Source organism: Leptosomus discolor, chromosome 17 (genome assembly GCF_034619465.1).
Source record: "Leptosomus discolor isolate bLepDis1 chromosome 17, bLepDis1.hap2, whole genome shotgun sequence".
Classification (NCBI taxonomy): Eukaryota; Metazoa; Chordata; class Aves; order Leptosomiformes; family Leptosomidae; genus Leptosomus; species Leptosomus discolor.
In genome coordinates, this window is record NC_141407.1 from 1,288,168 (window position 1) to 1,406,554 (window position 118,387).

At 45.0% G+C, this 118,387-nt stretch overlaps 5 protein-coding genes and 1 non-coding gene across 10 annotated transcripts; 1 reads left to right on the forward strand and 5 right to left on the reverse strand.

The window, feature by feature from the left end:
- Window positions 1-967: 967 nt before the first annotated feature.
- On the reverse strand, window positions 968-43,676 carry CPNE1 (copine 1). The gene is made up of 16 exons (XM_086474986.1): window positions 43,649-43,676; window positions 22,961-23,089; window positions 22,271-22,450; window positions 21,467-21,541; window positions 21,179-21,250; window positions 20,422-20,505; window positions 19,874-19,963; window positions 9,208-9,306; window positions 7,949-8,035; window positions 7,782-7,841; window positions 7,204-7,337; window positions 6,528-6,582; window positions 6,402-6,453; window positions 4,894-5,027; window positions 2,930-3,166; window positions 968-2,134 (listed from the first exon to the last, which is right to left on the reverse strand). The coding sequence occupies exons 2-16, from the start codon at window positions 23,087-23,089 to the stop codon at window positions 2,018-2,020; spliced, it is 1,605 nt and encodes a 534-aa protein (XP_086331112.1). The 5' UTR covers window positions 43,649-43,676; the 3' UTR covers window positions 968-2,017.
- RBM12 (RNA binding motif protein 12) lies at window positions 39,204-48,428 on the reverse strand. Its single transcript, XM_009960075.2, has 2 exons — window positions 48,338-48,428; window positions 39,204-43,791 (listed from the first exon to the last, which is right to left on the reverse strand). Exon 2 carries the CDS (start codon window positions 43,767-43,769, stop codon window positions 41,127-41,129), a length of 2,643 nt encoding a protein of 880 aa, XP_009958377.2. The 5' UTR covers window positions 43,770-43,791; window positions 48,338-48,428; the 3' UTR covers window positions 39,204-41,126.
- A 7,331-nt stretch (window positions 48,429-55,759) lies between these two features.
- On the reverse strand, window positions 55,760-70,024 carry NFS1 (NFS1 cysteine desulfurase). Its single transcript, XM_086474770.1, has 13 exons — window positions 69,931-70,024; window positions 69,717-69,784; window positions 68,852-68,968; window positions 68,155-68,238; window positions 67,329-67,481; window positions 66,172-66,265; window positions 63,226-63,360; window positions 61,638-61,795; window positions 60,102-60,207; window positions 59,857-59,938; window positions 58,395-58,478; window positions 58,180-58,269; window positions 55,760-57,551 (listed from the first exon to the last, which is right to left on the reverse strand). The coding sequence occupies exons 1-13, from the start codon at window positions 70,022-70,024 to the stop codon at window positions 57,488-57,490; spliced, it is 1,329 nt and encodes a 442-aa protein (XP_086330896.1). The 3' UTR covers window positions 55,760-57,487.
- Window positions 70,025-70,099: 75 nt separating this feature from the next.
- Window positions 70,100-72,895, forward strand: ROMO1 (reactive oxygen species modulator 1). The gene is made up of 3 exons (XM_086474829.1): window positions 70,100-70,141; window positions 70,749-70,879; window positions 72,541-72,895. The coding sequence occupies exons 2-3, from the start codon at window positions 70,749-70,751 to the stop codon at window positions 72,647-72,649; spliced, it is 240 nt and encodes a 79-aa protein (XP_086330955.1). The 5' UTR covers window positions 70,100-70,141; the 3' UTR covers window positions 72,650-72,895.
- Window positions 72,896-74,751: 1,856 nt separating this feature from the next.
- RBM39 (RNA binding motif protein 39) lies at window positions 74,752-107,033 on the reverse strand. Of its 5 annotated transcripts, none has more exons than XM_086474811.1 (17): window positions 106,981-107,033; window positions 103,587-103,649; window positions 101,715-101,764; window positions 97,867-98,061; window positions 92,259-92,324; window positions 92,098-92,148; window positions 90,585-90,702; window positions 89,805-89,957; window positions 89,118-89,255; window positions 87,535-87,600; window positions 86,446-86,650; window positions 86,166-86,243; window positions 80,449-80,481; window positions 79,224-79,299; window positions 78,954-79,059; window positions 75,840-75,918; window positions 74,752-75,749 (listed from the first exon to the last, which is right to left on the reverse strand). In XM_086474811.1, exons 2-17 carry the CDS (start codon window positions 103,635-103,637, stop codon window positions 75,649-75,651), a joined length of 1,566 nt encoding a protein of 521 aa, XP_086330937.1. In that variant the 5' UTR covers window positions 103,638-103,649; window positions 106,981-107,033; the 3' UTR covers window positions 74,752-75,648. The 5 variants fall into 5 exon arrangements, with proteins under 5 accessions (XP_086330937.1, XP_086330936.1, XP_086330938.1 ...); XM_086474810.1 differs by having other exon boundaries at window positions 92,098-92,151; XM_086474812.1 differs by lacking the exon at window positions 92,259-92,324 and having other exon boundaries at window positions 92,098-92,151.
- A 5,588-nt stretch (window positions 107,034-112,621) lies between these two features.
- Window positions 112,622-112,693, reverse strand: TRNAE-UUC (transfer RNA glutamic acid (anticodon UUC)). The gene has a single exon. It is a non-coding gene; the product is annotated as a tRNA-Glu (tRNA).
- Between the last annotated feature and the right edge of the window lie 5,694 nt (window positions 112,694-118,387).

Sequence of the window (118,387 nt, forward strand, 5' to 3'; positions counted from 1 at the left end):
GCAAGAGCTGGACAGGCTGGAGAGCTGGGCAGAGAGGAACCAGCTGAGGTTTAACAGGGACAAGTGTAGGGTCCTGCACCTGGGGGGGAATAACCCCATACACACCAGTACAGGCTGGGGGGGGGCAACCTGCTGGAGAGCAGCTCTGCAGAGAGGGACCTGGGAGTTGTGGTGGATAACGGGATGACCCTGAGCCAGCAATGTGCCCTTGTGGCCAAGAAGGCCATTGGCATCCTGAGGTGCATGAAGAAGAGTGTGGCCAGCAGGTTGGGGGAGGTCATCCTCCCCCTCTGCTCTGCCCTGGTGAGGCCGCACCTGGAGTGCTGTGTCCAGTTCTGGGTCCCCCAGTTTGAGGGACAGGGAACTACTGGAGAGAGTCCATCAGAGGGTTATGAAGATGATGAGGGGACTGCAGCATCTCTCCTACGAGGAAAGGCTGAGAGACCTGGGGCTCTTTAGCCTGGAGAAGAGAAGGCTGAGAGGGGGCCTTATCAACACTTACAAATATCTAAAGGGCGGGTGTCAAGAGGCTGGGGCCAGGCTCTTCTCAGTGGTGCCCAGCGACAGGACAAGGGGCAATGGGCGCAAACTGGAGCACAGGAAGTTCCTCCTCAAGGTGAGGAAAAACTTCTTTACTCTGAGGGTGACAGAGCCCTGGAACAGGCTGCCCAGGGAGGCTGTGGGGTCTCCTTCTCTGGAGACACTCAAAACCTGCCTGGACGTGTTCCTGTGTGACCTGCTCTGGGTGAAACTGCTTTAGCAGAGGGGTTGGACCAAATGATCTCCAGAGGTCCCTTCCAACTCCTAAAGTTCTGTGATTCTGTGATTCTGCTTTTGCAGCTGATGACACTCAACCTAGGCTAACTCAAGATGCTGTACTATAGCAAAGACCCTCCATAACCCAAAATATCCACATTGCTGGAAAACAAAAGGAAAGGCCCAGAAAGGAAATAAGAGTCCACACATGTTATGTAAATCAAAGCAGATTATTTATTTATGAAAGTGATGACCACTTGTAATGCAGTGACAAGCCCATTTCTTTATCTCTATTGTGAAACCAACTATCAACTCCTGTCTCTCAAAACAACTGTGCTTTGCTGTCATCTGCCTGTTCTACAGTCCCCAGACCACATAATACACACTTCACACTTCTGAGGACAAGGAAGCACCTCTTTGGAGTTCCATAGATAGTTCTTAATTTCATAACTTTTGTGACACAATGAAATCACCCAAAACATCTTTATTTCAATGTTTCCAGTTGCTGGATTTTGAAAGTCACACTAATGTGACTCATTAATCCCATCCCACCCCTCATTAATTAATGATTAATCCTCATTAAGCCCCCCACAAATAAGCAAAGTGCAGTGTTCTTAAATTGCAACAATGGCTCCGAGCAAGAGGCCACCACAGAGGCAATTTTGGCTAAAAAAAAAAAGTGATTAAAAAGAAGATTGCAAAGTATGGTCATTGAAATTCAAAAATAAACCTCTACATATAAAAATACATTGTTACGAGGCACAACAGGAACTACCTCAAGCATCCAACCAACAGGTACCAACCAGGAGAGAAGGGTTCCCATTCCCAAGGCAGCTTGATAGAAGAAAGACCTATCGAGGAACACAAGGTAGGTATCATTACAGCAACCATGACTGCGATACTTCTCCAAAGCCAGCATTGAAGCAGTGCTGCGTGAGCAGCTCAGTGCACGTGCCCACTCTGACACCAAGCAGCAGATGGGCAGTGTCAAGCAATGACGTGTGGTGTGACGTGTCACTATTGCAAGGTGGAAAACCAACAAGGTAAATTTTTCTGTGACAAAAACTGCCAGCCATTGTGGGTTTTTTTTCTGTATTTAAATTTCTTCCAATTAGGAACAGGAAAGATCAAACGTACAAAGCACAAGCAGGTCAGAGAATTAGTGTGAATGGCACAACCTCGAGGCACCAAGCACCCGCAGTGTGCAAGGGCGAGCATGGGTGCAGAGAGCTCTCTTCACCCCAGCGATACAGGCTGCAATCTACATCTTCTGGATTTCGGGCGGTTTCACTGGTGGCCATCCCTGCCATTTATAGTACGACACCAGCTGCTTGGGCACTTCAGCCAGAACCACATGGGAAAGTGCTTCCCGGGGAGCCTGCAAGGACAGGGAGAATAAATCAGAAATACTGCAAAGAAAGGATTTATCAGCCCAGTGTCAAACCCTTACAGATTTCAGAGCGCAGTCCCCCACCTGCCACATCTCACTCCCTGTTTCAAGACCTCATTGCTGCAGGTTTAGAAGCAGTTCCAGTCAGCCTCAGCACGCATTGCTGATAGAAACCGCTTGTTCCCACCCCTGCACTACTCCCATCCTCAAGCCCAGGCACACGTAGCCTTTACATGGCCCTGATCTGGGTGGGAAACTGCCCCAGCCAGTAGGAATTCCTCTTATTTTGGGTTTTCATTCGACTCTACTCTTCAACTCAATTCACTGTGCAATGTGCATGAATGCTTGGGCCAACGGTGGAGGTAGGGAGGAGTGGGGGAAGGACAGGACTACTTTCAACAGCACGGAAGACTGATCGGCTTAAATCACTCATGGGACTCAACATCAGAGACTGACAACGTGCTCTCAGTTCCCTGCCTGAATGTTTGCATCCCAGGAGAGAAAACATCTCCTTTGCTCCTTTAACTCTGCAACAGCCAAGAGACAGTACACCGAATGAATGCTGCAACGAGAGCTCTTTAAGAAAAGCTGCGAGAGAGCTGCAACAGGGCACACTGTTTTGAACACAGAAGCAAACGTCTCAGCTCTCACTGGGAACAGGCAGCTTGGGCAGCACCTTGAGCATGCAGCTTGCTGCCTTGTCTAGCCCCAGGCTCATTTTTCAGACGTACAAACAGCATATCTACTGGCACCAGGACTCTTCTGAAGAGAAAGACAACTTACATTTTTGAACTGTCGGAAAGGCACAAACTGGACAATGTCTCGTGCAGCCGGCTCTCCTGTCAGGGACTTCAGGACACCGTTGTCTCCATCAAGGAACTCCATTGCTTTGAAATCAGCTTCACCAACTCCAACAATAATAATGGACATGGGCAGCTTAGAGGCATTAACAATCGCTTGCCTAGTTTGATCCAGATCAGTGATCTCTCCATCTGTGATGATCAGCAAGATAAAATATTGCTGAAAAACATTAGAAAGCACCCAGAGTTAGGGAGTTCAACACCAAAGCTCACATAACTGAAGGCAAATGGAGCAATTTCTTACTCTAAGAAAGAAATCAGATGGTGCTATGGATAACACCAAGCCAGAACATTAAAGAAGCTTGTAAGATTTCCTCTGTACTAGAAAAAAATGATAGAAGCTTAAATTCAATTTATAAAGAATAATTACATCAATTGGCAGAAAGTAATGGAGATGAGCAAAGTACTACTAAATCAACAAAGCTGCATATAAAATTCATTGATGGATGCTGCTTTGCTCACTGACATCTCAAAAAAGACTAAAGTTTAATATTCGATACCCCTGGAGTGTAACTCAAAAAGCCCTCTGTTTTAATTACCAATAATTTAAATTGTAAGTATGAGAAAACTCAAAACACAGCAGTGACAAATGTCACGACACAGAGACATTCTAGAGATAACAAGATGGGAAGAACACAGGAGCTTTTCTAGAAAGAAAAAAATATCTCAAACCAACACATTAGTGTGGTAAAGTGTTTAAAATGTCCTTCTTTTTCCAGAAGCTAAGGTTTAGTACCTGATTTTGAAATGAGCAACCGCTGTTTTATAGCGGCTATCTACAGACTTAAAATGAAAAAAAATGAGAGACACACAATGAAAATAAAAGAACCGAATTTCCAATTCCAAAACTCAGTTAACACAACTGTTACTATGGTTGTACCCCATTACTGACAGATTCTTTATTCAAATAGTTAGTTTTTCATCTGTAAGAAAAAGTAGAGAAGTTTAACATACAAAGAGAAATAAGAAAATTCCCTCGAGTGTTGAGAATGCTAAAAAATACCCTCAGAAACATAAGAAATGGATCTCCCTAGAGCAAGAACCTCACAGAGTGGGAAATGTACTTGACATACACATAAACATAAGTAGAACCAAAAATACAGCTGGACCACAAAGCAAGTGTGAGAGCGTCCACCAAAATTCCTTCTGATTGGTCTGTCAAAATGGAATCACTTAAATCCATCGGGAAACACAAGTCCTTCATCCTTAAGCAAAAGGAATGAAGTTTGAAGAAATGGAGTTGAATTTTAACAACAGCTATGGCCATGCAAGCACACAAATGAGACCTGCAACACAACTGCAGGGTAGTATGGATGCCCTGCAACCTAATTAGCATTCTGATTTAGCAGTTCTCAGACTCCTTTGTTAATCTGGCCCACTAGATATCCTGATTCTGCAAGCCATCATGGTGGGATGGATAGTTGAGCCCTCTGGTATTTGCCTTGGAGGCAGTCTTTGGGTACATTCTTGAGAACAAAATTGTTTGGAATAAAATATACAGGGCCCCACTATATTGTGCGCATTCCCTACAGGTGATGGAGCTTGGCAAGAGAGGTTGGAGTGAGGCAACTACTGACAGAGCCCAACTGGTCGAAAAGCCAACAGAGCACCCCTGTACATTTCAACAGGAAGTACAATGCTAGGAAACTGTGAAAAAGAGAAATAAATATCACTTGCACAATGGAAACTAGTGTCAATGTCTACCAAGCACAGGTTCACATCAATAAGTACCAAGAGCGTACCAACAGCCTCTCTGTCGGCTGGTCAGAAAGGACCAAACTTGGGATCCTAAGGAACGAAGACAACATCGCTTCACCATTCCATTCTATCCCACCATGAACATGGAAACCAGAAACATCAACCCAGCGCAGGAAAGGACATACTCACTGAAGCAGTTCCTTGTTGTGCTGAGTGCGCTGCAAACCTTGCCACGTGGTTTATAATAGGAGAGAAATTCGTTGGCCCATAGAGGCGGATCTGAGGCAGGATCTGGCGGTAGGCGTCCACTATTCCCTGGATCCCTGTAACACATGGAAGGCAAGCTGCCACAAGAGCCTCACATCTTCTCCAGTAATTATTCCATAAGCGTTACCAAAAGGGTAACAACTCTCACAGCTGGGAACTCCTAAAGGGCAAATAAGCAGCAGGGTAACAGCAAATACGCAAACACAAGGCTGAAAGCAGTGGACACCTGCAGAGATAGGATTTGCAGATTTCTCCTCCATTCTACATCCTTCACATCACTCTTTGTGCCTCTAATATCACAAAGCTCATGGTGGCTGCAGGAAAAATAGTCCAGTGAAGGCACGCCGATGACTATGTCTACCTTGTCATCCAATTTGTCTTGTTTAATTGCTTATAGTCTAATCAGACAACAACGTTAGAAGCTCTCTGGAACAGTAACTTTTCATTTTCTTTGTGTGAAAGTTAAGACAGTGATCCCTGATTCAGGGTTCAAATGTTTCTGTAAAAGAAATAGCAATCCCTAAAGTTTTTCCTATGCAAGAAGTTTTTCTCAGGTTAACTAAACAATTTTTTTAAAAGTCTGATTTTAAACGATGCATATTGTTCTGCGGATCCATCTAAATTGGCCTATTCGTTGCTTGTATGAATGTAGCTTCATTTGCCACTGCTGCTTGCATCGTCCACCAAGCATGCTTTAGTGTGGTACCTCTCAAAACTAACGTACAGGGACCTTTAAAGATCAAAGACACAGATCCCAATGAGGCAGACAATGCTGAACTGACTGAGGAAATGCTTAGATTTTAACACTGAATCTCAGATTCCATTTTTCATTGGCCTTAGACCAATGAAAGAGAGAAAAATTGAACCGAGTTAAAAATGCTTGTTCAAGAACAATTCTGTGTCACTGCATGCTGCGACAGTTCTTAGTCCTATCAGGTCACAATCCAGCTTAGAGAGCAGCCATTCAAAACAGCTGAAACAACCTCCACTAAATATGGCTATAAAGAAGACAAGCTTTTCAGACAACCCTTTAGAAGAGAACATTCAAACTTATACACGTTGCTGATGAAGTAACCATGGTCTCTAACAGCCTTAGCAGACGGTCGTGCTGGAAGCATGACTTGGCACAGGCACAGTGCTGCTCTCAATCCACTATACCTGTGACGTACCAGAAGTAACCAAGTTGCAGCAACAAAAATTTTTGCACAGACTAACAATCAAATTAAACCTAGACCCCTTCACTGGAGCTCATGCAGACTGCACAGAACTCTGCATCAACACATGTCCACTCTTGTAGCATCCAGATGAGAGTCAATCTAGTTTGCCACCATGTCTTGGTGCCGCATCTGTTTTTCACCAGTTATGAAAGAAATACAACACTTCACACATCTGTCCCTCCCAGTGAAATATTAATGAAGAGGTATCCTCACCTTGACAATAAGGATTGCTGGGGTTGAAGTTCAAAGCAAACTCATGAGATACCTAGGAAAGGGGACACTACAGTTAGGGAACGCAGACACGGACAGAGCAACTGCCCAGCGTTATGAAGCCCCTACCTGCCAGCTAGGAGGAACCTGAGCTCCAAACCCAAATGCAGGAAACAGCTTGTCCCTGGAGAGAAATGGCAACAACAAGAAAATAAAAAGAGCAATTCTTTAATAACTCTTCTGTTTTATTTCCAGAAAGTAGCTCAATTCCTGACATAAGGAATGGGTACACCACCTAGCTCCCCATGGCCAGTCTACCAGTTACCCAAGGGTTTCAGGCTTGGGCTTGACAGTTTCAGAATTTCTTGCAGTGCAGCATCCCACAGGACTCTCAGGCTTCAAAGCAGCAAGAGGAAAGCCAACCCAACCACAGCCTGGCTAAAGGACACACATGGTCCTATCAAATCAAACAGGGCATTCACATTTGAAATGCACCATCAGCAACAAGGGATTAACGACAAGCCAAAGCAGCATTTCAGAGTAACCCAGGGCCACACAAGGGCAGACCTCAAGGACCAAACCAAGCAAATATGCCCAATTACAAAGGGCTGCCGCTGCCCTCCCTGGCAGTGACAGAAGCAGGAGGAAGCAGCAGCAGCAGCTCCTGAAGGGATCTCCCAAGGAAAGGCAGCACCTCAGTCATTCAAATGCTGCAGCTCTGGAACAAGCCATCAGCCTTGATCACTGACACCCGCTGTGACACATCTTTGATGTGGTGGCTAGATCAGTTAAGACCATTACATACGTGTCATAGTCCTGGACTACACTTCCCACGCTCCAGATGGCAATCAGGTACTCATTTATCCCATCTGGGCTGATGTAGTGAAGAGAATCTGGTGACCTGGGATCTCCGTTGGAGCCAGTGAAGTCTACACCCACCTAACCAGCCAAGATGATGACAGCAAGTCACTAATGCATCACCATAAGCAAATGAGAGGAACTAACCATACCCAGAAACAGAGGGTTAGACCAGGCTCACATAGCTCCCCTCCTCCCAGGCACACAAGCAGCTCTACACAGGAAGAGGAAAACAAGCCTGCACACCTCTGCCCACTGGGATACACACGCGTTTCAGAAGCAGTAATCCTTTCCTCTGATAGACTGAACAGATTTCTCAAAAGAAGTTTAAGAAAACCTAGTTCCATTAAAGCTGCTACTTGATCACAAAAAGTAAAAATACACTATCGTTTCTTTTCACAGTCTCCATCGCTGCAAATTTACGCTGCACTTGCAGTCATTCACACTGGAAATAAAAGTACTAATTACAACCTCATTGCTCTTGTCCTGTCATCTACCAAGATGTGCGATGGGAAAACAACTCACTGTAAAGTTAATCTGGCAGCCTCCCATGATGTAGTCCAGGAACGAATATTCTGTCTCAATCTAGAGGAACAGACAGACCGTGTTACACTTTCTCCCCACAAGAACAGATTTCATCAGGATCAGAAAATCAAATGAAAATAAAAATAAAACAACAAAAATCTTCCAACCTTGCAGGATTTTATCCTAATAATGCCAGAGTTTTTGTAGCTCTTTTTCTTTTGTTTTTTCTCAGGATGAATACATTCAAATTCCACCTACAGAAAGCAAGCATGCAAGAAGCAAGTTCCAAAAAATCTGCATTTACAGAAGGGCAAATTATTGAAACAGATGAGTGTCAGACATCATGTAATTTCAGAGTTACCCAAATACCTGGCAGAATTCTGAAACTTAATTTTAAAAAGGTTTGCAGCCACTTTGTCCGTTATATGTTTTTGCTACCAGCACTGGGCAAAACATGAGGAAGGACCTCAGAAAAGTCTTTCTCCTCAACAACCTTCTACTCTGCCTGCAACCATGAAATGGTGTCTTTGTACCAGGGGAAAAACATGGATCACAAATACGAGCCTTTCTCTTAACATAATGAGGTTCTTTCTCTGTTAAGTGAAGGGAATGAACTCAAATAGAAGATGAGGAGGCAAAATCTCGGGGTGGGGGAGGCCAAAAAAGCCTAGGCTGCAGGTTCCCAACGGCCTTTTGTTTCACTCACATTAGTTCTGATTTCACATGAGCTAGGGGAAAAGGCAAGAATCTCCCACCAGCTTTAGGACTATGACTACAGAAATCAAGCCGGCTGGCATCTGGAAGCAGTCCTAGGCTATGTCCTGTGTGTGGATTCATCTGTCCAAGTTCAGATGAGACATCTCCAGGAGAATGAGAGTTCAGGTTTCCACTGCAGACAACAGCAAGAAACCAGCACCACCAGCAAATGATTTGACTTATTCTAAACTGGATGCCCAAGGCATGGTAAGAACTGTGCCCTTTGGAAGCACTGCTTCTCTCCGTTAGCTGGAAAGGCCACCAGAGCGCTCATCAGGGTGACCAGCTCGCGAATGTCACCCGAGACAAGTCCTGCCTCTGGACTGATCTGTTAAAGCACGAACAAGCCCTTTTACTTCCACTTGACTCAGCAGAGGCAAAAGCAAGCTGAACTGCTGGGAACAGTGGCTAGCGGCCAGCAGACAACAGGCTCAAGGAAGGATGTCTTTAGGAACAGGAACGGTCACAGTACCCAAGGAAAACAGAGCAATGCAATTCCCACACCAGGTTTTAATCTTCCCAGATGTTGGCTTAGTAGCACAAAGATACAAACAGAAAAAAATCACTTTTGGAGGCAACACCTAAATATGTATGTCTGAGGTTAACATTAAAAAGGGTTCACGAAAGACCAAGCTATGGACTAAGTCAGCAGGGGACTGAGAAAGCTCACCGGAGAGCCGTCACCCGCTTTCTGCAGCTGAGTCAGGTTAGTCTCAAAAGCGCCTATCAAGTCATGCGACCCGTCGCTGTCGTGATCCGCGCACTGCACCTGGAAGGGAAGAGAGAGTGAGCAATGGGCAGGCGTGCTGCTGCAGGGAGAGCGGCAGCTGCTCACCGTGCCACCTGCTCCCCACAGCTCTGCAGCCGCACCAGCAAACTGCCCTGTCACACCTGAACGGCTGGTGTCACCTGTACCACTGACTGAAACCTGACGGTGAGAGGGACACCCAGAGTCAGTCTCAGAAAATGGAGTTTTATCTTTTTTTTTTTTTTTTATTGCTTACCCATTTTAGCACGCACAGTGGAAGTTTTAATTAAAAGCTTTCCCCAACTGAAACACAAGACATTAAGAAAAAAAAAAAACACCACCACCCCACCCCCCCAACCCCAATACTTCACAGCCCAGATGTATAAACGTGAGATCATTCAGGACAAGATATGCTGCTGGGGTAATGGGAAGAAGCAATTAGAAATTCGTTATCTAAGCACTTTCTGAATATACGCTTTTCTTCTACCTAGCAATAGCATCAATTCACAAAGAAGCTGCCACTTCCACAGAGCACTGTCTTTTCCTGCATCTTATACCAATCACATTATAAATACTTAATAACCAGCCAAGTTTAAATCAGCATGAAAGCTTCAGAACTAGACAGTGCAAAAGAGCAATGCATTTAAAAATGAAAATACACTAATAACTATGGCTTAGCCAACACAGTAAGATGTCTATTGTCAATAGCTCCCCACAAAACCAACTATGAGAAGCATTTGTAACACGCACAAACACACGACTGCAGAAACAAGTAATTCCGGCAGCAGTCACTCAAGAAACAGTTTGTGAACAGCTGCTCCCCCCTCGCTGAAGTTCACATGCTACACACATTCAAAAGCTCTCTTTCCAAGATCTGCCTTTGGTAATCAAGAAACTGATGTCACTCCAGTATAAACCACAGTGAGAGCTTTCTCCTCAGGACCAAGAGACAAGATGAACCCATGGGTAACACCTCGATAACGATGACAAATTCAATGGCTAGGTATCTGAATTTGAGACAGGGTTCTTTTAGGACTACTTTGATCCATTAAGGATATTCCACTGGTATCGGTGGCAAACCTGTACAACAAACCGTGTGAATTATGGCCTAATCTAGCCACCTAAATGGGAAGCATCCTATCATTCTTCAGGCTCTTAACGGAAAAACAAGATCACCTTAGAGACTGTGCCCCCTTTTTCCCCCTTTATCCTTCCCAAACGACCACATTTGACTCATCTCTTCTGCATGCTCCACCATGAAGCAACTCTCACCCTCCTGTCTGAACTCCACTCCACCTCCCTCAAGAATTACGATGTTTAAGCATCACTCAAAAGCAACTGGATTATGCCAGGGAGGCCAATGAAGGAGGCTCTTGCACAGAAGCCAGGGAGCCGACCCCCAGTGCAGGGTCTCCTTTGCACCAACATGCCTGGAGAGCTGCAGAGAATTCAGCAGCTGCCGCCTCCACACACCTCCTCTCCCCTCTTGCTTGCTCCCGCTCCCTCCCAGCCACACAAACAAAATTGGTTTTAGGACCAGTTTCATTATTAGTTCACAGCACGATATGGGTTAAAACAAACCTCTTTTTGCAAGGGTTTTCTAAAACTGGCCAAGATTCACTACATGCAGTCCAAAGCATAGCGCTGCTGCAAACAAAACCCTGCAATACTGCAGGACACTGTACACAGTTATTTACTGATGAATTATTTCTTCAGAAATGAACTATCCAATATTCATTATGAGCCTCGGAATGCAGTCAGCAGGTAGAAGGCCCCTTTCATCTACAAGTGGAACTTTAAAAATTCATAGAAAACTGATTTGTCTTTATGTATATGCCGTCAAACACGTGGACTGGCAGCTTTAGTCCCAACACCAACACCCACAAATTTAACATTTGCTGTTTCCATTTAAATAACTACGGGGGAGAGACGCTACTTTCATTTGCCCCTATTTTTAACAAACCTATCAAGATGGTTAGGCTGTGTCACAAATCTGAACAAGAGCATTAGTCTGCCATCACAATGAAGAAAGAATTACCAAGCATCATTAATTTGATCAAAACATTTATGTTCACGCATATTCAGTACACAATCCTCATACATGGCCAAAGCTGATGTTTACAGGATGCATCAAAATGACTGACTACCGTTATTTCACATGTAATTGTTCCTATGTAAATTTTTGGAAGCCTCATACAAGAGGTTCAGAGCAGCAAACATCAGATGAAAAATGAAACACCAGTGCAGTATTACATTCTTCAGTGCCGCTAGTGAAACTCCAGCCTGTCAGCCTGGATTCTCCTCTCTGACTGACTTCCCTAACCCTAACCACAGCAGTCCCACGCTGAGGGATGGTGTGCTAGCGAGGTCCTTCGGTCTGCTGTCTCAGTGGAGATAAGGGATGGAAATCCACGTGGCAGCAAAGATGCATGGTTACAGATGTGTTAAAACCACATAAGCACCTTAGAATGGTCATGCAGGAATTAGGGCTCTTCCCTCTGTGGTTCAGGCCCAGCTGGGAGCAGGGCACCTTGCGGCCACTCACTCAGCCCAACCCCCACGGTGGGGTGGGGAGGAGAGTCAGGAGAAAAGGGCCAAACCCCACAGGTTGAGATAAGAACAGTTTAATGGAACAACACAGAGAAGAAACAAGGATAACAACAATACTAATGAAATAATATATATAGAGAGTGAGAGACGGAACACAACGGCCCACTCATGCCTTCTGCCGCTCCCATTTATATACTGAGCATGATGGCTGTCCTGGCTGTGCCCCATCCCAGCTTCTGGTGAAAATTAACCCTATCCTAGCCAAACCCAGGACATTATCCACCCTTTATTCTATACCATCTATGTCATGCCAGATTCTATACTTTGGGGTTCCATCTGTCGGAGGTGTTTCTGGACTGCTGCATGCTGCACCTGGAGCCCGCGGCTGGTGTGTTTCACATGGGCCATGCTCACAGTCTGAAGGCCGAAGATGTTGATCTTGAGGGAGTTGCTGGGCACCAGTTGCTGAAGCCAGTTCAAGCTCCATCACCGCTGATTCTCACTCTGTTTCATCGAAGTCCATCAAAGTCCCTCCCTCGTTGATTTGAATGACTCTCACTGTAACACCACTGATGTGACATACAGCAACTGCGGTAGTGGAGACATACCACTGTAGGGTTATTTAGCAATTAACATCATACAGTTTAATTCACTGGCTATTCTCACCCAACATTAAATCCCCTTGGGGTATGCATCGAACTTCCCCATCCTCCCGCATCACCCACCAAGTGCACCCAGGTCCTTGAGCAAAAGCAATTCCAAGGATGGGTTTGCCTTTGCCTGTGGCAGGACTGACCCAAACTGTCTTTCCTAACGTGTTCTTCCTGTGCAGTGCAGGGACTTTATCCCCCTCTACAGTAGGTAGGAGGTTTGATTGGGCACGGCCAGCTCAATTGGTAGATCCTTAGTGTTTACTAACCAGGTGGCTTCTGCTACATGTGTATCCCCACATCTGAAGGTCCCACACCCCCATTCCTCTCAGTGTGGTTTTTAGCAGACCATTGTACCATTCAATCTTCCTGAAGGCTGCTGCACGATAGGGAATGTGATATACCCACTCAACGCTATGCTCTTCAGCCCAGGTGTCTATGAGGTTGTTTCAGAAATGAGTCCTATTGTCTGACTCAATCCTTTCTGGGGTGCCGGGTCGCCATAAGACCTGCTTTTCAAGGCCCAGGAGAGTGTTCTGGGCAGTAGCATAGGGCTCAGCATATGTTTCCAGCCATCCAGTGGTTGCTTCCACCATTGTAAGCACATGGCACTTGCCTCGGCGAGTCTGTGGGAGTGTGACATAGTCAATCTGCCAAGTCTCCCCATATTTGTATTTCAGTCATCACCCTCCACACCACAGGGGCTTCAACCACTTGGCTTGCTTGATCGCAGCGCATGTTTCACACTCACGGATAACCTGTGCAATAGTGTCCATGGTCAAGTCCACCCCTCTGTCACGAGCCCATCTGTATGTTGCATCCCTTCCTTAATGGCCTGAGCTGTAATGGGCCCACTGAGCTATGAATAATTCACCCTTATGCACCAGTCCAAATCCACCCGAGACACTTTAATCTTAGCAGCCTGATCTACCTCCTGGTTGTTTAGAGGTTCTTCAGTGGCCTTACACTTGGGTACACAGGCATCCACGATGTACTTTCACAACCACATTCTCTACCCAAGCAGCAATATCTTGCCACAATTCAGCAGCCCAGATGGGTTTACCTCTGCGCTGCCAGTTGCTCTGCTTCCACTGCTGTAACCACCCCCATAGAGCATTTGCCACCATCCACAAGTGAGCACAGAGATAAAGTACTGGCCACCTTTCTCGCTCAGCAATATCTAAAGCCAGTTTGATGGCTTTCACCTCTGCAAACTGACTTGATTCACCTTTTCCTTCAGCAGCTTCAGCGACTCATCCTGTGGGACTCCACACAGCAGCCTTCCACCTCCAATGTTTTCCAAGAATGTGGCAGGACCCATCAGTAAACAGGGCATATCACTTCTCATTATCTGGTAGTTTATTATATGGTGGGGCCTCCTCAGCACGTGTCACTTCCTCCTCCTCCAACATTCAAAAAATCTTTGCCTTCTGGCCAATTTGTGATCACTTCCAAAATTCCCAGGCAGCTAGGGCTCCCTATTCGAGCCCGCTGTGTTATCAGTGCGACCCACTTACACCACGTGGCATCAGCTGCACGGTGTGTTGAGGAGACTCTCCCTTCGAACATCCATCCCAGCACTGGCAGTCGGGGTGCTAAGAGGAGTTGTGCTTCAGTTCCAACCATTTCTGAGCAGCTCAAACTCCTTCGTATGCTGCCAGTATCTCTTTTTCAGTTCGAGTATAGCAGGTCTCTGATCCTCTGTATTCCCAACTTCAAAACCCTGGGGGTCGGCCTTGGGTCTCCCCAGGTGCTTTCTGCCAGAGACTCCAGGCAGGGCCATTCTCCCTGGCTGCAGTGTAGAGCACATTTCTAACATCTTGTCCTGTCTGGACTGACCCAAGGGCTACTGCATGAACAATCTCCCGTTTAATTTCGTCAAAGGCTTGTTGTTGTTCAGGGCCCCATCTGAAATCATTCTTCTTCCGTGTCACTTGATAGAGAGGGCTTACAATCAGACTGTAGTCTGGGATATGCATCCTCCAAAAACCCACAACACCTAAGGAAGCTTGTGTTTCCTTTTTACTAGTTGGTGGAGACATGGCTGCTATCTTGTTGATCACATCCATTGGAATCTGGCGACACCCATCTTGCCATTTTAATCCTAAAAACTGGATCTCCTGTGCAGGTCCCTTAACCTTACTTTGCTTTATGGCAAAACCCGCCTTCAGAAGGATTTGAACTCCCAGCGAGAGATACAGAACTCAACGGCTCACCACCCAGATGGCCCGCTGCACAATAGTATCGAATACCCCTTAGCTACTTCGGTTTGGCTATCCCGCTGTACCCCTTCTCCGAGCTTCTGGTGAAAATTAACCCTATTCTAGTCAAACCCAGGACACCCTCCAAAAAGGTGGCGGGATCAATAGCCCAAGTGAAGTGCATCTACACCAATACACACAGCATGGGCAACAAACAAGAGGAGATGGAAGCCATTGTGCAGCAGGAAAACTATGACACAGCTGCCATCACAGAAACATGGTGGGATGACTTGCAGTACTGGAGCGCTGCAATGGATGGCTATAAACTCTGCAGAAAGGATAGGCAAAGAGAGGCAGTGGGGTAGCCCTGTATGTTACAGAGTGTTTTGATTGTCTAGAGTTTAATGAGTGTTTATGGGTAGCAATCAGGGGGAAGGCCAACGAAGACATCATAGTGGAAGCCTGTTAGAGACCACCCAAAAACGGCGATGAGGCAGATGAAATATTCTATAAGCAGGTGGGCCAAGTCTCACAATCACTAGCCCTTGTTCTCATGGGCTACTTCAACTTAACAGATGTCTGCTGGAAATACAATACAGCAGACAGAAAACAGTCCAGGAGGTTCCTGGAGCATGTGGAAGATAAATTCCTGACACAGCATGTGAGGGAGCCAGCTGGTGAAGGTGCCCCGCTGGACCTGTTGTTTGTGAACAGAGGACTCACGGGTGATGTGGTGGTTGGAGGCTGTCTTGGCCATAGCGATCACGAAACGGTAAGAGCTTTCCATTCTCAGAGAAGTAATGAGGGGGGCCAGCAGAACTGCTACCTTGGACTCCTGGAGGGCAGACTTTGGCCTGTTTAGGAGCCTGGGTGACAGAGTCCCTTGGGAAGCAGTCCTGAAGGGCAGAGGAGTCCAGGAAGGCTGGACATTCAAGAAGGAAATCTTAAAGGTGCAGGCGTAGGCCATCCCCATGTGCTGAAAGATGAGTTAGCAGAGAAGACAACCAACCTGGCTGAACAGAGAGCTTTGTCTGGAACTCAAGAAAAAAAGGAGAGTTTATGAGCTTTGGAAGAAGGGGCAGGCAACTTCAGGAAGACTACAAGGTGTCATGGTCCACTCAGTGGACTCATGACGGTTCGTTTGCTGTGATCTCGAAGTGCAAAATTAAGGCGACCAAGCCAAAGGGGTTTGCTACAATCAAACAGTGAAACTTTATTGTTTGCCCATAAAGCAGCGTGAGATAGGGAAAGAGGGTGAAAGGAAAGGAGAAAGTAAAGTGAAAAAAGGACAGAGATCGACAGCTCCACCACGGGTCCAAGGCGTCCCGATGGTCCCAGGTCAAGGCAGCGTCCCGCCGGTCCTAACGATTGTCATGATCCTTGGTGGGGAAAGCTTCCAAAGTTCGGGTGCTGAGGAGCCCTTTTTTATTTCTCCTCCTCTGTATCTCTGCCTCTTCTTGGCTCCATCGATGCCGATCGATCCTTCTTGATAACGGTTCTCAGGCTCGTCCCTGTCACCGGAGAACGGCACGGCACTCTCTAGCCAAAGCAGAGCCGTCTTGCCTCCGCAAGGCTCCCTCCTTCGGCTGTTATCTCCCCCACCAGGTTCCTAGAAGGGAGAAGCAGACAGCAGCATCTCCATCCTTCTGCTGTTTCCTGCCAGATGAACAAGTTGCTCAGCTCTCGTCCTTGCTCTGTCCAGGGCACAATGACCTCACCAGCCTGGCATTCCCTTCCCAGGATCAGCAGCTGCGTCTCAGGCAGGCCGCTGCAGACTCATGTCAAGGTGCCAGCCTGACTGTTGGGGTACTTTACTGTCCATATCCCTGATGACAAGGTGGAGACAAGGCTGTTCTTTGGACTGTCTCTTACACCAGGATGTCATAAGGTTATGCAGGGAGAAAATCAGACACATCAAAGCCCAACTAGAACTTAATCTAGCTACTGCCATAAAAGACAATACAAAAATGTTTCTATAAATACATTAGCAACAAAAGGTGGGCTATGGAGAATCTCCATCCTTTATTGGATGCAGGGGGAAACATGGCGACAAAGAGGCGGAAAAGGCTGAGGTACTTAATACCTCCTTTGACTCAGTCTTTAACAGTAAGACCAGTTGTTCTCCAGGTACCCAGCCCCCTGAGCTGGAAGACAGGGATGGGGAGCAGAATGAAGACCCCATAATCCAAGGGGAAACGGTTAGTGATCTGCTGCACCACTTAGACATGCACAAGTCTGTGGGCCAGATGGGATCCACCCAAAGGGAGTGAGGGAGCTGGTGGAAGTGCTCACCAAACCACTTTCCATCATTTACCATCAGTCCTGGCTAACCGGGGAGGTCCCAGCTGACTGGAAGTTACCCAATGTGACGGCCACTTACAAGAAGAGCCAGAAGGAGGATCCAGGGAACTACAGGCCTATCAGCCCAACCTCAGTGCCATGGAAGGTTCTGGAGCAGATCATCCTGAGTGCCATCAAACGGCACGTACAGGACAACCAGGTGATCAGGCCCAGTCAGCAGGGGTTTACTAAAGGCAGGTCCTGCTTAATGAACCTGATTTCCTTTTATGACAGGGTGATCTGCTTAGTAGATGGCTGTGGATGTTGTCTACCTGGACTTTAGTAAAGCCTTTGACACCGTTTCCCACAGCATTCTCCTGGAGAAACTGGCTGCTCATGGCTTGCACAAGCATACTCTTTTCTGGGTAAAAAAATGGCTGGGTGGCCGAGCCCAAAGAGTTGCAGTGAATGGAGATAAATCCAGTCAGTGGCTGGTCACAAGTGGTGTTCTCCTGGGGCCAGTTCTGTTTAATACCTTTATCACTGATCTGGATGAGGGGATCGAGTGCACCCTCAGTACGTTTGCAGATGACACAAAGTTGGATGGGAGTGTTGATCTGCTCAAGGGCAGGAAGGCTCTGCAGAAGGATCTGGACAGGCTAGATCGATAGGCCAAGGCCAATTGTATGAGGTTCAAAAAGGCCAAGTGCTGGGTGGGTCTTGCCCTTGGGTCACAACAGCCCCATGCAGTGCTACAGGCTTGGGGAAGAGCGGCTGGAGAGCTGCCCAGCAGAAAAGGACCTGGGTGTGCTGGTCAACAGCCAACTGAACATGAGCCAGCAGTGTGCCTAGGTGGGCAAGAAGGCCAACAGCATCCTGGCCTGTATCAGCAATAGTGTAGCCAGTGGGAGGAGCGGATTGAGCGTGCCCTTGTACTGGGAGCTGGTGAGGCCGCATCTCAAATACTGTGTGTGGTTTTGGGCCCCTCACTGCAAGACAGACACTGAGGTGCTGGAGCATGTCCAGAGAAGGGCAACGAAGCTGGTGAAGGGTCTGGAGCACAGGTCTGGGGAGGAGCAGCTGAAGGAGCTGGGATTGTTCAGCCTGGAGAAGGGGAGGCTGAGGGGAGACCTTATCGCTTTCTACAACTGCCTGAAAGGAGGCTGTAGCGAGGTGGGCATTGGTCTCTTCTCCCAAATAACAAGTGATAGAACAAGAGGGAAGGGCCTCAAGTTGCACCAGGGGAGGTTTAGATTGGACATTAGGAAAAATTTCTTTACCGAAAGAGTAGTCAAACTTTGGAACAGGCTGCCCAGGGAAGTGGTGGAGTCACCGTCCCTGGAGGTGTTCAAAAAAACGTGTAGATGTGGCGCTTCGGGACACGGTTCAGTGATGGACTTGGCAGTGTTAGGGTAACGGTCAGACTTGATGATCTTAAAAGGTCTTTTACAACCAAAACAACTCTACAACTCTATGATTCTGTTAAATACACAGCTGCGTTGCGGAACTTAATAGATTATTTGCTCATGCTGTGAGAACTTCGGCTGAAACAAACTAACAGCAAAAATCCATCCTTTTTAAGAAGCAGGTCATTCCAAAGCACAGAAAGCTTCTGGAAAACAAACAAACAAAAACCCCCAAAATGAAACACCCAAGCAAACCAACCAATTGAACAAACAAAACACAAAAAACCAAACAGAACAGCCCCAAGGCCAATACAACAACAACAACAACAAAACAATCACACAAATCTTCTTGGACTATAGCAAACACAGCCTCATGTAACAGAATGTGTAAACCATGCCATGTCACTTCAGTTTTGACAAATGATAATATGCATCATTGTGCCATCTCCTTTCCACATTTGCTGCTCACTTTTGGCCCAAGAGGACTTCAATCTGACCCAAGACTGTTGATTCCCCAACAATAAAAGCTCATGGACATCACTTTGAACATTGCCATGTATCAACAAGCATAGCACACCTGAACATCTGCCTCCAGATTAATAATCTCAGTAATTCTTTGAACTTGCCATAGTGCACAAATAAAAACATTAGCACGCATGCTTTTTACTAAACCTTTCAGACCAAACTTCCAGCATGAGATTTCTTCACAGAAAGGATGAGACAGGAAAATTCTGCAAATGGAAAGTGTTTAGGAGTTGGGTAAGCAGAGAGAGGCTATACTCACATAAAACTAACTACGGATTTAAATGCCTTTACATTATCAATGCATTGCTTAGAACAGGAATTAAGAAATTAATTTGCTCTCAGGTTCTCTTTTGTAGAAACTACTAAAAGCTGTAATTGTTCTGCTACCACCTCCATAAACCAGGACCAGAGACAATTAATCATCATATACAAGACCACAAGGAATTGCAGTTCTGACCCAAAACCAAATTTCTAGTTGAAACAGATTGAAAAAGAATTGGGACAAGCCTGCCAGTCTCATGAATAGATCAATCTGACAGATATGTTAAGGTCCTCTCTATGTCAGTATCCTAAGGCATTCAAGCTCATCCAACATCTATGAGCTTCTCTGCTAACTTAGAAACAGTGGTAGAAAGCCACAGTTTAAAAACAAACAAACAAAACCAAAAATCCCCCACCAAAACCCAACCTGAAACCCTGGCCAGAATAGTGAAAAAATCAGTTACAATTCTTCTCACAACTAACCATTAGGAAGTGCGTCACTTCTGATTTCCTGACTTCTCAATTTGATGACTCACAATGTTTTAATACAGACCTCATACTTAATAGACATATAATCACTTATATGCCATACTACCGTTCTAGAAAGACAATCTAAAAATTTAAATACGACTAGACAACCTGGTAACACATAGTTAACATCAACATCAGAGATTTAATTACTTATAACAACAAAGAGAATTTCTGAAGGCTGTACCTTGACAGGTTTGTTAAAGTCTCCACCACAGAACGTCTGCAAAGGAACACTGAACTTCCTCCAGCATGGATTTAATTTGTTCTTTATCACCTTAAAAAATTACAGCATAATGTCATGTAAGGGATGCAGCGTGCCAGAAACAGAACACGAGGGTTCTGCACCGCCATCTAAGAACAGCCTCAGTCACTTCAACCCTGACATGCATGAGTGGCCAAGCAAAAGCTATGAACGAAAGAAAAGCTTTAAGTTCAGGGTAAAGTTAAATTTTAGAGCCAAGCCAACCGAACAGCTCATCACCACTGAATGGAAGGAGAGTCCTGCCACCCTTCTCACTGGGTGCATGGCTGGACTCTTCACTGAGCCAGCTTAATCCAGTCACCAGGCAGCAAATAAACAATTTTCCGCCAGGTCAGCAAGAGGAATCCCTTTTTTAGGATACACTTTCATTGCAGAACTGGGGCAAAGCATGACCAGGAGTGGGACTTCCACTTTCAGTAGGAGTAAGCTGTCTGATCAACTCAAGAAAAACATCAGCATAGAAATACTACCTCCGATCTGTACACCAGCTGCCATGTTCCAGCATCACTCTGCTTGTAAAACTCCAAAAACGGATCCGATTTACCTAAGAAATCCTGCAAGCAAAAACCCAACAGAAGTAATCAGCCTCTATATTTTGCTCAGATGAGAGGAGCTGGCTAATCAGCACACAACTCTTCAAACAAAGCCTGAAGTCAAACAAACTATGCATTTGTCTTCCTCCCTTTTAATTTACTTTTGTCTTTTAAACTTCTGCATTTTCTAAGCCATCGGAATTTATCAGCTCCAATTCCAAGATCACCTCCTCAGACCATTTTTGTCACTATAAATCACGTCACTTTGCTGACTGAGCACGGAGGTCACTAAAACCCTAAACTGGTCTCTGGCTTAAAATAACATCAAGGCAGCATACCTAAATTTGCACCTTTTCTTCCTCAACAAGGTTACAGAAAGCTCAGTTCACAGCTACAATATTCATTGGAGACAATCATGCAATTCAACTGTATTAATCTATGGAATATTCCAAAACCAAAATAATCCCCCAAACCTAAACCTGGCAGTTGAGTTTCTGGTTTGATATTGTGTTTTTCAACACAAAATTATGTCTCCAGATTATCTCATTGTAAGTAACGAAACACAGAGAGCCTTCTTTCATACATGGATTACTTAGCTGAGTTGAACGTCTGTAAATGCAGAGAGATTCCTGGCCAAAAGGCACTAACTGTAAATATTGCAGAAGCATGCAATAGAATTTAAAAAAATCAATACCTTTTTGTCTAAGTTTTGGGCTTCCACATCCAAGTACACAACCCTAGTATCTTTAATCTCTTCTGCTGAAATCTGTGCCACAGGGAGAATAAAAATTAATGAAACAAGAAACCCCATAGAGTTTTGCTTGTACTTTGTCCATGAAAGAAACCACCGTTACAAATGTTTATCTCCCCTGTACACATGTAGCATTTGTCGATATACTGACAGAAAACCAGAAACGTTACCTTGTCCCAAACAACATGAAAGAACGAGAAACCATTTTTTCCACACAAAAGCCTTATTTACCGTAATTGTGCCCTTTCCTGCTGGCTTTCCCTCCTTCAATTCCAGCGGTCGGGTGAACACTGAGCTGGACACAATCTAAGGTTAAAAGACAGATAACAGCAGTATCAAGTTAGACCAAGAACTATGAATTACCCTTCAGGAGCAAAATTTTCAATTTCTCCTAAAAGATCTAGAAGGATTTAAATGCATTTCCAACAGCGACAGCCATCAGTTTGTGCTCCTGAACAGGTGAACAGCCTGAAAATTATCTTCTCTCACTATCCACTAACATGTCCCCACTAACATGTCTCAAAACTTAACTTTAGCCTCCTATTTTTGCTACCCCTGACACACAAGAGGCATTTCCATCACAGTAGCCAAAAAGCTATTAAAAAAGCAGAAAAGACTATTTAATTTAAGTCTTTCTGTAATAACGTGAACCCCAGCTATATAAAACCCTCCTCAGGAAATGAATACAGTCTCAAACAGCCTTATTTCCCCAAACTTACTGCCTGACGATCACTTTGGGCAAAGGAAATTCCACCAGAGCTCTCCAAGCACCACCTGCCTGCCAGACTGCCTTTAGTGACACAAGCACCTCTGAAGTTAAGCTGCTCATTGCAAACCACGTGCCATCACTTTGCAATTGACGCAATGATTTTTCTAACCACGTTCAACAGTAACACAAAATAACTTATTCAACAACATGTTTTCAAATTTGCATGTATCAAAGCCTTTAATAAAGCAGTCATTCACTCTGTTTTTCATAATAAACCCAAAGCTTGCTGCTACTTTGCAGACCGCTTAACATGCCTCTATGCTTACCTGTCCCAGCGTGCACTCGATCCCTCCGAGGTAGTCATCATCATTTAAATCAAAGGACTTGTTATCAATATCATACACGCCAAGCTTCAGCTTCTGCACTTTCTCAAAGTAGTAGTCCACGACCAGTTTCTTGCAGAATTCAGGGTTTTGGCAGTTCTTGATCCTCTCTGTGCGATCTAGCTGCACAAACACGGAAGCAAAGCCGCTGGTGACAGGCAAGAAGCACACTTTCTCCCGCACAGCTTTTCATCTGCGCCCTTGGGCCTCTGTGCAGGTCACGCACAGGCACCACCCGGGCAATGCACCCCAGACTGGGCTTGGCACTTGGTGACAGACCAGGCCCCTGCCGCCAGGCAGACCGAGGGCTCACCAAGAAAGGAAACTTCATCCGATAACAGACCTTACCACATGGGAAAATTCGGGGGAAAAAAGGCTGGTGAACCACTCATGCTGGACTGCATGCGCTGGAGTAAAGGGAAGAGGGCAGCGCCGCACCGTGACCGGCAAACAAACGTCCCGATGCAACTCCGGGCAGCTGATGAAACCAGCGAACATCAGCTCCAAACTGAGCCGGAGCTGGGCACGGGGGGCTATTCGTGCGACGCAAACCTGAATGAAACGCATCGTGCACCCGCGAGGAAAACCAAGGGACAGAAAGGGGGAAGACGCGGGCCCGACAGCCGCCCTTACCTCAGCCCACCGGCCGCCGCCCGCCTCCTGCAGCAGGACGCAGAGCGGATCCGACCTGGAGCCCAGGTCCCTGTCGAGCAGGCTCCGGCAGGACACCGACAGCTCCACCCTGGTCACGCACCCGGCCATCTGCGGGAGAGCGGAGGGTCAGCCCGCCCCGGCTGCTCGCGGCAGAGCGCGGCCGAGTCAGGTGCCGCGGCGGCAGGGCCGGGGCTCCACGGGACGCCCCGCAGCGCCGGCTCCCCCCTCCCCGCGGCCCGCTCGCCAACCCCGGCGGGAGGGAGGAGCGCGGCCTCCGCGCCGCCGGGCCCAGCCGCCTCGCCCGTTCGCGTCTTTCTCGGGCTCTGCCGGCTGCTCCGGCTCCCGACGGCCGGGCTGGAGGGAGGCGGGCGCCGGAGCCCCGGACCCTGCCCGCCGGCGGGGTGCGCGCTCCCCGCGCCCGGTCCCCTCCCGCCGCCGCCACTCGGCCGGGGCCGCTGCCGACCATACAGGTCCCGACGCTCAAGGGCGGCCGTGGCAGATGCTCCCCCGCCTCCCCCTTCGCGGGGAAAGAAGCCTCGGCGAGGAGCCGCCCTGCACCCAAGGGGCCGAGCCCTGCTCCAGAGGGTGGCACAGCCACAGCACCCCCTGCCCCTCACACAAGCTGGGCCGCGGGAGCCAGAGCGCCCCGCTTCTTCGCGGTGCTGCCTTCCAAAAGCCGCTCTGGACCAAGACAGTAGCTAAATTTTATTATGTATCAAACTGAAGACACTGCTGTCAAGGAACAGCTATAATTCTCAAAACTGAATTTAAAAGGTAAGCCTTCAAGCACCAAAACATCCAAGAGACTGGACCAGCTTGAGAGCTCTAACAAGTACTTTAAATGCGAACATTTCACAGAGAAGCTCCTTCAGAGTTCGGAAAATAAGGACATAATTGGTCTTCCTAGTATCAGTGTGCACATGGCTTTCTTATAGTTGCAGGGTGTAAATATTTATCTCAATGAAGAGATGAACTTTTATTAGGCAGCATTTAATCCCTTAGACCTCCCAGTCTGCAGTTTACCCTGGACAGTTGTTCATGATATCACTCAACATGCTACTGCACGGCTCCAGTGATGGTAGCTGGACAAAACCGGTGCTCAGGAAGAATTAGCGAAGCTCTGGGCAAAAAGGATCATAGTTCAGCTTTGTACCAAGGCCATCACCACCATCTGCTTTAATGCCAGCATTTTCAAAGAGGCTAGTCTGAAGTAGTCTGGTCAACTGTTCAAACCAGCAGTCAGAGCCATCCACCTTCCACTGCAGTTGTCTTCAGCCCCAAATAAGATTCACAAAGAAACCAGTGCCTTTAACAAATATGTTTATCCTAAATTACAAGTCACAGGTATCAGCTTTTTTCTTCACCTATACGTACCATTCCACCGGACCAGCTTACATCTCACAGTCTCACATCTGCACAGTCTGCAGTTCTGCAGAAAACCGTACGCATTTGTACGATACCAGCTGTTTGACCCCAAGGAAGATCAGGACAGCCAGCCTTGGCTCCCACGCCAACATTTCTGCTCTATTTTCCTCTACTGCAACAGAGATTTCTGTACCAACAGGAGACACAACCAGGAGCCACCTTTCCTCCCCACTACAGCACAAAGGATCAGGAGTAAAGTTAACCTCAAAGAAACAGCTCCCCATAAGCTTTAGCATCCCCAGACAGCAGCAGTCCCTTTCTCTGAGGAAACCATTACTACAGACCTCAAGCTGAACACAGAACAAGTCTGTGCACATTTATTCTATGTTACAAAGACACCAATAAGGAAAAGTGAAAAGTTTGAGACGGCAACTGTTAAACCACACAATGAAGCCAGGAGATGAAGTGAACACATATGCTCAAACCCGACCGCCTCCCATCTGCTGTTTGAATCTCTTCTCCAATCAGTAGCAATGACATTATGAAAATACTCCACTGTTTCAAGGATTTATTTTTCAATACACTTAATACCCAGAAGGCAGTCTCATCCTACTGTTTTGGACTTAGTAATGGCATAGGATTTCCCTTGAAACACAGCCCAGATGTTCTGCTGAACCCCTGGGAAGTCACAAACCACAAGGGATCCTTTCCCCCTACAGCCTCCTGCTCCATCCGGAGATCACAGGGCACCAGCCGACGCACGTGACAACCAGGACGCAGCAGGGCACAGACAGGCCGGTTGTTCGGAGCGGCTGAGCAGGAACTGTTCTTCTAACAGGCTGTACTCCCTCCTCGCCAACTCAGGGCATAACAAGAAAGTGGGTTTAACAATTACAGAAAGAACCCCTACGGGAAGAGGAAGGATAGCTCCTTAACAGATTCAGACCAAAAAAAAAAAAAAAAATCATGTTTAATCTGAAAACATCAGTTTGAACCTCAGCCAGCAATTGTTTATACATTACTGCCTACAGACATCCTTGAAGAGCCTACACAAAGTTTTTTTCACTTCACAGCTTTCAATACGCTGTATGGTGTTCACCAGTTTCAATCTATTGCTTGAATAACAGCAGAAGAAAATCCTGATCATAGACTAGTCTAGGTATCGCAGCAGCAAGAGCAAGGAATAGGTGGTCTGTTAAGACACAGCATCCATTTCAGTCAAGCTTGAAGATCTGCTTAGCCTCTAGGTAAGCACCTTCACCCAGTTACCTTGCTTGCACAGTTAGTGGGAGAAGTACAAGCCTCTTGAAACCTGCCTGCATCTGAAAAGCTTAAAAAAAAAATATCAAAAGCTTAATATATTTTCATTCCCAAACACACACAAAAATACTGAATGGGGAAAAACTAGTGGAGTTTCTCATCGATTAGGAAAACTAGCCCCAACTTCAGTTATTAGCTATTTGTAAACAGAACTTAATAATAATAAGCATTGGCTCAAATACTGTGTTTTCCTCCTTGAAGCAAGAACTCTGGAATTCAGTTTCATTCTTCATAGTAAACTGTACTTTGCTATAGTAATTGCATCTCTTTTCCTGTAAAAAACTTAACTGTTTATGTGAAATGTATCAGGTGACTTATCTCCACCTCTCTCCACAAAGGCTCTGTTCACTCTGAGTGGAGTGACCATCCCAAAAGCTTTGAAAATGCCAGCGACTGGCACTTGCACTTAGAACAACCCCATGCCCAATGCAGCCTCCCATCCCGTTTCTCTTTAAGCAGAAGCCTGTGATGCTTTCTCTTTCCTCTCAAGCTTCTGTGTTCCAAACTTCAATCAACCCTGCAACATCATCCTGCTATTTCATCACTGTGAAAGCTGCCCAGCTGGCACGTGCCAGCGGACTCCCAGGGAGCGAGCATGGCACCACCGGTTGGGTTTGACCCCCACTGCCCAAGTGGTAACGCTTCACCGCTCGCCAGTGCTGTATAACAGGTACCTGCTAAGAGGAAAAGGTTCTCGTGGTTACTGTGCTCCAACACAGCACGAGGGCTGTGATCCCAGGCCAAGTATACGGCTTGGTGTAATTAAACAGAAAGAACGTACGGGTTTACTATTTTTATTAATGACCTTCCTTTCTTCCTTGGCGTGCACTTAAAGAACACCGGTCTCATTCAGCTTTCAGATTCAAGTCAACATTTCAAAAAACAAATCTCATGTTGTTTCACTGAGGTTTCAGAGAGCATATTTATATCCATTCATACACACAAAATACATTTAGCTTCTAGACTTGCAACAATTCATCTCTATGACAGATTATTTACATTTCTTCTAACACTCAAATTTTCCTATTTTCCAACATTTCCAGAAATTCTAAAATTCATTGCTTTCTTATTCCCCCCCTCGTAAACACCTTTCATAACTAATATTGATGTCTATTATTTGAAGCTTCTGGTTTACTGAAGACAACGGGTATTTCCAAAGCAAAACCAGCAGCTCAAGCAAACTGCTTTCCATAAAGGTATTAAAATACATTCAATTCAGAAAGGATTTATTATAGACTGATGCTTAACCACTTGCAACGACAACAATTTAACAACCTCTCCAACTTACTGACCACTGGCACATGAAGGCACAGCATGGTCTGGAAGTCAGAAAACTATTCTACAGCAGCAGAAATTCAGTTTGCCAAGTTAAAATGAACTCCAAACGTGATAGTAAATTCAAACTCTGCAACAGAGCTACTGGGTGCATCCCAGCATAGCAGGTTCAGAAGAAAAGGCAGCGTAAGCAAGCCACTGGGTAAGTGCTCCTGTTAGAAACAGCCTGTAAAATCACGTTACATACCAACGATCAACAACTTATACTGGCAACAGCCACACACATCTGATCCAACGCTCTCAAGTCAGGGATCTCACTGCTGAGAGGCATCGCCTGTGAAGTTTCATCTTGAGCCAAGTTCTGCAAATTCCTTTCTCAAGGGAAGAGTCTCCAACACTCAGCTTCAGATCCATCAGGCACCTCTATTTTTTGCCTTTAGTTCGAATTGCGCATGAAGTAACACCACATAGAGGAAAAAATAATACATCACCCACGTTGCCCCTATAAACTCTAGAGCAAAGTACTATCCACAGAGGTCCGTAAGATCCTGAGCGCATACTCCAGGGAGTACGAATACTATCACTGCTCAACCAGATGTCATTCCCAGTTATTCAAGTAAAACACAAACCAGCTCCAGACTACGTACACTTTAAGAAATGCTTAGACAACTAAACTGAGGTCCAGTTTAAAAAGAGAATTATTTTTACTATGCATACCACCTCCTCCGTGTAAAGAAGATCCTAAACTCCAACAGTTGTGTAATACACAGGAAATACAAATACTGTATTTCCAACAAAGCTGTGCTACACAGAACTGAAGCCTACCAGTAAAGAAGTTGGTCCTAAATAATCAAACCAAGACAAAAAAAATGCTACATTCTAGGAGAATCACGTAGGAGATCCACGTTACACATTCAGAAGAATAAGGAATTACCCGCCACTTTTGGAAGTTTTATGTAAGCATTTCAGAACTAACTGTTTTCACATGTTTCTACAGAAAAACCAACTTCCTTTCATACATAAAAAACCACTCTCCAATGTAAACAAAACCAAGTCCATAGACGGGTCTAATATTAACTTATAATTATTCTTCTAGTGATTCTACCCAAAGCTTAAAAGCAAATCAAATGTAAGAGAAGAAAGCACTTGTTCACCTATGCTTGAAGCAAGCTCCAGAACAAGAGTGCTGAAAGATTGTAACTGCCCAATTCAGAGCTTTGGAGAGCCTCACATTTCCCCAAAATGCCACATATGGGTGTCTCGAGCATTACTAAACTCCTCTGTACTTATCCCTCTGCAGCAGGAGTGCCACCATTTAGTCAACTACAGATCAAGGGTTGGACCGCATAAAGCGAGTTAACGAACCACAACATTTGTTCCTGTACACTTCCATACTACATTAAGCCTGAAAGCCAGAGGCTCCCCTTTCCCTTTAGGCTGGGGAGAACAGGGTGAAGAAGGGGAGCACAGGGGTGGGGTGTAATTCAGATCACCCCAGTACGGCAGCTCACATGGAGTCACCTGGAGGACAAGAAAAATCTAGTAACTCCATGGCATCAAACACCACCAGCAGTATTTTCAGTAGTGCCAGTAGTGATGTCTTCTGGAGAGAAAATGTCAGCATTTGCACAGAACCCAGTCCTGTGGGCCGGCTTGGTTTCACTGCTCCATGTAAGATGGAGTATAAGCAAGGATTCAGCAGAAGAAAACCTGCAGTTTGTTCCTAGTTAATCATACTAATAAATTCTCATCAACCACGTCACTCTACAGGATACCAAACACACTCTATTTCAGCGTACCCCAAATATTACACGCTAATTTAAGAATTTGCTTAACTCAAGCTTGAGGCTGTAACACATGTGCTTAAGGACAGCTGATTTCCAATGAGTTTATTTTGCAGTGGACTGACTTGTAGCTTCTGCCTTACATTCTGCCTACAAACACAACAGAAATGCCAGCAATCCTGCCAGCAGTATGCACCAACTGCAATTTTTACCATCTTGGCCTTACACTACCCAACAACTCAAGAAATACACCCAACACACATAAAGAGACTACCCTAGTTTATAAATCTTGCCCTTCCCAACAACATGGTCCCCTCCTTGTCCATTGCTTTCATTTAATCCCACAGCTTGCAGTTATCAGGCTACTTCCTTCAAGACATCTTTCTTCTCTCTTCTCCTGCTGTGATCCCTGAATGTGCAGACCATCAGAAGCAATGCTTCCTCAGATTACTAGTTCAGTTGTCAGGGGGCAGCTTGTTACATCTCAGGTTTTGGTATTACCAAGCTGACCCTGGTGCAGAGGTAGTGTCAGCAACACCTTCTAAATGTATTATCAAAATAAAAATTCTAATGTGATCCTACTTTCCCGAATCCTGTAAGGCTCTTAAAGAAATCATAAAGCTAGGTTTGTATCACTAGTTGATGTACAGTTGATGCACTTAAAACCACCTTTATTTTAAGATGAGATTAAGAGAGTCTCATGAGAAAGATCACAGTCCACAAAATTGCTAATAAATACAGCCTCTTTCCAGCACACCAGCTCCTCCATGGGCCACAGAGCCTCAACCCACAGCCCAGAAGCTCTGCAGAAAACAAACTGCTACCATTTTTTCTACCATTTCATTATTCCCAGGGGTTTGGAGCAGGGATGGTTAAGACCAGCATTACTACAGGCAGATAATAAATCAGTATTCTCTATACTGTGTTCCAAGTCATCTGTCATCATACATTTTGACTGATCAATTAAAACTGCGTGGGAAGGGGGTTAATTAAGTGTTATTATCATTTGACATAAAACCTGAAACAAAAGGCATCTCCTAGTTGTTAAAAAAAGAAACAGAATATTGACTACTATTAAGAACACCTTTCTAACCAAACTGCTCTGGCAGCTTGATTCCTTCTTGGTAAGGAGTGTCCATGGTCCATCAGACAGCCTTAATTTTAAGGATGAGAGCTCCCAGCGAGGACAGACACACAGCAGAAAGCTGACACATGCTTCCTACAGGGTGCTGCGGTGAAATGCTGAGGCTGTGCTGACACTGAACCCCTCCAAGCCACAACCAGAGGTACGCAGCACGCAGCCGCCAGCCCAGACAAGCATTTGAGCTCTGAAGCTGACTACAAGCCTTATGCAAAGAGGCTGGTGGCTGTACGCATCGAAGACACTAGTGAATACGCACGAAGCTCCGACCGACTTGTACTTACTGAGTTGTCTCCATATGAACCCTGCAGCGCCTGTATCACAACGAGAATTTGGGGGGTTTGTATCTGAAGGCAGCTCGTGGGTATGAGTGCTGAGCTGGCGCTGTGGCAACCTGACCTCTGAGACATCCGTGGAAACTGAGAAGGCAAAGCTCCCATTTATAGAATCACAGAATCATTCAGGTTGGAAAGGGCCTTTAACGTCATCAAGTCCAACTGTTACCCTAACACTGCCAAGTCCACCACTAACCATGTCACTAAGCACCACACCTATCGGCTAATAAAATATCTATATGATAGTATCTGTATAATCTATATATCTAGATTATAATGAAAATAAGTTCACAATAGTTTAAGAAAAGCTGAAATAAAGCACAAAAATCACAAATGGGATTGTAACTTCCAGCAGAAAACGCGAACAAGAACTTCAGTAATTTCATCTTCTTTACTGCAGCCTCCCTCGCAACGAACAAGCCAAGTCCCAACTCTAGTGAAACACCACCTTCTTCTTCAAGTTCACCTTTACACAGTCCAGCGTTCACCTTTAACTTATGCACCACCAATATCCCCCTTCATCACAACCAACAAGCTCAAAGAAAGGCCTGTGCATGCCTATGCTATATATATATACACACACATACATCTTCCAATTTTCTGAGAAATAAGTAAATAAACTGCTAGGTCAACATTGATTCCATTTCAAATAGTCTGTAATGTATTAAATTACAATGGGGTTCAAATTAACCCCCAAACTTAAGCAAAAGCTAAGTTACTTTTCCAAGCTCTTCATGCAAAAGAAAACTCATTTCGAAGTTCTTCATAGCATTTAGTAGCAGAATATCAAAAACTGTTTCCTTGAAAAACTAACTTAAAGCAGGTTGGGGCTTCAGAGCCCATCATTCATTTGGCTTAAGTTGGAACACTAACTGCAATCCTGGAAGTGCTCACCGACTTCTCCCACCAAATCAGATTTTTTTCACTCCTTTCATATTCTTTTATTCAGCTTTTCTCCCCACCCCCTCGATTCTCAAATATTTATTACCACAATGTAAAGAACAACTTAAGTGAAAGACAGACTTGGAAGCTCAACCACACTGACCTTTGTAACACCCCAAACACAGCATCTTACATGGCAAATCTTTGCCTTGCTCAAGTAAGGCCTCATTCTTTCCCTTAAAACTCCAGCTATCCCCATCTCAGGCATAAGCAGCTAAACATTCTCTCCCATGCCCCAAACAACACAAGCCAGCTATGGCTCCTCCACTTTTCAGTCCAAACTCCTGAAGATGATATTGAAGACCAAGCTATATTCCTCCTCTTGCATCCTTCAACTACACTGCAGCTTCACCTGCAAGTACATCAACATACCACTTCTTACTTACATGCACCCACAATTTCTGAGGCAATGTCTTGGCATTTGTTCTGCCAATCCCTTTAGCAACATCTACTCTTTCCAAAGGCTGGAAACCTAAACCATCTTGTACTTACTCTAGAGCCTGCATAATTTTACCTATTCCCCCAAACGTAGCCATGATATTACGTGGCTGACTTCAAGGCAGAAATTCATTACAGTCCCTCTGTCTAGACTAGTACATAACGTATGAAAAGCATGAATTCAAAATAAGACTTTAAAAAGAAATATACCAGCAATACATTCTATCAATCCTTGATGTTTTACCAAATATTCACATTACTGAAGAATTTTGGTGAGCATAAAGTGCCAATAGCCACTAAGTTAATGAAAAGCTTGCCACATTTCTTGTTTGTATTGCACTGCTGAATGATTACTAAAAAAAAGCTGGGATACCGCACATTAATTCATTAGACTACTCTTGGTTGCCCTGGAGTTACTACTGCACAGTGACAACTTGCCTAAAAAAAAAAAAAAAAAAAAAAAATCAGTGAAGACATAAAGCAGAAGCGACCTTTCAAGTTCTCATGCATTACAGAATCACACTCTCTCTCACATTTATATATTCATGTTTTCTTCTTTATGGACTTTAATCTTGACTAACTCTTCAGGAAATAGGATCTGGAAAAAAAATATCCCATAATATTGCTTCTGCAGTGCTCATAAGGAATTGATTTCTTCAGTTTACTCGTTGCAAGTTCAGCCTTTCTTATGCCAACACCATCTTTCAGTTCTTCTTTCTCCTTTTGAGTATACAGGTCTTTTTAAGAAAGAGATTCATGCTCCCATAATACTTTTCTACCACTTAGTTACTACCATCTGTAGTATGAACATCTTCACTTCTCCATCCTAATCTGTTGCAGAATAATGATGCTTCAAAACAGAAAAACCTACAAAAAACCCACCACCACAGAAGCCTGACATCAAGGAAGTAGAACAAAGGAAAGCATTTGGTAAGGGATTTTTAAAGGTGGGGGTTTTTTCTCTCCCCCATCCAGATTAACAACAGAAATATTTAAAGGCCACAAAACACTACATCAACCTCGTGGCCCTTTTCTGTTCAACTCCAGGTCTACCTTCTCCTGCCACTGTACCTTCCCAAAAGCACAAACCCATTACAATGACAGATTCAAGCTATTCCGCTTGTCTTGGCGCCCACTGGGCCAAAATGACCACACAATCCCCCTGCATTAAGGAAGAAGCGATTCCAGAACCGCAAACAGGTATTTCCTCAAGTGCTTCTTCCACATCTGCTGTCCAGAGCATATGTACTATGTAACTTTTATTACTCTTGTAACTATTCAAGCTATACCCTAAAAAAAAAAGTCTGTTTCCATTAACTTTGAATGTGCTACAAAGGTATTCCACACCCATTGGAAAACAAGTCTCTGCAAGATAAGAGCCTAAAAACCCATATAACCAAATACTGGATGGTCCCACAGGTGGACATCTTTATTTTCCGAAAGTCAAATGACTAGTTCCAACAATTTTTTAATAAATATCACCAAACTAAGGCAGAGAACTTCCCTCTGAGCAAAAACTTCTCTGACTAAAACCCGAGAGTAAATTTAACAGCTGTAAAGGTATGAATTGAATTACATTTACTCTAAGTAGAGAGACTCAGAGTTATCACCATCAGGTGGAACCTGGAAATTCGGATTGCAGATTGCACATTCTCTGGGTAGCAGAGCACCATCTGCACAGTAAGAGCATGGCTGAGTAACATCAGGCAGGCTCAGCACATTAGCAGGTTGCTCGTTGCCGATTCTTCACCAGTAGGGCTTTTACGTGTACCTAACACAGCAGCAGGGGGACTTGAAGATCATGAAACGATTAACACAGTATCTGTTTTCATGTTATACACGCAAGCGACCTTGGGAGCGTGGGCTGCTCAAAACCATTCAAAACAGGCTCTTACTACCTCTTCCAGACTAAACAAGATGGAGAGGAAGGTTACATACATCACCACACCGTGGCTGGTGCAGATCTCGGTTACGGGGATTCCTCTCGCCTTTCGCAGTAACAGAATTAAATTACAATCCTACGGTTGTATTCAGTCATAACACTGCACCGGAAATAGGTTACGTTTCATATAGATATAACATTATCTGCAGGCTCTTACTAGGATTTATGTTACGTTGATTTATTATTGATTCTGTTTAAATCAAAGCATTCTGGGTTTCAGAAAACTTGCTCTTGTTTCTGCTTGAAGTTACTTTTACAGGCACAACTACATCTAAGATTTTAACATGAAAAGCAGCACAAGGAAACGCTGTCTGCACACTCTTCCTGCTCCTGGAGTAATCAGGGTAGCCGAACAGTCTCTTCCCATTCAAAGAAACAGCACGACATATTGCTTGCATTGCAAGGAAGAAGTGCCGCTTGGATTATCATCTTAAAAATGCAGTGCCAGTTACCCAAAGGGAGGGATGAGTGTCCAGGTGACAAAAAAAGGCCTCAAAAAAACCCCAGGCCACTTGTGCAGTATGCCACGGTGTTGTGTATGTAATTTTTTCAGATATACATGAAAGGCTTTTTTCTTTGAGTTGCACCCAGTTTACTCAAAATGCTTTTATATACACACAGGGGTTATCACTGACTGAAGTGACAACAAATAAAGATGTCTTTAAAAACCCTAACAGACTTGACCATCGAAACTAATTCTGATTTACAATCTAAGAATATGTAAGACTGTGCAGGGCTCAGGTTTAACTGTTTCACAGCAGATCACTTAGATCCATTATGTAAATCATACATTCTATCTTTTCAACAGTATTTACATTAGTTCAGATTAGTTCAAGAATTTAACTCCATACTCACAGAGCTATTCTGCTGTTTCACACAAGCTCAGTGCTGAAGTTTCTGAACCACACTCTTCATTAGATTAGGGCATCACTTGGTTGTTTTTACTAAAGCTAAAGAGTTGAGTTTTGCCTCAACCTTTCAACTTCAACCCTAATGCCACTTCACTGATGTTAACGCTGATGTGCCTTTAACGTGAGGATGAAAACATTCTGCCACTGGCTTACTGGTTACTGGGAGACAAATTAGCTACACACACTTACCTCACCTCCTAACAGCATTCAAGTCCATAGGTGAAAGAGTTCTAAGTGCTATAAAAACATTGCATTTGTCCATATGAGACTGGACAGATAGCGCAGAAGACTGGCTGTGCAGCAATGCTGGAAGTGGGAATCCCAGACAAGTGAATCAGTAACATTTAACAACTCCACCTTCCCTCCTCAAAAACCAGGGTTTCCCCTACTTTCAGTCAATGAACTGCCAGTGTCTAATTTTACCCTAATTAGCCTTTTTACATTTGTAGCTGGTGGCATTAGTGTTCCTGAAGAACATGGGATTTATGAATAACGACCTTTTATTAGAAACACTTGGCTAATAATGAAATGGTATCGGCAACCATCGCTTTCACTTTTGAGTTGAGCTTCCTGTTCAAACAAGCAAGGACTTTTCACATTCCATACCCATTCTCCCATGAAAACAAGCAGCAATGTTTTGGTTTAACTGCTGAAAACAAAAGTTTCCTAAAAAGCTCGTATTATGGAGCACATTCTGGCAAATGCCACCGCAGCAAGAAGGTCACTAAGCAAGTAAGTGCTACACAGACGCTTGAAATCTTAGTGACAGCAGCCCTATGAATTTTATCATAAAAGGCACACAACCAAAATTACCTAAAAGGAATTCTTGAAGTAGTTTAGGTTTTGACTATATTGCTATTTTCCTCCCAAAACCTGCCTTCATTTCTAAGTGACTAAAAAGCATTTCTAACCTTTCTACTGTCACACAGAGCAACACTACGTCCCCATAGTCACATTTAATGGGATAGGGTGGAAATTAAACTAATTGTTCGAAACTGAGAAATAGCTATCCCAAAGATATTCCAAAGTTCCACCTACCTTCAGATGGTCAGAAACCAGAGTAACACCATCCTACTGATTCTTGGGTTAACAATACTGTAACTACAACATGAAGATTTCAAAGTCACCAGCCTTGCGGAAGCAGTGACCAGTCCAAAAGGCCAGACTATGCCAACCAAGTTTCAGGCAGGATCAATTCCTGTTTTCCCTGTGCAAGCCTTCCAAGTCCCAAATTTTCAGTTTGACTTTACAGGAAAACTGTATTCCCTCCACTGTGTACCGGAAAGGCAATCCCCAATCTACCCCTTGAAGTTATCCTGGCTGTGACCTACCATCAATTGAATGAGGAACTATGGTTTAGTTCACTAGTAACTCCTAACAAAAGGCCTCCAAAAGCTGTGGAAAAACAGTGAACCAGGTGTGACAGTAGTAAATACAGAGTTACCAAATTGATTTTGTGGAAATCAGACTCATGTTACAAGGAAATATATTCACTGTTTCTGAAAGCTTACTTTAATATATTTGGGAAGCAACTGGTAAGACCCTTTGAACTTAAGAGTGTAGATATGAGAACGTACAAGAGAAAACAGCCACAGAGGAGTAAGCTTTGACTCTGCAGAAGCAGCAAAGGAACTCGGGTCAGAATTCATCTGGTCACTTCTCCCCTAAGCTGCCATGCTGTGAACACACATATAAAAATAGAATGATAACAAAGGAAGCCCCACAGAAGTGAGCACCAGTGAGAGAAGAGTCACAGCTAAACCACCTGACACCCGCATTCAGTCTGGAGCTATGGAAAAGGAACACTTTTAGGGCTTCTTTTCTGAAACATGGTATTTATACTCACAAGTAAAAAGCATCCAAGTCAGGAAGGTGGGATGCACTCCCCGAACAAACAATACCCAAACATTCCACGTAGTAACAAAGCTCCAAGAAAATTACTGACAAAACCAGCTGTATAGGAAATATGCTCCAGTACACCTACCTGATCGTAAGGCAGGGAAAGGGTAGTGGAGTTCAGTACACAGACACAAACCTGAAGTCGAATGCACGCTAGTGACCAACACCTTTTTCATTCCGTGGGAAAGTCAAATCTTTCAACTACAAACACGTTCTCTGCCAAAAACAGATAGGAAGAGAACTCTTTGAGGTTACTCTTCCTGCAGAAGCATTTAACAGACAGTTTCACTTCCTCTTCCACCGGGAGGAAGAGTCATTTGCTCTGTACACAAACTCTAGCTCAGTCTTCCAAAAACCATGAAAGAAACTACAGCCACAGCACAGAAGGGAGCATCAGCAAACCTGCAAGGGCAAAGACGAGCAAATGCATTCCGCAACACTGCTTCCAGGCCCAAGGCTGTTTCTGAAAAGCCTCCTACAGCAACAGCATCTCTTTGTATTTTTTTGAAAGACCTGCACAATACCTAAAAAAGAAAACTGACATAAAACTCGTTTGTTTATCTCTCTAGACTCAAACTAAATGTTTCCTAATGTATCGGTCCAGTTTCAAAACTGCTTCCTTCCAACCAATTACCTTGTCAAAAGCAGAAATTAGTCTTTTACTCGCACTAGAGTCCATATTAAACAGGAATTTCAATCCTTCGATTCAGAGTCTAATTCACCTATCTGGATGACCACCCTACAACTGCTCTCAAAGGGCGGGGTGGTGTCCAAGCAGAGGCTTTCAGTGCTCCACAGTACGCAGTGGTCTCACTTCTGCGGATCAGAAGGCCAACACGGTTCGCAGGTGCACACTGCTGGACAACAGCCTGAGGACTGACAGCCTTCGCTGCAGGAAGCAGCAGCTTTGGAACCACCACAGCAGAAGACTGAGAAGGAACAAAATATAGAAACTGAAATAGTTATTTACAGTTAATGCACCACTGGGGTGTGTAGGTACCTGGAAAAATACTTTTTTTTCCTAGAGGCTGCAGTCTTCAGTGCACCAAAACACTCTCAGCAAAACAAGCTGCTAATTTCACACAGCACAGGCAACAACATCTTTAAGGACAGCCTGAGCAACTTAGAACTGACCAGCACGTATTGTCTTTAGAAGGCAGACCTTCAACGTCAACTGGCACACGACTACAGTCTTCATTTTTCACATTTATCTTCCTCTCCACTTACAACAAATTCAAACCGTAGACATTCAAGGAAAACATTAAATACCATGAAAGGAACACCACTTAGAATAAAAAAGAAGTATCCTTTCTTATCACAGTTTTCTTTAAACCTACAAAGCCTCAAACCTCCCATAAATCTAGATTTAGAGCATGGCAACAATTCATCAATAACGAACTGGCTTTAAAGTTGTCCCTGATATTACAGAATTGACTTGTGTCAAAATCTGACTGCAGCATTTACGTGCAACTGCTTGAAACTTTCATCTAAACATGGCACTTCTTCCACGCAGGTCACAAGTTTACCGTTGAAGAATTTATTACATTCGTACTTTCTCTAGCAAATGGGATGACAAAACCATGTACGTTTAGCAGAAATCACATCATGAATATAACACTTTACCAGTTTGGGTTTTTTTTTTTTTCAGAAGTAGCACTTTGACACTAACACTGAAACTGCTAAAAACACCAAGGTAGCCAGTTATAAAAACGCAAGTACCTTCTTCCCATAACTTGAAGAAATTGGGACATCAGTGTCACCAACTGCATTGTTCCAACGAGGCTAAGCAGGATGTCAGCTCCTGACACTCAAAGCATCAAGGCCTAAACAACTGCAAATCTGAGCAGTGTCCATCAGCTGATTCTTTCTTTTGCAACCTCTTGTTAGCAGCCAGCCTTGAAGTGTCTACGCAAGGGCAGTTACATACCTTCTACATTGGAGATGGGACTCAGAGGTCCTACCCCTTATTTTTAAGGCTGTTCACAGATATAAACACGTGCAAAGTAAGCAACTGCATCAAATCTAGCCTGTTAATATAAGGGTACCCCTCAGAATTTAGCATGACATGCAGTTTAAGGCTGCTTCTAACATGAAAGCAAGTTGTTATAGAAAACTTCTTATACTTGCAAGTGACACTTGATAATGAATGTTTCTCTATACATGCTTTAAAGGACCAGCCATAACTATCTGGGACAGAAGCTGTATTGTTTACAGCACATACAGAAATTCTAAATATGCTACGACTTCCTATTTTTTCCCCCAAGAGCCTACCCTCTAGGAAGAAGGGATATTTACTACTAATTTATGCTGAAAGATATGGAGCAAAACTGCTTGCAAGATGGAAGAGCCCCTTCCCCACCCCAAATCCTCCACTTAAGCATTCCATCCATGTCCACGTTCCCAACACCACTGGCTTTTTGCCTATTCGTTTGTGCTTTTTTTAGGCAAGTATTTAAACATCTTTAGACCGTACAGAAAAATCAAGAATCAGAAAATGAAAGATTTCCAAAACAAACCTGCACTTTTAGAAAGTCCAATGGAACAGGCACACAAGCATGTTTCGCAGCATATGCTGTGTCTAACACAAACACTAATAACCCTGGATCCATCACCAGGAGGATTGAGACATGAAATTAAAAGACAGTAACACAGAACTGTTTATCTAATTCCAGACACCTGTAGTTTAATTACATTTCACAACAAGGCAAGCATTGTTGTGATTCATTTGAACTTGAAAAAAGTGATCACCAGTTTCTGCAAGTCAACACACACTAGTACCTTAAATCAATTCTGTGAACAATGAAGCCAAGTTTTCCTTTTCAGCAATTTTATTCTAATGTGAAACATGAAGAAACAAGCACCCATATAACTCCAATATAGTATGAAACTTTAATAAAAGTTGTTTAAAAAACAAAGAGCAAAATTTAAAAATAAACTGAAAGGCTTGACTCCTAATCACACATCTTTCTGACATCAGCAAGAGTACTTTCAGACTTTCAAAGGAAAAAAAAAAAAAGAAACAAAGATCTGCTGTTGAAACATTACTCCCAAAGACTGTTGAAACGCATAACATGAAGCTTCAGAGACAGACAGTTTTATTAACAGGAGGCTTAATTTTAAACAGTATATACAAATCACATCACTTTTCCAAAGTTGGGACCACCTAGTAATCTGTCAAAACAAAATTATGCTAACGAATTACAGAAGCATCCGTGTAATGCGACCGCCTCTTTATTGAAGTACACCTTTATACAATCCTTCCACATATTCCTGTACTGTGAAATCCTCTCAGGATGCAGCGCTGCGCAGGTTTTCAAATCTCTCCTACACACCACATGAATAAAACTGTTGCCACATGCACCTCTCAATTTTGCCTGACCATACACTTCAGTGTTCCATGATATGCAACACCAAAAGGCACTGGTTTTCTTTCTCCAAAAAACAAAACTGTTTGAAGTTTACTATGTTTAAGTACAATGATTTGCAGGGAATAGCAGGATTTTTCAGGCAATGCCCAAGTCTTAAAATTTATCATAAGCCAAGCAAGGATGAACCAAACCAAAAAAAAAAAAGTATCTACTTTTCACTTGTGTAATTACTTCCTTTGCAATTTTCTGTTTTTCCATGGAAGGTTTTACTGCACAGCAAAGAAAATGGCAACTCTTTACAGACTTGGAATACAACAGCACAACTTTATTGCAAAAATATATAGTAAACTCAGTATTTTCAAGTTTTGGAGAAAAATAAATTTTATCTCTGAATTCACCCATAGCAGTAATTCACGACAGAGTTGCTGAAGATAAAAGTTTCTTCCCTATATAAACTAATTTAAAACTTTCGCTGGACTCCAATCTTCTACTAATAATCACCACTTTGGTTCTCTTAGCAGAGACTCTATGTAAGGAGTTCAAGACACATGAGAAACACAACATCAATATCTGCCTAGTGTCAAAGATCCTATCCCAACTGATTCAGGTAATCCTAACAAATCAAGCTACTTAAACAATAATGAGTATTTTCAAGTTGTTACTTCTACTGCAAACGTTTTATAAGTGTACTATAAAACTCATATGACAATGTTTGAGGTTAGCTATACTTGTGGCAAAAGTCTTATTCTGCACAGTTATAATCGCAATATATAAATAACTAAAGGTTATTCCACAAAGAACAGCTTGAATTTTACAGAACGATTCTGCTCATACTTATAGGAATTAGTTTGGTAGACACATCAGCAATGGGCATAATTCAACTGTTCATACAGTGAGAATCTTGGGAAAAAATATACATACACAAAACAATTAATCTGTGTACACTGAGAATTCGTTCAGTTGCAGAGTAAAATCAGGACTTTAAACAAAGCTTTGACCTGTAAACAAAGCAAATTCAGCCAGCTTTTAACCAAATCTAGAAATCGCTATCTATTTTACAATGGCTTGCAAGAGCACCCACTGAAGAGCTTCACTGACTTCATCTATTTCCCTTATCCAAAACTACGTGAAAGCAATCTAGACTCCTTGATAAGCACCGTGCCCAGTAGAGTTTACCAAACTTCTCTGATGAGGAACAACCTGTCTAGCTTCTCCACATACTTGTACGGAAAATCCACTGCGCATCTATCCTCGCAGTGTTTCTTAATGTAACGGCTAACCCAGTGCCCTGCCTTAGCAAAACCAATCTGTTTTACAATTGAAACAATCCACAGGTTCTATCCTGGAAATAACTATAAAAACCAATTCAGATGCATTTATCACAGCACTATGAATATCTATTCTACAACTACCTCATATTAACAGCTACCCTAAAACAAGTTTTACTTTCCTGGAGCCTATAGGCCTGTCATTTAAATCAACAACAGCTGCCATTGCTTCATCACGAGACTCGAATGCAACCATTGCTTCTCCAGTGGGCATGCCTTTTTCATTGTATTTCAAGCACACCGAACCAGGGATCACTTGGTAACCATAAAAGAAATCCAAAATTTCATCCACTGAAACAGTAAAGGGCATATTTTGCACTTTAATGACAGTTGGTCCTGGCTTCCCAGACCCTGTTCCAAAACCTGGGGGTCCACTAATATGTATATTTCCTGGTCCAGGTCCAAACCCTGGAGGTCCACTTAAATGCCCAAGACCACTAGCAATTCCTGGAGGACCAGCACCAAAAGCAGGTGGTCCGCTTAAATTGCCAGGACCATTACCAAAAGTCTGAGGACCCCCTGCAAAACCTGCCGGTCCACTCAAATTACCAGGACCACCTGCAAAACCTGGAACCTCAATACCTGCACCAGGCAAACCGCTAGTTGCAACTGTAGGTATTCCTGGCCTAGAATCAGGAAAGCCACCTATGCCAGGTGGCGGCAGAGGGGGACCAAATGTGCCAGACCCGCTGAAGTTACCAGGGAAATTAAACGGAGGACCATTGTTTGCATCTTTCGAGTTTCCCCCCAAGAAGGCATGCTCATCCCCACCAGCGCCCTGTGCTCCAGGCACAGCAGCATTTCCTTGTATTGGTATTTTCAGTATCTTTTTCCCTTGAGATGGTGGGTTTCTCTCAATATCTCTCATTTCTTCTACAGTTATCAAACGCAAAACAACATCTCTTCCATTCAGTTTTTTACGGTGCAAACGCTCTGCCTTACGAGCATCATCTTCAGCTTTAAACTGAACCAGTGCTTGTCCTAAACCTTGCCCGTTATTATCAACAAGAATTTGTACAGAGTTTTCTTCTACTGCCAGTCCCTCTAGAAATTGAAGGATTTCCATTTTTGTTATATTGTATGGAATATTAGAAATATGTGCACACAACTTTGGGGAGCCTGGTTCTCCCTCAGCATTCATGAGGATTTCTCTCTGGTCATAGTTGAAGTTCTGTAATCTTTTACGAATCACATCTATCTTTTCTAACATTGCCTTTTTAGTAATTGGATGAACTTGAATGAAGCGATTCCCTATGTACTGCTTATGATGACACAAAGCGGCTTTATAATCAGCTTCATTCCTGAACTCGACAAAACCCTCTCCAATTGCCTTCCCATTAGGACCATAAGCTATATAAATACTGTCTTCAACTATATCCAGCTTTTTAAAAAAATCTATCACATGTTTGTTCTCTGATTCAAAGGGAAGACCTTTCAAATAAACACAGAAACCCTGCTCGTGGGGAGATCTCGACCGTGACCTTTTCTGTCCACTAGGAGATTTGGACCTAGCATGAGCCTGGGGAGGAGGAGGGTGCGGCTGCCCAGAGGGACCCATGGTTTGCTTGAAAGTTATGTGGCCTCCAGCAGCCACCCACTGTCTCTCTGTTGCAGGACTAACTTCAACATAGCGCTGAATCATCAGCATTCTGTTTCGCTTCAGTGCTTCAAATGTATCTTGAGGAGAAAAAAACTTAACTAGTCCATTTCCATTATTTCGACCTACATGATCCTTCAGCATATGGATTGCATCCACACGGAGCCCAAGGAAAAAGTCTTTCACATCAGATTCTGTTGCAGAAAAGGGCATTCCATGAACGCTGACATACAAATCATCTGGATTGATTGGAATGGGCTTGACACTACTTTGAGAATTCATCTGGATAGGATTTACAGGATTCATGGGACCAATAAACAATGGATTCAAGCCGCTGTTCATATTCACTGCTGCTCCAGACCCATTCATTCCAGTGGGTAAAGGTGCTACGGGTGGAGGATTCATAGGAGGCATTCCTGATATGGGAGGCATAGGCGTCATTGGAGGTACGGGGGGCACAGGGGGTATCGGAGGAACTGGAGGAACAGGAGGCAATGTGGGTACAGGAGGTGGAACAGGTATCGGGGGAATAGAAGGCATTGGTGGCAAAGATGGCATAGCTGGGATAGGAGGGATTGGTGGAGGAGGTACTGTGTTCATCGGGGATGCTGTGCTAGGTATAGTTGAGCTAAACGTTGGGCTACCAAAAGTACTCCCAAGATTTGGAGGTGCAGTCCCCATACTGGCAGTAGAAAACGTGGCTATGTTTTTATTGTTTTCATGCACAGTAGTAGAAGCAGTTACTACACTAGGAGAAGGATTATTAAAGTTAGGTACAGTAGTAGGCAAGTTAACCCTTCCACTCATCCCAGAACTAGGTGGCGGTCCCGACCTGCTAGCATTTGCTGGTGGCATATCTAGATTGGCAGTTTCGAAACGCCTACGACTGAGTTCTATCATGTTCTGCATCTCCGTTTTACTGCTCAGCAACAGCGTTACTTTTGACCCTTTAATTGTACCACCTGTGCGCATCATACCCAGCCTTGCATCTTCATCAGTGGCAAAAACGATGAAAGCCTCACCCAGTTCACCCCCTACAATATGCACGCCCCCATCGGGAATGGTCAATCCAGAGAAGAAGTGGCGAATGTCCATGGTCCCCGCCACAATCGGGAGACCTTGCAAGCGGATGACCACAGCCATGCTGCGCTGAAACAACACACACCTGCAGATGAGAAAAGGCAACGGCTATGTCAGACTACTGTTTATGACACCATGCAATTACCTACAGACACCATCTACTATATTTGTTTACATACACCTAACAACATCTTGCAAAGATTAAGCATGTTTATATTCCAAGTTCCTTACTCATGTTTACTTCATACAGATTGAAGTATTAAACATTTACCAACACAATCAGTATACATTTTGCACAAGAAATTCCAAAATAACTGTTAAACTAAGACCCACAAGTGTCAGTTGAAGAAAAAAAAAAAACACCACACCTGAGGAACAGCAAAAATCAGAACTATCATATCAGTAGTTCAGTATTTAATGGAACATAAGCAAAATGAGTCTTTTAGCCAAGCAAATGAAATTAATTTACCATACACTGACATCGTATCCACCGTACCTGACAAAGTGACTGCGAAAAATTCAGTACACCTATGGGAAATAAACAGTCCTCTTTCATTTGGGGAGGGATTTTATCTCCTGCCAGGTGAAGACAACTAGGAACAAAACAGTGGGTTGCTTATGAACAAAAACCCACTACAGACAACTAGCAACAGTGAGACTCACATGACAGCCTGACAGAGACCATCCAGATTATACTGATCTTTGTCAGTGTATTATACTATTTTTGTCCTAGCAAAGGCAAGAGGTCTAGGCGGCTATGAAGCTACTTTAACATTACAAGCTAGTCCCATACATTTTGTGACTATACAGACCTCACCTAAACTACATTAACAGCTATACATACCCTAGCTAGATATTTGGCCTTTTAAAAACAAGATACGATTTTTTAATAGTTGCAGATGTTCTGTCTAACATTCCACCTTCCATCTCAGGCACAAGTAAGTTACTTTTGCCTCTGAAGCTGAGGTTAGCGGAAGCTTAAGATCAACTCTGAACAGGGAGATCTTGACAGTTACCTTGTACACATCGAACAGAAGAGCCTGAGGTCGTATCAGAAGTTCAAGATAAACAGGAAATCAGGCAATTCTCACTTATTCTTGACAAACCTTCAGTAAAGACTGAAGGCATCATATTGATACTAGCACAATTCATCAGCTCAGAAGCCAGTCTCTCATCCTAAACTGTCAGCAGTAGCACCTTGTTTCACTTGAGCCACTTCATCTCTGAAACTTCTTGACTTTCTAAGTACAAGCCAGTTTGGTATCTGTACAGAAGACCTCTAAGGTCCCATTAGTCACATACAAATGGTGTCAACTAAGCATTTGAAATCTAGGATGAGCCAGGCGATACAATGCAACACCAGCAGGCAGTGCACCAAAGACTTTTGGCCATATACGAAAGCTGTGACCAATTACGATCAGCAACTATCTCCAACATTCCACACTCACTGAAGTACTGCACCCCGGCATACAGTCAAATCTTTAAGCCAGATGCATTTGCCTGTCCAGGTCTTCCAATCGCTTCAGAGTAGACATGCCTTGAATACATCCTCAACCTCTAGGTAAAGCCACTATATGACACAGGGCTGAATTCAGTACTTAATGAAAACAAGAGTAACAATTCTACAGAGAGAAAAAAAGAAGCAATTCTTTTGTTTGCACGATGGAACTTCAGATTACTCAAGCAGGTACTTAAGTATTTTGTTCTGTCTCCCAACAAACCACAGCTAACCCCTTCCATACGCTAATGGACTCAAGCACCACACTGGGGTATTGGTATTATGGGGCATTGGCCCACACCCAGCTGACACCAGGGAAGTGTGGAGGACCCTCCTCCCTCAAGGGAACAGCAGACAAGCCCACTGGCACAGTCAGCTCTGCTGCTCTAGCTGCTGTGAATGAACGTCCGATTCCTTACTACACCGTCTTGAGAGAGAGACCAGAACCTGCAAGACGAACGCGAGAAGGTCTAAAAACCAAGATCTAGCTGTACACACAGCTAAGAAAACCCCTACTCCACCAAGGAACGTCAGCAACAGAAGGGGAATATATACCAAGCCTCAGGGAATTATTTTTTTTAAGCAACTTTCCCATGGCAAGGTAACAAAAGCAACATTTGCATTTATCTCTTACAGCGACACTTACACATAACTTGAGAACAGAGTTCATTGCCTGGTCATTTTCCAACAGCAAAATAACTGGCCCACATGAAAAAAACAGGTCCAAGTAAGAACTATCTATGCTAGATACACATCTAAGAAAGCATGTAAGACTTCTTGCACTGTTTTAAAACAGCAAGTTATTTCCAATGATCCTGTAGTTCTATTTTAAATTTGCCTAACGTTGATAGCAATCTCTGAAACTAAAGTTAAAATAAAAATTCTGCCTACTTGAAGGAAGCCATACTAATGGGGAGAGTAAAACCTCAGTTTACTGTATTATGCTACAGGATTGGTTTTGAATTAGATGATCCTGAGGCAAGCAAGCAGTATAAAAGCATCCCTGTTTCTGCACCTATGCTTTGAAAACCAAACTAATAGCAAATCTTGCTAGAAGGTTTAATTTATTACCTATTACACAAATAAATGAGTTTCAGAAATTGTTATGCATCAGGAGTTAAGACATTTGAAGTTTCTTGTGTTAAATGGGAGATTAATTTTAGTTATTTCCTTACTAATGCAAAAGGGATGATGATCTGATGTGGCCATTAGTTGAACACATGCAACTTGGGAAGGTTTTTCTGCTCAGATCTGCTGCTTTGGAACACGATATACTCTTTATCAGAACAGGCATCTGCTAGATAACTGTGTTTACTAATGATTCCATGAATCCAGCCCAGAAGACAAATTAACAGACAAGGTCACAAAAGAATTCTTGAGAGTTCAAGCATTTGAACATTTACATAAACTTCTGGGATAATGCGAGTGTTTCAATTTTGCACTAAATTCAGAACTTCATTATAAATGCTAAGAGATACCTGGAAGTTTTTTTTGATTATTTTATTTATTCTATTTAGGTCCACTAAATCACTATCGACAAAAAATGCCAAACAGCTGCTTATGCGTAGAGTTGCTAGAAAAACTAGCTGCAATGACTTCAGCAGTTAATTCCATGCATGATATTAAGCAAATGCTTACTATTAAGCAAGAGCTAACAGTAGCATGGTATAAATAAAAATAATTTTAAAGACTTTACTCCATCAAGTATTTTTGGCAAAAAAATATTTTGTCAACTCAAAACATAACTGCTTCAAATTTTTCAGGATTTCAGTGCTGTAACAAAGTATTAGTTTTGTTTGTGTGATTTAAAGAAAAACCACAAGGGCCAAAAGGGTCAAATTTCACATTTCTAACCACTCCCAAAATCCAATTTTTTCCAAAACACACTTAGGAGACAATAACCTACTCACTCAAACTTTCCAACTACTGAAAAAGCAAATCCTGCTCAAGTATGTCACTGTTCACTTGTAAAGATCAACAGCCATGCAGAGGCAACATTCCCTTCAGACACGTAACAGGCTACATGCCTGTTCAGTGCGCATTGAAGGCTTTTTGTTGGGCTGCTAGAGGTGCTCTCAGGCTGCCTGTTTTTCCCTCTGCACAAAAAGTACTTTAAGACAAAAGTGGGTTTTGTTGTTACTTTGTGTGTTTGGTGTATTTTTGGAGAGATCAGAACACAAAATCCTATAGCTGTACTATGGACAAGCCATCCCCCTCAGCAAGCCAAGACCAAACACAGGGAGTAAAGGGCTGCTGACAACCAATTTGATTCACCTCATGTGATGAGCCTTAACAGCAGTTTTTATGTGTCTTGACAGGAACATCTTAAAAAACGCTGATGTTACCCTGTAAAAGGTGTACAAGATGACAATATTACTTCCACCTATGTGCTAGTCAGTAAAATACACATAATTTGAGTCATGTGCATAAATTGATAAAAACACCAGGCTACCCTTTTAAGATGTATGCATTTTTCAAATTAAGAAAAGTTTCGAAGACTCAACACAGTCCCTGGGGAGCATTAAAGTACGATACTCAGGCGGTACACACACACGCACAGCATATTTGGCAATTCTTGGATGAAGACTAAGAACTGGAATAACTTCGTATTGTAGGAGGAATTTTAAGTATCCAGGCTGAGACTGTCTAGCAAAAGCTAAAACTGCAGACTAGTTTTGCTTTTTTTTTTTTTAAAAAAAAAAGGCTAAAATCAATCTATTCAATTAAGATAGTCATCTCTGAGCTCATTTGAGCCTATCTGATGCCTTCAAATGCTGCAAAACCTAATTAGAACCAACTGCTGTACACTTCTAAACCTCAATAGCTAGAAACGTGCAGACCTGTGGCCCGCAGCAAAGTATCTACATTTTTCAACAGTGCAAAATAACTGGGAGAGGGTTCCGGACTATCATATACTGATGAAACAACAAAACATTAGTTTGGCAGAAAATTCTGTTTACAAGAACAACACTGCCAGAACCACCATCACCAGTGGGAGTCAAAGTAAAGAGACTAGCTATAGATTATTTGACCCAAGGGTTCTGATACCAATTCACAGATTCCCAAAGCTTCAAATATTTCTTAAGAAATACTCAATATGCATATAAGAAGTCTTCAATTCAAAGGCTCTTACCTGCAAAGACAGATGTTTTTTTCTTAACAAGTAGCAGAAGCCAAGCCAATCCTGTGGGCAACCAATTAAAACCAACTTTTAGACTGCAATAAAGAATAAATGGAGGCAAAAATCAATGCAGGCAACAGAACAGCAGTAACAGTCCACAAAGAACTGTATATATAGAAAGTTCAAACCTGCGACCACCACAAGGCACTGCAACATACAACCACCACAAGAGGAGGAGTGCATTTTCTAATACCTTGTCCCTGTATGACTTGTCGGTAATTGCATTGCACGGTTTTTGTATGGTTTCCAGACATGAATATGCCTTCCACAAAGAACATAAAAAGAACCAGAAAACATTCAAAGAATCTTTCAAATTTTCCCAACACCAAAAGGTGAACAAACCACTCTTTCAAAGGCAAAGAAACACATACTTGAGAACCCTGAATTTTAACAAACCCTTCCTTGCTCCATCAATAACGATATTCCTTCCTCCAACTGCGCATCTTCTTGCTTGAACAAAGCAACATAAGCCACACCTCAGAAAACCTCCCTATAGCTGCATATGAAGAATTCTTCAGGAGTCACACAAACAGGTGAAACTAAGCAACATTTCACAACCACCTCTAGGCAGTCACCTCTACTGAGCACACAGTAAGAACTCCCCACTGAGATACTGCATTTTCAGTTGTAATCTGTAACTTCAGTATCCAAATCCTGATCAAATGCCCAATTTTCATCCCTGTATAAAAACTGTCTTCCTGGGATTACAACTCGACAAAAGAGCCAAACATTTTAAGTGGCAACATACGTATTTTGTATTTAAAGACGGGATGGAAAATCCTTGCTCGTTCATTGCTTAGTGGACCATCTCATACTAAAATTGTGATTCTCTGGAAAACTATCCAGGAATGAATCACACTAAGAAGAGATAACAGCCTCCTCCTCACACAACCCAAACAAGCAGTTTTCAGTTATAAGCATCGTTACCAAAGTGAACTTAAGAGAAAGAAGTACTACCAAACCATCCACAAACTCCCTATCATAGGGAATTAAAACAGAGATAGTCCCAGATCTTCCAGGACATTAACAGCAGACTTCCAAGTAAGAAAGATACAACTACACTCTTCAGACTTATATGAAAATGGCAAATGCATTTAGGAAAAGACTTACTTTTTTTATTAGACCTTTAAGAGAAACAAGCAATCCTGTATTAGAAGGATTCAACTATACACTTCCATACCTAGCAGTGTCAAACAGTAGTTTACAATGCAGGACAGAATGCAATCACCTGAAGAACAGTTTCATGCAAAAACACACCTGCTTCAAGCAGCAGATCTTTCATACACAAGGAACTTTCCATTTGGAAGAAAACCCCAAATCATTTGATGTATATTTCAGTATAGCAACCACAGCGTTGCATATGTTCCTCTTCACAACACTGAAAACAAGCTGAAGATTTGCAATGGACTAAGATAACGTGCTATAACATGAAACAACATAAACCCAAACAGCAGTCTTCAGAAAAGGTGCAAAAGTCCACCCTGTTTTATCTTTCCACCAAGCAGCATCTACTTTTGTTTGCAAGTCTCGACTCTCTCAACTTTAAAGAAAACCATCCATCACTCCCACAGGTAAAGAGATGTTTCCAATCAACCCGATGTGCAAGAGCATATTAACTAGGCAAACATTGACTAGGGCACAGGTGCTCCCATACAACTTCTGGGACTTCACGGGAGAGACTCTCCACAACACCCTATCCGCTATACAGAAAGGACCACCATCTACTGGACACCAAACAGCCGATGAAACAACCTTAAGAGGAGTTCAACAATTAAACAACCTGGTAAGTTTTCTGCCTAACCTCAACAGACCCAGGTGGGTAGGGAAAATCACCAAGAAGAATGGGAAAGTCTAAGAGTGTGTAAAACCAGAGCCAAGAGGTTTTTTCCAAAGAAAGCTCACACAGACTCTTGTTGCACTTCTGGGACCAAATTCTTTGGTTTGGGGTTTTGGGGGTTTTCCTGTTGTTTTGGGTTTTTTTATTAGCGGACGTTACAGCACACCCAGGTCGCTGGTATTTACAGGATAACCCCGACAAGCGGTGGCAGCACCGTAGGCACCAGGGACCTCCTTCCCCGCGAAGTGCGGAGCGCCTGCCTCGCTTCGTCCCTCGGGGCCGGGCAAGGAGCAGCCGCCGGCGCCCCGCAGAGCCCCCACGGAGCGAATCCCATCGGCCCCGCGCCGCTGCCTCCCGCGCCGAAGGGGCGAGGCGCCGACAACGGGACCGCGCCGCCGCGCCCGCCGGGCACACAGCTCCCGCGGCCCCGCCGCTCCCAGCCCGCGAAGCGCCGCTCCCGGGCTGCGCGGCCCCGCACGGCTGCGGCGCGGCCCGGCCCGGCCCAGCCCAGCCCGCCCAGCCCCGGCCGCCGCCGCCGCCACAGCTCCCGCGCTCCGGCCCCGGCGCGGGTCCGGCCCCGGCGCCGCCGCAAGGTCACTCGGCCGCCCCCGCCGGCCGGGCCCTCAGCGCCGGCGCTCGGCCCGCACATACTCACCTGCCCGCGCCGGCCGCGCAGCTCCGCGGGCCGCCGGGCGCGGGCGGAGGCGCGGCGAGAGGGAGGGAGAGAGGGAGGGAGCGGGCGGGGGCCGGCCCGCGGCACGGGCCCCCCGGCCGCAGCGCGCCAGGCCGCGGCGATGCGGAAGCGGCCCCCGCTCGGCGCCCCGGGCCCGCAGAGCGGGGGGAGGCGCTGCCCGGCCCGGCCCTTTGTGCGCGGGGACGCGTGCGAGCCGCGCCGCGCCCGGCCTCCCTCCCCTCGCCTCGCCTCCCCGCCTCGCCGCGGGCCCGCAGGGCAGGCGGCCCGGCCCGCCCGGGCACCGCCGCGTTCTTACCGAGGGATCTGTACGGGAAAAAGGGTTAGAACGGAGCCGCACGGCTCCGGGCCCCGCTCCGCGCCGAGCCCAGCGCCACCGACCGCGCAGCGCCACAAAATGGCCGCCTCGATGCGGCGCCACCACCCGCCGCCAGGGAGAGGCGGGGCCTGGGCCAGGCAGCCGGAGGAGGGTGGGACCCGCCGGCGCGCGCACAGCTTCCTGCCGCCCGCCCCGCCGGGGGCATGGCCGCGTGCCAGGGCAGGGGGCCCGTCCGCGGCGCGGAGGGCTGTGCCTGTCCCGGGGTTGGCGGGGGCGGCAGGGCCGGGGCTGGGCCGGGTGCGCAGTCGTCTCCGCTAGAGCGGCAGTAGGTGGCGCCTTTTCTGGCCGTTAATGGCGGCATAACTGGGGGTTACTGCTGAGGAAACGGGAACTCGGGAGGAGGCCCTGAGCTTCCAGCGAGCGGGAGAGCCCCGAGAGGAGAGAGAGGTTGTTCCCGTCTTCCGCAACCCGGGCCCGGTTTCAGAATTAAAATGAAAGATGACCCGGGGTCGGTGCCTTTCGAGCGTCACCGTTCCGTTTGTCCGTTGCCTGACGGAGGACACGTGCGACACGGCTCGCCGGGCAGCCCCCGCCGAAGCAGCCGGGCACGCGCGGGCGATGCTCCTGCCCGGCCTTCCAGCACCCGCGGGCGCCTCGGCAGCCCCGTTCCCCCTGAAAGCGCCCTGCACGGCCTGCCACAAGAACCAAATCAGAAGAAATCATCGCCTCGCGCTGCAAACACTTTTCTAGTGAATTTAGGAGTTCAGCAATTCCGTTAACTTGGCCATTTTCCACCACTTAACAGAAACCAGGGCCAAACTGGGCAGTGGGTGTGTTGTCCTGAGGCAATGGGATCAGGCCTGGGGCTGCTCAGTGCCACAATAACCCCCACTTCGTGATTTGTTTTCCTGTATATCCCCTCTTTCTACTCCCAAATTGTCCTCCTTTACCACCCTTATCCCCTCCCAGTATTTATCCACCGTTAAATTTATCTTCTCACTGTTATCCCTGTTTTTACAGATTTTATACTCTACTCGGTATTTATGATAATGGCTGCCCTGAAAACTTCTGTTCTGTCAAGCTAACATCTCCTTTTTGTCTAGCTAGGCGTGCCACCTGCCTGCACTTCACTCCTTGACTGCTGTAGGGAGTACCCAGTAATTCGTCTTTCTGTAGCACCAGTGGCACTAGGCAGGGCCAGCTGTCAGCTTGCACCCCTTGACACAGCCAAGAGAAGCCGGTGGCTGGGCTCCCTGGAGGCACCCACAGCCAGGCTGGCCAAACCTGCTGGAAAGCTGCTTGCCCAAAGCATGCGGTGGGCAGCAGAACCTGCAGCTCAGGGCCTCGCTCTGCAGCACTGCAGCACTTCAGCACTTCCCAAGGTGCACCGGCCACCCTGCAGCAGGGAGGTGGTGTGGAATAACAAAAGGGCAGCACTGGAATATCCCAAGTCAGAAGAAAACAGACTTTTAAGCTTTTGTGCAATGTGATGAGTCACCACATTGTTTTTTTGTTGCTGAAATAAAGTCTGGTGGAGACTTGTGGTGGTTTCTGTGTGGACTAGCAAAAAAAAACCCAAACTTCATAATACTCAGTAGGTGTCTAGACTATGTCTGCACCAACTCCACACAGGCACATGGGAGAGCAAGTCCCAGTGCCCTGGACAGCTGCTGCAGACCAGCACCTGTCCTTGCACCTCAAGTGTTCTGGGCTGCGCTGGAGCAAAGTCTGGAACAGACGCCCATGACAGATTACCTCTACAGGTCTCCAACTGTCTTCTCAGCCATACCTAAATTTTCATGGGGAGAGAATATTTAGTTCACTCAAGATTAAGAGAAGCAGAGGGTTTTTTTAGAGTGGATGAAAGGGAACAAAATCCTGGAGCAGTGTATTAGGAGTATGTCAAGTGACCAAGGGTACCAAAGAGGAGTTGGCAGCATGATGCAATTACATACCACGAGCAGGAGGAAAAGCGTCTCTGGAAAGCAAAACACTGGTAGGCAGAAGGTTGGAGGACAGGGATCACTGGTAACCACGTCCAACCTGCTCCTCTGTAACATGCCTGGGGTGGAAGGCAGGCAGAGAACAATGGTGTTAGAAAAGAAAGGGATTTGCCTTTACTACATACTAGGAAACTATTCAGAGTGCATGAATTTATCTGTCTCCACCTAAACCAAAGCTGAAGTAGGGTGTTCGGTACACAACTAGGGAAAAAATTTACACAGGACATTTTTAGGTAAAGCTTGAGGGAACCGGCTCCCATTGTACCAATTCCACATCTGAAAAAGTCTTCCTCCTTGCATTATATTTTTGCTACACCATTAGTCTGGAAGCATTGCTCCAATTCCCAGGCTCCTTGCTTCTCCAGCACACTGAAGACACCATTGTGTGAGCACAATCTCTGATCCTGTTCCTTCAGCTGGACAAGTGTGTGACTTGGGTGAATGAACTCAGTTTACATAAATCACAGAATCATGGAATGGTTTGGGTTGGAAGGGTCCTTAAAGACCATCTAGTGTAACGCCCCTGCCATGGGCAGGGACACCTCCCACCAGACCAGGTTGCTCCCAGCCCCATCCAGCCTGGCCTTGAGCACTGCCAGGGAGGGGGCAGCCACAGCTGCTCTGGGCAGCCTGTGCCAGTGTCTCACCACCCTCACAGTCAAGAATTTCTTCCTAATATCTGACCCAATCTCCCCTCTTTCAGTTTGAAACCATTACCCCTTGTCCTATCACTCCCCTCCCTGATCAAGAGTCCCTCCCCACCTCTCCTGCAGCCCGTTTCAGCACTGGGAGGCAGCTGCAAGGTCTCCCCAGAGCCTTCTCTGCTCCAGGCTGAACCACCCCAGCTCTCAGTGATTCATACTGCTTTGTATTTTCCTTTCTGATTACTACCTGTCAACTGCAAGTCTTAATCGTTTCCAGATCATTTAGAAAAATGTTCAACAGAAATAATCCTCACAGATGCCTCCCAGAAATACTCTCCTTATTCCTATCTATACTTATCAAATGTGTCAGTCAGCTATGATATGCCTTATCGTGCCTGTATAGTTACTTTTTTAAATTAAATTAAACACCTTGGTGGTTTTACTATGCCTACTCAGCACAAAAGCACTCTGACTGCTCATTAGTATGAGCTTTTCTTATGAGAGCATCTTGAACCAGCCTCTTGAACCAGCCTTTTTTTATTACTCTGTTTCGGATAGACAGGAAGAATATCAGCTCTGCTCAGTGCTCCCAAGCACTCAGCTTGGCCATTTTAAAAACTGGCATCTGCTTTCTTCCAGTGCAGGACCTTATTCACCATCCTGAAATTTAATCAAAACTGTCTTTAGTGGACAAGAGATCTCTCAGGCCAACTTTTTGGGACCCAGCCTTGGGGAAATGTACCATTTCAAAGCACAGGGCATACACATTGTTAGCAGAAACAATTTGACTGAAAACAGTTGGACCATGACTGACATCACCCCAGACTGACAGAGAGCAGCAAGCCGATCAGTCAGGCAGATATAAGATCAAAGATAAGAGGCAGTATTTTGTAGAGAGCAATAGTGTTTCTGTTAATTTATCCTTTAAAAAAAATCACCAGTAAGTTTGTGGATGGCTGTATAACATTGTCAACAAACCTGTTAACTGACCCTCTTCCTGTCTCCTCAAGTATGGAACAGGTAACTAATTCTGAATTGTCCTTCCTGAAGAAATATTCAATATTTTTTTACTGAATACCACATACAGTTACGTGATATACTCGATCACTGTTTAGAAACACTAAAATCCATCAAGTAGAATTTTTTGCTCCCCTTGTGTATTACCTAATTCCAGTATTGCACTACTGGAAGTTTATTCTATTCCTATTTGTCACACTGGTTCAATTTTTATCACTCTTGCAAAATGGTGACACTAAACCCCACCTTCCTGGTATCCCTGTATTATTACTGTAACACCCTGCAGATGGCTCCAATTAATCACCAAAAAACCCCCCACAGTTCCCCCACTTCTGAGTTACAGGCACTTCCATTTGTAAATATTCTCTCCCTCGTACAAAACAATTTAGTGGTGTACAACTAGAGGTTCATCCTTGGCATTACTTCCTTCCGTCATGGGGAAAATTATCTCCACTATAGATTTTTCCTCATCTTGTCCTGTAAGCATTTTCAAACAAACATTTGTTAAAGGTGTGAAGGAGTTTCCCAAATCTTTATGTCTAGAATTTATATTTCAAATCTTAGGACATAAGAGGTGGTCAGAATCTTCACGATTGGGGGTTCCCTTTTCTCAAAATAATCACAATTTAAGCTATTTTAGTTTTTTAAAAAAATAGCTCAGATCAGGCATTCACTTTGAGAAGAATAACTCATCAAAAGGCCAATGCTGACTTGATGACAGAAAGAGCTTTTAACAGCGTTCACAGAAAATGTAGGAGTTTATCTTTCTGTTCTCTAATGAAAGCCTATGATTTAGCAACTTACTGATTGTGCTGCGTAGTTCAGCCATGAAGGTGGAACGGGAAAGACTGCAAGTAGCCAAGTTTAAGTCTTACCTATAATTTTTTATTATCCATGAAATGCAAAGAACAATTTCATAAACACAGAGTTCTAAAACAAGCTGGGCAAGTGGCATCACACGCTTAATCCAGAAAACATACATGGCCCAAGGATAAAACATGTTGCACACACCTCTAAAACCTATTTACACGTATGGTAGTTTCAAAAATGTTGTGATGAAACATAAGGTGTGAGCCCCACCATATTAAAACTGCTAAAGCTAATAATTTCAAATACAAAGCTGAGGATTAGCAGTGCGTTACAACCAACCAAACCTGTCCTTGGTAACAAAAAAAAAGCACAAGCTTCTGTAACACAATCCACCTTGTGAGACTTAGCTTCAGTTTTTACATGGTTCATCCTCGGGGTAGACCCCACCCAGACCTGAAAACGTCCTGGCGACACAGCGTACTGAATTCAGCAGTTAATGCAGCATCCATCACTCAACAAAACTAATTCGAGGGCTGTCTGCTTAGGCGACTGAAACAAAGGCACTTCGTAATATGGGGTTAAGTCTCCTACTGGAAAGATCAACGAAGGTAAGAAAGGAGAAATACTGATATGAATCAATCTCACCAAACCTTTTAAACACTTTTCCGCACACTTGCAGAGAACAGATTTCCGTGTAAGTCTCTAGTCAGAATTACAGTCTGTCACGCAGAGAAAACTCGAGCCACATGTTCTCATCCCCAGACAAAACATCCAGGCTCAACTGGGCAAGACTCCTCAAAGTGACAGAAGCCAAGGGCCCACAGGCAAACTGAGTAACAAGCAAGGGGCTCCATCACAAGCGGAGGGAAAAACCCCAACCAACAAACCCAGACTGCATTAAGACATTGCACTTTATCTGCTCTCCCCACCATCTCCACCACTCACGTGCCAACTAAAATGGTACTGCAGCTGGAGCTGACAATGTACTCTGCCATCCCCCTCCCCCTGTTAGTCAAGTTTGCTTGCCTTACTTAAAAAAAAAAACTGCACAAAAAACACACAATGGAGGGGACAGCAAAGTGCGTCATCATTGTATCATAAACTCTGTAACACAGAAGGATGTTTTGGATTAATGCACACTGGTCTGTACAAGCATCACCCAAAAAAAAAAGACAAAACCAAGGGAAAAAAAAGCAAAAAATACTCAGTTTCAGAAAAAAAATGTTCTGAACTGCAAATACAACACAACTGTGAAGGCACATAGCCACACTGAGGCATCATTTTCCTCAAGAAATGCCAAGCTTCTTCCTCTCTGAGAATTTCTCGCAGCACACCACGCCTGAGCAGCACAGACCCAGCTGCAGGATACCCCCCTCAAACAGGGACAGCGGGAGGGCAGGCAACAGGCCGGGTCTGTGCGGCAAACAGAACACCTACACTGGCTGTTTTACACTGAGAAGCAACAATCTCTCACCAGGATTCCACTGGCCCAGGAGTAACACACCAATTTAATTTTCTTATTAGAAAATACATTTCCAAATAAATTATGTTTTAGCATGAATTTCTGTGTGTCAATAGAAATACGGTGGGTGTTCTATCATCCTGCCTTTCTCCAGGTTAAAGGTGAGTTCCATTTTTGGCTTCTTAGACTTTGTGATCACAAAGGGTGCTTTTCCAGTCAAATTGCAAATGTCAAAAACCACAAGTGCTGCATAATTTGTTCAGGAATGTACAGAAAATACATTTTAATCCACATCCAGTCCACAGATAGTGATGTTTTCTCAGTGCTGAGTCCATTTAATGCTTTTGAGGTCAATTCCATCCTGCACCATTTCCCAGAGAGGGCTGTAAAGAAAGGAGAAAAATTACGTCTATCCAAAATGCACAGGACAATGGCAACAATAACCAAACAGACAACTTCATCAACTACACAAAAAATTAGGAGATACCTATCTTCTCCTTCTGGAGGTCAGCAAGCTTCAGAAAATCAGCCCTCAACTATGTCCTCAGCCCAAAACACAAGAGGTGAGAGGGCAGGTGCTCCACCTCATTTCCCACTCCCACTTTAGGCATAAAGTACTCGTGTCTCTTAGAAGCTGAGCCCTGGCATTCAATACTCTCCAGATGAGTCAGAAGTCTTTCCGTTTCACCAAAATAAAACAACTTACTGATACAAACTTAGTAATACCGTCTCTGGCTTAGACACTTCTAGGTACTGCCCTATGTGCTTACCCTATTCGTATTCTTTCCCTGACCAAAGGCAAGATCTGGGGGAAGGTTTGTTATCAGTTTGTTTCTTTAAAAATTTGTCACTCATGTTAAGATCAGGCCCACTACCCACTCTGGCAACACTGCTTACTTACGTACAGTGACACCATCAGATTTCTGAAGCAAACAATTACTTTCAACTAAATCCAGCTCTTCAAATGACTATCATACCTAGGCAGTCTTTATGCTCAGTATGATGGCTCACCTCATTTCCCTCAGCCTCTTGACATGCTGTATGCACTTCTGCACTGTATAATCCACTTCTTCTTCTGTAGTGAAACGACCAATACCAAACCTAAACCAACAGAAAACCATTAAGGACTAGAATAATGTGCATACGGAGGCTGGAACGAATCCACCACCTACTTTTAGCAGAACAGAAAAATATTCAGAAGCATTAGGGAAGGCCATTCCACACACCTTATGGATGAGTGAGCCAAGTCTTCATCTGTTCCAATTGCCCGCAAAACATAGGAAGGCTCCAGAGAAGCTGACGTGCAAGCACTAGGGAAGGCAGACAAATTTCAAACTTCTGTTCATGTGCAGAGGCTACACTGAGGTAACACTTCACTAATCTCCTCCAATACAGAACAGGCCGCCACTGACAGACATTTACTGTTACTGTGACTCCTTATACAACTTACACCAGCTTCCCCAGCCTCTCAGAAACCACCAGTGAACACAACCAAGAGTGGTGTTTCTGCTGCTGAAGAAAAACAATGGAGGAGGCAGGCATTAGAGGGGAAGGAAGGTAATAAATTAGGAGCAGGAGGTAAGAAGAGAGAACACAGATAACGCAGGAGGAATAAATGCGATGCCAAACAGAAGCAGCAGGAATGCAGACTAAGAGGTAGCTGAAGTGAAGGCCATGAAAAAAAAAGACAAAGGAGCCAAAACAGAACTAGCAAGAGAAGGTGACATACCAACAGGAACATCGAAAAAGAAAAAGAGACTTTGCAAGCTGCTGTTTGGCAGCAGAACAAATAAATGAAAGACAGTGCACAGAGGAATCCAGAGCACGATGTGCTAGTTCCAGTTGTCAGCAGAGAGAACTTCCATTTCGAAGCAGTTGGCAAAACTGTTTCCATGTCACTCCATTTTTACAGGTAGCAACACGCAGCACAAACTGGAGAGCTGTTTACAGCTCTCTCATGCACAAAGCAGAGCCTCAGAAGAGATATTCAAATTACAGAAGTGTTCAGCTTCAGAGACAGTCATGTGGAGACTTGTTCTTCCTGTTCACAGGGCCAGCACATTTGTAATTAAGCTATGCCGACTGCTTTGTTCTCAAAGGTGAGGAAAGGAGGGCATCTTTACACTCCATTAAGCATCAAGTTTGTCTTAGTAAGAGAAATGTAACTCATGACTCCCATAGAGTCAACATAGCTCCATAAAAATGTCTTTCATTAGTGCCTGTATTTAAAGCAAAAGCAGAAAGAAAACAGAATACACTTTTATGGAGCTCTGTTGAGCTTTGCTAGATTTTATTTATGACCTGCCACTTGTATGAAATCCTGCTGAAGGCCAGAAGCTGCTCAAATGCTGGTAGCCTTCAGAATGAAAGCGTCACTGGCAGTTACAAGTCAAGGCTACTCCGATCACAGGTAACCAGTCTGAAGGCTGGCAGGTCGGAAGTTCCAGGTTGGTTTTTCTGGTTTTGTTTGGGGGGTTGTTTTGCTTTCACAATGACTAGATTTGACCTTCATTTGAAATGTGCCACTTCAGAGAAATACCACCTTAGAATGCAATCAATGCCAGGCTGTCTCATTAACCAAATACGCAAATACAGGGCACAGAGGAGACGACTTAGTTTGTACCTCCACTACCAGACGCTATTTTGTCTCCAAAATACACTGCTATCCTTCCCACACGTTCCACCTACCTTCCTGAAGACAGAGCCACGTCTTTCAGAGCCATCAGAAGACTCTCCCCTTCCACATATGCAAAAGATAAATTGATGCATCCTACACACAAATAAAAGAAATAGAAAAAACACTTCCATCAACTGAAATTTAGGGCAAATCCTACCCCACTTGGCAGTGCTTGCATAACGTGGGGCTGAAGTGAATCACTCAGTCATGGCCAGTAACACCAAGGAGCTAGATGGTCCCAACAGGCTGCTGTTACCTGGATAGCGATGCTCTCTATCTCCATTCATAACCACATCAGGAACTTCACTCATTATTTTTGTAACCAGTCGTTCTGCCAGTTGTGAGATTCGCTTATGGTCATACTAGCAAAGAAACCAGAAAAGAGACCAAAATCATGAACAGTGTACAGTTGGACCTCACCCAAACTGCTTTGCATCACCAGCCGTGAGCAGACTGAAGCAACTGGGTTTGTTTAGACCAGGGGAAGAACACATCTGAAATGTGAAGAAACTGCCAAACTTTGCCCACTCCAGAGACTGTTTTAAGAGAATTATGAGTTCGGTCCTAGCTAGCTCAGCCTTCAAAAACATTCCAGACCATTCAGAAAGATCTACATATACGAGCTGCCAAACTGGCTTTCACAAAAGCACCAAGTTCTTTGTGTTTAAAGACCAGTTAGATAAACACGTAAGACGATGCCTTGTGAACAGGGGAAAGAGCATCTGTTACGGGAAGCGCCCCTTCCTTCCCCAGGGCTCCTCACACTGCGTTACATAAAGACAGGGACTCACAAATTACCATGAGCGCAGCTTTTACAACACAGAACCTACCCAATGAGAACTGCCCACACGCAGCGTCTCACTCTAGACACAAAAATGAGGTCCCCCCCACTACCAAAGCAGTATGCTGTGGTACTGGCTCCAGTGCACAAAAATGGCCAGATGCATGCGTGCAATTCCTGCGCGTTTACATGCCTGAAAAAGCTTCAGAAGAAGGCACGGCCATCTCAAATATTACTTGGTTTAGAAATGCCAAAACTCTGCCAGGTGAGGAAGAGAACTCAGATGTGAAGCCTGGGCAGAACTCGGGCTCTGCAGGCCTCCAGCCTCTGCCTAGGCCTCCGTGACCACCCAGCTCAGACTGCCTGTCTCCTGGGAAGAAGCCTGGTCCTGTGGATGCAGATACCTGCCTTACACATCCCACTGGCACTGTATGAAAGGACTGGTACATTCCAGCTGTAAGGAATGCACTGGCACCCACACACAGGTAGAGCAACACACAGAGCCTCAGACACCAGACCTAGCAAATAAACCTTGCTGCCCAAGCTAGGGAAAAAAAAAAATAATTCTTAGTTGCAAAGCTGCAGTAAACTTGAACTTATATACATTTAATAGGTAAGAAAATGGACCAGGAAGTCTTATTTTTCCTAATAGACATGACATAAACATCATTCATTCCATTCCAGAGATGCTGCTAATACATGTGTACAGAATGGAGAGATGAGAACAGGCACTTAAAGCCGTATTTCAGTGAAACTGTCAACTGTAAACCTGTTGTAGAAAACCATGATTCAAACCACTTCAAGAAAAAAGGAAACTTAAGAAATCTGAAAATCAACTTCTAATTACCCCAAAACCTCCCTGAAGACCTCAAAACATTTACTTAATGTTACAACACAAGAATCAAATTGAATTCAGGCACATGGACACAAAAAGACCTAAGGAATCTAAGACCTAACTGACCCTGTTACATTATTTTCTGGAATTCAGGACAAACACCTTCTCCCACATACCTCCATCTCTTGCTGTGCCACTTCACACGCTGCCCCCAGGCCCACAGCTAAAGGAGTGGGCACAGTCCCCGACCGCAGTCCTCTCTCCTGGCCTCCTCCGCTCTGCAGCGGTTCGAGCCTGACGCGTGGTCGACGGCGAACATAGATAGCACCGACCCCTTGAAAACGAGGAGAGCTGTTTTAGTACACACCCACGGTTCTGAAATTAGGAAAAGGGCCTCCAAGGTTTGGAAACACTCCTTATTTCCACAGCAAACACATATTTGGACACCTCACTGGAGAAAAACACAATGAACACAAATAGAAACACGGTATTTTCTAGGAAACGACATTTGCTCCCACCGTTCATGTTCCTCTCCACGCAGGCTCCCAGAACTTCAGCCATGGGAGAAGCTCCGTTTCTCGCAGTGTGCTCCAGACACCTCCGCATGCGGCACTTCCCTCACTTCTCACCACTCCTGCACACAGCTGGAGTTCAGCCCTCTGCACCGAATTTTTCATGTGCAGACATTTCATTCACTGATGCTCCCCTACTGACTTCCAACGGAAAGCTCTAGAAGAATTCCCTTCTCTGGATTACCAGGCCAGCGCCAGCCCCAGGGATCCTCTCCCTTTCTTCTCATTAGGGAGACTCAGCAGCAGCACCAATTTCCGAAGGGCAGATTAGATGAGCTGGTTTTGACAGCCAGCCAATGTCACTCTCTAGTCTCCTCACCTAGAAACTTGATTTCCGTGTCTTCATATGCCTCGGCACACCTAACGAGTGACTGTCACCACAGGAAGGAGGGTTGCAACTTCTGCTCTTAGTAAGTTATGAAAATTTATGTCTGTCACCTGCCGAAAGTTACTGGTTGAAAACTTAGTCCTCATCTAGAGATATGCCTTCAGCTCTCAGGAGACTTGTACAGAAAAAGAAGACATATTGAAAAAAAAATAATTTCGCCCTTTGTTTCTGAATAGTACATAGAACACCACAAACCTGATTTCTGTCTTTCTACATTCAACGCTACAAACTAGACGGCCCATGAGAGTGATAACAGCTGAACTTTTACTATTTGAGAGTCAACTAGAAAATCCATAGAGTATTTTAAACCCAATTCTGCAAAGAACATGCATAAATGGGGTGGGGTGGGGGGGTGAGGAGGCCTCTGGAAGTAGAAAACAACCCAAATCATTAAGAAATTAAACTTTCCAGTTACCTTTTGATCTCCTCATTGCAAGTTACACTTGAGTCTAAACTTTGCCCTATAACTCAGTGATACAATTTCAACCATTTCAGCATCAATGCTGCTTCACACCAAGCAGATGACTTCCGAAAAGCCACTCCTCCTCATGCTGCCACCATCATAAGATACTCTTTTTTTCCTTTGGCAAAGCCACCGCACAGCCCATCAGCACTAAAGATCCACTTACAGCAGCAGCAAGTCTGGCAGTGGTGCCTGAACTACTCCAATGCCAGTCTTAAAATAGTTTTCTACAGTTTAAGTAACGGTCGCTATAACAAACAAGTTTGACTTCACACCTTGTGTAGTCACCTTAAGGTAGGCATGGAAACAACAATTCTCTAGAAAAGCATTTCAGTAAGTACCTTTGGGCCCGTAAATTTTATGGCCACTGATGCTCATTAGATCAATTTTCATGTTGTTGACATCCACAGGAATTTTACCAACTGCTTGCGCAGCATCTGTGTGGAAGAAAACCTTACGTGCCCGGCAGATCTCACCTGTAACAAAAACAAAAAAGCAAAACCACCCCACATTATCTCACCTAATTGTTATGATTTCCATGATTCCAACAATGAGTCTAAAGTTCATAGTTATCAGTTTATAGCAGGGACCAGTTCTGAGGTGACAAAGGAAGAAGTGGGTGCTGTCATGTTCCTTTTACAGCAAGTGTCTAAAGCTTTGCAGGAGCTATTCTAGCTGATGCCCAGCTGGGCACAGGTTTAGGCAGGTCAGCAGGTAAGACTACAGTGAATTTCTTCATCTGAGAAGTTTAAAAGTCTTCTGCTGTTAAGAAGTGAGATTCTTCCCAAACTCACACCTACCAAGTTTAAGTACAAATGGCTGCACGGGACATCCACGTTTACCCACAGGGATGACTCCACAGCTGGACCAAATTAAATTTTTTTTCCTTGATTATTCTTCTTCTCAACACCAGTCCAGTCCAAGCCAGCCTTACTTTCAAGTTTATGCTTGACAAGTATTTTTATGCCTTTTCCTCTATTTTCCAAGTTTTGCAATACTCAGCTTCAAAAACGTCCTCAGAATTGGCACTAGTCCTCACGCACGCTGGTTACCCCCACCTGAAGTCACTCAAGCCTGTAATCAACGGTTTTGCATCCAGAGCTAAAATAATGTAATGTCCACGGGCAATGAACTTGAATATTCTTTTTCTCATCAAAAACCTCACAACTCGCCTTCCACAGAATCCACACCTAGCACAGTTGTTTCCCAGCCCCCTCGTTTGCACAACACGTTCAGCACCACCTTTCACAGCAGCTGTCCTCTGGCGGCCCAGCAGGAACAGCCTCACGCTAACAGGGCCTTAGGTCAGCTCTGCGAGGCCTCAGTCCTGGCCCATCAGACCTGCTATCAAGGTGTTACGAGAACTTACTGTGGGAACCAGAGCTTGGTACCAGCTACCTCTGGCATTTAAGCACAGGACAACACAAACGGCCTCAACAACATAAGCACAGGAGGAAAATAGAGCCCTTAGGCCTATAAGCAACTCACTGATGGTCAATTACCTGTCAAGGAAGAAATACAACTGTCCTGGTTTGGGCTAAATCAGAACTAATCCTGGTTTAGTGCTTTAACTTTTAAGTCTCCTCAAACTAACGGCATTTTCTGAAACAGCAGCATGTTTTTCCAGACAGTGACTGCTTCTAGCAGTGATAAGGCCTGATGTTTATAGTTTGTACCAAGGAATGGGATGCAGAGAGGCCCTTGCTTATACTCGTTCTTATAGAGACCAAGGTCACTGCTAGATCTCGTACTCCATGTTGGGGTGCAGGGAGTGAAAAGGGTCACAAGCACGAAAAAGGGTCGCACCTACAGGGAGGAGCGAACTGGACAGGTGACCCAAACCTGACCAAGAGAGTGTTCCATCCCATACATGTCATATTCAGTATAAAGTTGAGAGATCACGAGAGTCTCACTCTCTTGCTCTCTTCTTCACAGCCGACATCTGAGGAGGACTCTGTCTGTTCTTCTGTCGTCGATTGCGATCCGTGCATCCCTGAATCCAGTGCCTGAGTCCAGCTCCTGCATCCCGTCCCTGTCTGCTGCCGAGTCCAGCCTGGGACTGCCCCAGTGCCAGCCCTGCAGTGTGGTGATGACGTATTGTCATCAGGGTGGGGGGAGTTGGGTTCGGTATTGGTTTTGTATATATTTGTACATATTGTATATATTTCATTATTTCCGTATTCTTATTATTAACTTTTCTTTTATTGTTATTGTTTCATTAAAGCTCTTTTAGTTTTCTTTTCGAAACCATAAAGTCTCTCTCCCTTGTTCTCTTTCCTTTTCCCTTTTGGGAGGGGAGAGAGGTTAGTAGAGAGCATCTGTCATTTGTTAGTGGCCGGCCCAGCCTCAAACCGTGACAACCACCTTGAAGAGCCCTGGGGAAAATGCTGCTTTGAGCATAATAAAGAAAAAAAAAGCCTGCAGCAGCCAAGCAAAGGAAAGATCAGCTGCACAACAGGGTAAGATGCCTGGGAAGACAATGCCCTTCAGAACCATGCAGTATAAACTCCAGGGCAGAGGGCAGATGCCAAAGCCTAAAAACTGTCTAAAAACTCAAACATCTTATGAAAGGAAATCTTGAATATGGAGGGTGTGGGGTTTAGCACTGTAATGGGAAACATTATCATGGAATCACCGTGGGATCCAGGGAGCTGCGTATGTGGGCCATCTGCTCACCCCGCCTGCTCCAACGACCCTGGTTCTCCAGTTCTCCCTTCACCGGCTTTGCCAGGTTGCTTTGAGGTCCCTGTCTCTTCATCTGCCTGCTCAGAGCCTGGCTCAGCCTCTCCCTGCCTCCTGTTGCAGAAACCTGGCTCTTCAGCAGCATTTTGACCTCCAAACCAATTGTTCATGACTCTATAGGGCGATAATGGGGGCGGGGGGGCAGGGGGGGAGGTATGTCTAAGAGTGGTGCTCACCATCCCCTGCTCTCCCAAATTCTGCACATTTCCCCTTTTAAACACTACAAGTACTCAATAAACCATTATAGTATGTATACAGTTATTCTGTGCCATTTTTCATCCATCATACAATTCAGAATGAAACTAGAAACCCTGCAGCTGATCTGTACTACAAGGATGTAATTGCTGCAATTACTAACTGTAAAAGCACTGAATTTCTTACTCGTTTCCCTTCTAAAATAAGTTTTCATTTGGGACAGCATTATTATTTATTCCTTAACTATACTACACCTAATCTTCTGCATCAGTAGTACTTGGCTGTGAAAACATTAAGTAACATGAAGCAGAAGCAACATCAGAAGGCTCTGGAAGCCATGGTGTACTTACCGATGTCATGAATTGGCTGCTTTACCCCTATTTCATTGTTCACAGTCATTACAGAAACCAAACTTGTATCTGGCTGAAACGCAGCCTCCAACTCCTGGTAAAACATTCAGACAGACAGAAGTTGTAACTAACGGCAGAAGCAAGATTCCTGTACACACCTGCCATTTGTGAGCAACTCTTAACCACCAGCACCCGAACCAGCGCGTTACCAGCAGACCCTGTCAAGGCTCAGAGGAACAGTCCTGGCGAGAGCACTAACCCACGGGAACACGACACTAACCCATGGGGACATGACATTTCTGCATGAAGAAGAGCATGATAAACCGCATTTCTGCACAGCCTCACCCTGGTGGGCACCATGCCACCTGACCTGATCAAATCAAGTCAGAACAGGCTTTTGCTACGTCTCATACATTCCGCTGAACTATTTTCTTTAATGAATTAACCACCCACGAAATGGCTTAAGCCACATCTAGACAAAAGGAGGGTGGCTCTAAAGGAACCACAGTGTACACAAGAAAGCGCCGTGCAAGGAAGGAGTCTGTCAGCAAAGTTCTCCGAGAACATGACTGACACTTCTGCGCCTGCAAGCCTGATCCCTCCACCCCACCACATGCACACAACATCTCTCCAAGGCAGATGACGGCCAGAAATAAAACTGACGCTGTCCTGTGCTACAGGACAAACGATGAAACAAGCACACACAACTTCTAAACGCCAGGACCGCAGCCAGCACACCCAGAAGGGTCAGTTCACAGAGAAGCAATTGGAAGGGCAGGGCTGCAATCGCTGCGTCTGATGCCTTGAGTAGCTCAGGTCACGACACTTCATCCCTAACTCCTGTACCAAAGCCAGCTCGATCCTAGGAGTGTACCGGGCTCTCTACAGGGTGTGCAAGACCTCCACCTGCATCAGCATGGAGGACAGCAGCTCAGTGGCGGGAAGAGATGGATGCTTTGGTGGAGCAAAAGTCTATAGCACCAGACAGAACAGAAAATCCTTCTCCCACTGTGACGGAGACCCGACTGTGACTCTCATTCTATCCTGTGATATTTACCATCCATGCCTCTTTATCGTCAAGAGGATACAAGATCCTCTTGAGCACCAACTAGAAGCAAAAACCTCTTCTGTTTTCTTTGTGTCAGTAAACAACCTACCTTCAGATCTATGAGCCCATTTTTTTGAACAGGTAGATAGGTGACCCGAAATCCTTCTGCCTCCAAGGAGCGGCAAGAATCCAACACGCACTTGTGCTCTGTTTGCGTACTAATGATGTGCTTTTTTCTGGATTTATAGAACCTTGCAACACCCTGTCAGGCACAATTCATGAACAAGAAATTTGCTGTTAGACCGCTGCAGAAAGCAAGCTTTACACAAAGTCATTGTAAACAAGAAATTACTACTTAGATATAATTAATTTGGACCTTCCCTGTTCACCCTAAGGTCATGAATCTAAAAGATACTGATGTGTAATCCACACTACATATTTCCATCAGCACTCATTTTTCAAAGCATCTCCCTTTTCAAAAAGTCTGTGAAAATGTTAACTGATGTAAGCTCTAGATACTATTAACAGAAAGACTTTTTTAAAAACATTCGCAGCGGAGCCATATACAAGAACTCTGAAAAACCACATACAAAAGGTTAAAACACTACCTAGTCTTAGTCAGAAAAAAGCTTGTAATCAGTATTTCCACTATACTTCACGACAAAGGTTTTAATTATGTAAGCAGAAGGATTGCATTTGGGGCATGTACGATAAATATTGCGTATTATACTCTATCCTCAAAACCACATCCTGGGCTCCAAAATATCCTGGTATTTCTGCCATGTACGTAGCAGAATACCCCAAGGAGTAAATCCAGGAATGCAAATACCTGCTAACTAGGCCAACATATTAGCATTTAAACTGTTGAAAGATGCATACAGTTCTTAAAAGCCTAAGTTTAACAGAATAAATAACTATCAGTATAATCCTTTTACCTTAATTGCCATATTATTTGATTCTGTTGCACCACTAGTAAAGATAATTTCCCTTGAATCAGCTCCTATTAAATTTGCAACTTGCTGTTTAAAAAGAAACACAAATTTGATTTGTTAAGATAAAATACAATGAATTCACCATAGCAAAACACACGTAAAGTGTTTTCAATACCCCCCTGAGCCTCGAAAGGATTACAGCTAGTATCTAGCAGAGTTACGCTACAGGTACAGTAGTCTAAATACCTGCACTAATACAAAATACACAGGGAACCCATAGTCACTAACAGCAGTGGTATGAAGTATTGGCCTGTCATAAAAGAACATAAAAGTCAGGTAGACAAAATCCAGTCAATACTACTTCCAAATAAACCATCAAAGACCCATATGTAAGATTAGGAGAATGATAAAACATGAAGTTAGACCAATTACTGCAGCAGCACGCTTGTGACCTCAAGAAACCAAGAATCCTGAGGCACCTTTGCCTAAAATATTGGTTTCTGCCATTCAGTTGCTCTAATCTCACTATTTTTTTCCTGCAATATATCTGCTAAAGTATAGCTGACCAAAGAAGAAGCTGCCAAATCCAGCCCACAGACAACTGACTGCAACAATTTTATCATTGCTTTTGATTTTCTTTCAACACTGAATTTCCTCACCAGCAGAAAAACCACTATGACTGCGGAGAGTCAAGACTCACCTGCCTTGCCTTCTCCATGGCAGCCTCACTCTCCCAGCCGTAGGCGTGGGTCCTGGAGTGGGGGTTGCCATAGTAGGCTGTCAGGTAGGGGAGCATGCTGTCCAGGACACGGGGATCCTGCAGGACACAAAACACCCAGCCTGAGAAATGAAGAAGGAAAAGCATCTTTGCCCACCCCCCGCACACCCTCCATCTGCTGCAGCGCCTCGGTTGAGCTCAGGCCCGATCTCAGAAACTCGAGTTCACCACACGCTATATACAACATCGCCTACGACAAACACAAGCACCGGCCATTATGTTCTGTGCCTCCACACGCCACCTTGATCTGCCCCAGGAGGCTCACAGAAGAACTACAAGGTCTTAAAAAGTCAGAAGTTACCCAGGTAAGTGTTTCGGTTAAATGAAGTTCTCGCTGCCCCTCAGAGCAACGCCATCCCCGCAGCCACGGCTCTAACGCGGCTCCCACCCTGCAGTGCATCCGCAGAACCCAGCCCCTGCGGTGCAGCAGGACAGTCGACAGCGATGAGACGGTCGTGGCGAAGTTACAAGGCCGCCTGGAGGACGCCCTTGGCTCTCCCCGGGCCCCAGATAAAAGCGTCTGTCGTTACAGCTGACCTGAACCGCCGCCGCTCTACCCACGGCCAGCCCGGGGCCGCAGGGAGAGCTCGGAGCTCGGGAACACGCCCGCGCTCCAGATGGAAAGAGCGCTGAAGCAACGTTTACGCCTGCCTTTCTTCCCCGAGCCTCCTGCTCGCCGCGGCAAACCCGCGTAGCCGGGGGGCGAGGCAGCGGCCGCAGGAGTCCTGGCAGCCAGGAGGCTCCGGCCGCGGCCCGAGAACGCGGCAGGCCAGGAACAGGCCCTTACCAGTGGGGTGGTGGCCTGGACATCCATGTAGAGCGGCCGCAGGGCACCGCCTCCATCGCCGCTTCGCCCTGAGGGGAGAGGGGGGGGAGGCCGAGCCGCCGTCAGGCCCCGCGGGAGCGGCGCGACCGCGCTCCGCCGGCCGGGCCCGCCCGCGCCTCGGGCTCCGCTGCCGCCCCCCGCACGCGCAGCGGCTCTGCCCCCACCGCGGCCTTACCCGGTCCCTGTCCCGGTGCCGGGCGCGGTGCTGCCGAGAGCCCCCGGGAGGCTGGGGTCGCCCGTAGGGCCACCAGGCGCCGCGACAGCAGCATGGCGGTGGCGCTGGGCGGAGCGGCTGCCCACCCCTTCCTGTGGCGTCACGGCGCGCACCGGAAGCGAAGGTCGGAGCGGGCAGCGGCGGAGGGCACGGCGCGGGTCAGGGCAGTGAGGTACGGGCGGGGCAGCGGCCCCCACCCCCCCGAGCGGGCCCGGGTCTCCCGGGGGAGGGGCGGGCCGCGGCCGAAGCACTGGCGAGGCGAGGCGGGCGCTGAGGGCCCTGGAGCGCCCAGGCCAAGGCCTTGCGCCCGGCGGGAGGTGGGGGCCGCCGCTGCCGGGGGAGCCCTGGGGCGGTCTGCGGCGTGAGCCCCCGGCGTGGCTTTGGGCTCCTGAGGGACAGGCTCGCTGCTCCGCTCCCCTGCTTGCGAGGCCGTTGGCAGCTCGGGCGGACGGGCCTGGCAGCGAAGGCTTTGCCCGGTGACGCCGTACACTGCTCGTTGGGAGCTGAAGAGCACCGTGAGGTCCTGGAACAGCTCTCGGAGACATAGTGGAGCTCACGGGGGCTTGCTGAGGGCGAAACGGGGCCTTCCTCAAGGCACTGGCGTTCCGTCCCTGTCTTTCCTACGTGACAGCGAGGAAACAAGTCTGAAAATCTGCAAAGCCTTCGGCACCGCGCTGGGGCAGGCTCTGAAACGTGCGGGACTGCTTTCCAGTCCAGTTGGGCCATAGAGTTGTGTGCAAGCAGTAAATCCATGTGGGTTTTTGTGCTTTCTTTTCTAGATGCCTGTGACTGTGGGCCCATATGGGCAATCGCAGCCCAGCTGCTTTGACAGAGTAAAGATGGGTTTCATGATGGGCTTTGCAGTGGGCATGGCAGCAGGAGCGCTGTTCGGCACGTTTTCCTGCCTCAGGTATGCCGAGGAGATGGGTGCTGTGGACAGGTCAGGCACAGCGCTAGCCAGAGAGCGGTGCTCCCGCTCTGGGATTGGGAAGGGAGGTGCGGGTCTGGTCGTGGGTCACCCGTAGGTGAAGCTTTGTCGGTGGCTCTGAATGAGCTGCCAGCCCCGGCCCCAGGCAGGGAAGCCTGGCGGTGGCTGGGCGTCACCCCGGGTCAGCTGCACACGAGGCGTTGGCTGTTCCCAGACCTTTTCCTGCCGGTTGGAAGGGAGGTTGCATTGGGAAGCTGAGGCTGTGGGAGCTCAGCTCCAGGAGGAACTGGATGAATTGTCTGTGCAGGCACACGTGCAGCCCTCTCCTCGCCCTAAAGCTTCCTGAGGCACTGTAAGCACTCTGCCAGCTGCATCGTGGTTGCTTGGGGTGTCACATCCCCCTGCACAGAGGCGATTACTGTACTGACCCCACGTCTTCACTGCAAGAGCGCAGGCAGAGCTGTGGGCAGCGCTGGCACAATCCCACTGTGGATCAGAGAGGGGCAGTATTGTACCTTCCCCCAGTGTTCCCTGGCACAGAAGCAAACGGCCTGCTGCTCCAGGTTGGCTCCTGCGCTGCTCGCTGACTGGTTTTGGCACACATTGCCCATCAGAAGGAATGGCTGAAATAAGCTCTTCCATATTTTGTAGAACTCTTTCTGTTTGAGGTATTTTGATCTGTGATTAAATATGGATGATGATTTGGTAGTGAGCCTAAGAGGAGGAAAAGGCATAAAGTCTAATCTGATGGAGTTTAAAAAGTTTTCTGATCTCTCTCAGCCTGGAGAGTGTTTGTAAGTGGTACAACGCTAGCAGGAAATACAGATTTAGGTATTTAGAAGCAGCAGTGACAGTGGTTCTGTCATACTTGAATGATATAGCTATGTTACTTCTGTTGCACCATTTTTTTGAGGAAAAAAATCTCCATGTTTTAAAAATCAAGTGCATGGAATTCCTTCGACGCTACAGTCACTGCACTGCTTAAAAGCCAAATATCACAAGAGCTTCCTGAGGAGGAATGATTCTTTTTGTTTTGGTCTGACCTCAGTTAAATGGGAACTGGAGAACAGAAATGCCTCTGGACACTTCTAGGCCTTTCAGGTTTCTCTCATTAAACATATGGTGTCAGGGGTAAATAGGAAGTTAGTTCACAACGTGGTTTTAAGTTGGTGGTATTAAAAATACTGCTGCCGCAGCCAGGCAGTATGGCAATACAACAGCTCAGATCCTTTTTATTCTCTGGCAAGTCAAATACTTGGACAGCACAATTTGCTTGGTTTTCCCCAAATTAAGGGTATTTGGGGCAGTAGCAGGTGCAGCTGCTCCTCCTTGTGGCATGGCAGGAGGGTGCAGTGTCAGCTGGTACCGCTGCAGGACAAAATACACGTGGGGCAGTGGTGAGGGTCACTCAAGTGCCCCAAAGAGAACAGCCCTGTTTTTTTTTTTTTGCAGTAGCAGACTTAGGGCACTGGAGCCAGTCTCCTTGCATGGCAGGAGCTACCATTTTAAATTTAGACTGAAGAGAAGTTTGATTTGGGCATTCAGGCAACCATTAGCTGGTTGTATTAGATGTTCTCTGCTGCATGTCTGTTCCCTGACGGGCTTCAGCTTTTATATAATGCCTGTGCTTTTCTTTGTCTCAGGATCGGCATGAGAGGACGAGAGCTGATGGGTGGCGTTGGCAAAACGATGATGCAAAGTGGCGGGACCTTTGGGACATTCATGGCTATTGGTATGGGAATCCGCTGCTAACCTGGAGCTTGAGTTTTATGCCGGAGTGCTCCCGCCCAGCCATTCCTCCTCTGTACCATAATAAAACATTTAGATACCTGAAGTGAGAGCTCTTCGTGAAATAGCGAAGCACCATCCTCCTTGCTCTGCTGATTGTACTGCTTTTTACCAAGTTTCTACTTTCCTCCTCTCTCTTAGTCCTACAACAATGAGAATTAATAATCCTTTGTACTACATTAAAGTTCCTGTGTCACAGGTTTAAGTACAGCGCGCACGTTTCTCCCTCTGGTACATGGGCAGCTCACGTTCCCCGGGTGCCGGGTGCAGTCGCCTCACTGTGTTCCCACGTCTAGGACAGTTACTCCGTGGCTAGTTCAGACCAACTGTCAAACTTCTCTCCTCTTGCAAAAATAGGTGGGTTGAAGGTGGCCCTGTTTCCGAGTTCCAGGTAATACGGGGCAAACACCCTCCCAGGGAGCGAGGGACCCCAGAAGGACTGGGGCAAGTCCTGCAGCTGAGGGCCAGCTACAGCAGCTCAGGCACTTTCTTGCAGCCAGGCTGGCAAGCTGGGGGTGCAGGAAGCCATCGGGGAACAGCACAGGGACAGGTACAGCCGTACCGTTAGAGCTGCAAATCCTCACGTTGCTGGAATGGAAAACGGCTCCCGTTAGGTGGCAGCTTGAGGTACTTTGTGACAAGTCAGGAGGGTGACCAACACCAGAGGCGGAAGACATAATCTCTGTGTCAGGCCTTGGGCAGAGCCGTCCCTAAAGCTCTCCCTCACGCCTGGCTGCGCTGCAAGTTACTGCCAGACCCACGCAGAGCAGCTCAGCTTGACTGTGCCACCTTGCGCCACTCCGAAGGGCGCAGACATGCAGGCTGCGCTGCTGCAGGAGGGGCCCTGCTGCACAGCTGGAGGACAGCAGCAGTGGTTGCAGTTGCCCCCAGCCTGAGGAACCTGCAAGGGTTTTTCCATTCCCTCGGGAAGGGAAGCAGGCTTCACCCGTGGGAGCCGCACTCCCAGGAACAGTCATCTCCCAGTTGTCCCCAAGGAGTCTGCAGGGTGCTCAACGCTTCCCAGAAGAACAGGGGATTCCTCCCCACCCCTCACTAGCCCCTGTGGTACTGCCTGCAGCTGAACCATGAAACGTTTAGTTGCTATCTCCTGGTATTTGCCTTTTGAAATAAGGCTTCTCTTTGTTCCTCCCTTACTTCTGGTTAAGAATGGAGAACACATTAGCAGCAGCACAACCTGAACCAGCACCTGCACATCCTTTACCCAGTACAAGCGCTTTTTAAGGGAGAAATAGAAACCTGCCCCTAAAAGCCTGCTGTCACACAGCTCAGGAACCTCTGGGAAACCGTGCCAATGACAAGTTGAGCACCACAGTTGCACTCGAGCTGGCAACTGAAAAACCTAAGTTCAAGCAAAACCTGAGAGCAGCTTTGCTGGGCTGTTGAGCTGCATCACGTACCCCAAAGCCCCCTCCTGTAGTCTGTTCCTGGCTCCCCCCCCACTTGCCTGTGCACTACCCGCAGCCACCCCGTCCCCTTTCCTCCCCCGGCTCCCTCCTGCACTGCTGAGGACAGGCTCCTGCCATCCTGCAGCTCCGCCACAGCCGCCTCCACCCCGAGCAGCCCAAGAGCAGGTCACCACCACCTGCCTCAGGGCACGGGGCAGCAGCTGGAATTTCACCCACTGCTCTCTGTGCCTCTGTCAAACAGCTTTTGTGATCCAGGGGTTACACGTGATGGGCACCAGGAGGGCAAGGCCCTGGCCAGGCTGCCGGACTAAAAGCCAACAGGAATTACTCCTACAGCCCCATGATTCACAACCATTTGTGGAAGATGGGGCGGAGGGAAGTCACCTCTGGATGAATCTCCAGCAGGCCTGAGACAGGGCAAGAGCCCCCCGCTGCCCAGGCAGCAAGAAAACCCCCCAGCCCTTACAACCACCGCTGAGTCCACGAGGGTTCAACACAGCAGGGACCAGCTCCTGCCTGTCTCCCAGAGCAGCCGTATTCTGACCATCGGCCACTGCACAGCGTCTGTCACTCCCCTCTGGTCTCAGCACACACCCCTTCAGTCACACTAGGAGAGCAGAGAAATAATGCTTCATGAAGGCCTTTTTAAAGAGAATTTTATTTGAGTGGTTCTTACAAAGATTGTTGCAATATGAAAGTCTTTGATAGAAATATCAAGCTGTCTTGTCAAACACACTGAAGTAACCCAAAAATATATTTCAGAGCTCACAGAGCTTAAAAAGAGCAAAGATTATATGCAACCAGAACAAAACATGTTTCTGTATTTCCTACCAATTTTCAGACTTGTCTGAAACCCTTCAACTGCCACACTGCATACATAGAAACTTATCTGGAAATGCAGAGATCGTTTTGTTTGGAAACGTAAGACACACCTCACACAGTATTTACAAAGAAACTTTTACACATACATTAATCAAAAGTTACCATCAAGAAATAAAACCCTTCAATCCTCCTATTCTTATCAATTTTTCAGCACAAAGCACGCTGAGTGGCTGTCCAGAGACAGCTTTCAGTAGCCTTTTGAATTCTCCATTTATACGAAACACTAAATACGTCCCTTCATAAAGTCTATCTCCGATATTAACCTTTAGCAGATCACCTACATTTAGTGAAATGTAAAATGTAATCGCTGCATTAAAAGAAAGGCTTGTGAAACATTAAAAATGTCATTATGTCCCATCTGCCTTTTACAGAGAACTTGTTTCCTATGAGCTACTTCTCAGTTCCTACTGATCACCTTAGTAAATGTACAAGAATTACAAGGCAGAACAAGAAGTCAACAGCTTTGTATACAGTGGAAATGCTAGTTAGGGAGAATGAACACACTGCATTTCTGCTTACTTCATTTTATTTTTAAAGATAGCAGGAAGTGTACACAAAATGACATTAAATCCTTTCCTTTAGTTTTATCTAAATAAAAGATAACTCAATCTTCCTCCAAAAAATAACTATGTACAAAACTGACTAAATCCATCCTCATCGTCGAACGGGAACCAGTAGTTGGGTTGCAGTCATGGAATCTGGGAAAAGGCTATGGTACGTTGGAAGAGGTACATACGCTGCTGTAATCATTTTACCTGCTCAGAAGATTAAAACAAGTGAGATCAGTCTTTGGTCATTTCTGTAATTAATGAGTAAACGCAGGTCTCTACCTGAAGTGCACTCACCTGCAAACCACCTCCCATGCAACGCGTTGACAGCTGCGATGGCAGCAGCGATGGAAGGACATTTGACATACACGTTGCCCTGCAATACAGAAGCGTTACAGCCCGTGAGAAGCGGGAGAACGTCCCACGTTGTCCAGTCAAGGCACCTCCTTGGCATGGTTGGGACCGAGGCAAACCTGCCTTGCTGCGTTCCTACTGGTGTCAACCGACAATGCGGGACAAGCATGGCAAAACAGAGTGCTGGGCAGTTTTTTACTGACATGTATCACCATGCTGGAACAGTTATCTCCGCACAAAACTCTTCCAGATAGGATTGTGCATAACAGACCAAATGTGAAACTGATCTGAAATCAACAACGGGGATTGCTTACTTGCTCATGGTAACCCTTCAAAGAGACTCTCTAATGGCTCCTGGTTACAAATCTCATGGGAAACAGAAAAGCACAAGGAGTCTGGCTGCCTCTACCGCAGCCCGGCCATCAAGTTCCGTAAGTTGCCAACACTAACCCCAAATGCTTAACTAGGTCTGCAAGCTCACGGTGCAGGTTTCAAAGGGATTAAGCGCTCCCCCTTCCCCAGGGCAGGAAGGATGTCCAGCACTTCAAGGAAGACTGGTACTGTCAAGAGTCTCCTACAGGAAGTTCAGCATCTGTCCTCACTCATTCAAGGCCTGGGACAAAGGGAAAACACCCCATCACAGCAGGGCAGACGAGCCCAAGATGATACCTGGGGTGAATGGTGGGCCAATCTTTTAACTTTGCCAGAGACACCTGACATTTTCTATCCACTAATTAAGCAGTAAAGCAGCCTAATCCCCAGTACTGCAACATCCACCTTCAACAACTGCCAGACCTACAGACGTCCCCAGTACTGTGCATGCAGTTTGCTGGCTGCCTGCTTAAAAACAGACTGCTACCAGTAATTCTTGAACCAGATCAGGTTCTAGCCATAACAGATTTTACAGGGTAAGAATATATTAAGAAACAGAATCCAGCCTTCCCTTTAGCAGCTTTTGCCAGCGTGCACTAACTCTTCCCACTGGGATCTAGCATTCCTTCTCGGGTGCAGCTCGAGATCACAGGCTGCTGTTTAGTAAGGCACTAAGCAATTAACACACACACAGTTCTGTTCTCAGCCTCTACGGCAGACACATCCAGGCTGCTTAAGCCTTGAAGTGATGCACAGCACCATAAAGCTTCCGTTTTCCTTAACACCCCACCGTGGAGGCTGGCGCGGTACATGAGACTGCATGTTCAGCCGGGACCACCACCTTGTCACCCACAGATCGCCCCTTCGTGCCTGACCACCAACAGCCCTTCGCCCAGCCAGTCTGGCTAGCTGGGAAAGAGCCCTGAAGAGAGGGGAGACGAAAACACTTGGGAGATAACGTGACCAGAATCTAAGCCTGCAAAACAGAACAGCATAGTGGAAACTAACGTTCAGATCCAGTATTTTTAAGGATCAGTGGGTATTTTGCACTGCAGTGACCCAGATACTACTGTGACAGAATGGGTTTTAGGTAACAAACAGCTAACTCATGGTAGCTGTAGTTTTTTCTTTTAAATCCACTTTCTAACGTGAACCAGTTTTGCAGCTCTATGTGTTCAGAACCCACGTGAGTATGTTGAGGGCTGTTGTGTTTCGGGGTGCTGGCTTTTTTGGAGTTTGTTTGCTGGGGTTTTTTGTTGGTTTTCTCCCATCTGTCAAAGGACACTTTGTTTTCTAAGATAGTAACAGACTAATATACCATGGGAAAGGTTTCTACCTCCCATCAGCCTAGTAGTCCAACACAGTGATCTTGATTAAAAAACGCTAGAAAAGATTGTCTTGTTTTACATACTAGACTGCAGCTCATCCCTAACATCTCAGCAATCCACATGGAAGGGTTTCAAAGGACAGGAGTCTTCTGTAGAAGCATCACAATAAATAACACATTTGTGAGCACCGAGAGCATTGCCAGGGCAGGACAATCCCATTTAAGCAATACTGACAGTGACAGCCTGGCACAACGGAACGGCACACAGTAAGACACTTCCAGGGTCTGAGGGTTAGACATTAATCTATGAGAGCATTCGAAAACTGTACTTCAGTCTGGGTTGTGAATTCTATAGAAAAAGGGTTCAAGGAGGCCAAATCTCTGCAGACCTTCCATAGTTTCTGTTGTAAAAGCTGAAATACAGGAGAGGAGATAACCAGTCTGCTGATTGAGTAAACAAAGCGAACACAGAAGAAAAATGTATTCGCCTTTTTAAGATGCAGGCTAGGAGTCCCTCCAGCAGGCACTGACCTGTAACCAGGCCTGCATCAGCAGCCCTGTCTCTCCTCCTCCCTGTTGGAGCCACATGCACTCCTACTGCCCGCTGCACGGCTGTCAGCATCACTAGTGAACACAAGTGTTGCCAAGCACAGGATTAGGCACACCTTTAACTACACACCTGACAAGATAAGGGGTAATGACTTCACACTGAAAGAGGACAGATTTAGTACATTTTAGGAAGAAATTCTTGGCTGTGAGGGTGGTGAGACACTGGCACAGGCTGCCCAGAGCAGCTGTGGCTGCCCCCTCCCTGGCAGTGCTCAAGGCCAGGCTGGATGGGGCTGGGAGCAACCTGGTCTGGTGGGAGGTGTCCCTGCCCAGGGCAGGGGCGTTACACTAGATGGTCTTTAAGGACCCTTCCAACCCAAACCACTCCCATGACTCTGTGATACCAAATCTGCTGCAGCACGGTTTCCTTTGTACTAAAGCCTGTATTCCCCAGGAACAGAGGAAACTGGAAGTCCCTGGCTTTCGTAAAATGCACAGCTTGAGAGAAAACCCAAATGCCAGAATTAAGGAGGTCACTACTCTTCAGCCTGTATTTCCACAGTAACTTCAGCTGTGTCAATCTGTAAGAGCAGACTGCAGCACCAGAAAACTGCTTTCGTACCTGCATTCAAGTTACAGTGACTCGGAACAGGAGGGAACCACCTACATTCTGCAAAAACCGCAAAGCAACTTAAAGAAATTTAGATTCAGTTTAGGGAAAAAAAAATAATTTGTAATGGTCCCTCTATACACTACAAAGCAACAAAACTCCTAAAACCTGCGCAGTGTCCCCTTGGAACCAGGCATACCTGAGCAGAGTTTTTGTCTACATAGATGTGGATAACTCCTCCGTGTTTGTTACATTCCTCAATCACATCATCTTTAATTTCTGTATCCCAGCCAGCTTCTTCTTCACTGTAGGGAGTGGAGGAAGAACAGGACAGAGATGGTACGTTATCACTCACGCAAAATGCACCCCGAAACCCCAAAACACCCCTCTGCAACATTCTAGGTCCTTTCTCAGATGTCAAAGTCATGAACAGATGCTAAACAGAAGCCAACAATGGTGAATCACTTACGTTTGAGGATTAAACATGTTGGAAAGCTGGAAGCACTGTGTTGCAAGTGGTTGTACAGAGGCAGCTGCAGCCAGAACTGTTGTAACGGAAAAAAACAGTAACAAATTTAAGAACCCGCTATGCACGGCTCCAATTTAAATTAGTAGTTATTCTTTAAAGCCCCAACATTCAGCAATAATAGCAACAGTTCTAACTAAACAGGAAATTGAAGGCAGAAAAGCAAAACTTGCAACTAGACACTATCTACAATACATTTTAAATGGATTGATACAGAAAGTAGCACAGATGAACTACAGCTGAAGACGAAAAGCAAAAAGGTAACCTGCACATTAATTTTGGTACATTTTCAATTTAAACATTTAACTGCTGATACGTTCATCTTCACATGCATCTAAAAATTCTGACCCAGCTGTATGCCAGCAGCACCTTTGGGTTTTTTTTTATTCCTCATGGAAGCCAAGCAGCAGCTCAGGATGGAGGGGCACCACCCCTCTGCCTTCACAGGAAGTGACAGACGGCTTTGAGAAGTCTCAAAGTGTTTAAGTGCATTGAATTATCCTTCAAAAAACTGTATCTGTACTTTTGTTCCTTGGAAATGCATAAGGTTATGAAATACCTGATAACTAAAACTATAAAAATTTTAACTGTAGAATAAATCTATACCCTTTCCCCACACTATGAAATTATTACCTGTCATTTATCATTGCTCACCACCACAGTGCATCTCACGACAGACAAGCACTGGCCTACAGGCTGTAAGCTTCTGTTAATCTAGCTGAAATAATGGGCCCCACCTCTCTACATATGCAGCCATCAAGGGTTGTGCAGTCAGGCTAACACGGTGACAAACTAATCCAGGGACAGTAACCCCCAACTCCCGAGTGCCAAACAACCCCTCTAGTCCCTGCCTCTAAGGCAGGAAAACACCCCACACCCAACCACACTTAAACCCACAAACAAAGAGAAACCCACACATTATCTAGGACTAACGTAAGGCTGGACAACGTTACCAATACTGAGGAAACGCTACAGAGGAAGGCAAAGTGTTTAACGTATGTTAAATTGTTATTTTCAAGTCAATAAGCAATACAAAATATGACTCCAACAGACAATTAATACAATATAATTTCTCAGACTGTTGGCAAACTCTACACCAAAAGCATTTCGCTTACAGACATCTACAACAAAACTTCGTGGCGATAAGTTATACCAAATGTTAGTTTACCTTCATTCTGCTGAGACAGTCTTGTTTGCAAATCTGAAGAAAAAGACACAGAAGTTAATTAGTACGCTTGCTGTCATGGCCATATCGTTACCTGCCAGCCAGGTTGTTCAGTTTGTATTCTTGCGCTTAAGAGCTTGTTCAAGTACCTCAAAACCCACTCTCACTGCTCCTCTCTAGCTGTGAGTAGTTCTGCTAATTCCAGTTTCTCAGCTGGAAGATTCTGTACTTGACAGAGACTCCATGACCACAAGGTAAGCATATTCCAAACACAAAGAGGAACTTGAAAGGAAAGCTATGATCATGTCCTTTAATTCAGCGTATCACTTCCACCTTGCCTCTGCCCTGCTTGAACTCTTTGTAAGACGTATTTTGTTCCATGAGAAAATAATTACAGCAATTCTTACAGGCATGAGAAGTTTCGCATCTTTAGTAACAGAAAGCATTTCAGAAGTTATCCAAAGTGATGTTCTGAAAGCAGTTACCTCATTTAATTTCAAATAGAGTAAGGTGATGTTTCACCTGTTATCTTTTCATATAAATGTAAAAATGACAAGTTACTTTGGTATTTTTCGAATTCAAAAGATTTTAAAATGTTCAGAACATTTAACTTGCCAATACAACACTATTTACCTGTTCAATAACACATAGCTTTCCCCATTTGAAGTAATGACACTGACAAATGCACACTTTCTCACCACTTCCAAGTACATGACTCCAATACTTGACATCTTTAAACCAAGAGAGAACTTCAGAATGCAAGAACTGTAAGCATAAGCCTATTCACTTATGTTCCAATTTAATTCACACAAACACAAGGAGTTAGAAGACAGACTTCAACTGTCACCTTAACTCACTTGTTTAGGAAGCAGTGAAGTGATGGACCCCAAGTACGCTTCCAAGCTCACTTGGAAATACCTCAAGGCATCAGGTATCGACACACTTTCTCCCTTTCTAACAAGCCCTCCTCCACACCAGGGGACCAATAGGAGTGAGTGGTTTTGCTGTATTAGGCAGTGAGAGCCCCACAGACAAGTCTTCCTCAAGCACCTTCCCAAGTGACTTCCACAGAAGCACACACGCTGGGAACCATACTGAAAAACAGGGGATGGAAGGAGCAAGCGCTTGAAGGCTGCACTGGAACAAGAACTGGCCACGTTCAGCAGGTTTTCCAGCTGGACCTGAATGCAAAGTCCTCAGCTCCATAGAGTGAGAAATACCATAATGGGGACGACTGCCTTAGCCTGTACTCTCTGCAGAAACTGCATGGATTTAGCCAATCTATAACCAATTACCTAATGAATTACTTTCCAAACTTTTCTGTAAACAAGTTTTGTAAAAAATAATAAAACCCCAAATCTCCTGAGTCACTCTAGTTAAATGAGGACAGAGATTTCTCCCTCTTTGATTCTGACACAACTGCACGTATGCACCATGGAGAGCTGAAGTCACCAAATATGGGTCAGCCTGGGGCTCTACAACCCGATGCTCCAGGCCACCCACACCACATGTGGCAAACCTACACAGATCTCCAGTTCAAATTCTGTGTAGGGCTGAGAGCCAAATCTGTTCCAAACACAGGAAGATCAGCTAACAGTATCCTGTGGCAACAAGTTTCACAGGTTATTTATCTACAACCTCTGAAACATAACCTCCTGTCCACCAAATCTTTCATCAATTAACTGAATTTTCTTGTTGCTCATGATTGAAGGATGGTCCTCTCTTCTCACTTTTAAACCCACTCAGAATTTAGAAATTCTTTGTCATTCTTCACTGTCAACTCTTTATTTTTCTCTACATGCAGTTTTAAATACTATGTGGAAACTAAAATTAATACATCTGTCAAGTTACGAACCAGGTAACTTTTTCAGCATGTTCTGTATATATAATCTGGAAGGGTAACAAGTTTACCATGACTAAGTACATGCTTAGTACAGAGAAAGCAGCAATACAGAAATATCTATCAAAGCATTTTGTGTCTTAAACCAAAATGAAGTTGTGTATTTTGAAACATAACTAGCTTTAAATAACAAGCGCCTGCCAAGTATTCCCCAGTTTAAGTAATGACTTGCAACAGAACGGCAGATCAAAGAGAGGTCCTGGATGATAACACCTATTCATCCCTCTATTGCAGCACATGTTTTCAATCTTTTGCAAACAGATAGTTCCCTCCCAACAGTAAGTAATGTTTTGTCCCACAAAGCAGCAGAATGAATGTTCTATAGCCTCATGGTTATTTTAAGTTTCATATTTTCAGACAGAATTTACTAGAGAACAGAAAATACACAGCCACAACTGTTTAGCTTAAAAATTCTTTTTCCTGATGGAATTTTCTCCATGGGATTAATGTCCAAGTTCTCATGTTTCCTGTAGAACTAATTCTTTAGTTTCCCTATTTTAGCTTGATTCAACCCATCTTGAACATAAGTGACCTGAGTTGTTCACAAACGTGGACATTCTATCTCAGATACTCAAGTGTGCTACCTCCAGGAACACAGCTGCCCTTATAAAAATGTATCACACTGATAGTTCATATTCACTCACTGATACACTGGAGTACTTTCCTCCTCCTTGGCCATCTTCCATTGCTAAGTTCCCAGGCTATAGAACTAGAATTTGTTTCAATCCTGAACAGATGCACAATGTGTAACGCCCCAAGAATCCCTTATTGACAGCACCTCTGTATCTACTCACCTCACTCCTACTCTTGTTGACCATCACTATTTATGTAAATAAGATTAGCCCAACACCTGAACTTCAGCTTCAACAACTACCTCTAAACTTCCCAGCTTTCACTTGAAAAAAATAATTCCTCTTTCTTTGAGCCAGCTTTTTTTTTTTTTTTTTAAACACATCTTATAGTTCCTGTACTACTCAATTCTCTAGTGTAACAACTTCCAAATGACACAAGTCAAGAGGGAAGAGTTCTACCACTGCTCCTCTGTCTAGGAAAGTCAGTTTATCAATGACTGTTAGCCTTTAAATGCAGTTTCTCTGAAAGTATGCTACACTTTAATAATATTCTCCAGTTTACCCATCTTTAGTATGACTTTTGAAGGAGCGAAGTCAAGGCTGGCCAGATCACGTTCTTCGTTCTTCCAAGAGTAGGTGATTTAGAATTACATGTTCCAGCTATTTAGTGCAGCACAGATTTAAAATATACATTGACAATACCAGGTATTTCATGTACCTATTCCCTAATCCGATGGGAGTTTTCTTACTACTGCGACCTGAGTACACTCAGCTCTTACTTTTTTTTAGCTTTGCTTCTACCTTGTGAATATTTTTTTTAAATCTGTGTTCCTAGCTTATCTTCCTCAAATTCCAAACTTTATGACCAGTGTCCCCACTACAAACTGAGGCAATGAGATTCTTCTGAAACATCCTGGGATTATGTTTTCACCCAACTTCAGCCCTGCTGAAGTTCTCTTCAAGATTTGGTAAATCCTCAACTATGCTCTCACGTCTCAAGGTCTAACTCAATTTAACTGTTCGCAGATAATTCTCATTTTTTCTATTTCCCAGCCTAAAAATATTGTTTTATCATCAGTCATTTTTCCTAGTCTTCACAGGCTCTGTGCTTATTCCTTATTTGAGGTAGTTAATCACCCAGTTCGGTGTGGAGCCAATGTCTAACAGGACTGTCTCTTCTTTCTGTGGAATATAGATCCAATATAGCATTAGCGATTTGGAACTGGAGAAAAACTTTTCACATCCTGCCTGTTCAAATACCCAGGTTGCTTAGATCAGATGACTTACTGCCTTGTTTCTTCAACCACCGCTTTTGAAATCAGAAGCCTTAGTTACAGACCTGTTTTGTTCATCCTTCCATTTAAACTTGAGCAACTCATGATCCCTCAAGTCAACCGTCATTTCTATTCTCATCCACAACATCTTCATTACTTACCAAATTGAGTTTAAAATAGCATCCCCTCTTCATGAGTCAGTGAGTGTTTGATGAAGAAATTTGTCGGATATCACATCCAGGAATATCTGGGCCCCACCATTATTACTAGCAATTCTTCTCCAATCTGTATCAGGGAAGTTAAAGTCTCCCATAATGACACAATTCCTGGTAGTAATTTTCTCTAATAAGAGTAAAGAGATCTTTAATCCATAACCAAATCTCACTTTGGGGATAGCTCATGACTCTATGGTAGTAAAAAGCTTTATCTTTTTCCAAAAGTTACTTAAGTTGCACATCTGCATTATTCCTTTTGCACAATACAAGTGGAATAAACAATGCTACTCCTACCACTTTCATTTCTACAGTTACTAAACATGCACATTCTTCAAAAACCTGTATTCAGCCTTATTTATTCCTCCACAGCCACAGTCTCATACTGATTCCACGCTATCCTAACAGTTCAGCTGTGTCAGATATTTTTGGCCATGTTCCCGACTTGCCAACTTGGGATTTCTTTGGCTCGTTCATTTCAAATATTGGGGTGGGGAAGGGATTGGTGTTTTTAAAAAATATTTCTCTCATTTCTCATTGACCTCACCTGTTTTCAAGCAAGACTGTCACATCACTATCACCTACATTAAAGGCAATTAATTTTACTGTGTTTACCTTTCCTTCTCTTTCTGGACTAGATATACTTTTTCCACGCCAATCTGTCTTTTTAATTTTTTTTCTTCTCAAAGAGAGAAAAACTCATTCCTCAACCCACATTTTTCTTTCACTAGCCAGTTGCTTTTCCTTCCAAGGGTGTATCTATAGAAAGACCTTATTATTTTCTTTTCGCAACTGTTTACAGTTTCACAAATATGCTCTTCTCAAAACGGCACCTGAACTCCAGTAACATAATTCAGGTGTATCTTAAAGTCTGATTCACTTCACAAACTCTGCTGGAAGTCACAAAAAACCAATGCCTCCTGTTCTTTGTTCATTTCCTGACACTTCTCACACATTCCAGCATCTTGGTATTTGTGACATTCAAGTGTTTGCTGCTGCTGACAGTTCCATGCCCTTTGTTCTTGTATTAATAAAAATTAACAAGAAGTTCCACTCTGTAAACTCCTCTCTCCTGTGGGAGGTTACTCATTGCTCTTGTTGTGAAGCCCTCTGGAACTGTTTGTGCTTGAGGCCAGCTATGAGCCAGCAGCAGCAATCCTATCCTCAGCCTCATTCCCTCTCACAACAAAATGAAGCCTCAGTAACACTCCCGCCACACTCACTTGCAGAACACCAACTATAGCCAATTCCAAGCAACACACGAACACCCTGACAGGTAGTGTCCTTCCTCACCAGGACATGCACTGCATAAACTTAACACCACTGTAGCTTTAGTTGCCACGTCCCCCATAAAGCCCTAATAACCTTCTTGCCCCTGGTACAGCTGTTTTTTCAGAAGGGTCAATCCACTTCCAATTATGAACCTGACATGTTTAACAGTCAACATTTACACTGCAGTAAAACATAAAAGTCCCCATTAGTACAGGGAATAGTAAAGATAAAGAGATGAAGGCTTGGGATGAATTAAGTGAACTACAATAGGTTTGCCAAAAATAACGCCAAGTGAATCATGCCCATCAAAGCTGTCATACACTGTCACTGCTTATTTGCTCATGGACTTGCAACGTTTTACAGTTCATAAAACCACCCGTAACATCTATGTTCTCATTTAAAAGGTCACAAAATGTAGTTAAGTACTTCTTGTCTCGAAATTATAAAGCATGAAGGATTTGTGTAAAATAAGCGAGCCATCATTTCTTACCTGCCACAGCTCCAAACGCCAAAGATCCACTCATCTGCAGAGCCTGCTGGGCAGCTGGGGGAATCTGCAGACCAGTACCTAGCACAGAAGATGAACACACCTTGTAGTGAGCAGTTCACCCAGTTAGGGATGCAGGAAGAAAAGTATCAGAAATTTCACTATTGTCAAAAGCTTCAAAATACCATTCCATGCATTTAGCATAATATTCCGTGGGGTGTATTAGTTCACATTCTACAACCTTCTGTATTTTCTCACACTTCCTATTAATCATCCCACATACCTTCTGCAAGTCTTGCCATCAACTGAAGGCGACCAGTTGTTCCCAAGTCAATTCCAGTCCGTTCCAACTCATCACTGTCCAGAAACGAACTAGCACTGGAAGCATCAGTGCGCTCAGTTACATGTCCAACTTTCATCGGCCTACCAGCCAGCTCAAACCCATTGAGTTGTTCCAAGGCCTTTTTAGCACACTCAGAGTCTGAGAACTGTAGATTGGAAAAATATCAATTCAGTAATACTGTCTACAGGATCTGGCAACGCTTCTACTGTATGTAACACCCACCGTTACGTAAACGTGAGAAACACTAAGGTTAAGACAACAATAGCTACAAGCTAACTTTAATGTGCTCCGTATTTTCCACTTCAACCAAAATCACACAAGTTTGGGTATTTACTGCCTCATATTTAGATCAGAATATATTTAAATACATATTACTGTTGAAGCTAGAGCATCTAGGTGGTGCTATCAACACAAGTCATGGGTGCGGTTCTCTTTCAACACCTTCCAAGAATGACAGTCCCTTCCTTTGGAGCTTCACAACTGCCATGCATTTACTAGCTATTCCTAACAGATGTTCTGCTTTATGCTGTGTCACATCAAATTAAATACAAAAATATTTTGTCAGTGTTAAAACCATCAAATATTAGCTACATAGTTAGTTAGGTTTCATTTGTCTCCAAGTGCCAGTGGTCCCAGCCAACCCTTTTTTCCATGACAAACTGCCAGGTCAGCCAAGAAACCCAAGTTCACAAAATTATGTATCTGTAGGCAAAGAGGAAAGATGTTTTCAATTCAAAGTTTTAGCCTCTAAAATTTTATTTCCGCTAAAAAGCTCAAATTCAGTAATTTCCACAGCACTGTGAAAAAGCCAGTCTTTACCAGGCACCAACCCCAAAGCACATTGAACAGGTGCACTGTTCAACCACAACACCCAGAGAACTGGCAGAAACAAAGAGAGGCCACTGCCGCATGTCCTGCAACACAGCATTTCTAAGCAGAGACTTAACAGAGGTGGTCGAGTAAGCTGTACTACTACACAGGAAGGTTACGCTCAGAAATTGTCCAGAAGTCTGGCAATTCTAGCCATACCGTAATGAATCCGTATCCTTTTGAGCGTCCAGTTTCACTATCCATCATCAGCTGAATGCTTTCAATCTAAAAAGAATAAAGCTATTTATTATCAGACATTTTGGAACATACCACAAGATACCAAAACAAAACCTGAATACAACCCTGGTAAATATACACACATGAATGTGAAACTACTTTTCTTTTTTAATCAGTTCCCCATTTCTTCCTCAAGTCAAAACTAGTTCAGGCAGCCACACAGGTACTGATACTGAAACAGTGGCAGGTAAAGGTAAGGGTGATGCACAATCTATCCTTAAGAGTCCAGCTCCAGGCAGAGGCTTGATCCTGATGCAACACTCCAGCAGACACCGAACATGCAGACATCAAACCCTAACTGAAACATTAGTCACAGCACTTCAGACTGCAAAACTCCATTTTACGAGGCAAGAAAAGCCTGACTCTGACCAGGAGCTTTAAGGAAAAGGTACACATTCTAAATAATGACTGGCATATGGGAACTCCTGGAAGTTTACAGTTACTGAATTTAAAACATACTAGTAAGTCATCCATGAGCCACAAACAGTGGTGGAAGAGACAGTAACACAGAAGAGGAAAAACTGAGTTTTAGACTGGAGCATATGGAATCAGGAGAAGGAAAAACCGCCACAGCTCTACATGTAAACCTCCTAAGCTACACTAATCCTACTGCCAGACCTTGAGAGAAAACAAGAACAGCCACATGGATTAAAAATTAATAAATTGCTGCAATTTTCCAGGCTTTTGCACAACAGAACTAAAGGCATACACATACTGAATCTGAATAACACATCAGAAAAGCACTGTTACAGTATGTATGAGGCGTGTTAATATCCAAAGATAGTACAAAAAAACGAACTTTTTTTTTCCATTGAGCAACATATTAAGTATATTACTTTCTCCCTATCCATAATGACATACCCATGATACTTTAGATAGCACAGTAGGGCAACACGTACTATGACTCCACAGGGAACTTCAATCTGCTCAGCTTCACAACTCTCTACAGAAACATACTACCCTGCCGCAAGCTGGGGCCTAACGATGGGGAGCGAAGGGGGGCCTGTGTCAGTGCTGGTGCACGGGAGTACAGCAAGCCGAAACCTCAGCCACAGTCCTCAGCAGCACATGAAACCATGGCATTCAGTGAACAGAACTCAGACCCAATTCTGTGCTTTAACCTGTGAAACGGGGTCCCCATTCACAACCGTGGTCAGGGGGAAAGATATTTACAAGCTGCAGCAGCAGGATGTAACGTAGGGGTTTTTCTTTGGGATTTTTTTGTTGTTTTGTAATTTTAGGTACTCACTGAATTCTCAGCTCGCTTTCATAAGACCTGCCATTCAAAATCACTAGACCACATCACAAACCAAGGTTCTCATTTGTCCTCCAGTACTAGCAATGTACCTAAAGCATTGCAGATGTACAGGCAGAGAAGAGCGAGGAAAAAACAAACGTTTTGCAGATGTGAAGCTGAATTATTTCCAGAAGGTGTGAGCGCTCTATAACTGATCTAGGTTTTTCAGTTGAACTACCATAACACAACACACCAAACAAAAATTTACCCTGCCAAATGGCTCAAAAATTCCTCGAAGCATATCTTCAGTTATGTTGAAGTGTAACGATCCCACATACAGCCTCATAGGACCAGCACTGCCCTTCTGTAGATTATTTGCCATTGCTGCTGCTCTGTTTTTCTCTGCCTAAGAAAAGCAAAAAAAGAAAAAAGTCACCTTTAATAAGAATTTGTTAGAAAACCCTAACATAAGCAGTATACATCTACCAGATTAAAACTAACAGATTCACCAAAAAACACAAGCTGTTTTATAATCTCCATGCTATCCATCGGATTTTAATTTACAATCTACAAAACCCAAGACCATGACCAAGCCTAGAGACACAGCTTCCAAAAGCCTTCAAACTGAACAACTTCATGCACAATCCTTGGCTTATATCTAGTAAATTAACACTACTTTTCACACGTGCTGGAAAGCGTACATAACATACTACAATTCTGTAACAGTATTAGTTTCACTATTAGTACTTTAATCAAATCTGTATTTTCAAAACAAATTTATATCACTTCAAATGCTTTAATTTCCCTGTCAACTATAGGACACAAAAGTCCATTTATAATTAGCTTAAATAATCGCTCTTGTTAAGGTTTTCCAAACATTCAATGGTAACCAGATTTTCCACAAGTAAGCTTTCCAGCAAGCGAAGAGGCACTCAATGCGAGCAGAACTCCTTACCTGTGATGCCTGCACTATGATCGGTACACCCAGGACTCTCTGTCCGGTTAGTCCTATCGCCAGAGGCACTGAACTAACATCAACAAATTCTACATAAGCAATTCCCTTTGAACGCCTGGAATTTCTATCCGAAATCATTCTGACATCACGAACCTGAAATGCAAGTACAGAAACGTTGTTACAAGTAAAGGGGAAAAAAAGAGAATGCACTCCATTTCAGAAAGGTATTAATAACCAGACAATTATTTGCCAAGCCAACGGCTTTGTAATTATGCTGCAGAAAGAGTAGCATTAAGCTGTCTGAAGAAACACATCCCAGAGGCAAGCCAGCAATAAAAGCTGCCATTCGAAGTCAATGCAGAGTGCTACAGGAACAGGGACAATAGAGCACCTCCAGCACTGTAAGGCTTTACGATAGAACCTTACAACTGATGGAACAAACACAGTTTTCCAAAATTACAAGTTAAATGAATTTTTAAATGACACTATAACTGGCAGACCTATCTGCAAAAGACTGAAACTTCTGAAAAAATGAAGCTGTTTGAACCAGAATTGCATTGCCATGTTTTGTATCACATCACATGCTGAACAATGAACTCCTGATAAATTACGTTTTCATGTTCAGAGCCTTCAAGAATTAGTTGGTCGTCATTCATCCCCCCTTCTACCCGTACAGGAAGCTCCAGAAAGCTGCTTGCTTATGATTCTGCAGGATATCAACTCCATACTAGGACAGTTTGAAGCAGTATTCAGAATATTTGTAACCTCCCTACTAATTACCTTCCCTACTGTAGAGAAAAATTCTTCCAGGTCTCTCGGTCGAATTCTTGCAGCCAGTTGCATGCAGAATACTGTTCGAGCATCCCTCTCTTCAGGGGTCAGATTATCAATAGGTTCTCTGGAAAGATGAAAGATCAGTTAAAAATAATCTAAATTAAGATAACTCATCTCTGGACTATGCATGAAACTTAAATAATCAGTACTTCAGTCTGATGGGGAAAAACACACCTGCCATATTAAAAATAGCAGGGTCAAGAACTGAAGGGAATACCTAGTATTAATATAACAACATCTACTACTTGAACATGACTAAACATCCTGTTTCAACTGTAAGCATTAAATATGACTGGAAAATTGTATTTTAACTACAGAAGCCCCAACTAAACAGAGGTGCCATTTTGCTACTGTCCAGAACCAGTAACAGCACCAGAGAGCCTGCAGTCAAAAAAGATGAGATGAAAGGACAGGAAAACAAAGGAAAAAGGGATTAATTAGCACAGGCCAGCTGTCTGAACTCTTAGGTAAGTAGTATAAACTTTTTTTTGTGGCTTTGCAAACTAAAATCTTGCATCTACCGAGTCACTTCGGAGTCACTACAGCCCTGTATAAACAATGCCAACATCTATACAAACAGAATTCCCAGCCCTTATTCTACAGTTTCAGCTTGTTAACCCCCTAAAAAAGTATGAATAGTCAATAATTAATCTCATCCTTGACACCAGAAGCATTAGATTCATTTTATTTTGACGCTGATGAAGTCAGATGCACCACTTCTAAGGTGTTAAAGCTTCAAATCTAAAAAAGATCTGACTTGTACTTAAGTACAGGACAGAATTAGAATGCTGGATCCTGGACTGAGTTTCCAGTCAGCTAATATGTATTAAATATGTTTAAAAATATTTTTAAAAATCACTGGGGCTACACAAAAAAAAAAATTAAACTAAATTATCTCAGTAAGAGTTTGCCAATAATTAAAAAAAAAGCAAGATTGGTTAAATTTAACTGCATTAATTCAGAGAATAATCTCATTAGTAGCTATCTAAATCCAATTCTCTTAAATGAAAAGCCTAAGAATGGATAAGAACCTCGATTTCAAAGGTACCTGGCTTCTCTACAAATAACATCAATGCACACTGAGCAGGAAAAAACCAGCCTTTGTACAGTACTCTTCTAGTCCGTACTTAAGTAAGACTTAGCAAAAAAGCTAGGTAATTTAAATCATAATTAACAGGAAAAAGATTGAAAATACAGAAACACAAAAACAAAACAAGACGAGTTTTGCAAACTAACATTATTTACAGTTGTACGCTATTATTGGTGGGGAGAGAGATGGTTTATGACACGGAGGGAAAGCAACATATTTTCAGTGCTCTCCTCTCATGGGCTTTCTGAATGAATTCCGGCATTACTTGTGAGTATAAGCTGGAGAGCAAGTAGTCATGCATGATTTCACCACTACTTTTACAACTTCAATTGCGCAGAAAAACACCGAAGAGTCTGTAAAACTTCCTACCTAACAGGGCTCTTGTCTTTTCTGAAGGGACTTTTGCTTCTGGAGCGTCGTCTGCTACAAAGGAAGATCAACAAGACTGTAAGAAAACCTTCAAATATACAGCCCGATTTTAAACAAAACCTATTAATGATGCAATAAAAAGTAGAGAAAAACTCAGAAACCTTAATTTGATGCTGTGAGGCAGACCAATCTTCCCTCTGATGGCACTGTTGAATTTTGGACCAGAACTACGGCAAAAGCAAAGAGAGACATTACTCACCAGAGCAGGTCAATTCAAGCTCTCCTGTCCGTACTCAGGCTACATTGCAAGTGCTCACCCACCCTTGCACCCCAGCTTGTAAACGTTTTCCATCAGCAGCCCCCACAGCATGCATAAGCTACATGCAGCACTCCAAACCACAAGGCGTGGAATATGCTCCCTGCTCAGTTTCTTCTGCACAGCAAAATCTCAGAATATGCAGGACTCCAAGGAAAAACTGAATCACAAGCCAGCCAGACATGGCACATTTGTATGGGCAAAATACTCTGAGCTAGTTACTGTTGTCATCTTCTGTACAGCATTTTTGTCCACATGCATATTCTACCCACTGATGAGTGAAAATCAGTACCTTAATGGCCTGGAGATCAGCCTCAGAGTTTGGAGCAAAGTGGTGGTGCTGGCAGGACTATTTATTCAAGTGTAACATTTTAAAACTGAAAGTTTCATGAAATTTTAAGTGCAAGAGGAAACCAAAGTAGCTCCCCGCACACATCTACAAAGAACACGTTCACTAATGTTGTCTCAGCTCTAGCCACTAAGTGCTACAAATATGTAAATGCAGCTTCCTTTAAGTAAAGTCCTTAACGGACATCAAAACACAGAACTCTAAGGCAGCAGTTAACCTTATATAGACCTGTCACGACAGAAGGAATCCAATCTCTTGGCTGAATCTAATTTTAGTTCTCCAGGCTTTACACAGAGTGTTAGAACAAATGGCAATCCGCCCATTGCTTCCACATTAAGGGCAGTCCTGCTAGTTACCGTGGCACAGGGTAACAGTGTGTGACATGAATAGTAAGATTCGTCCTATCCTGTTCTCCCTGAACTTGATCTCCTTGCAGATAAAAGGCAAAGACCACCACCTGTTAACGCTCCTCCTGCATATCCACCAAACGGCAGAGGCTCTGCTGCCCAGACTGAATGCTAGGGGGTCTGTCTGTCTGTCCAGCTGCACAGAACTGATTCTTTCTGCTGCAGCAGCCACAAATTGATGTGAGAACACCCTGAAAGACACAGCAGTCTGAAAACATTAAGTATTCTTCCACTAAATCCATTTAGCCAACCAATTTGTCTGACAAACATCTTCTTGCTAGTCAGTGAAGCAGTAATGTTTATAGTTAAAACTCGGCATCTACAACAAGGAGCAGGATGCCCATGTTTAAACATGTCATGACACTGGTGGAAGTAGTGAGCCAAGATCCAGAACTGTGCTGACCAGGTTAAAGCAAGGGAAATGTGGCCCTGTGTAACACTGGAAAAAAAAGGAAAAAGACCATTTGGAAACCACTTACTAAGAGAAAAAAAGACATAAAACCCAGGCATGTGTTGAGATAAGATCACTATGGATCAAAACCAGACTTTTTTCTTTGCCTAGGATAAATTCCTCCATTTACTACTCAAGTTCAGACAAGTGCCTGCCGACGGTATCCATTCAGGTTCTCCAATGTCTATGACAAGCACTGTCAAAAGCTGCATTTAGAACTGTTGGTAACTGATTCCAGAGGCCGGCTTCTTATCAGAGACGGGATCGCCTCGCATCTTCACACCTCCTGGTGTAGGACATGGTGTTCTCCAATTCAAACGCAGCAAGACAAACCAATTACAGTGACTCCAGAATATCAACATGCAGACCAACTAAATGATGGTCGATAATCAAAACCCTGAGGTTTTAAGGAAACAGGGAAAGACCTATTTTAAAGTGTTTGTCAAGACCTAACAAAAAAAAAGCTGAGAAGATACACAGTAACAGTCTCCAAATACACACACAACTCCCAGGGCTGGGGGGGGGGGCGGACAAAAACAACCCCACACCACCACACCTCCAAAACACTGTTTTCCATTTTCACTCTTGACAAATAAGTATTACCTTATTGACATGACTACACGGGAGAAACACTAAAAAACCCCAGCAAACTAAAGCCGTAACAGACCACTGGAACAGACTGAGCATAAAGCTGCCTGGGGCAGGATGACCGCCTAAGTCACCTTCTGAAGACCCTGTTTCAGCAGTGTTCTGCGGCACGGGTTTCTTTGGGTTTTTCTAAGCAGACTTGCTTGTAAAGCTGTAGATCTCGGGGGAATTTTCTTCTCTCCTCCTACTCCCTAAGAACTCTTTGCAATTGTTGCCTGGTTCCTGCTGTGATGTATGGAAGCACCAAGTCACAAGCAATTTATCTTTATGTCTAGGAGTTGCCACCTTCATAAGCCAAATGCACTAAGTCCTGTGTATAGACAAAGCACAGCTAGCTGCATGTTTTCCTAAAGCTACATGATGCCACATGGCCCAAGAACAATAGTCGGGTCAGAAGACAGCTAGTAGAATACCAGCTTTCACCTCCTCAGTCATACCCAAGACTCCAACAAGAGCGCCTCAGACAAGGCAAGCTTTGGCTAACAAAGTCCAGGAGAATCACGATGAACTTTTGAGTCCTCATGTAATAACTCTGGTTTGCCAGCAGCTTTGCCCGAATTCTTGGTTGCAGAATAGCAACACTACAGTCTAAGTGACTTCTACTGTATGTTAGCAGTAGCTGGGATTTGTCAGACAGAACTGGACCAAGTATTCTTGCTTAGACACCTTTCTCCTAAGAGACCTAATAATGTAACTGCAAAATACTTAAGGGGCAAGACAGGAGAGAATAGTAACATTTAAAAAACCCCTGTGAACACTGAGCAATGCAAGCCAGTCACCCAATTTTAAAAAACTGAAACATTTAATCGTCATCTCATGCTTAAAGAGACAAATTCAAAATCCTGTGGCACACTTTTCCTTCAGAATCAGCTATACTAGACTTTCTCTTCTTACTATTACAGAGACACTTCCACATCACTCCCACCAGCAAAAAACATCTCAATTTAGAGATATTAGCCTGAAAGGGAGGCTTTATAAAGCAAGCAAGAAAGATCACAAGGAGGATGATGAGTAAAATATAAAATTAAAAAAAATACAGCCCCAAAGCATTCTGAACTAGACGCTGCAGTCAGCTAGAACACCGCCTGCAGTAACACCAACTCAATTCTCCAGCCAGCGAGAGCATTTTGGGAGCTCCTTTCAAAAGGCTGAGCTGATGGCACTGCTACAGACGTGATCCCTTCATGTGAAAGCACTAGTTTTGGTAGATCCAAAAGAGGTTGGTGATGCAGGAGGTTTCATCTCCAGAACCTCTGTCTCCCTGAAAGTCAGCACCTGTTACATAGCTTTGATCTGCCTTGAAGAGTCCTGAACAGGAAATGTAGAGTTCGTCTCCCTCATATCTTCTGAGATCCTTCTCTTTCACACCTTCTGAGCCAAAACTAGAATTTTGGAATCGCATTAGCACGTGCACCACTGTAACAGCATCATCCATGACCTACAAGTGAACAACAGCTAATTGTTGGCTACACAGCAGTCTGTACCAATGCCTCTGGGATGCGCATAGTTGCCCTACACCAACCAGTCTTCCTCCGAACACATTAAATGCTAGAATTCTACTTCGTTATATGAAAGCAACAATTGAGCAACTGAAGCAGAGTACACAACGCTGCCAAACCAATAAGCACAACCTCTTATCCTCAAGGGATACACAAGATTCTCTCATCTTTTTGTTCACTGTCTGTCAATACCAGAGAAGTTGCCCAGAACAGCTACGAAGAGTAACAGAACAATGAAAAAGACCCCTCACGATCATTTACCTTCCTGGCACAACATACCTTGATGCACTAAAACAGGCACGGGTTATTGTAATAACATCCACACCTTCGACCTCTACTTGAGGAAATTACTTTGGAAGACCAACACTGAAACTTCCAAGTTGGAAGACCAACTCTGAAAATTTCTCCATATGAAGAACCTTCTCAGTGATGACAAGAAAAACAAAGAACAAGATCCTCCAACAGAGCTAGGAGAACGCAGCAACTCCCAACCAAGTGACAACATGAATGACATCCTCTGCACACAACACCACGTTGCAGGTGAGAAGACTGGCAGGCTCTGCATACAGAAGGCTGAAGGTCTTTATCAAGGTCCTCTGTTTACAAGTCAGTCTGGAGCCACAACGGTGGCACTGGCACACCCCAACTAACGACCTTAATCTTACAGGTGCTGAAGAGCTGTAGAAAACATGCCAACTGTGCCCAGTTGAAATCTTCAGAGCTGCAGCCCAGAGCAGCTTCAGAGAGGCTCTGACAGGCCTGACAACTTGAGACAAAGTCAAAGCAGGGCTGATATGCTCTGTGACGCGCAGATGCAGGGCTGACAAAAGCACAGGATGCCGCTGCATCTCAGCGGAGCCAGGAGCTGCAGTATGTTCTCATTAGGAAAATGCTACCATCCAGGTGACAGTGCAAACTGAGACCCCGAGACCTCCGGCACTTTTTGTCTGCATTCCAAGAGCACCAGAAGGAATGCATTCCCTGGACTGGGACCCAGCCACCTAGAAAAACATTCGTGCATAGAAAACTGAACAAGCCTGCAATTTATCAAGAGGTAAACACTGTCTTCTCAAACATCTTGAGATTTCTCCATCATGAATGACATCACATGCCATGATCAAAAAAATACATCCTTTTCAAATGCCTACTTCTGACATGATGTTGCATTCTGAGATCTGACAAGAGTTGACATGAGACCTAGACAAAAGCAGACATGAACGACAGCCTCAGGTAATCAATGAAAGCCAAGCATACAGCCCTGTTCTCACTGTTCTTCTGCTTCTTTGAAGGCAAAAAGAGGTGATTAGGAGCAAAAGGGAAGGCAGGAACACAAAACAGCAGAAATGTAGACTACATATCAATGAAAAAATGGTTTTTGAGAAATGATCTAGTTCCAACTCCCCCCTGGCAGGGGCACTGGAACAACACGATCTTTAAGGTCCCTTCCAACTCAAACGATTCTATGATTTACAACTGTCAAAAACTACCTATAGCAGAGGTTGTATTAAGCCAAAGATCTGGGAGGCACTGAAGAATTCTTCCACAGCCTCTAAACAAGTTTGAGAAAAAGCAGGGCAAATTTGCAAAGCGTGGGCATTACTAAGATAAAACTCTTCCAGTTTGGATGCATAAACACTTCCTGTGTTTATGCAGCAAGTGCTTAAGAGCAGCAACGCAGTAAAAACCTTTAGTAATACAAGCAAAAGGTTTTATGAGCCTGTAATCAAGTCACAGACTACTATCTGGTTTTTGACAGTTAAATCGTCAGGTTAATTAACTGAAGATAGTCAGAACATGTAGAAAACTTGCTTGTTTGTTTAATTTTGTGATAAGCTTTGTTTTCCAGTCAGTTGTACACACTCTTTCACTTGCTTTTGCATTTTTCTGCGTTCAGATAAGAATGAAGACTATCAGGAGGAACTGGATACATTACTGTCCTCCTCTTTTTCACTTGGTATTTACTGACACTTTTCAACCTTAACCTCTCACCTTGTTTTCTGAGATGATTAGTGACCAATTTAGAGAGCAGAGAGTGAAACTTTAAGCTTGCACATCATAGACTGAAGCAGCACACATGCAACACTACACAAATAACCTACTAGGGACTTCTATAGCGGCCTCTGAATCTGCGATCTCTACTTCTAGAACGGCTGCGCCTGCGTTCTTTGCTTCTGCTCCGTTTCCTCTCCCGGCTTCTGCTCTTTTTCCTTTCCCGATCTCTGCTCCGTTTGCGTTCCTTACTTCTGCTCCTCTTCCTGTCATGGCTTCGACTTCGGCTCTTGCTCTTTTTTCTCCTGAGAAAGAAAAACAGAACTTTGGTTACACACGTAGCTCAGTGTTATTATTTCCCCTCACAATCCATAGTTCCTGTAACCTGATGTCACAGATACCGACAGAGGAAAGTTTCTACCTGTTGGTATTTATACAAGTTTCTTTTGTTCAATGAGTGGTTAAGCATGTCAGCAGGCCTTCAAAATGTATCATGAGCAACATAAAGTGCCCCGAAGCACTTCTCTATTTTAAATTTTGTAATTTAAATTTTGAAGAATGCTTCCAGGAAAAATAAAAAGACTGAAAAAAATATTTCCTGCATTAGATCTAACACATACTAAATGTAGCACTTCATGTGTCTTTCAAACATGCTTTAAACATACCATCAAGATGCTAAGAATAAAGTACATTTTTATAGCAAAGTAAAATACAACTCAACAAAAACAGAAAGGAAGAGGGAAGTCTGAGGGAAAGGAAGGCTGTTTTCTCTTGATTCTCCCTGCCATCAGTCTTAACACACTTTTTGGCTTCCTACTTGCTACTCCCACTCATAAGCCAGTTGCTTTTCTAAGTCTGTGGATCTTACAGGTTTGAAGCGAACTGCAAATCTTCATAGTTTTAACCACTTAATTAGAAAATGTAAACAGTTAAAAATCTGTACGCCCATTATACCTCATATTTGAAAACCAGTGAGCCGCTGCTCTGTTCTTGGCAGACAACTTTCAGGTTATTTGCTGTTTTGTTTCTTCCTTTGTCTCAGTCTCAGACTATAAAATTCACAGTCTCCTAGTTTTCACTATATATATATGTATACATAAAACACACGTTAAAGAGATGCTGAAGCAATTACTTATGACAGTAACTTACATCAAACTGCATTTTGGGAATAACTAACTTTTCTGCTGAACATGTGACATTCAAAACACCCTTTGCTATTGAAGTTTTCCTCTCCTCCTTTTGGGCCTTCTGATCACATACCCAGCTTTTTTTTCAAAGCAGTCACTCATACACTTAAAAAACTTTGTATGCCAACCCCCTTTTTTAAAAAGTTCATCCCTGTTCCTTTCTATGACCACGTACAAACTAAGACTACTAGTTAGTTGTGATTACTAAAGTAAAAATCTCTCAGCTACCACAGCTAACTGAGCCTAATGATCACTAGCAGCTTTTGCTCTCCAATCTCCACCTGAGAAGACTCATTAAAACTATCTTAGTATTTATCTCTCATTTTGTGAGTTGGTTATAAAAACTAGAATTTTTTAAAATTAATTATTTATCTATAACACCCGATCAGTTTCTCTAATTTTTTTACAGACAGAGAAGCTGTTGTGTCAAAGCCTGGTGTTCAGAAGCTTCACCAGCTGATAGGATGGTACCACCCAGAAATCCACAGTGATCTGCAGCAACACCACTGAACCACACTTCCTACTGTAACACAGGCTGTGCCAGTTCGGCACACACAGACTCTCCCTCCTCAGACCCATCACTGACCAGTATCTCCCCAAGCTGAAACCCTCAAACCCCCAGTATTGCCATAGCTCCAAGAACACAACCTGCAGCTCAACATCCCGGTCAGGATCAGTAACTCGGAACTGCAGCTAGTCTTCAGCACAGACAGCAACTACTCACTGTCCAACTGTGAGCTGAACCCTTGTTGCACGTGAAGACTCCTAACAGTCAAGAGCCAGGTTTTGCCTTCCAATCGTGATTAAACTGGATAGACAATACAGACATCTAGTAAAATTACAGATTCTTAATCCTTCCAATTTCTAAAACAGAAATTTAGCATGATTTGACAATTACTGAAAGCTTCACACTGAATCTAATGGTTTTAGTTGCTGATGTTTGCTGTAGATTATGGTTTTCCTGACAGTTTCCATCTTCTTTCAGTATTGTCCAACTGAAGTAGATAAAGAATATCATCTAGATACTGACACTCCCATTTAAGGAAAGCAAGAAGCCTTGTAAAGCAGACCTATATCTTAGCCTTCAGCAACAGTACACTGTCACAAGTCACATACAAAACAGCACAGTTGTTCTTCAAAGATTTAGGGGAACAACAGCTGCATCAAACCAAAATTCAAGGACAAAAAGCTTCATACTGTCAGAGCACTGCAGTACAAGAATAACCAACCTTGTAGCAATCACTAACTCAACAACTGAGATGGAGAGATACCACAGGAGCAACATTTCTGAACCAACACAAGGGTACAATTAGGAAAGCAGAAACAGAGGTGAAACTCCACCCAACAAACAACACTGCAAGACTAACAGCAGCCATCTATACTGTCTGCTATTTTGCAATAATGTCATTTTTTTCTAAATGTACTTTACTGTTTTTCTGAATTAGAAATACAAACTCAGAGCATGCAGGTCCAACCTGGAAATGGGACCGTGGGCAGAAAGATAACCAATGGCATCGCTTTGGTCTTAAAGAAGTTACAACAACCAAGGAAATAAACTGAGGTATGTTCTAGTATTCTCCTCGTTCCACCACAAACCAAGGTCAGAACCAATTCTAAAATTTGAAAAGCACTGCTCTTCTTTCAGATCCCTGTTTATATTTTGAGACTAGCCATTCAAACAAAAGCAAGGTTTTACATGCCACGTATATGTACTTCAAAGCAATAAAAATTCAGAACTTAAAAATATTGGGAGCAGCTGCTTTTGATGGTGTTTTAGGGGTCTCAGTATTTAGCATGAGAATGCTGTTCACAGTATTGTTTACAACGTGGACACAGTGTATAATCAATTTTAGACTATTAGATTCCAACAGAAGTCTGATGTTGGACTCCTCATTTCCCAAATATTTATACACCTGGGAAGAAATGTCCTTTGGATCCCTTCAGCATTTCATCTGCATGATTTCAGGGGATGACAACAGCATACATGCTGACTTGTTAAGGTAGCTGTGTATTACAAAACCATACTGGCTGCTGTTTACTTGACTATCAGATTCATAATTATTCCTCCTACATCAACTATCTCATCACCAAATGATGCCTGTAAGGCAAGGAATTTATCTTACTGACTTAAACCCCTTCCATTTATTCGGGGTATTTAAGAGACTCTTACGCAAGGCATTTTTCTTCAGATTTCTGATTCGATTCCAGACTGTTTGGGTCATCAGCACACGTTCAAGACCCTGGAATTACGCTTCCTGAAGAAAGTGGGCTTCTACTCTGATTCTTTAAAAAGTTTATAGTATAATTTTATAAAGTTTAGACTAGAAAAGAAAAAAATCAGGAATTTCTGAAGGGGCGTGGGGGGAATAGAGGGAGGGGATCCAACACCCTAAACCTTTTCAAGAAAGCACTGGCATCTTTAAATGCCTTGAAATGTTCCAAATCACATAAAATTCTACACCAAATACATTTTTAAAATGCAAAGTCCATTGCATTGCTAAAGCAACAAAAAAGAAATTAAACACGCTGAACCTATCAAGTCTGTCTTTTTACCCGATGCTAACATTAAATGTTTCCACAACTCTGACAACATCACTGACAAGGGCGTAACTATATTTGTAGACAGAAGAAAATTTCATAATTGCTGCAGTTAAGCAATTGCAAACATCAAGTTTTTCCATTTTATTTCCCTAAACACCACTGACACGCATTCACAAGTTTACAACTACCAGCAGCCTCCCACAAACATTGAGAATTCAGAAAATACTTACTTCTTGCTGCGTTCTTCATGGCCATTGGCACTGCTCAATTTGTTCTCATCCTAAGCAGGGTTGATAGAAGAACATCGTGAGGACGAAGTGGAAACATTTCAAGTGGTCAAAGGGTAATGGGAATAGGAATAAGAAAATACAAAACAAAAATTTTAATACTAAATTACTTGTTTACAGTTTAATGTGGAAAGCTTTAGAAAATTTAGGTAGGCATGTTTAACCACTTTGCGGCTTAAATTTAAGTCATACAATTACAAAATATAAGACTTACATCATTTTAAAGTGTATGTTAAATTGTAGATACTTCCTTACATGGTTTAGAGAGCAAGTTATCCTGTAGAATTCAGCACTCAAGTGGTTAAATGTTATTTCTATAAAACGTAAGAGGAAGTTTCAGGTTTGTGTTTGTGCCCTCTGATCAGTACCAAGGCTATATCTCTGCCTAAGCCCCAGTGGCTATGCTAGCAGCCAGCCACTATGGATTTCCTGTGACCGATGCCATTCCCGAGATCTTCGCTCATTTTCGTTGAAGGGTTGTAAGAGCTTGATGTCACCTCTGTCACACATCTCGCCCTGAAGCAAACAGGGATTCACACTGCTTTAGTAACGTCGACTCCCAAGAAAGTCATCAATAATCCACCAGTCCAGCCTAAACATTCCCTATTTCCATACCTGTTTACATGGAAAATATCCATGTTAAACCAGGACACAAGAATTTTAACATAACAATTTACACATTTCTCTTCAAGATTTTAACGTAACTGCTAAATATTACATAACTACATATACCACTTAAAACTTACAAATGCTCATCCAAAATTCAGGACATGTTGTAATAAACACTGCACAATAGACTAACAATAGCTGCTATATAATTTCTATACTTGATTTACAATTTAATCACATGAGTTACATCAAAAGTACATTCCTAAGCGACTTAATATACATTTCTTGCGAAACCAGTGCTACAGCATGCATAACGTTAACACTTCACCACCATTTGGTGAAAAACAAAAAAAAAGACAGTATTCATTTGCTGCTGGTTTAGGTCAAAGACATCACTACACTAATTGATAAAAATTTTGCATAAAAATTGACATTTCCTAATTAAACACTAGGATAGAAGACTACAAGAGCTTATCTTAGAATGACACTGCAGACTGTGATACTGTCTTTTACTTGCTAAGAACATTCTATTCAGGGATCCAAGAATTTCCATAAATTCGTTCACTCAGCAATAGATTTCCACCTGCCCTGTTAAAAGATTAACCGCCACCAGTCTTCTGCATTAAAAGCCAGTCTCACTCTTCTTGTGCTGAGCAGACTGTTCAAATATTTACTTGCCATGGGACTGGTGAAAAGGTTATTCTTGGAACCCTGCTGTTTTCCCAAACCACTGCATTCACCTTGTTGCTACACCAAACTGGACCTAGCAATTTTAGGAGAGGTTTTTGGTTTGTTTTGGTTTTTTGGGCTGGGATTTTTGTTTTGGTTGGTTGGTTTTGGGTAGGATTTTTTTGTTTGGTTTTTTTAAACCTAGGGGACCACGGTACAGCGATACGTCACTCAATTACTACCTTATGATTGACAGTTCACACTGGAATCAAAGGTGAATTCATGGGAGTAGAGGTGAGATATCGTTAGGCAAGTCTACAAAGAGAGATAGATGGGCATTTATTCATCACGCTGAAGTGAAACTACTGCACAATATAATTACATTAACAGTATATATTTACTTGTAAGTTACATGTAATGCATCTCCAGTAAGATAAATCATGAGGGCTCCAGGGATGTTAGTTTACAGTTCAGCAGTAGTTTCATGAATAATGCTAAATCAACGTAAACAGGACCTCACTGGCACATTTTCCTCACCTTCTTGTAAGGAGCTTCAAGCATTGCTTCAATATCAATATCATCAGCCATTTTTCAGGACACCTGAAAGAGAAGCAAAATCCACCTGAGAGAAAACCCCCTCATGCTTTACATTCCAACGGCTCTTGCTGAAGAGGCCAGCACTGCCTCGGCTCCAATTCCCAGAGCAGTGTCTCAGAAGACCCTTGGACTAGCATTGGGATGAAGCTTTGCCCAGCAAGGTGACACAAACGATTACAGTTGCAAACAGCAAAGCGCTACTGAACACCAGTACCAGCAGAAGCCCCGGAGGTATCCCACCTGCTTCTTCCCAAACAAAGAGCACCAGCCATTTATGATCCAGAAACACAGGTCAGGTGGCCATCTTGAGAAGTACTAGAGCTTCACCAAAGGACTCAATGAAGACATGTACGACACAGAACAAACATTCAGGCAAACCTGTTCACAGCTCCCCAGCATTTGCCACCATCACATTCACTGATCTGAAGAATTACAGTGAACGCTACTAAGAAACACAGCCTCCTCCGTAATAGGGGCCACAGCAGAAACAGTTACGATGCAAGCACTGAGAGCCACTAAAGCACACACAAGTCTGGAACTTCAGGTTTCAGACAAAAAAGATCCACCATGCCACGTAACACTAGTCACCACAAACTTTTTTTTTTTTTAAACTGTTCCTCTTATTTTTCAACTTCAAGCCCCTAATGTAATTATGTGTTTATTATGCTCCAAATCCCTTTGACATTTGATTTCCTTTCCCTGTGCAGGTATGCTATTAAGAACCTCTAAAGACTGCAGTAGAGACTCAACTTCCTCAAATTTCCTAAAAGTCTCTCTCCTTTTCCTTTCTTAAGCTCAAAAATGGCCAGGCCTCTAGATCCAAGTCAAACAGCCCAAGAGCAAAGACTTTCGTGCATGCATGCCATAAAATGGATTTTTTATCATTCAGGTTAATTCTTGCACCGTGGTTACAGGCATTGCTGCAGGGACTGTGCTGTCCAGAGACTTGGCCAGCACAATGAAATTGCTCTAACATCTCAAGATCCTTAAAGCTCTTCACACATAACGTCATAACCAAGATTATTACACCAGAGCTGCACCACACTTAAGAGTCAAGTCACTCCCCCACCCACATCTGACCATTGCCCATTAATACAATCAAGAACAAAACACAGTCCTTAAGCAGCGTCAGGGCACTGGAAGTTCATACTCAATCACCTTGTCAAGACAGGCTAACCTCATCTTGAGGTTATTACCTCTTGGGCTATAGTGCTATCCCTTACAAATAGGATCATCCTTAGTTCAGGTGTGATGGCTCAATTTTACTTTACTAGAGTATTTACATTCAGCTTTTCAAGTCATCTACAGACATGCACATCGTTTAATTCACTGGCGCTCCACCAGCATTTGGTGTGAACAAGTACATCAGCACAATTAAGGACCACGAAGAAGCACCAGGGCAAACCCTAGATTCAACAAGAAACCTCCCACCAGTGACAGCTCCCACCCACAATGACACTTTCCTATGTGTAATTCAGCTAACATACCCAGCTACACCTGGGGTGGGTGGCCAAAGGGGTAGATGGGGGCCATAATAGGGACCACCAAATCAGGAGTACCATGGAAAAGTGAACACGGAACAACTATTACTGCATTCACCCAAATCAGAAGACTGAAACAACTATCATCCGGTGGGTTCAAAACAAAGGTCCTTTTCACACAGCAGTCAGCCATGGAATTCACTGTTACAGAGTATTACGGATGCTAACAAAGAAAAAAAAAATAACACATATGCAGTGTTCAAAAAACCCAAAACAAAAAAAGCACTTAAGTTTACAGGAAAGGCTTTTCATTAAACAAAGACATGCCTTGTGACCCTGAACCACAATTAGCTGACGACTAAGAGCACACAGAGAGAAGTACCACTGTACGATTGCTCTGTGTTTCTGTTCTTTTTAGTCATTTACTGTTGGCCACCATCACAGACAAGATCCTGAGCTACAGGGACCTCTGGTCTCACCCCATGCAATCTCTGCCCTTTGTACTCTGTACAAAACACTTTCATTGGTATAACACCATGTTTTTATCAGAATACCGTTTGCACAACAAAGACCTACTACTGTCTTTCTAATTCGTGTAACACATATAAATGATGCTACATATAAAGTTGTTATTATTTAAAAAAATCACAACTAAGAATCCTTATTAATTTCAAGCTAGTAGAAAGTCACGACAAATTTTCAATGTATCTTTCATTAAACACTGAAGATCAAAGTAACCTCATAAAAGCCTTTCAGCTTCCTCAAAAAAGCTGCATATGCCCGACATCTCTGTAGCAGGAAAAAAATCCAAACACACAAAAAACACCAAAACATCACAGCAAACAGGGAATGAACTACACTTGAAACTTTGTGGGTCTACAGAAAAACCTAAAGGGACATGAAGTTTACTGCTGTTGATCTAGCCCGTATTTTGAAAGCAGACTCCATCTATTTTTGCTGTGTTATAGAACATAAAATCAGTTTAAAAAGGTTCTCTCCTCAAAATTACTTGCTTTGGAAACGCCAAAATTTCCCGGAAAAAGACCAGGCAAGTTTAGGGAGAACGCCGACGCTCCGGAATGGAAGCTCAGCTCCCAGCAGCACACGCACCGCTGCTCAGCAGGTTCCCACTCGCAATGCTCCGCACCCTCCCTATGCGACCGGCACCGAACGAGCCTGGATACGCACACACCGCTGCGCTAGACCCGCGCCGACCCATTCTGCCGGGGCTCCCGACTCGCTCCGAGCGCCGCACCGTACCGCACCCTCCAGAGGCCTTCGGTCCTTGCGCGCTCCGGCCGAAGCGCCGCACGCCCCGCCGGCTGCCGAGCTCCGGGAGCCGCCGCCCGCGGCGGCCCAGCGGTCCCCCGCCTCTCGCCGTTCCCCGCCCCGTCTCCAAGCGTACACAGCCCCGGAGCCGCTGCGCCCGGGCCTCAACAGCTCCGGCCGAGACAGCAGGGCCGGAGCCCCGCGGCGGCCGGGACTGATCGCTCCACACAGCGCCATCGTGGGGGGAATCGGGGAGGGACAGCGCCACGGCGGGGACAGCCGGATCCGCCCGCTACGTGGCCATACAAACAACCAAACCCCCCGCGGCAGGGCCGCGGCCTCGGGGCGGGGGCAGCCCGCCGGGCGCGCCGGCCCTAGAAAGGCGCAGAGCGGACACCAACAGGGAAACCAGCGGCGGCCCCCGAGGGCGCGGGGGGACGGGGCCGCCCAGACGGAGAAAGGCGACCATGGCGGCGGGAGCGACGCAGGCCTCCCGGCCGCCCGCAGGCCAAGGCCGCAGCGCTCCGCAGGGCCAGGCCGCGGGTCGCCCAGCGGCGGGGTCCAGCCCCCCGGCCGGCAGTTACCTGCGCCGCGGGCGGGTGCTGTCCGCGTTCGGGCGCCAAAGGTCCAGCGGCGGCAGCAGCGGCGGCTCCCGGTTCCGGCGCTGGCTGCGCTGACGGTGGGGGATGGGCCCGAGGGCTCGGGAGCCCTCTCCAGGCGTCTAAGCCTCAGATGGACTGCGCCGCTCGAACAGCCCCGGGGCGGCAGGCGGCGAGGGGCAACGCGACCGTGGCGGGCGGTCCCCGGACCCGGGCTGGGCCCCAGCTCTGGCACCAACGGCTGCTCCCCGAAATGGCGCCCGCCGCGTCTCGCTGCTCGCAGGCTCCGCGCACGCCACGGGGGCGACCAACGCCCGGCGCAGGGGCTCTCGCGAGACTCAGGGCCAGACAAGGCTCCGCGCGCCCGCGCCCGCCGCCTCTCGCGAGACAACGCGCCCGGAAGCGGCGGCTCAACCACTCGCGAGACTTGGGCAGATGGGGGGGGGGGGGGCGTCACGCACCTCCGAGCTCTCGCGAGAGCGCGCGCGCCCGCCTGGGGCGCGGCGAAAGGTCAAAGGTGACCCGGGACCGGGAACTGCGGCCTCTGCCCGGCCTGGGCCCGGCGTCCGCGAGCGCCGCCCGGCAGCTGGAGCGTGTGCCCGAGAGCCCCCGAGCCTCTGGGCCGTCCTGGGCTGGGGAACAGCCGTGCCCCGGGTCCTGCTGGGGGCTCGAGCTGCCTTCCTGGGGCTCGCACGCTGGCACCGAGCCCCGTGGCTGCCTCCCGCCCTCCCGCCAAGCTGTTGGCTCCTCTCCGCAGGTTGCGTTCTGTCGGGTGCCCCGGCCTCTGTCCTGGCTGCACACAGGTGCCTTGTCCCAGCCAGGCATATTTGCTATGGAAAGCGTTGGTGGTTTTATGTTCTTGAGCACCGTGTAACTTGCAGAAATCACCAAATTTAGGATTTTAAGATATTGCTTAGAAACCCCCTTACTTTTCCCATCTTGATTTGAATATCAAGAATTCTAATTAGTGAATATTAATAGGAGAAACTAATGATTATATTGGGAAAATAAGTCTCAAATGGAATAAATGAACAAATATAAAATAAAATCTGTATTGCCAGTGCTGCAAGCACACTCCTGTAAAATTCCAGACCTAAGGTGTTTATTAACCAATGATCTGTTAGTGGTTAGAAACAAGGATAATGTGTTGCAGTCCAAGATGTCTGCTAGACAGGATTTATTATGGTACCGGCTGTGTATAATCTTTGAATTATGACCAAAGTAGGTACGAGCCAAGGACATGTTCCTTGACCATACATGGTCAATTCAAGGAGTGGTCGAGACCTCCAACTCACGGACCACCTACCGAAATTACACCCCTACTCACAAGGTAACAATAGAAGACCGTGACAGAGGCTGTGCGCGAATTTGCATCAGAAGCAAGAAGAGAAGAATCAATCATGGAGAGGATGATAATGAATATGCATTGTATAGACTGAATATGTATGAATTTAATGTATAGATATTTGTTGACTGCAATGTGCGGGCGGACATCTTTGGGAAGGATCCCATGTCCCCGGTGCGCATTGTTGATAAAGGACGTTTCTACTCATCTGACTGTGTGTAGAGGAGTTTTTCTTACCCACTGCAGGTTTGCAACATAACAGCAGCGGTTTTATAGTCTCTTAGCTCCACAAGCAGTGTTAGCTCCTTAAATACTTACTGTGTTGTATTGGAAATTTAGTTTGTGTGCAGGGGTATGGTTACAGGGATTTAGCTTGAGCAGTTAAGCCCTGTGCTGTTCATACCCAGGTGACAGAGTCTCAGCTGGCTGTATCTAAAAAGCAGGTACAGTTTATCGTGTCCATGGAACCACAGCCCCTGATCAAGGACCGCAGCAAGAAACAGAGGTGAAAGAAAGCAGTTGATGAAGTTCTGGAAGGTATCACAAGATAAGGGCAAATTGTTGGTAACATGATAGGCTGGACCATACCCACGGTGCCGTTTGTGATAAATGATGTTGTCCCGAACAGGATTCCAATTAAAGTTTACAATTTATTAGGCGAATAGAGGCAAGCAAACAGCGCTGGGTGCGCCGGGAGTCTCTGCTCAACCAAGACGCACACCATGAAAAACAAAGCAACTTCTTTTATAGTCTAGCATTAATTACATATTCATAATAGGCGTGTTCTTCCAAAAAAAAAAATCTCTCTGCCTCCGGTGATCGCTCATAATCTCCTCGGTGATTGCTCTTAATCTTCCTTGCATTAGTTGAATCTTCCTCCCTGAGCACAAGCCAGGGCCCCTTTTCTGATGCAAATTCCTCTTGTAGCGAGCAATCGTGTGGATGTTTCCTGGGCGTGTAGATGTGTTTCCTTGATATCTGGAGCTTTGTCTTCTTGATGTCTTCTTAATGGCTCCTTGATATCTGGAGCTTTGTTTCCTCGGTGTTAGGCAAGATGTTACCTATTTACCAATTTTGCTCATCAAATAGCTAAAACATCCTTGTGGGGGAAGGAAAACTCAGGGCAACAGACACAAGCGAAACTAAAGAGATCACAGTGGGGCCTTAGTCAGGGATAGCCAGGGTTTAGCTCTTTCATTCCCCCCTTTTCTTTAAACTTTGTAAATTCCTTTACAAAGGTTCTAAGTTTTCATACTTCATTACCTTAGGCAAAGCCCAAACTCTTATAGGCAATCTCTTTGTCTTACACCACAAAAGGCAAATGGCGACTGTTAGTACAATGACAAACACCAGCAATATTAAAAGTGGGTGAATTAAAACATTCAATGCCTTTTCTGCAGAGGGTGAGTATCCTGAAAAGATGTCCCACCAATGATGGGCAGTATCAGATTTAATTTGACTAGATAGTCCAACGAGTCTGTCTCCAGCTATCACTGTTCTAATGATAGACTCGGCTAGTGTTTTATTTTGCCTTTTTTTTTTTTTTTTTTTAATGTGTTCTCGAAGTTCCTGGGATTGATTTAAGACCTCGTTCAATTTTTTTTTTTTTTTAGAGATAAACTTACATGACTCAATTTTAAGCTCTCATAATGCCAAAATGTTGCTACTTGTTCCTCTCTATATGTGAAAAATGAATACGTTTGTCCATGCCAAGTTAGATGCGTTATATTTTTAACACAAATCAGATAAGCACATTTCACACCTTAAAAGGCCCTTGACCTTACACGGTCAATTTGAGAAGTGGTCAGGACCCCCGAACAACCACCAGAGACTGTGTGAAACCCCCAAGCATGCACACATCAAGCCTCAACCTTGATACCAAAATGTATGAGCTAGATGATGACTAGTGTCTGTTTTGTAACACAAGTGTGACCAGCAGGTGTGCCCGGGTGTGCTTGATTTGTAGATTGATTCCACTGAGCACCCGTTCCTGGATAAAAGTAATATCTCTCCTGAGTGTGTGGAATTGGCTTATTGCACACCGGGTAAAGAATCCGCTGTTAGGACAGCAATCGTACTTACACTGACTGACATAACGAGTGTATCCTGTGCAGACAGGCCATCTAACATCTGCACCCAAATTTCCACCCACATCTGTTACAGCAAGTAACTTCACGCTTGCTGTAAAGGAAAAATCAACACCTTTCTTGACCCCTCGGGTGACCTTTATACTAACATTTCCAGTGTGAGCACCATGTCTCAGGTGAGAATCCTGTCGGGGATCTCATGCCAGAGGACAAAGGCCGTTGCCTTCTCAACAGGTAAAAGAACTGAACTGTTGTGACAAACACACAGCGTGTGGAAGTTGTATCTGGGTCAGGAAGCCCCTGAGCTGCTGACGCGAGAGCCCGAGAGCACAGGAGGAAGCGTCGTACTTGTTTACCTTGCTGAAATACTTTTGTCTTGGGCCAAGTGGGTGATGGTCTGGGGTAGTGTTAAAGATTTGCTGTTTCAAGCTTGTTATTTATTGTAGGAGAGAGGGGTAGAGCAGATTAGGTCATAGATTGGGCAGGGGGGTGAAATTGTTTGTGTTCCTTCATGATTGGTTCTTCTGACACGATTTAAGTGTCTGTAGTCTGATCTTCCTCCCTTTGGCTGAAGGCTCGACAGCATTTGTTAAGTTTAAGAGTAACAGCATCTGAAGGTGTTACAGCTGTTCCCTTCTGCCAGAAACTACACCCCCCCTTAACGGGCCACCGCTGTCTGACAGCTTTTTAGCCACTATAGTCCCAAGTGTAACTGCAATTGTCAGTGACCTTGCATTCTGGTGAAGCTCGTGGCCCAAACCCTTGAGATTGCTGGAGCCTTGAAGCTGAATGGTTTAACTAAGTAGTGTTTTGTGAAACAAAACCCGCTTGTCTCATTGACAGCGCTTTGTTTCCCCTGGGAGCCCACAAAATGGCTCATTTATACCTAAATTTATTAACAGCAGTACATTTTTGCCAATTGTTCTACCTAGTGCAGATAACATTGAGTGGGTTTCCTGCTGAAGTCAGCGCCAGATAAGCAATAATGGCTGCCACAATGGCTGCCGCTTTCGGGTTATTTCTCTTTTGTCCTATGAATCTGAAACAAAATGCCATACAAACTTCACCTCATGAAATAATTTTGCTATTGCATATAGAAATACTTAAACCAATTAAGGTATAAGAACTCAGGCCCATATATTTCCAAACAAAAACCTGTTTTTGTGAAACTCCCAGGCTACTGTCATTATGTCATTAATGTTCCTGAGATGTTAATAGCCTAAAAAGAGCCTGAATCTCCTGCACAGAGTTTCCAAGTCTTTCTAAGCTGATCTTGTCAACTTAATGAAGTTTGGGACATTTAGGAAAAAATTAGCTGTTTAAAAATAAAGGCATAACTGTAATAGGTCTATCCCAACCTAATCATTTTGGTATGGGTTGGTTGTAAACAAAATTAATCATTTGCTCACAGATGAGGCCGTTGCCATAGCACCACGCTGGTGGTGTGTCCCTCGCCTGACTGCCGTTAGCGCTGCTCCCATCAGCCACCCCAAGGTCAGGCCTGCCCAGCTCCGAGCTCCTCAGTCCCTCATCCCAGGACTGCGGCTGAAGCATGTGCTTAGGCTCACGCTGGTGGGTTTCCTTCAGGGTTTGCTCTCCCATTGTTTGCCTACAGAGCCCGGCTGGGGAAGGAGGCCATGGACGTGTCTTTTTTCTGTTGTTATCTACTCCACAGCCCTGCCCTTGGTTGATGCCTGCCCGGTGTGGGGGCAAGGATGAGCCCCACACACGCAGGGCTGGGTACTTACAGACCCAGGGATGACTAACGTGGGACTCGGACTGGCGAGCAGCTGCACAAGCCCTGTGCCAGCCCCGGAGCGCCGCAGTGCTGCCCTGGCCGAGGGGCTGCGGGGCCTCAGCTCTGCGGGGCTGTTGGCTCGGCCGCTATGCCCTTGGCTGGACTCACCTCCGGGGCTGACGGGAAGGCCGGGGGAAGCTCTTGGTAACCCGTTTCCTAGCAAAAGTTTTCCCGGTTGTGGGACAGCCTGATCCATAGGAGGGACCGGCTCCGCGGTGTGGTGGGGGAACGGCAGCCACCGCTGGGGGTCCTTCATCACCCCCGGCTCTGGGGGCGGCGCAGAGGGTCTGGCGTGAGGGTGGGAGTCGCTCCCGTTGCCCCGCGCCGCGGATGGCGGAAGGGAGCTCCCAGAATGAGCAAATAAAAAGACTGCGCGGGAAACAAAACACCTGTGCTTTCCCACACCGGGAGTCGAACCCGGGCCGCCTGGGTGAAAACCAGGAATCCTAACCGCTAGACCATGTGGGATCGCATACTTCTCGTTTCTGCTGCGACACCTGCTGCCTGCACTGCCCGCGCTGCCTGCGGGGGGGGGGCGGGCGGGCCGTGCGCGGGGCCGGCCGCTCTGCCTCGGCCTCTCCCCTCGGCCCCGGCGGGGGCAGCCGCGTCCGGGGCTGGGCCGGGCCGGGCCGGGGGCGCCGGGGCGCCCTTCCCCGTGCAGGCGGGCGGCCCTCGGGAGCGAGGCTGCCAGGGTGCCCCGGCAGGAGCTCGGGCAGGCGAGCAGGAGCGGGCCGTGGGGGCAGGACGCAGGCTGCGAGCGAGGGCGTCGGGCTGCCGGCCCTTCATCCAGCACAGGGGAAATTTTACTCCAAGTGACGAAGACGGGTGTGCAAAACCCCACGGAATTTGGGGCCATCCTTCCGTAAGTCACTAAAATTCTCTTAGTTAAAAGGCGGGGATGGTTGACAAAGCTGAAGAAGAAAAGGACAAATGGGAGGATGAACATTTGAAGTCCAGCCTAAAAAAGTACAGAATCCGAGTACCAGCCACAAGTGTGCTTCTGTACCAATTCTGGCAACCAAAAAATAAGGTGGAACGACTGGACTACCCAGGTTTGCCTGAGAACAACCTTTCGGAAATCAGTGCAAGGCAGATGTTGGTGGCATATCGCGATGGCAGGCTACAGGTGGCACAGGAAGGACCACCTCAATTGTGCTTGCAGAGGAGCAGTGCTGGATGCCAAAGACAGCTTGGAGTCAGTGTGCCTGAACAATTTTAATCTTTCAACACTTCACACGGAGCCCTTATAGTTAGAAAATTCACACCTAAATAGGCAAAGGAGTGTGTTAGGACTACTGTAGTGAACGGTCTTCAAAAACAGTAGTGGTGACAGCGATATATTTAGGACATCAGAGACGCTGCTGAGGTAGAAAACATCAACACAATGAATAGTCTCCAATTACCCCCACGCTGAGTGAGTAAATGCCACATCAGCATATGATGTAGTTGCTACATTTTAGATACCACAAAGGCTTGATTTTTGGAGCAGCTGGTTGGAGAACGTAAAAGAAGCAACTGGGTTTAGTGCTGAGATGTGTGAGGGGCTTTACTGAGAAGGTATTAAAAAAGCTACTTATAACAGTAAGTGCATTCAATCTGGTATCATTAAAAGAAAAACAGCAACAAAGAAGTTCCTCCCAGAAGAGCTTATTAAAAAATGAATAAGCCAAAAGGATAACATGCTTGTAAGAAGCATGGAGATTGCTAAAATGGCTTAGAACAATTATGGCTACAAAGCACAGTAAAGAAAGCTATTGAAATATTAAATTAAAAATAAAATATCCTTCAAAACATGAAGCTGATGCAGACCATGTATGTATGCCAGCAGAGAAGATCCTGAATAGGTTCCAAGCTGCCAAATGGATCTGACAGTAATTGCATTAGGTAGATCTGAGCAGATCCTGTTTCCTAAGCTGGATCTCAGCTGCACCCCACTGGCCTGCAAGAGGTTGCTGTGGTCTGTGCTAAGGACGTGGGGAGGGACTGGCTGCTAGTCAGAGGTCCCTGCTTTTTTGCAGGAGATGATTGTAGTCTGTCTCTGTGAGACAAGGGGCAATTTGCTCCCTAAGGACTTGGCACCGCTGGTGGCAAGATATGAGCTTCTCCCATAGATTAACCTGCCTGCCCTCAGCTTCTCTTCTAGTCTCAGTGCTGGACACCACTCCTTCTTCCAGAAGCTCTGGGGAGGTGTCAATAGAAGGAGCAGCAGTGCCAGCGCCTACCCCCCTCCACCTCTGCTTGCCCAGGAATTGTGGGGAAGGTCTCCATTTATTGACCACTCCTGGTGATCAGGACATGGGGGAGGCAGACCTTTGGCTTCATTTAGACTGACCATGCTCATGCTGTTGTCATACCTGCCCGTGAAGCTGTTCTCAGGGCCCCAAGGGTGCCAACAAGCCCTTATAGTTCTGACCAGCGTCAGCTGGGGCTTGCATCCCAGCCCTGCCCAGGAGCCCTAATTCAGATCAACCCTGGGCCGTCAGTCCCCATCTGAGCTGCGTTGGAGGTGTGCTTGTTTCCAGTGCTCCCACCAACGGGCCCGTGCCCAGCCCTGGGTCTCTCTGACCCTGACCTGCAGAGTGACTGCCTGGCCCAGCCTGGCCTCAGCTCTGCCTTGTCACTACAGACCAGCACAGCCGTCACTGTGCTGTGTCTGACCCCAGTCACCACCACTGGCCTGGTCCTGGCCTTGACCTGCAGGCTGACTTCCCAGGTGGACCTCAGACCTGCCTCATCTCCATGAGCTGCTCCACAGTCTGGGCTCCGGGCTGTCCTGGGGGACCGCTCTGGCACAGTGGGGCTGACCCTGGGCTCCTACAGGTGTGCTCTCATGGGGGATTAGCCGGGGTTTGCATCCAGTGGTCCCCTGAGATGCTGCTCTGTGGGGGATCTCAGCTGGACTGAGGCCCCTGAACAGGAGGACTTTGACCTTGAGAGGATTCCAGTCTGCCCATGAGAGAACAGACAGAAGCAAGAAGAGCTGCAGCTGCAAGATAAGCAAGTCCTGAGAAAGTGTCGACTACAAGACAAGGCGTACATGTCCTTTTGGCAGAATGCGTGATCACGCGTACAGAAATAAAACAGTATCTAAGACACAGCCGAACGTTCAATAAACAGCTTTTGCTCGAAATCGTATTGGTTGGAAGGCAGAGTCCATCCTTGCACGACCACAATTGGTGACTCCGACATGATACCGATTAAGGAGGCTTGATCGCACATTGGAGGAAGGCAAGGGGCCGGTCACGGGGTAGAAGGCGATCTTCTCCGGGCGTCCAAGAGACGGGAAGTGTGCACACGAATCACCTGGGAAATTGCAGGTGGGTGACCGGGAAGAATAATCCCTCTAAGAGGGAGAAAAGGTTCGTGAGATACTACTACATGTACTCTCTAAGAGAGATGTGAAGATTAATAAACCAACTATGACTAAATTGTTGCACTGGGGACAAAGACGGGGATTTTTCAAAACCCCGAACAACATCTTTGAATCCATAATATGGGCCGATATGAGTCATGTCTTGTGGGACTCAGTCGGTGCTGGCTCAAAGGAAGCAGCTAATCTCGCTCCCATCTGGAGACAGATTAAGACCTTTTTGGAGGATCTTAAAACAGAAAAACGAGTAGTGCTTTTGGCGCAGGCTTTGACCCCGAAAGCCGAGGCTCCTAACGAGTTGCGAGCGTATCCTGTGGATGCTCGACGATTTTTCGGGGGGGAGGACTACGGAGTAATTCCTGCTGCACCACCTTTACTGTCCATGCCTGCACCACCTTAACCGATCCACCTGGGAAAGAGCAGCCAGAGGGTTGGGAGGGGGGAACGGAAAGCAGGAGTGGCCCTCCTGGACCATGATCCTGCTCAGAAATGGCAAGGGATAATAAAAGAAGCTGTAATTGAGGGTCAATTTGTTCCTAATGCTTTCCCAGTGATCACGCCAGATCCTGCTTGCCCTCAACGTCGGCAGTGGGCTCCATTAGATTGGAAACTCGTTCGAGAGGCACAAAAGTCAATTCAACAGTGGGGTTTGCACAATCCGTATGTACAAGCCACAGTTGATTCTATATTTTCAGGCTAGTTGTTGACACTCGGATTGAGAGACAGTTGCCAGACGGACCCCCTGGAGCACCTCCTCTCCGAGCACCCCTGGTTCCACGGGACACTGTCACAACTAAAACCAACGCAGCTGGTGCTGGCGGCGGCGCCGGCTCCCACAGCATCTTCCTGGCACAGCAGAGCCAGACGCGCCCAGCGAGTGCGCCCTCCCCTTCAGCTGCCAGGGCCAGCCGGCCCCGACCCCCACGGCCCCGACACCAATGGCCTGGCCAAGCACCTCCCGTAGCCCCACGCAGCGAGGAGGAAGGAGCAGCAGGAACAACAGAGCGATGAACTGACCCCAGCTCCCATTTCCTGTTCCACCCCTGCGCCGTTCGGGGGGAGAGAAATCGGGAATAAAGTTAAGCCTGGGAAAGAAGGGAGAGGTGGGTGGACAAGGGACCCCCGGCGTCACCCCTGGGGTCATTCCAACCCTTTCCCACCCCCAAAAAATGCAGCTTACATTGAAAAAAAAAAAAAAGGGAACTGTATAAAAGATATAAAAACCTTTGACAGATTTCTTGAAGTGCAATAAAGAATCCCTGCTCAATAACACTTAGTTGTTATTGAATTCTCTCAGATTCAGTTGATGACCCAGATGGGACAATCTCTGTCCGACTTCAGGAGCCGCTGAGTACAGGGACTCCCTAGGCTCGCCCCGGGATCTTTCCTTGGAGGGACTCCCTGACTCATCTGGCTCACTGCAGGGGTGGACAAGGACCATCTATGGAGAAAGGTATTCTTTCTGGTTCTGGTTCGGGTGTACCCTCTGGAAGGTGTCCGTAAAATGTAGGAGATGTCCTGTGGTGGACATCGTACGTCCGGCAATATAGTGCATAGCACTTGATCTGGAACGTACTCTGGTCTGGTTCTGTAATTTGCTCAGTGCTCGCACTGTGCACTGGTCGGCATTGATGTTAATGTGTATTTTGATCACTGGCATTGGTATTTGACTACGTGAATTGGAACTTGTCTGGCATATGTATGATATTGGATCTTAGTCTGCTTAATGCTATAGTTGCTATTGTAGTAATTGTAGTTGCAAGTGTCCTCTTATATCTTTTGTGTGAATGGTGTAAAGGAACTCCTTGTGTGGTCGTGTAAAAACTGGTTATCAGTATTTGAATGCGTGAGTGAGTGAGACTCAGTGTTATTGTTATCATTATATGGATGATATTTTGTTAGCCGCACCTTGTTTGCCGCTTTTAGATGAAATAGAAAAGGACATGCACAAATCACTAGAAAATTATGGGTTGATCATGGCGCCTGAAAAGATGCAGTGACAGCAGCATCATATTTGGGAATGAAAGTGTTAGATCAAGTGGTGAGGCCGCAACCTATTCAGTTAGAAGTGAATATAAAAACACTGAATGACGTACAAAAGGTGGCAGGAATGATTAATTGGATTCGGCCCTATTTAGGGTTGACGTCATCTAAATTACAGCCACTTTTGGACCTTTTGAAGCGGACGCCGACACAGCTGCTCCTCAAAAATTAACACCTGAAGCGAAATAAGAGATTGAAGATGTAGAACAAGCAATTAGCAGAAGTCAAGTGTGGAGGATTGATTTGATTGTGGCTGTGCATGTTTTTGTGATGATAGATGGAGTAATGCCCTTTGCCCCTGAACAGGACGACTTTGACCTTGAGAGGATTCCAGTCTGCCCATGAGAGAACAGACAGAAGCAAGAAGAGCTGCAGCTGCAAGATAAGCAAGCCCTGAGAAAGTGTCGACTACAAGACAAGGCGTACCTGTCCTTTTGGCAGAATGCGTGATCACACTTACAGAAATAAAACAGTATCTAAGACGCAGCCGAACGTTCAATAAACAGCTTTTGCTCGAAATCATATTGGTTGGAAGGCAGAGTCCATCCTTGCACGACCACATGGCTCAGGCATAAGCCCGAGCGTTTCCTCTCTCCTGTAACAAGAGCTGTTCAGAAAGGATGGCCACGGAGCTGCTTGGACAGAGATGCACAGGTCCAGGTTGTCAGCTCTGAGTCTGTGTGCACAGCACTCAGATTAAAATACAAGAACCCATTTGTTGAGTTGGTTTGCTTAGTAGCTATCTAAGA

What these genes read in the sequence shown, in the direction of transcription:
- CPNE1 (XM_086474986.1), bottom strand. Translation starts at nt 23,089, where the DNA reads ATGGCCGGGTGCGTGACCAGGGTGGAGCTGTCGGTGTCCTGCCGGAGC. An exon ending in CCCAAAACTTAGACAAAAAG is followed by an intron (nt 20,506 to 21,178) that starts GTATTGATTTTT and finishes TTTTGCTTGCAG; the next exon opens with GATTTCTTAGGTAAATCGGA. An exon ending in AAGCGGGTGACGGCTCTCCG is followed by an intron (nt 8,036 to 9,207) that starts GTGAGCTTTCTC and finishes TGCTTTCTGTAG; the next exon opens with GTGGAATTTGAATGTATTCA.
- RBM12 (XM_009960075.2), bottom strand. Translation starts at nt 43,769, where the DNA reads ATGGCTGTGGTCATCCGCTTGCAAGGTCTCCCGATTGTGGCGGGGACC.
- NFS1 (XM_086474770.1), bottom strand. Translation starts at nt 70,024, where the DNA reads ATGCTGCTGTCGCGGCGCCTGGTGGCCCTACGGGCGACCCCAGCCTCC. An exon ending in TCCAGGCCACCACCCCACTG is followed by an intron (nt 68,969 to 69,716) that starts GTAAGGGCCTGT and finishes TGTGTCCTGCAG; the next exon opens with GATCCCCGTGTCCTGGACAG. An exon ending in CAAATAATATGGCAATTAAG is followed by an intron (nt 67,482 to 68,154) that starts GTAAAAGGATTA and finishes TGTGCCTGACAG; the next exon opens with GGTGTTGCAAGGTTCTATAA.
- ROMO1 (XM_086474829.1), top strand. Translation starts at nt 70,749, where the DNA reads ATGCCTGTGACTGTGGGCCCATATGGGCAATCGCAGCCCAGCTGCTTT. An exon ending in GGCACGTTTTCCTGCCTCAG is followed by an intron (nt 70,880 to 72,540) that starts GTATGCCGAGGA and finishes TCTTTGTCTCAG; the next exon opens with GATCGGCATGAGAGGACGAG.
- RBM39 (XM_086474810.1), bottom strand. Translation starts at nt 103,637, where the DNA reads ATGGCTGATGATATTGATATTGAAGCAATGCTTGAAGCTCCTTACAAG. An exon ending in TTGAAGCTCCTTACAAGAAG is followed by an intron (nt 101,765 to 103,586) that starts GTGAGGAAAATG and finishes AACCCTGCTTAG; the next exon opens with GATGAGAACAAATTGAGCAG. An exon ending in AACATGTTTAATCCTCAAAC is followed by an intron (nt 79,060 to 79,223) that starts GTAAGTGATTCA and finishes CACTCCCTACAG; the next exon opens with TGAAGAAGAAGCTGGCTGGG.